The sequence below is a fragment of the Prionailurus bengalensis genome, chromosome C1, assembly GCF_016509475.1.
Source record: "Prionailurus bengalensis isolate Pbe53 chromosome C1, Fcat_Pben_1.1_paternal_pri, whole genome shotgun sequence".
Taxonomy (NCBI): domain Eukaryota; kingdom Metazoa; phylum Chordata; class Mammalia; order Carnivora; family Felidae; genus Prionailurus; species Prionailurus bengalensis.
In genome coordinates, this window is record NC_057345.1 from 45821266 (window position 1) to 45965444 (window position 144179).

General features: G+C 45.2%; 1 protein-coding gene, 1 non-coding gene and 1 pseudogene across 5 annotated transcripts; all 3 read right to left on the reverse strand.

Moving 5' to 3' along the window:
- Positions 1–17654: 17654 nt before the first annotated feature.
- PLPP3 (phospholipid phosphatase 3) lies at positions 17655–105095 on the reverse strand. 4 transcript variants are annotated; one of them, XM_043575088.1, is made up of 7 exons: positions 77161–77187; positions 69382–69384; positions 59646–59803; positions 44116–44396; positions 43619–43676; positions 32644–32820; positions 17655–19593 (listed from the first exon to the last, which is right to left on the reverse strand). In XM_043575088.1, coding segments are annotated over exons 1-7 (804 nt in total). In that variant the 5' UTR covers positions 77162–77187; the 3' UTR covers positions 17655–19467. The 4 variants fall into 4 exon arrangements, with proteins under 4 accessions (XP_043431023.1, XP_043431021.1, XP_043431022.1 ...); XM_043575086.1 differs by lacking the exons at positions 69382–69384; positions 77161–77187 and adding an exon at positions 104422–105090; XM_043575087.1 differs by lacking the exons at positions 69382–69384; positions 77161–77187 and adding an exon at positions 92695–92818.
- TRNAK-CUU lies at positions 26130–26202 on the reverse strand. The gene has a single exon. It is a non-coding gene; the product is annotated as a tRNA-Lys (tRNA).
- A 3868-nt stretch (positions 105096–108963) lies between the features above and the next one.
- Positions 108964–109133, reverse strand: LOC122482404 (annotated as a pseudogene).
- Positions 109134–144179: the final 35046 nt, after the last annotated feature.

The window sequence follows — 144179 nt, forward strand, 5'->3', positions numbered from 1 at the left end:
GGTAGAGAACCTGTGTTCCAGGCCATTTTGTCTTTCCTGTTCTGTGATCTCATCCTCTCTGGGCCTCTATTTATTTCCTCAGTAAAATAAAAGGGTGGGGGCTCCTTAAGAATCTTCTAGTCAGTCCATCCTGTGGGTACCGATACATGCCCCTTGGAACCTGTCTCAGCCATGGAACTCCCTACTCGTCTTCAGTGGCCAGGTTACATTTAACTTCGTCTGGGAATGCTTCCCTGTATCACACAGAAACAAGCCAACACACAAAAATGACCACTGGAATCTTCCCTTGCCTTGAGCATTCACCAGATACATACTGTTTCCCTAATCATCAGTTTCCCTCCTCTCCCCACCCTTGCAAAGCCCTTACCCCTGGAGGGCAAGTCCCAGGTGGAGTATTACAAAGTGCCCAGGCTATTAAGGCAGATCTGGGCGAAGCCGAATTCTAGATGACACTGGGTACGTCACTTCAACCCTCTAAGCCTCGACTGCCTTATCTTAAAAAAGGCAGACTGGTATCTACATCATAGGGGTGTGAGGATTCCACGCAGGGACAGCCAGGAGCTGGAGCACAAGTCACTAGAAAGGGCTGGAAGTCGCCTTTTTCTCCAGAAACGTCCCAGGCTGTGGCAGAAAGCACGAAACACAGGGCTGGAGGACCGCACACTGTGCTTTGTGCAGCTTGGAGATCCAAATCGTCCTGCCGCCTCCCCCACGGATAAACCACCGCCACAAAGAGTTAACGTTCAACCAACCACCCTACTGACCCCATTCTTTTCAAAACCAGACCTGGCTGGAAGCCCTGAGCTGCTCCCATTGGGCCCGTGCCTGCCCCGCCCTCCAGCGTCCCACCCGAGGCGGGGGCTGGGGAAAAGCACGCCAAACAAAACCCTGCTGCTGTGATCGGGGTCACCCCAAAGACGCTCCCAGGAAAGCGCGCCGCTGCCGCAGAATTCCGCACCCGCAGTCTAAACTGTGGGCCTGGGGATGAAAAGCAGGGAACTGGGTCCCAGCCGGCCTCACTCCCACCCCGGGACACCCGGGCGGGAGGCAGGGCTCCGGCGCCCACGACGCCCAGAAAGGCGCGCGACGAGCTCACCGCGGGGTCTCGGCGCCCGGCAGCCGGGGCAGGCCCCGCCCCCGCACTCAGGCCTCCAATCAGCGCCTCCTTCCGCCTCCAGCCGCCCGAGTGCAGTGCCGGGGGGCGGCCGGCGCGCGGGAAAGCGGGCGGAGACCCACCACCGGGCGCGGGCCTCGCGGCCGGCGGAAAAGGCGCTAGGAAAAGCGCAACTCACCTTCTCCCGAAAGGCGGAGAGTAGTCCTCACGGGAAAATGACTGCAGAGGCTATTGCAAAAAGGGAAAATAAAAAAAGAATTGGACAGTCACAAAGGCATATATATATATATATATATATATATATATATATATATATGAATATTTTGAAAAGAAAAATCCATACCTCACCCCCACGGCTTTAACAATCCATCGCTCCCATCACCCATACCTATGTCCTCCCTCCGCTCCCTCCGCAGCTCCAAGGCTAGCCTCCATCACCTTTACTCGGCCTCAACTCCTGTGCCCCATCCCCCACACCCGTCCCGGGCCGCACCTGGCAACCCCCAAGCTGGTTAAAGCCCACCCCCGGCCGCCCTCACCTGCGTCCCGCCCCGGGAACGCAGCACGCGAGCAAGCTGCCTTGCTGCCTGGTGTCGATAAATTCCTGCGAGGAACTGCAGGATTTCCCGAGTGGATTCTTCCCCGCTCCTCTAAAGGACATTGCACATCTACTCTCTTATCAGCCCAGCACCTTCGCTCTCCTCACAGCGGCTCGTTTGGCCGGGATGTTACTGCGGAGGTAGGTGCAATCGGGCCAGAAAGGACACTTTTCACCTAGTTCCCCCACCCCCTCGTCTAAGGCAGCCAGACTTCTGCCCGCCCCTGCGCCTGGGGGTCTGCGGGGTCGCCCCGGCCCTTTTCTTAGGCCTTGCTTTCGCCGGTACTCTGTGCGCATGCCCTTCGCTTCTCCCCACCCCCCCCCCCACCCCCACCATCATTTGCCCCTTGCTTCCAAATCATTGCCCTCGGCTCTCGAGTTTTCTCCTATCTTCAAAAACAAAAGCAAACCAAAGCCGAGCCAAAAACCAAAAATCTCTCTTGGTGCCCTAATTTCCTCCGGCTACCTACCCGTTTGCCCCCTTTACAGAGCAACTCATCAAGAACCCTTAATGCCAGGGGTCGTCAAACTTGTTTGGTTCACCTGCGCCCGAAAGAATATAGACGAATCATGTACTCCAAAGCTGATTTTTAAGTTAACGTCTAAAATTGTTCATGTTAAGTTTAAATAGTTGCAAACATGATAATTTATGGCAATTTGTAAATATTGGAATTATAAAGGCACTTACTATTTTAAGTGGATCCAAGTGAATTTAAATATAGCACTCTGTTGCTTGCAAGAATGAAAGATTTAAAGAATCAGAAATTTTGCATAGTTCCTTTTATTCCTTGAACTCTTATTTTTATCCTATTTACCTCCCTTCCAGAATCTTAGCCTACTGCAGATTATTCGATTGAAAATCTTTTATTCACCTTCATACCATATATCTAACAAAACATGGATATAAATGGAAATATAAAATATTCCGCTTCCCGTGTCCCTGTGGTTCAAAGTATCAGAAAATTCCATCTGGGGGTGCCTGGGGGGCTCAGTCCGTCAAGAGACTGACTTGGGCTCAGGTCAGGATCATTGGGCCCTGTGCTGACAGCTCAGAGCCTGGAGCCTGCTTCAGGTTCTGTCTCCCTCTCTCTCTGCCCCTTCCCTGCTCACGGGCTCTCTCTCTCTCTATCTCTCTCTCTCGCTCAAAAATAAATAAACATTAAAACATTTAAAAAGAAAATTCCATCTGAATTATAATAATTATCAGTAGTACACAATTGACCAAAACAACAAATATACTATGGATTTTTAAAAATAATTCTGAAACGTATAAAGTAAAATTTTATTGGAAATGAATCTCATAATGAGATCTATGAGGATTTTCTCAGTTCATATATCCATTGGCATATATTTATTGCTAGAATGGCACAAGGTTAAGCATCAAATCTGTTCCTATTTTTCATATTTACAGATGTCAGCACTGAGAAACCTTATTCTCAAAAATAAGTATGTGGGGAAAGAGTTTGTTGTAAGAATGTGACTCAATTCTTTGAATTCCTTCTAAGGCACGTTCCAAAACCACATCACGAACTACCATCAAAAATTGTTTTCAAAACTGTATCATTGGATAACAATAAATCAGGGGCTCAGTTTAGGGTATTGTGAGGTACCTATTAGATATTTGGGCAGAGACGTCAAGGGAATGCATTCTCTGCTATGGAGAAAACTGTGGTCTCCAGGCAGCATCAGGATGTGAAGTGACTGCAGAGGCCGACCCTGACCCTCCCTGACCCTGACGGCCAGTGGAATGGGAAGAGCACTGAACTGGAGTCAAAAACTTGGATCCTGGGGTGCCCCGGTGGCTCAGTTGGTTGAGCAACTTCAGCTCAGGTTGTGATCTCACAGTTTGTGAGTTCGAGCCTGGCACTGGGCTCTTTGCTGTCAGTGCGGAGCCTGCTTGGGATCCTCTGTCCCCCTCTCTCACTGCCCCTACCCCATTTATGCTCTCTCGCGCTCTCTCTCTCAAAATAAATAAACATAAGAAAAAAATAATAAAAAAACTTGGGTTCTACTCATGGGACCTAGTCTCTGCTGACAGTGTGAGCTTGCCCAAGTTACACAACCTCTCTGAGCCTTAGCTTTCCCTTTCCCCTTTCATGGGGTCCACAAAATCTGGAGCAGAAGGAGCTCTCACTGGGAACACAGACTTTTCTGAGTTCTTTAACTTCTCAGGAGACCAGAATAACACAGATCCAGATACGGCTGCATCACCAGCCACACAATGAGTTTTTATTTTATTTTTTAACTTTTAAATATAGTAAGATGGGCGTAGTATAAAGTTTATCATCTTAAGCATTTTTAAGGGTACAGTTTAATAGTGTTAAGTGTATTCACATTGTTGTACAACTAATTGCCAGAAGTTTTTCATCTTACAAAATTGAAATTCTATATCCATTAAACAATTTTCTATTCTTTCCTCCCCCAGTCTCCGGCAACTGCCATTCTGCTTTCTGTTTCTATTACTTTCACTATTCTATATACTCCTATAAGGGTGATCATCTCTTATAGGTCCTTGTGATTGGTTTATTTCATTTAGCACCATTTCCTCAAGGTTCATCCATTTGTAGCATATGTCAGAATTTCCTTCCTTGTTAAGACTGAATAACATTCCACTGTAGGTATATACCAACTCTGAATTTTATTTCACACTGAGATGGGATTTTTTTTTTTTAATTCAAAAGATGCTATGTTTCTGCATACACATTTGCGTACGACCTACCAGACAGATGTAAGGTTCACGGTCTACTGTAGACTTCAAAGTTGACCCATTCTCCTGTCCTATTTATTATTCCATCAATCTAAGCTGTGGGTCAGAATATCAAGTTAACACCACAATCCCAGTGTTCCAGTTTGGAGCCCTGAGACTACCTAGTTCCATTCTCCAAGCATACAACACATCTCCAGATCGGTTCTCACACCAACTCAAACCTCTGCTCACCTTTATTCACTCTCTTATGATAGCTCTGTAGAGGTCTGTATCTCTCATGAGATTGTATACCTGTTTGCAAATAAGAAGCAAATATTTGATTCTGCATCCCCAGGACTTTAACAAGGTATTTGGCACATGGAAATGTTCAATAATTGTTTTTTAATGTTTACTCCTAAAGTTGGAAAATCCCTTATTTGCTTGTTCCAAATTACTCAAATAGTTCAAAATTTGAATGCAAAATAATTCAAAAATTACTGCTTGCCTTCTCTGAGCCAGGCTCTGTTCTAGGAGATGGACTATCACAAAGAACAAGACAGACTTGATCCATACTCTCATGGCACATTCTGGTAGGAGTGTGGGAGAACCAACAATCAGTAAGATTCCAGGCCCTGATTAGAAGAGGGTAATGGAGTAGCAAGTGCCTGGGTTTATATTGACTTATAGTGGGGGGGGGGGGGGGATCACGGAAGTCGTCTCTGCAAAAGTATTAAAGAGAGACCTACATGCCAAGAAGGAGCCAAGCAGGGGAAGAACAAAAAGAAGGGCATTCCAGGCAGAAGGAACGGAGAGTACAGAGGTCCTGAAGCAGGAAAGTTACACTGACGCAGGTTAAAGTCATATTACTTCTATGCTAGAGATACGACCACTAAATCTAAGAGACTGATTTGCCCACCTCTCACCGAAGTGGCAGCTAGGTTGGGAGTTGACTACAGCCAGAAAGTAGTCATATTTAGGGGGTTTGCAGACGCTTACCAAAGTGGTTCAATTCCCTACACTATGAAAAAGAAGTAGCCTGACTGACTGTGATCCCCAATAAGTACACGTCTTATTCTACACTCTCCCACTGGACCATTTGTCTCATCCACCTCTACTGGCTTTCTCCACGTCCGCCAGTTGTTGACTCCAAAAAGCCTACTAACCCCCAACTGGAATGCAAGCACTATTTTGTTTTGTACATTCCTACATGCCGAGAGCTAAAACACTGTGTGGCATGTAGTAGATACTCAATAAATATTTGTTGAACGAATGGGTAACTGGACCGCAAACCTATTTTTCTGTTATTCACTGGAGGTGTTCACCTCGACCTCCCACAAACACCTGAAGTTCAGCACATGCAAAGCAGACCTCCTCATCTCTACTACTCTGTCCCCCAAACTGCCCTTTCCCTGTCTTGTGTCTCTCTCTGAGATCAGTACACACTCCACCTGATTGCCCAAGTAAGAAACCAGATTTCTTCTTGATGATTTCACCCATATCTAACAGAAAATGAGATCTTCTCAGTGCTGACTCTTGATATTTCTATAATCTGTCCCTGCTTCTCTATATCCCTTCTGCTTATGCCTTGGCTAAAAATCTTATCCTTCTCTCCTGGATTAGTATAATAGTCAATCAGTGGTCTCATTTTTTTCTTACTGCCCTACATAAGCCTCTATTCTGTACATGCCTATAAGAGTGATAATTCAAAAAATATTTTTAAATTGTAAAAGCTATATATCCATTCTAAAGATTTGGAAAGCACAGAAAAAACTTGAAAAGCAGAAAAGAAATCACCAATAATCCCTCCACACAGAGATAAGTACAGTTATTTATTTATTTGGGTGTAGTTCTTCCCTTTCTTCCTCTCTTTCTTTCTCTTTCTTTTAAAACAAGACCAGGGGCACCTGAGTGGCTCAGTCGGTTAATCATCTCACTCTTGACTTCGGCTAAGGTCATGATCTTGAGATTGGTGGGATTGAGCCCTATATCAGGCGCTGTGGATTCTCTCGCTGTTTCTGTCCCTCCCCTGTTTGTGCTCTTTCTGTCTCTCTCTCTCTCTCAAAATAAATAAACTTTAAAAATAAATCAATAAATAAACCAAACCCAGAACCATTGTATTTAAACTTTGAATTCTTCGGGGCGCCTGGGTGGCGCAGTCGGTTAGGCGTCCGACTTCAGCCAGGTCACGATCTCGCGGTCCGTGAGTTCGAGCCCCGCGTCGGGCTCTGGGCTGATGGCTCAGAGCCTGGAGCCTATTTCCGATTCTGTGTCTCCCTCTCTCTCTGCCCCTACCCCGTTCATGCTCTGTCTCTCTCTGTCCCAAAAATAAATAAACGTTGAAAAAAAAAAAATTTTAAACTTTGAATTCTTCTTTTTGCATTGACATTTTATTATGAATGCCTGCTATACCTTTCAATGTTGTCGAATGTATTTGATTTAAAATATTCTATCATTTGGATGTATCATAATGCGTTTAATCATTTTCCAATTATTTAACACTTAGATTATTTATAATTTCATTATTATAAAACAGTCTTCGATATGCATTCTCGCACATAAATTTTTGTCTTTATCTCTGATTATTTCCTTATTATAAATTCCTAGAAGTAAAATTATTAGATCAAATTATATGAAAGTGCTTAAGGCACTTGACACTTTTATCAAGTTGCCTCAGCATAACTTTTTTTTTCTTTCTTTCGTTCTTTCTTTCTTTTTTTTTTTTTTTTTTTTTTTTTGCCTTAGAGTAAATTTTTTTAAATGCAAATCAGTTGGCTACGCGTTTAACTCTTTATTTTGGCTCAGGTCATGATCTCACGGTTCATGAGCTTGAGCCCCACATCAGGCTCTCTGCACTGATAGCAAGGAGCCTGTGTAGAATTCTCTCTCCCTCTCTCTCTGCCCCTACCCAACTCATGCTCTCTCTCTCTCTCTCTCTCTCTCTCTCAAAATAAATAAATAAACTTAAAAAAGTTTTTTTATGAATAAATAATGCAAATCTAATCACTTTCTTTTCTTAAGTGTTTTTAAAAGATTTGAAGTAATCTCTACACCCAATGTGGGGGCGTGAACTTACAACCTGAGATCAAGAGTCCCATGCTGCACCAACCGAGCCAGCCAGGTGCCCCACATTATTCTCTTTTTTAAATCTCTAAACATGGAGTGCAGAAAATGGTTCAGACTTTTTAGGTAGGTATACAGGACTGCATGATTTGACCTCTGTCTCTCTGACTTCAGCTTCCACTTGTTCTGTGAGTGAACACTTCGTTTCAACCATATCAAACTATATAACAGTTCATTACATGTGTCACACCTCTGGACAAGGCTGTGTTCCTCGTCTAGAACACCACTAGAACACTTTTATTCTAGCCAGTCTTGCATGTTGCTTCAAAGTTTAGCTTTAAGCATCATCTATATGTGATATAATAAAATATCTTCCACTTGTGGGGCCTGGCTGACTCAGTCGGAAGAGTGTGCCACTCTTTTTTAATTTTTAACGTTTATTTATTATTGAGAGACAGAGAGAGACAGAGCATGAGCAGGGGAGGGGCAGAGAGAGGAGGAGACACAGAATCCGAAACAGGCTCCAGGCTCTGAGCTGTTAGCACAGAGCCCGAAGCGGGGCTCGAACCCACAAACCGCGAGATCATGACCTGAGCCGAAGTCAGATGCTGAACCGACTGAGCCACCCAGGCGCCCCGAGTGTGCCACTCTTGATCTCAGGGTGGTGAGTTCAAGCCCTATGCTGGGTATAGAAATTACTAAAAACAAAATAAAAAAAATAAAATATCTTCCACTTAAATGCTTGCAGTGAGTCAGACCTTCTGCTAAAAACTCATGTCATTTGCTCATCAGACCATTTCACACAAGTACGTTATCTTCAGTATCCAACTGAAGAAATGGAGTCTCCATTAGTAAGCGGTTTCTACTGTTAAGTGGCAGAATGGAGGCTTAAACTGCTTCCAAGCCCACATTCTTTATCACTGTGTGTGATTTCCTGCCTCTCTGGGCTTCTTGCCATTTAGATTCATCTTCTCTGTGTTTCCATAGTATCCTGGGCTTACCTCTGTCTCTCTGTCCATAAATCAATCTCCCTCCCTAGACTGTAAATTCCTTGAGGGCAGGAGCTATGTCTAAGTCACAGTATAGGAGCTCTTCATTGAATGAATGGAGAATGAATAAACAAATACTGGTATTACTCTTATAAATCTGACCTCGGTTTTCCTTAATTTCCTTTGCTGTCACTGATGATGACTTTATGAGCTTGTCTCCTTGGGGGATCACCACTCATTTCCTCTGATGTCTTGATTCATGCTGGGGTCTTCCAACAGAGCAGAGGTGACATCATGGTCATGGAACTCCTCTGCCAATAAAGGTGGACCCCTAGACAGCATCCCATGAATCAAGCAGAAAGAGAAAGATGTCGAATGGCAGTGCTGGTAGAAAGTTTCTGTTTGCCCACACATGCCAGAGTAATGAGAGGAAAAGAAACACAGAAATAGAAGGCAGAGGCTTAATGGGATGGAAAGAGGCCCCAGTGTGCAGCAGGAACTAGCCTCAAAGGATTAAAAAGAAAATGAAAAATGAAAACTTGGCACATAAGCTTCAATTGGCATTAAAGAGATCGGGTCCGTAGGAACCGTTGTCCACCGAGGCTGTCCCATTGATGTCAAAACTCATTCTTCCCCCTCCTCCCAACACCCTAAGTGTAAAAGCAGTGTAGTATTTGCTTAGGTAGAATGGATTGTACCCCCCATTAGAGGCACCTTCCATAGGGAGAGTTTCTGGCTGAGGGTTGCTTGGACCACATATGCCACAGTTTGGTCACCAAAGTGGCAATTATCCTTTATTTCCCCTCTCCACTGTCACCGCAAACATCACAGCATCTCCACAAATGCCACCTAACGGTTTGTGTCTCCCACTCAGAAGCAGAGTGAACATGGACATGCATATATTTGGATGCACACACTCACATTTGCATGCATATCCAGAGATACAAATCACGCATCTGCAAATACATATACATACTTGCACATGCAATCCCACCCCCCTCCCCCACACATGCAACTTTCACATATAAACTGAAAGAGGGACTCTCTAGTCATCTATTCAATCAAAAACTATTTATGGAGTTCCTACTCTGTGCTAACCCCTGAGCTCCATCTTAAGGAAAAAATGAAGGATGAGACATTATCATTGCCCTCAAAAAGTTCTCAGTCAGTAAGTGAGATAGGGAGACATATGGTCAACTGCAGAACAAAAGGGCAGTTGGAAGACCAGCAAAGCCATCCAACCCAACCTCTGGACTCAGAGTTTTTCCAGAGAGGGTGGAGGCAGATCCGATCCTCAAGGATGACTGGCTACAGATACAAAAGCAAAGCAGTATGAGTTTAGAAGAATTGCAAGCAGTTCAGCATGGCTGGATTTTAGGGGGCAAGGGGGAAAAGTGAGTACATTGGGAAAATATAGGTGTAGAGGGATAGGCAAGTCCCAGATCATGAAAGTTATATTCCACACTGAAATTCCAAATCTAGCAACATGGCAGACTTGACTAATGTAGAACTTCCTCTCCCAGAAAAACACATAGAAATACTGAATACAATATACTGCCTCCCTCCACTGAATAAAGTATAACAATTCCATGCCCCCATTAATCCATGGACCAGATGAGTAGAAGTTCCCTATATCTGAAATGAAAGAGAAGTTCAAGAGCAAGGTAAGACCTTGAGGCTAAAGTTGATGTTGGAGAGGCGGCCATCAAATCACACAGTCCTATACATCGGAAGAGTCTCAACTCTTTCCTGAAATCCCTCTTTAGAAAGTTTAAAATGATGGGGCACCTGGGTGGCTCAGTCGGTTAAGCATCCGACTAAAGCTCAGATCATGACTTCACGGTTCGTAGGTTCGAGCCCCACGTCAGGCTCTGTGCTGACAGCTCAGAGCCTGGAGCCTGCTTCCGATTCTGTGTCTCCCTCTCTCTCTGCCCCTCCCCTGCTTGCTCTCTCTCTCTCTCTCTCTCTCAAAAATAAATAAAAACATTAAAAAAAAATAAAGCTTAAAAAGAGAATAGCATATTAGATTTGCATTGCCCAAGGCCTGTGAAATCCCTGGGACTCCCTCCTGGCAGGAGCAAACACAGAACTACTTTTTAAAGACCAGGGCACATGGCACTCCCACATTAAACATAAGCCCTGCCATAGATAAGCTCAGAATGAAAACATTATAAACCACACAAGCTCAACCTATTTAGTATCCAAAAAGAAAACTAAAATGCAAAGGGATTTTACTTATTCATACCTATTAGATCATTAAAATTTTAAAGTCCAAAAATTGTTGAAGATGGAAATCAATTGGAAATCTGTGCTGCTAATAATAGTTTGAGTGTGATACAACTGCTTCTGAGAGTATTTTGACAATGTCTGTTAAAGAAGGGATATATATATATTCTATCCAGTGATTCCATGTCTGTGGATCTCGTGACTAAAACTCACACGGACAGGGAGAGAGACATAAGGGTGTCTATTGCTGCAGTGTGTATAATAGTCAAAAACTGCAAACAACTTGAATGTCTTTCAACACTATAATGGATTCATGAGGAATGGTTTACTCATACAGTGCTGCTGCAGAGTGGCTAAGATGAACATTCTAGATCGGTGTTGCATCATGTATAAATTGCAAAAACACAGTGCTGACTAGTTAGAGCAGATTATAAAAATACATACTATTTTGATAATTTTTACATATATGTATATTTAAAGCTCATAAAATAGTTCTACACATTATTCATGAAAGCATCCATGTATTATTGTTCAACTACGAAGATCTGATTTGAAAGGACTAGAAGTCAGGATAATGGTTACCTCTGGGACAGACTGTATGGAAGAGAGGGGCCGAGCTTAAATTGTATCTTAATGGTTCATTTTTAAATTATAACACTATTTGATCTGGAACAAATGGGGCAAAATGCAAATTTGTTATACCTGAGGGGTTGGCATATGGTTCTCACGTTACTCTCTGTATTGTATTACATTTTTAAAATAAATTGAATTTTCAAATAAGAATAAATGCCATGCAAAGATTTTATTCCCTGAGCGGAGAATGACATGGTTAGTTTTGTGCTTTGGAAAGCTCCCTCTGGCCCTTGTGTGGAGGGATTGTTATGATAATGTAGATGGAGGCAGGGCTCTTGCAGTAGACTAAGAAAGAGGTAATGAGACCTGGCCTAAGTTCATGGCCAGGGAGTGAAAGGAAGGGATGAGTTTGAAAGTAATTTAGAAAGTAAAATTGCCTAAATACTATCAGCCTTTTCCTTTGTCCTTTGTCCTTTGTCCTTTGGTCTTTTTTTTTTTTTTTTTTTTTACAAACTTTCCTTTTTTCCCGTTTCAACTGAAGTATGTCATGGCAATAGACTAATGAATAAATCATAAGCTTACTGCTTAATAAGTTTTCACAAACTGACCACCACCCAGCTCAAATCCTCTCCCAGCCAGTATACTCCCAAATGTAATCACAAATCTGACTTCTGTCACCGAAGATGAGTTTATTCTGTCTTTTTTTTTTAAATATTGAGTTGAATTTATTAAAATAACGAAGGCATTTAGTGACCACGTATTATGAGAGTCTACATCCAGATGGTTCCAGAGCTGATCCATCCAGGGCGTCGGGTCAACGGCCCTGTGAGGTTCTGGCCCTTTCCTTATGGCTGGCAAGGTGGCTGCCATAACCCCAAACATCATACCCTCACAGGACAATGCCGAAGGAAGGAAGCAGCCATAACCAAGCTAATGAGACACCTCCTCAAGTGCTTTCCTGTTTTCTCAAATACATAGAATATTAGCAGCTGCAAGGAGGCTCAGAAAGCCAGTGACCCTCTTCTTTAGACTCCATGACGGAGGATAGGTTAAGAACAACCTTCTTAGGCCAGGCGCCTTATGATAGTTAAATAATTTCCTTGGTTTCCAACCAGGCCATTTCAATGCTAGGAATCAAGTAGTACAAATATTTATTTTGGTTCAAGAGTCTTTTTCTGTCTGACGTATAATCATTACCCTGGAATTTTCTGTTCTTATTGAGCTCCTTGAACTATTTTTGTTAGTTTGGTTTTATTTTTTGTTGTTGTTTCCCAGTTTTGAGTTATAATACGCATACAGCACTGTGTCAGTTTAAGGTATATAGCATGACGATTTGACTTACATATATTGTGAAATAGTTACCACAGTAAGCTTAGTTAATATTTATCATCTCGTAAAGATAGCAAAAAAGAAAAAGGAAATTTTTTTTTCCTTGTGCTGATTTAAGATTTATTCTTTTTTTTTTTTTTTTTAACGTTTATTTATTTTTGGGACAGAGAGAGACAGAGCATGAACGGGGGAGGGGCAGAGAGAGAGGGAGACACAGAATCAGAAACAGGGTCCAGGCTCTGAGCCATCAGCCCAGAGCCCTACGCGGGGATCGAACTCACGGACCGCGAGATCGTGACCTGGCTGAGGTCGGACGCTTAACCGACTGAGCCACCCAGGCGCCCCTAAGATTTATTCTTTAACACGGGTGCCTGGGTGGCTCAGTTCATCAAGCACCCGACCCTTGATTTCGGCTCAGGTCATGATCTCACAGTCAGGGATTGAGGCCCTCATCGGGCTCTTCACTGGTTGTGGAGCCTGCTAGGGAGTCTCTCTCTCTCCCTCTCTCTGCCCACCTCCTCAAAATGAATAAACGTTTTTTTAAAAAAAGGATTTATTCTTTAACAACTTTCAAATATGCCACACAGCAGCGTTAACTATAGCCATCATGTTGTACATTACGTCCCTACTACTTATTCATCTTATAACTGGAGTTTGTACTTTTTGCCACCTTTGTCTGATTCCTTCCCCTCCCACCTCCAGCCTCTGGTACCACAAATCTGATCTCCTTCTACGGCTTTGGGTTTTTTTGGTTTATTTTTTACATTTCACATATAAGCAAGATCATACTGCATTTATTTTTCTCTGGTTTATTTCACTTAGCCTTAAGCCCTCAAGGTGCATCCATGTTGTTGCAAATGGCCGAATTTCCTCCTTCGCATAGGTGAATAGTGTTCTATTGTATATATATTCCACAACTTCTTCCTCCACTGATAGACATTTAGGTGGTTTCCATGTCTTGGCTATTGTAAATATTGCTGCAGTGACATGAGGGTGCAGATATCTCTTTGACAAAGTGTTTTTGCTTCCTTCAGATATCGTCCCAGAAATGGAATTGCCGGATCATATGGTATTTCTATCTTTAATTTTTTGAGGAACCTCCATACTGTTTTCCATGGTGGCTGCACCAGTTTGCAATCCCACCAACAAGCATAAGGTTTCCCTCTCTTCTACATCCTCATCAGTATTTGTTACCTCTTGTCTTTTTGATGCCGTTCTAATAGGTGAGGTGATATATAGGTGAGGTGGCTTTGGTTTGCATTTCCCTGATGATGAGTGATGCTGAGCATCTTTTCATGTACCTGTTGGCCATTCATATATCTTCTTTGGAAAAGTGTCTATTCGAGTCCTTTGGCCATTTTTTAAAATTAAAATTATTTATTTATGTTGAGGGAGAGAGAGAGAGAGAAAACAGGGGAGGAGCAGAGAGAGAGAGAGAGAGAGAGAGAGAGAGAGAATCCCAAGAAGGCTCCTCACCCTCAGGGCCAAGCCCAACGCGGGGCTCTATCGCACAAACTGTGAGATATGACCTGAGCTGAAATCAAGAGTCAGACACTTAACTGAGCCACCCAGGTGCCCCTCTTTTGGCCATTTTTAATTGGGTTATTTGGTCTTTTACTATTGAGTTGCATGAGTATTTATATATTTTGAATATTAACCTCTTATCAGATATATGATTAGCAAGTATTTTTTTCCCATTCCATGGTTGTCTTTTCATTTTGTCGATCATTTCTTTTGCTGTGGGCTTTGCCAGTTCTGAACTGCGTACAAATCAACTCACACAGTATGTATTCTGCTGGGCTTGGTTTCACTCACTCTATAGTCTTCTGTGAAATTCACTCATACTGTGCATAGTGGGGGTTTGTTAATTTTCATTGTTTAATAGTATTCCTCATGTGGCTATTTAATTATCCACTCAGTTGATGAGAATTTGAGTTGTCTCCAGTCTTAGGTAGTGCGTCCATGAGCATTCTTGTACCTGTCTTTTGATAAGTATGTGGAGATATATATGGGGTATATATTCGGTGTATATTTAGGAGGAGAATTTCTGGGGGATAGGGTATGTGTATAACTGGCTTTGGTAGATACTGCCAACGTTTTCCAAAATGGTTGTACCAATTTACCTCCCATTTGCCATGCATGAGTTCCAGTTTTGTTTTGTTTTGAATGTTTATTTTTGAGAGAGAGAGAGAGAGAATATGCAAGCTGAGGAGGGGCAGAGAGAGAGGGAGACACAGAATCTGAAGCAGGCTCCAGGCTGTGAGCTGTCAGCACAGAGCCTGACACAGGGCTCAAACTCACATACGATGAGATAGATTGTGAGCTGAGCTGAAGTAGGACGCATAACCAACTGAGCAACCCAGGCGCTCCAAGAAGTCTACTCTTTGCCCAAACCCAGGATCGAACTAGGGACCTTTAGTCTCTTTTTCTTATTCATTATTATCTACAACCTGTTTTGGTGTCAAAAGAAAACTACCAAAGCCTCCCTGTCACTAACATTTTCTCTGATATCCAGCTGGGGCCATTCCTTCCACGTCATTTAGAAAGAGACGTGGAGAATCCAAATGGGACTGTGTGCACTCAAGGGTCTTTGAAACTGCAAAAGGCTGTTAAAGGCATGATTATCATCATTGGAAGGATTCTTGCAGAAGCTAGCATCTTTTTCGGGATTGGATGTTCTAGAAAGGATGCTTACGTGAGGTGAGAAGAGGGTCCACATGGAGGGTGTCAGTCTTTCTGATTCATTCCATTTAAGTTCCCAGGACACTTTATACAGGGCCCTGCTCCCCCATCCCACTGCCATAATTATTTACCTACTCATTTGTCTCTTGTCCTAGACCTGCATTTGGCAGACTCTTCATTCGTTCTGTTGGGGTCGGGGAGGGATACAAACAGGCTTTGGCCCAAGGTAGCTCTTAGGGAAACCAGCCTCAGATAGGACATCTCCTTCTGCCTACACCTCATGGCTTCCTCTACTTTCTTCATAACAGCTTAATTCGTGATTACATATTTGTGTGATTATTTGATATTTTACATTCTCCTCTAGCCTATAAACTCCTTAAAACTGAGATCCTGTTCCTTTTATCCACTATCCCACCTTACGTGTTTACTAGTGCTCAGTACACTGTAGGGAATTAATACTAGTCAACAAATAATTGAAATGGGTTGGATCTGAATCCCAGAGGTGCCCCATACTATGGCATGGCTCCATCTTCCCTTAAGTCTCCAGGAAATGGGGTTATTTCTTCTTGAGACCAGTTGAGTCTGTCAAGTGCTACTGGAAAGGTGTGATGGAAAGACTAGAGGATTAGCAGCCCAGGGGTTTGGTCTCCTGGTCCCTCCTCTAATTTGCCTTCTCCCCCCAGCAAGTTATTTTGTCTATCTGGACCTTTGTTCCTCTGGATTTGAAGGGAAAATCTGGACTCTGACCTTGAGGGTCTCCCTAGCTGCATACTGGGGCCCAAAGGTACATTTCTGCCTGCAGGAGAATGCTGAGAAAGTGCTGAGCTAGTGTCAGGGCCTGAGCAGGCTTATCTAGAAGTGAAGAGCAGACTGATTGGGGGGGGGGGGGGGGGGGGGGGGGGGGGGGGGGGGGGGGGGGGGGGGGGGGGGCTTTATTCCCCCATGCCCTGAAACCAAATGAAGTTTTGCCTCCTTGGATTTTCAAAGTGCTTGGAATCCACGGCTTTTTTCCTCCCATTTTCTCTTTTGAACAGGAATGTCTGTAACTGTTATTCTATGCCTGTCCCGTCGCTGAATTTTGGGGAGCAGCTGACTTGTGTTATGCATTCACAGTTGGAGAGCAATTATGCCTCAGGATGGACTAAACCCAGAACCCCATCCTTACCTGACTTCGATGATTTAGTTTAGATGATGAGATTTGAGATTCTGGAGTCAAGATTTAGAGAAGACTTTGGATTTGAGTTGATGCTGTAATGGCTTGAGACTTTGGGGGAGGTTGGGATCTGGTGAATCTGTTTTGCATGTGGGCTGGATGTGAATCTTTTGAGGCCTAGAGGGTGAACTGTGGTGGGCAGCCTGACCACCCTGCAAGACGTCCGTGTGCTAATCCCTGGGTTCTATGCATATGCTCTGTGACATGGCAAAGGGGAATTAAGGTAGCAGATGGAATGAAGGTTGCTAACCGGCTGACCTTAACACAGGTAGAGCATCCTGGGTAAGAGAGGTGGGTCCATCTAATCAGCAGGGCCCTAAATGTGGAAGACATGGCAGAAGTAGAGACCCAGAGACCGCAGAATGGAAAGGACCTGGTCCAGTACTGCTGGCTTTGCAGATGGAGAAAGAGGGCCACAAACCAAGGGATGCAGATGGCCTCTAGAAGCTGGACAAGACCAGGAAACAGCTTCTTCCCCAGAGCCTCCAAAACTGTCAGATAGCAAATCTGTGCCGTTTTAAGCTACTGTGTTCCTGGTAACTTGTTTACAGCAGCAATAGGCAACGGACGCAAGTCTTGGCCGGCAATTTACTCTTCCAGGGTCTCAGGTCGTTCCATCTTTGGGCTCCTTCGCATTCCTCAGTTCTCAAAGAACTGCCAGAAGGATCAGCAGTGACAAACAGGCAGACGTGCCTGGCACACAGGTGCTCAACGGGTGTGACATGTACCAGCTCCCCCTCTTCTTCCAGGCTGGGGAGACACCGGGAGAGAAAGCAAGGGCCAAGTGCCATTCTCTGGGGAGCGCCCTCCACCCTCCTTCTTTTGATAGTAAAGAGCTCCCTTGGGAGCTCCCCAAGCACACCTTATCAGGAGCCCTGCTTCTTATCTGCCTTTGGGGGACCCACTAGCTCCTCCCTCCTTAGCAAACCCCTTTAGAATACAGAAGCTCTTTAGAGCCTGAGACAGATCAGAGCCAGATTCTGGCTGGGCAAACAGGCTTTCAGAGATGAAAGAGCAGCTGAGGCAGCTACGGCCACCATATTTCCCACTGGAAGGATCAGGAAGTGGTGCCCCAAGGTGAAGCCAGCCCATTGAAAGAGCTCAGAGGGCCTGCGAGCCCCCTCCCTCCTGCCACACACCCGAGACAAACACCCCTCACACATTTCAGGATTCCAGCCCCTTCATTAGTTGGGTTATGAGCTTTTATTTAAAAAGCACATTTAATACAAGTGTAGTTTCGCAGATACAAGTTTTCACTTTGTATTCTACAAAAGTCTTTGAATATTATTCTCTTTACAAAATGGAACCTTACAAAAATACTGACACTTTAATGTTTTTATACAGTTTTCTCTAGTTGCAGTTATTTCTTTCATTGTAAAACAATGTCTACCACAGAACTACGATATTTTAGTTGATATTAAAAAAAAAAAATTAACTCCATGCTTTTTTAAGCAGCTAATGTAAATAACACAGGTCGAGACAGTTTATAATCATAGTGGATGTAGCTAAAATTGTTTCAGAAATAATATCTTACATAGTTAACTTTTAATGTTTTATACATTATTTATATAATATTTATATATAAAAATCATAGCTTGCTAGAAGTGGAAATGAAAAGGACGGCTTCTGGAGTAAGGATGTACATGTGCTTGATCCATGTGGTTACATTTAGCCCTTTGCAAGGTTTGCACCCGCGATCTGAAAGCATTTCTTCCTTCCTCCTTTCCTCGAAGGTTCAGTAGAAAGGATCCCTGTCTACTGCCCCGCGTGGGACCTTGCTTGGAAGGACACTTACGGAGAGAGGATGAGGAAAAACTCTACGGAGATTTAACCCATGTGTTCTGCCCAGCAGAACCTACCGAGAACTGCCCTAGAGATCAACCCCAAGACAATAGTGCTTTACACAGCTTCGCAAGAGCAGCCCCCGCAGAGACGCTCGTCCGCTCCGAGATCTGGAAGGGCCGCCTCTCAGGCACCAGACCATCTGCTGCTCTGGCTCATTCTGACTCTGAGTAGCCAAAAGGTTGGTGAGTTTTTCATTCTTGCCCATTCGCTCCCACGTCTCTTGCACGTAAGGCTGCTTCCCGTCAGCCGACGGCAGAGCACGCCTTTGCTGGTGTCGGGACCCTCCCGGGAGACCCCGGGGGGCACACAGCAAGGACTTCCGGGGAGAAAGCAGTGACCGAAGCTAACTGTTACCAAGAGTGTGAAGGTGCCGCGTGACTGGTGAACACAACAGGGGCATCCCGCTGCTGACGTCCCGCATCACACAATGATGCGGCCAGAGAAGACAAAGGAGGGCCAGCACCCTCGATCGCTTTTGAAATTGTGCTATTTGTGAAACTCACTCATCCACAAAGAGTCTCCTAATCGCTAAAGTGAGGGGCTGTGGCTGCTGGCCTGGGGGCCGGGGGAGGGAGGGAGAAAGGCCTCAGGACTGGGAACCCAGATTCGGGATCGCGTGGCCTGACTTAGCACACCTGCTCTGCCCTTATATTGAACAAAACAAAACCAACCTTCCCGAACCAAAGTCACAGCACAGATCAGAGTGGTGTGGACAGAGAGACACGAGACAGGAGCCCGCCCAATGGCTGTTTTCTTGATTCAGTGCTACTTCTGGCATTGTGTGCTACAATGTGAATTTGATCTTTTCTCACAGGCCTGGGGTTCCTCGGGTCACAAGCGTGACTGGCAGACCCTACTCAAATCATTTTAGTGTCTGTTCCAGAACAAGCCCGTGTTCACTAGAACATGAACACTTAGACCAATTGCACATCCAGGATTTCGGCACTTGGTGTTAGTTTGCTGTTGTTTCCACATAGGTGAATGCTACCTATTTTGGAAGGCCACAAGATAAGACTTTTTTTTTTTTTTCCTTTTTAAAATCAGTTGGGCAAAAAGTTTTTCCCTACATTCTACTGTCTGATGAGATTGGAGAGCAGCAAGAGCTTGCTGTCAGCAGTCATTTTATAAAACAGCTCAGGAGGTGGGCAGCACCTACACCATGTTGTGGTGATTGTTCCTGTCAATAATGTCCACAGGTGAAAGGATTTCCTTCCGGAGAGCAGGGGGAGGCAGGGAGAGTGTCGTCTTGGTCTTGAAGAGGTCGGACACAAAGAAAACCTAGAAGCACAAAATCAGACATCGAAATTAATAACTGACATCTGGGGCCTGGGGACAGGCAAAGGGAAGGTCACAGAAGCACAGACTTTGGGAAAAAGGGACCCCCAAACCATAGATCTTTGACTAGGGAAGGATCCTACGGAGATTTATATATATATATATATATATATATATATATATATACACACACACACCAACTTATGTTATACAGGTAGGGAAACTGAAGCCCAGAGAAGGACAGTGACATGTCCCAGGATGCACAGCCATGGTGGGAGTAGAATTCTGTTCTCTGGACTCTCAGTCCAGTGCTTCCTACCAAAAATGCTACTTCCCTATTTCTCAAGGAAAACGAACAGCAGTGAAAAATAAATTCCTACATAAGGAAGCAAGTCATAATTAGTCATGCTCATTAATCTACGATACTTTCCCTTTCCTCACAAAGAAATCTAGGGTGTAACCACAAGAGATCAGCCAACATGAATTCCTATCAGCAGGAGTGGAGAAGGAAGCCGATGTGACCACGTTTTCCTGAAAGTCCGGATCTCAACAATTTGCTGGGGGTGCAGAAGCCAGGGTTTTGTGGCTGAGGGAGTCAGCAGCTAACTCGGAGGAGAGGTCAATGCAATCTCCTATCGCTCCTTCCCAAAGTCCTCCCCATTTGTGAGCACAAGACCCCACCCGGTCTTAACAATCCCTGAGGAACATTTACAGACACCCAACTTGCAAAGGTACGGGGATGGCTGAGGCATAGCTCCTGTCCCAATTAGCTTACGAGGACAGATTCAAGAGCCTGATGAGTTAGTGAAGAAAAATTTATGCTTTGTATTACATGGCAAAATAAATACACAGACATCCACTTGAGCCATTCAGCAATAGGAGGTTGTATTGCGTAACCATAAGAGGCGGCTATCAGTCATGTCATTTAATAGGAAACACAGGGCAGATTTTCGAAATGGAGACTAGAGCACCTCCAAATTCCCTGTGCCTAGCCAACTTTCTGGACACAGGTCATGCACTCACTAACAATGATGGCACTGTGACTTCGTTCTGGACACAGTAGAGGCTAAAAAGTTACTTTTCAAATTTTTTTGAGAGAGAGAGTATGAGCTAGGGAGAGGGGCAGAGGGAGAGAGAGAGAATCCCAGGCAAGCATGCTCAGTGAGGAGCCAGATGTGGGGCTCGATACCCTGATCCTTGGATCATGCATCAAGGGTCCATGGATCACCCCTTGGATCACCTATCGAACCAACTTCCATGATGTCCTTTCTTTTTTTTAAAGGTATTTAACCAATTTTTTTTTTTTAACGTTTATTTATTTTTGAGACAGAGAGAGACAGAGCATGAACGGGGGAGGGGCAGAGAGAGAGGAAGACACAGAATCGGAAACAGGCTCCAGGCTCTGAGCCATCAGCCCAGAGCCCGACGCGGGGCTCGAACTCACGGACCGCGAGATCGTGACCTGAGCTGAAGTCGGACGCTTAACCGACTGCGCCACCCAGGCGCCCCCCATGATGTCCTTTCTATAGTCAGACAGAGCATCAACCAAGTGCCACAGAAAGCACAGCCAGAAACTGGTGGTGCTGGTTACTCAGGAGATCAAGGGACCAGAAGAGGAACAGGAAATAGAGACTTATCAGCCGCTACAAAACCCTGACAACTTTAAAAAAAAAAAAAGAATTTTTCTTTTTAATGTTTATTTACTTTTGAGACAATGTGAGAGACAGAGTGCAAGCAGTGCAGACAGAGGGAGACACAGAATCTGAAGCAGGCTCCAGGCTCTGAGCTGTCAGCACAGAGCCCCACTCGGGGCTCGAACTCAACGAACCATGAGATCATGACCTGAACTGAAGTCGGATGCTTAACCGACTGAGCCACTCAGGCGCCCCAACCCTGACATCTTTTGAATTTTTTACCCATTCTATACATCGCCTACTCAAAGGTTTAATTATTATTTATTTATAAAAAAGTAATAAATAAGAAAAGATGGCTGGGATGTTTCTGTGCTACTATCAGAAAGTGAAATGTTGCCAAGAAATGTTAACATTTTAATAACATTTACAGCCCCAGTGCTATAGAATGTACCATTTTGCAAAGAAAAAAAAATTAAACCTTCTGTCCCTTTCTTTTCCAAGGAGGTGTGAACAGTGAGAACTCCTGGCTCCTAGTCCGGGCCAAACCCGAGAACCAGGAAAGGAAAGATGTGTACCCAACCCTGCCAGGGGGTTCGAGGCCCCCTGGCTGGGAATCCTTTACATGTGGTCACAGAAGGAGCTTGCAAGTGCTTCCCGTATAAGGAAGCACTAACGACCGTGACTGAAGTTAAATGTGGAAATAATTACACTTTTCAACTCTTCTCTGACAGGTGCAGAGCCAGTATCCCCATCTCCACCTGGAAACTACCCTCTCCTTCCTCCTTTACTTGGTTTTGGAGGAAGGCTTCAATCTAGCCCTCCGAGGCGGACTCTCAACTGCACTTCTTCCTGCCCAGCCGCCGGTGGCACCAAATGAGGGCTCTCACAGCTCCCATCTCTTAGAGATCTTTCTCCCAGCTTCAGCCCACCTGCTGAAGGCAAACATAGCAAGGGGATGAACCCCCAGCCCCCAATAAACATCTTCCCTCCGAGAATCTGACACCAACTTAATCTACTGGCTTATTTCCCAGTTTAATTTTCTGAGCTCATTATCTACCGCATATTAGGGTTTCCGTTTCCCAGCTGCGAAACAGGGATAATATGGACGTTAAAGGCAAGAATGTAGGGGCCGCCTGGGTGGCTCAGTCGGTTAAGCGTCCGACTTCGGCTCAGGTCATGATCTCGTGGCTCGTGAGCTTGAGACCCCACGTAGGGCTCTGTGCTAATGGCACAGAGCCTGCTTGGGATCCTGCTTCTCTCTCTCTCTCTGCTCCTCCCCTGCTCACTCTCTTTCTCTCTCTCAAAATAAATAAACCTAAAAAAAATTCTTGTTGAATTTCTTTTTTTTTTTTTTTAATATGAAATTTATTGTCAAACTGGTTTCCATACAACACCCAGTTGAATTTCTAAACTCCTCTCTACTGGAAGCAAGCATGCTGGCCTTGGGTCTTATCGGCACTTGCGAATCCCCCAGCCTTCTGGGGAACCACACGCTCGCACGCTGCATGTACGCAGCCAGGCGGCAAGATGAAAAGTTGAGTCAGGTCCAGCAGAACCCCCCTTTAAAACTTGCATTTCGCTTTCAGCGCGGCTTGAGCTTACACAAACACTTTTTTGGGATCACGAAACTCGATCCCGTCAAGACTCAAACAGGGCTCAGTCTTCCCAACGCTTGAACAGCAGAGCACAAAAAGGACTAGCAGAAGTGAAAACCTTGCCCGGAGCAGTTCCATTTCCTGCAGAAGGTGCTCTCCACCCAAAAAGAAAACCCAGAGGCCCAGACGGGGAAGGGTCTATACAAATTAGGTAGCTATCTTATGTCCAGGGAACCACTCCCAGCCCACAGCCCTACTTCCACAGATCTCTGCTGTGAGAAGAGAGCAACATTAGATAATAAACACAGTGTCAGCGCGCCGGAAATCTATACCCTAAGCACCAAGAAAAGCTCTTGTTTAAACTGCCCTGAGCATTTGCTTTCAATTCCATCTCTCCGATTCTTTGAATTTTATAAAGTGCTTTTCTTGAAAAATGCAACCAGTAACGCGTATTGAACATCTGCTCTGTGCCAGGCCCTGAGATTATAAAGATAAATATACCCAAGAGCCCTTTGCCCTCCCAAGCTCACAGGGCACTGGGGGGGGAGAGATCCAAGCAAACAGATAGTTACGATACAGTGTTTTAAAGATCATGATAGAGGGAAGCCAGGGGGGTTGAAGAATCATGGAACCCACGCTGAAGGGGAGGGTGGGGGGCTTTATAAAGAAGGCTTCCCCCAAAGGAGGTATATTTGAGCTTAGCTCAGTAGGAGTTAGCCAGGTGGCGAACGCCAGGAATGTTGTTCTAGGCAGAGGAGCAGTGCGTGCAAAGGCACGGGAGAGAGAACAGCACGTTCAGGAGCTGCAGGAAACTCAGCATGGCTACGGCCACGCGGTCAGTAAGGCTGCAGAGGAGACAGCCAGATCCTGAGAAGGCTCCTAGGACACGTTAAGGAACTCGGACCTCATCCTCTTGGCTTCAGGAGCCACTGTCAAGGCTGTAGCAGAGAAGCAGCCTGTTGAGAAGGCTGTTACCTAAAGATGCAGAAGGAGTCAGAAAGGGAATGGAGAACCTGAAGGCAAGGGCACCAAGTCAGGACCCGCAGAGTCCAGAAGACGGGTCCCGCGCTACAACCAAGCCGTGAAGACGCAGAAGAGATGGATTTCTGGAATGTGGAGAGCAGAAGGCAGTTGGTAAGAATTGACGGGGGTGGTGTGGACGTGTGGAGGTGGATACGCGTGCAGGAAAAAGGCAATGCTTTCCTTCCTAGTTGTGCGTCTCACTCTAGAAATCTTTGCTCTTGTTCCCCCTCCCCGAGCTCTTGCGGCGGGGGTAACCACGCCAGGGGGAAAAAATTCTAGCTCCGCTTTCATCTGCCTTCTAACATTTGGGGTCCCTCTGACAGCACCTTGGGGAAGCAGGTGTGGCCTTCTTCTGAGTTAGAATGGCCAGGCCATTCTGGGACCCGAGTGTGCAAGATGCCCTGACGTACCCAAGCCCTCAGGAGAGTGGAGTCCTTCGACCAGGAGCAAGACTCCACACTCCACAAAAGACTCGAGGCAAGTCCAGGCTGAGGAATCCCATTCGTTACAAAGAGGAGGAGGTAAGAAGCGTACAGGGAGCCAGCATCCCCAGCACGCCACTGTGTCATCACCCCCCCCCCCCCCCCCCCATCCAGCACATGCAGCACTGGCAACGAGCCTTGCCCACAAGGGCAAGACAGACTTGTCTTCAAATCCAGCCTCTGCCATTTTCGGTAAAATACCCAAATGAGGGACACAGTACCCACCTCGGAGGGTCACTCTAAGGATGTGACGTAACAGAAGGCACAAGTGTTGACAGCGTGGTTAATAAACCATAAATAAATAAATAAAGGTTAATAAGTGGGAGCCATGGCCACTGGCTCAGGCGTCCAGTGCCTACCTACACAACGTCACTTCTCCTTCCCCGCCCCTTGTGTGGGAAGACACGAAACAAGAGAAGGAACTAGAAGAAAGGAAAAGGGGGGGGGGGGGCGGGGAAGACGGATGATGAAGACTATAAATAAGCCAAAAGGTAAAAGTCGAGCCAGACAGGAAGATCATACGCAGGTAGGAGTTTTCCACAGGACAGATAGAATCTGATCTCCAAGTCCTATAATTTCCGAGGCTATTTTGGGGAATGAGTCAGCACAATCAAGAAGGAAGATGCCTCTGATGTCTTGCTGTCAGCACTCACTGGCCCCAGAGATGCCAGCCCCCCGGAGCAGAGAGGCCCTTCTGGGGTACGGCCTGGCTGGAGCTCAGCAAGGACCAAGCCAGCCAGAAACAAGAAGGCCGGTCGGTAGCAAGGTTTCTACTCCCACTTGCCTGCGAATGGCCACGTCGGCAACTTCTGAGGGTCACTTCGTTAATCTACCCTCGGTTATGACAACAAAAGTGTTCTTTAAATGTTTCTGGAGTCCTGGAGTGTTTCAACTCCTGAGAATGTGGAAGTTAGCTCCCTGAAAATAGGAATCACCTCCTCATACATCAAGGATTTTTATAAGCCCCCGTTGAGCTTAGATGCCAGCCCAGAGCAGCTAAATACTAAAGGAGAAGAATGTTAGAACCTTAACAACCAGAAGAACACGGAGGGTTGTCTATTCTGGTATTTCTCCAAATGTAATCCTCAGATCATCTGTTTCAGAATCAGCTGGCTGCCTCTCGAAAAAGCAGATTCCTAGGCCCACCCTAGGCCTACGGGAAGTGTAGGGTTTTAACAAACCCTATTTTAGTCTGTTATGCAGACTAAAGTCAGGAGAACCGCCAATGGGCACCCTATGGAGATAACACAGATGGGCTCAAATGCTAGATCTGCCATGTTAATGGCTGAAGGTCTTACACATCTTGTAATTGCTTTGAAAGCAGCTCCTGTATCTATACACTGGGTATCAGGATACCTGCCCGGAGCTGCCTGTGTTTTCTCTTTGCTACCCACACTCAACGTTTTTTAAGTTTATTTATCTATTTATCTTGAGAGAGACAGTGTGAGCGGTGGAGGGGCCGAGAGGGGGACTCCCAAGGAGGCTTCATGCTGTCAGTGGACAGCCTGACGCGGGGCTCGATCTCATGAATGTTGAGATCATGACCTGAGCCAAAACCAAGAGTTGGACACTCAACCAACTCAGCCACCCAGGCACCCCTACCCACACTCAACTTTTAATGACCTTCCGTCTTAGCACTGGGCACAGGCTTTAACGTTTCCACTTTAGACTGTGAGCTACTCAAATGCATAAACGACTCAGAGCCCAGCTGTGGCCCTCAACGAATTCTACTCCACCCCCACGGGAGGATACAGTCCATGAGCTGATCTTTTTCTTTGTAACATTTTATTTTCAAGTAATCTCCACGCCCAGCACAGGGCTCGAACCTACAACCCCGAGATCAAGAGTCTCACACTCCACCGACTGAGCCAGCCAGGCACCCCTGCGCTGTTCCTTTTTGTAGACTTCCCCACGCCTTGGCTTCAGGATTTCCTTTTGGCATCCTGCTCTACCATAATAAACAATCTCATGAATTAAGGAATCATTTTCTTTGCAGGAGAAAGCCTTGGGACCTGGCTCACCCTCGTGCCCCAAGTATAATAAGTGCTGTCTAAAGAAAAGCCATCTTTGGCAGCCCTGTCTTTTGACTAAATGAGAGCTACCCAGTTGCAATCATCACTTTTTGACCTCAGAAAAGGACTTCCAGTGGCTTTTGGCACTGGGGACTTGCCAGCATCTCATTTGAATGGTTTCCTGGTATATCTGAGAGGAACTTGATGGGGTGGAAACGGTCACAGAAAAGACTTGCATCAGGCAGCAGGATCTGGTACCAAAATTGCGCCTGCTGTGTGTGACCTCAGACTAAGTCACACTCTTGCTGGGACTTGAATTTATACCAAATGAAGAGGTTTATAACTTCAGATGATAGATCGTCTCTGTATGTGCGTGCAAGCATTATTTAAAAATTCACCTTCCCATAGTTGTCAGGCTTCAGTGGGAGAATTCACATGAAAACACCTCCTACTGATGTAGGGCTACTCAAATCCTACCCCAGTTATCATCATTCATGACCATCACTGCTACTGAGGGTCATGGATGAAGTTAGTCGCACAAAAACAAGGTGTGTTTGGAACAGCGGAGGAGAGTTGGGGGCAATTCTGGAGGAGAACAGGGATCTGTGCCTGCCTAGGACCCTTCCAGGAAGGTGCTTCTAGGCTATGGCAAAGGAGGGTTTCTGGGAAGGCGGGAAGGGGGCGGGCACAGCACCGACAGCTCAGCTAGTGGGGAACTACATCTAGCAAGATCTGGGCTTCCAGAACATGATGCTCAAGGATGACAGAGGCTGGGAAAAGCAGGGGCCCTGCTTCCAGAAGTCCTACATTTTGAAGCCTTCTAGGATCAGAAGACACACTGTGTTCCCATTGTTCTCACCCATCCCCATGTCTCTGCAACATTCCTTCTTCATGAAATGCCTTTCCTTCTCTTTTATAGCTCATAAAAAAGTGTCCACTCATCAAGGTTCCATCTCCTCTAGGGATTCTTTCTAGCCTTCCAACACCCTCAGAATGAACTAACTATCCCCTCTCTTGTGCCCCCCATTGTCCCCACTACATCAGTGTTTTTCAAACCTCATGTCACAAGTCCTGAGAAAGTTACAAAATCCATTTACTGGGTGGTCACTACCAACATTTGTTTTTTGTTTTGTTTTGTTTTGTTTTTGGATACACTACCAGCATTTTTAAAGGTTGAATGAAAAATATTAGACTGTATCACACACAGTAAGGGTAAGTCTTATTTTGGGAAATTTTCCAGTTATGTGTGAGTGCTTCTATTGGGTTATAATGGAAAACATACTTCTTTTACAGTTTATTTATTTATTGAGAGAGAGAGAGAGAGAGAGAGAGAGAGAATGAGAAAGAATATTCCAAGCAGACTCAGTGCTGCTTGCACAGAGTCCAATGAGGGCTCTATCTCACGAACCATGAGATCATGACCTGAGCCGAAATCCAGGGTCAGAAGCCTAACCAAGCAAGCCACGCAGGCGCCCTGGAAAATGAATTTATTATTACGGATCGTGGTCAAGTCTGGGGAAGCTCCTGCATTAAAACTCTTCAAGGGCCAACTCCTTTTAGCTCCAAATCTTTAAAACAAAGTATAGTACTTCCTCCATGATACACATTCAATTGATGTGTTGCATGTGGCAAGCACAAGCATCTTTTATTCATCGATTCCACAATCTAAAGAGAGTGGGATGTTATTATCATCCCCACACCCCACTATAGGGAAAGGTGGCTGAGAAGAAGTGACATGCCCATATGCCTAATTAGCAGGTGGCTAGTGGGATTCCCTTTGGAGTCTCTGACTCATCACTCATTCATCTCAGCAGTGGAATGAGAAACGAGATTTTCGAAGGACACTGAAGATGGTGGAGGATCCAGTCATCATCTGCTGGGGCCACAGTTTGTCTCCAGACCTTGCTCCCTTCTCTTTCCCACATCACGGTCCTGACACCCCTACCCCTCCTCAGAGTGGGGGCCCTGAGGAGGCAAGGTCAGCCCCAGGGCCTACTGGGCAAAGAGCTAGACTTCTGCATGGCCAGAAAAGACTTGCAAGGTCATTTCATCCATATTCCTGTGCCCAGACAACAGTGTGATCAATCCAATGGGAATAGATGGGAATCTTCCATTAGAGAAGGAAGAGATCTCACAAATTCATGGCATAGACCAAGCATGTTTGGAGTTCACGGTTTTAGTCCTATGAGAGAGAATTGTGAGCCAGGATCTGGTCCCAACTCTGCCACTGTGTGTCCTTGGGTGTGCCACACCCTCTCTGCATCCATTTCCTCTCAAGGGGGTGTCATCACCAAGTTCTTAACACTTGTGTTCTTGCTGGTCTCTTCTCCCAAGGTCACCACACTGGGGCAGAGACAAAGAACGCCCTCTCCCTTCCCTACATCCTGGAGGAAGACAGCAGCACACAAAAGAGCGACGGCTAGCTGAGCTACACCCCCGGGGAAGAGGAAAACCAGGAAAGACTCTGCCGTGTGTTTATGACATTCGAAAACAGCTGCTTCCTCTGCTGCACCCACAGCAATGGCGGCCTGGCCCTGCCCTGACCCCTCCCAGGGCCCCATCGTTTGCCATCTGCTGGAGGGTCAGGGAAGAGGTGACCAGATAGGCAAGTTGTCACCAGACAGGAAATGAACTGATGTTTGTCGCCTCGTCGGAGTCCCTGGGTTACTCTAGGGGGTGAGTCCAGCTGTAGGGCTCATATCTTGGTAGGGCTGACTGTGTGTGTGTGTGTGTGTGTGTGTGTGTGTGTGTGTGTAGGCAGGAGGGGCACTGTGAAGGTCAGTATGTGGCTGTTTGCATTGGCTTGCCTGACTGTGTGTTTCTGTGGTTCTGATCGGAAAAAGGATGGATGTCTATGTGTCTGGGTACTGCTGGGTCTGTCCACGCGCCTCTGGGTCTCTCTACCTCCAGCCACACGTGTAAAGACATACATCAGTGTGCAGGCCTATCTGACCCCGTGTGCCCATGTCTTCGTGTTCAGTCCGTGATACCACATAGGTTTTCTGTTTGTGGTGAGTGCCATCGGCTTCCCTCTCTGGAAAGGTTCAACTAGCGAGCAGTGGGGTAGGAAATCGGATCTGCTCTTGCTTGACACGTGGTTTCTGTCTAGACACATGTGCTTGCTGTGCAGGACTTACTCTCAGAAGACCTGAGTAAAAGTGCTAAGCTGTCACGGCCTGTTGCCCAAGGCTCTGCAGTGACTCAGCCAACGTTCTAGGGTGATGCAAGGCACCCACTGGGACTTAAAAACAAGTCCCAGCCCCCCAAAAGAGGCCATCTTCGTGGGCACTGCAGGAAGACGGTTCCATCTGAGAAGGCAGGTAGTTTACTCGCTACAAAAGTCGGCCGTGCCTCTCAATCTCTGTGGGAGAAGGTCCCAGAGCTATCACGCCTCCAAGGTCCATTCACAGGATGAGAAAACTAGGCTCAGAGGGGTAGTGTCTCGCCTGAGGTTACAAGTTCACTCGTCACATGCCCTCTTTAACCAAGGCTAATCAAGCACCCCTTGTGCCAGCCACTGTATAAGGCCCGAGGATGACAAAGAGCTGGAAGGTGAAGCCACAGGATTCTGCTAAGGCACTGGCAGCCTGGTTCGGGAGACAGACATTTGAGCAGGCAACTTCAACAAAGCCAGGCTGAAGGCCACAGCAGGAAAACCATGAAAAGGGCCACGGGAACAGGAGGAGAAAGTTAGACAATTCTGTCTTCGAGGAAGATGGCGGGAAACGTGTGATAGACTAAACAACGGTGCCCCAAAGATGTCTGTGTCCTAATCCCTACAACCTGCTAATATGTTACCCTCCATGGCCAAACAGACTTTGCAGGTGGGATAAAGTTGAAGACCTGGAGATGGGGAGATTTCCCTGGATCACCGGGCGGACTCCACGGAATCTCCCGAGCCCTCCTAAGAGGGAGGCAAAAGAGTCAGAATCACAGGGGGAGATGTAGTGACAGAAGCAGAGGCCAGAGAGAAGGAAAGAAAGACCTGGAGGGGGAGGAAGGGGCCATGGGCTAAAGAACGCAGGCAGCTTCCAGAAGGAACGCAGCCCGCCAACACCTTGATCTTAGCCCAGTGAGACCTATTTTGTAATTCCAAACTCGAGAACTGCCAGAAAATAAATCTGTGTGGTCTGTGCTGTTCCGCCTCGGGTTAACTCTGGTTGGCCTTCAGCCCCAGTGACCATCCTTCCTTGCCAAGTGCAGAGGGCAAAGCTTTCAAGTCAGGGAGCACCTGGGAGCAGCCATCGACCATGGGTAAAGGATCTGGAATGGTGCCAGCACAGAGTAGGGGCTTAGTAAATGCTCGTACCAACTTCCTCTGCTCAGCGACAGTCAGCCAGAGTCAAACAGGACAAAAGTCAGACCTCTCATTTCCCTTGTTGAAAATAAACCCCGGTCCTCCCAGATACCGTCTCATTGTGCATGGAGAGTGCTATAGGATATGAAAGAGGCAGGCTACAAAGCATCTCTGCACCTTTTTAAACTGGGGGTGCAGGAGACCCTAACTAGGACAGCAGCACGCGGAAGAAAACACAGCAGCAGGCCGGTGGGCCGGGCGCCTGCCAAGAGCACGGCTCAGAAGGCCACAGTCGACAAAGGGTTACCCCCTCAAGCAAACACCCGTCCCCTGCTGTCACTTCACATTAAAGCATCAGAGACTGAGCTGGCCGGTGACCGATGCTCTCATTTAACGGTTTGCTCCCCCAATTTCTCTCCCTTCTGACCTTGACTGAAAAAAAAAAAAAAAAAAAAAAAAAAAAGGAAGAAAGAAAGTGATGAACAAAGCCGTCAAAAGAGGCAAGTCCTTAGGCCAGGATTCTCCTGCCAAAACTGACAAGCAGCTCAGACACGACTTTCTACCTGGTGCCCACTCGATCGCCACTACTCCCTGCCCACTTCCTTCCCCCTGCACCCGGCCCTCGCCTGCAGCCGAAGCGCCCTGTCCGTATCTCCATGACAGCCCCGTGCTGTGTTCTAACCCCTGTGCTGGCCAGGCGGTGGGAGCGAGTAGACTGGGATTTCCTTGGAAGCAAGGCCTGTGCCTTATTCATCCCTCTGCCTCCAACACAATGTCTCTTGTAGTGTTCTCAAGGAAGAGGAGAGCCACCCATTGACTCAAGCTTTCTATGGATTAAAGACTCATCTACTCTGAGCCAGACTCCCTGAGAGGCACTGGGGAGACGGGGAGAACAACAGTGTGTCATCTATGGTCCCTGTCCCCGGGGAAATTTACAGTCTAAAGGGATACACACATCTGCAATGTCAGCAGAGGGTGACAAACGCCATCACAGGAGTGAGTGGGAGAGGTGATCAAAGGGAGACTCGGGGCAGCAGCCAGGTTTAGAAATGAAGAAAGGCCAAGGGCTCGTCCAGATCTCTATTGTTATGAGTCTTACTGCGAGTGGGCAAGGATTATACGAACAACACGACCCGCATGTGTGGTGCCTAAACATCCAGCCATGACTGTGCTCTGAGATTCTCGCTGGCCTGGTGTGAGCTCCCCAGAGTGGGGCCCAGGAAGGCACGGTATCAGAGCAGGAGCTCCACCATGTGTGCTGAATAAACCCCTCAAAACTTTTAGCAGGCAAGAAAAGCAGAGATTCTTGAGGGGACAGAAGCTCAGAGAGCTGGGATGCCTTATGCACATTCACAGAGTCAGGGATGAAATATGGGAAAAGGGTAACCCAGTCACCTGGGGCAAATGAGAACCTGGCCCATCCTGAGGCCATTCGCTAGGTACAAGGCCTTCTCTTGATGTACAAGGCCCTTTAGCTAGCCAAGGTAAGGCTCAGCCTTGACCAAGCCCCCTCTTGTCTAGCCGACACCACGTTTAGGGTCTGACCAAGTCACCCTAAAGGTCACACTGGGAAGGGTGGAAGTTTCCCAAGATTCTGAATTCAACTCAATTTTAAGTGTCCACCAAAGCAGCACGTGAGCACGGAGTCAGGGACCCAGACTCTGCTGGTCACCTGACATGTGACCTGGGGCAAGTTTCTTTCCCTCTCAAACCCTAAATGTCCTCATCAATAAAGTGAGCAAGGTGGCCACTATCAAAGATCTCCGGCTGCAACGTTCTATGAGCCCAAACCTGAGGACTCACAGACTCTGCTGAATGAAAACTCACAGGCTGGAAGGAAACAGAAATGACTTTCCTTTTACTGAAGGGGTCCCGGGGCGGGGTGACTCTTTATACACCAAGCAGAAAAAAGGATTGAGAGCTCCCTAGCTTTGGTCACTGAGCTGGAAACATTTAACAAGCAGGCGGTGTGGGGCTCCGCGTGTGTAGTAAGAATACGATGCTACTCACTATGCAGCAGGCCACCAGGGCTCCTTGAGCAAATCCTGCAAGCACATCGCTGGGATGGTGCTTGTGGTCGGACACACGCGACAGTCCTGTGTAAAAGGCCATCATGATCAGGGTGAACTGCAGGAGGGGCCGGAGCAGGCGGGCCCCTCGCCAAGTGAAGCGGGCCTGAAGGTAGAGCTGGACAGAGGAGAGAAAATGAACAGAAGCTCAGTGCATTAGAACACCACGAGGACACACACTACACTTCCGTTAAATGGACCCATCTGGACCTCAGGTGGCATGTTTTACAAAAAGCATTCAGCTTGGATATGACCTCAAGCCAGTTATTTAAGCCTTGAGCCTCAGCTCCCATATGGATGGAAGAAAGAAAGAAAGAAAGAAAGAAAGAAAGAAAGAAAGAAAGAAAGAAAGAAAGAAAGAAAGAGGAAGGAAGGAAGGAAGGAAGGAAGAGAGAAAGAGAAAGAAAGAAAGAAAGAAAGAAAGAAAGAAAGAAAGAAAGAAAGAAAGAAAAAAAGAAAGAGAGAGAAAGGAAGGAAGGAAGGAAGGAAGGAAGGAAGGGAGAAAGAAAGAGAGAAAGAGAAAGAGAAAGAGAAAGAAAGAAAGAAAGAAAGAAAGAAAGAAAGAATTAAAATGGAGACAGCAAGGAATGCCTTAGAATACACAGCCTGGGGGCGCCTGGCTGGCTCAATTGGTTAAGTGTCTGACTTCAGTTCAGGTCATGATCTCACGGTTTGTGGGTTCCAGCCCCGCGTCGGGCTCGATGCTGGCGATGCAGAGACTGCTTGGGATTTTTCTCTCTCCCCCCCCTCTTTCCTCCCCTGCCCCACTTATGTGCACACATGCTCTTTCTCTCTCAAAATAAATAAATAAACTTAAAAAGAAAAAAAAAAGAATCCACAGCCTGGACCACACTGGACACTTCCTAAAAGTTCACTAGTTTCTTTTCATCATCTTCTTTTGAAGATTTGAAGTTTGATTGAAACTCACTAAAGAATACTAACCAGGGTAGGAAAGCTTTCTTTTCTGCAACCCGTGACAACTCATTTCACACATCTGTGTGTATTCCTGGAGATATGACTGTACAGTCCCTACATGACTCGCCTCTTAGGATCGTGTTGGAAATAAATGCAGGATCGATAGGAGAGGTTATCAAGATAGTCACAAGGGGATGCTTCTGCTTCAAAACAAAGCAACCCTACCAAAGACCAAGTGTCTAAGTCTAACTATGGATTTTTGAGCTTGAATATAAAGGAAACACATAAACCAACCAGACAATGCCAGGGAGCTTTCACACAGAGGTTGACAGACACTGGGCTGGGTGGAGTAGAAGAGTAACCTGAAGAAAAATGGAAGAAAAAAACCACCTCTGGCCGAGGCAAAGAAATGACGTCAACTGAGCATTGTCCCTTGGAGTTATCTGGCTGCAGTTTCCGTTCTAACCTCTGGGCACAACCTACTTCCCAGGTTCCTGTGGGAACTTGGGAAATGAAGGGGAAAAGGCAAGTGGACAAGGGGAACTTCCGAAGACAAATCAAAGGCAAGCGCAGGGGGAGACCAGGAGAAAGGGGAAGAGAGCACAGGGGAGGAGCCGATGGCCCAAAGATGGACCTGGGACGGCAGGGATGGGACTCTGCCCTGCCGGAGATAAAGGGACACCTTCCTCCTGGTGGTCAGGAAGGAGCAAGCCACTGGCTGGTCCTGAGGAGAAAGAAGGGTGGAAGATTCCAGAGCCAGCCCTGACAGGGCGGGAAAGTTGGCCAGCACTGAATCCACAACTAACCGGAAAGACAATTTTAAAACCCAGGCCAAGAAAACAGCAGGCAACTCTATAATCATTATGAAATGCTATGAATGCGTTATTGGGCAATCTAAGAATAACGAATGAGAAATAATAAAGAATGCATTGATGGGCACGGTTGAACAAGTGATAAAGATCAACAGTTTCTCGTATATAAAAAATAAACAGTTGAAAATCTACAAGAAGAGGTAATGGGGCGCCTGGGTGCCTTAGTCCGTTAAGCGTCGGGACTCTTGATTTTGGCTCAGGTCATGATCTCACAGGTGGTGGGTTCGAGCCCTGCGCTGGGCTCTGTGCTGACAGTGTGGAGCCTGCTTCGGATTCTGTGTCTCCCTCTCTCTCTTCCCTTCCCCTGCTCACACTCATGCTCTCTCTCTCCAAATAAATAAAACATCAAAAAAAAAAAAAAAAAAAAAGGAAAATCTCACTGAGCCTTGAGTTTTCTCACAAAGAAAATAAGTGTAACAGCCACTATCTCTCAGGCTGTAGTACAGGTGGCTGCTACGGTAGAGGTGCCTGGCACCAAGTTCTGCTCAAGACACAGATTTTATTCTCTAACCACATTTCTTTTTTTTTTTATTTAAAAAAAAATTTTTTTTAACTTTTTTTAACGTTTTTATTTATTTTTGAGACAGAGCATGAACGGGGGAGGGGCAGAGACAGAGGAAGACACAGGATCTGAAGCAGGCTCCAGGCTCTGAGCCATCAGCCCAGAGCCCGACGCAGGGCTCGAACTCACGGACCGCGAGATCATGACCTGAGCCGAAGTCGGACGCTTAACCGACTGAGCCACCCAGGCACCCCTCTAACCACATTTCTTAACCCGGCCCTGAGATTTTCTCATTTCCCTCAACTGAAAAGTCTGCAGATCCTCAGAAAATGCTTCTTTAGAATCCTCCAAGGAGGCGCCTGGGTGGCGCAGTCGGTTAAGCGTCCGACTTCAGCCAGGTCACGATCTCACGGTCCGTGAGTTCGAGCCCCGTGTCAGGCTCTGGGCTGATGGCTCAGAGCCTGGAGCCTGCTTCCGATTCTGTGTCTCCCTCTCTCTCTGCCCCTCCCCCATTCAAGCTCTGGCTCTCTCTGTCCCAAAAATAAATAAACGTTGAAAAAAAAAAAAAAAAAAGAATCCTCCAGGGCTTCTCCCTCCCCGTGCAGAGTTTAGGTCATGGGCCTTGGAAATGAGGGTGGGCCAGAGGAAGGGTGGGTTTCCCAACCGGACACGGCCCACATCTCCCCTTCTACTGACTCAGATACTGGAGCTCACGAAAAGAAAAAAAATAAATACACCAGAGGAACTTGAAGAGAGAGGAAGAGACCAGTCATCAGGAGAGCTTCAGGAAGGGAGTGCTTATGAATGAAAAAGGAGTAGGGGCCACAGGAAAAGAATCCCTTTGGGAAGCAGTCAGACGTGGACTGGCCGGCAGCGCGCTGAAGCTTGCTCCTCCGCTCCCATCGGTAACCAACACATTTTACCCACGAATGGCTCAAGGCCTCAGGGCTGATCCTGGGGTCTGCAGCTGGGGCTGCAGGGGGAAAGCACAGCGGCGGCGGCACCGGGAATTTTGGGGTGAAGCGTCCCCAACTCCATTCCTGGCTCTGTCACCTCCTAAGTGGGTGGGCCCCCAACTTCTCATCTGTGGAACAGGTACAACACTATCTCCCTCTCAGGGTTGCCGGGATCGAATGGGACACAGAGGACCCTGCGTGGCGTGACACGGGAACTCAAGGCACTCTTCAGAAACCTGTGTCAACCCTTTACGTCGGTGAATGCCATTTACTCGCTGGCGATGAGGGATTTCGCCAAAACAAGTAGATCACCAAAGCAAAAGGTTGCACAATCACCTTCCACCTTGTGGCTAATTCTGATTTGAGAAGCTGTTACAACAGGCTTGGAGGCTGACCGAAGGACCTGGTAAGTCCCTCCATGCCCCAGCAACCCTGCCGCTAAATGGATTAGCTTCTGCCGGTTCATAGCCCAGTTCTCCTGCTCTCGGAAACCTGAGCCTGGGAACAGTCCGTGGGGCAAGAGGCTGCGTTCACTGCCATTCCACGGGAGGAAGTCACACTTCTGACCACAACACTCCCATGGCCCCTGTCCTAGACCAAACAGCAAGGAGACTTGCCCGGAATCAGAATTTCTGCAGGGGCTTCAGCAAAGTCCCAGGCACCCTGAACGAGTAATTAGCAAAGACATAGGCAGAGTTGGACAAAACCAGAAAGGCTGAATCACCTTGATCTCTCCTCGTGGTCAGCAGCCCTGAGGTCCTGACCGATCTGTCTTTACTTCCCCTTCTGTGTGAAGACCTCTGGGCTGGGAGAATCCACTTCTAACCATCAGTGTGACACTGCAGAAAAGTGTCTGATTTGCAATCAGAGCAAAACCAAACTTGAATCTCTTCTCTGCTCCAGGCCAGCTGGGGGACCCTGAACCAGTCACTCTGCTTCTCTGAAATTTCTGCTTTCTCTTACAGAGTAAGGGGTTTTGTTCATTAAAAAAAAAAAACCTCCAACACATATCGTGTACATCTGTTCAAAATTGTGAAAGAGAGAAACATGATTAAAAAATAAGTTCCTCCATGCAAAAAGAATATGTTCACATTAAAAATTAAATCTCGGGGCGCCTGGGTGGCTCAGTCAGTTGGGTGTCCGACTTTGGCTCAGGTCATGATCTCCTGGTTAGTGGGTTCGAGCCCCGCGTCGGGCTCTGTGCTGACAGCTCAGAGCCTGGAGCCTGCTTCGGATTCTGTGATTCTGTGTCTTCCGCTCTCTCTGCCTCTCCCCCGCTGATGCTCCGTCTCTCTCTCTCTCTCTCTCTCTCTCTCTCTCTCTCTCAAAAAGGAATTAAATGTAAAAAAAAAATTTTTTTTTTTAATTAAATCTCATTCTTTGACTAAGATTTTTCTCCCCAATTGCTAAAATAACACTGCTGATTGTAGACAGGTAGCTTACAACAGAAAGGACTATGTCTGCCTGTGAACCCCCATCCCCAAAATGATGTATGTGGAAGTCCCTGGCACACCCAACTCACTCCCTAAATGGAGTTCTCTTCTCCTTCCTGGTCCTAGCTCCCAAACTGGGGTCCTGTGGAATTCAACAAAAACTCTTTAGAGAGGTCTGGCTGAACTCAAGCTGGCTCCTCTGGTCTGAACCAGCCGAGTCACATGTGGGGTGAGTCATGCTCCTTCTTGCGAAGTCATTTGTGTTTCATTACATGATTTGCATACTGGTGAAACAGGTCGGTACTGTCCTCTTACTTCATTTCCATTGCTCTTGGGACTGCTCTGCTCAGAGTGAAAAGGAGGCTTTTGTCCCTCCTTATGTCCCTGCATATGCTCTCTTCCTGGAAGTCGGTCCAGATCACTGACACCCACAGGGAGAAACTTTCTCCCTCCTCTCAGCTCCTCCACGGCTCACGCCTGGCTCTGGTGCCTGTGCCTGGTGATTCGTCTACGTGGTGCAGAACGGGCATTTCTCTCTGGGAAGCTATTCGACTACTTTCAGGACAAAAGAAGAATATTTAGTCGACTTTTCTCCTCCTTGAGAAGGGAATCAGCTCTTGTTTTCTGTCACTATCAGGGGGAGAAACATACACTCCCCATTTGTCAAGCACGGTTTCAGACACAGTGCCGGGGCTTTAAATGGCCTCACCTGCAACTATCACAATCATCCTGTTGGGTAGATACCACCATTGTGCCCATTTTTCAGATGAAGAGATCAAGGCCAAAAGGCCCTGTCACTTGCTCAAGGTAACAAAGAGCCACGATTTACACTGAATAAGATGTGTCTTTTTCTAAGACTGAGATCTAACCACAGAGCCTGGCTTCCTTTGAGGAAATTAGTGCTCTCCACACAAAGTAACGGTCTTTTGTACTGGATTTGTCCTGGGAGAAAAGCAATTTGAGGGGACTACCCGCTTGTCGTGGACTTAAGGACAACCTACAGGGAATATCTGAACACTCCTGCAGTCATATACTTTTACAAGGCCCATGTCAAAGCACAAGTACACAGTTTTTGGAAGAGTCAGGGTATTAGAATCTCTGACCTGATCATAAGCTAAGGAGACCCTGTGAACTGAGTCAGTGAGCCTCAGAGTGGAGGTCACAGCCCTTCCCTTGGGGCTCCGTGCCTCAGTCCACCCGAATTGGGGACCTCATCCAACTGTTCTGAGACTCTACCTTTCAGGATTTCCACACCAAATATGAGGTCTCTTCGTGTCCTCAGGTGCTCACACAAGGTCTGGCTCAGAAACTGCTGGCTGGCTGAATGGATGGACAGACTGATGGCTGGGCAGATGGACAGAAGGCTGGTTGGATGGATGGATGTAGATGGGGGTGGGGAAGAGTTTGGAAAACATTTGGTACAGTGGTTTATTCCCCTTACAAACAGCCATCTTGTCCCTACAAGGGGTTTCACCAGAAACTCCCAGGATCTGTGGGCATGTCTCGTGGGCATACCAGACCCCACCGCTCCAGGATTCTAAACACACTGAACAAAACCTCAATGACTAACAACCACAGGCCAGGGAACATGGCGGTCAGAGGACGGCCGCTTCCCTGTTTCCTTGGTATCCGACAAACCCTTTGACACATCAACATTTCTCATGGGCACTGCAGTAAAGAGCCAGTGCATAAACAGTTCAGCAAAGAGGCAGCAGAGGCCTTCCTTACACCACATAGGTCCTTCACGATCGATCAATTCAATGAGGAGAGGAACAAAATCTGCATGGAACGGAAAGAAGCATGGCCTGGGAATGTTGAAGCCCTGAGATTGATTCATTCACTCACTCGTCAAATATTCATTGCAACTAAGTGTCAGACGCTGTTTGGGGCAGTGGGCTGCAAGAGTGAGTCAAGAGACAAAAACGTCTCCCTCATGAAGCTTACAATTTATCCGGCAGAGATAAACAAAGAAGCGAAGAATATATAGTATGTCAGATGGTGAGAAACTGGTCGGGGGAGGGGGGCAGGGGAGTCAGGGAGTCACAGGGGAGTCAGGGAGTATTGCAGAAAGGAGGCAGGAAAGGCTTCTCTGACCCTGAAAAAGGCAAGCGGCCAAGGTTCCCGTTTGGGGAGGGGAGCGCGGCAACAAGGGAAAGGCCTCACCACCAACTTGCTGCCTGCTCTGGACTAGAGAAGGAGGAGCTGGGGTGGCTGGTCCCAAAGGTCCTCTCAGCTTTCACTGCGCCCTCCCGCCCCTGCTTCCTCCCCTACCAGCCACCCCAGCTAGACCGAAATGAAAACCTGCAGCCCCCAAACCATCGTCCCCCTTTTCACCTGCACATGGGTGGTCCTTCCAATCTGCCCATCTTTACCCTACGGGAACCCTTCCCCAGCTCTGCCCCCCTCCGCTCTGGGCTGTCTGGGGGTGCCACGACCCCGAGCTTCCATAAGATCCCACATCCACCCCCCACCCCCACCCCCACCCCAGCACACAGCATACCCAACCGCTGTCACTGTCTCCTTGCTCCCCTAGACTGAACTCCCCAAGGCTGTGACCACGACTTCCCCATGTCTATACTTCCACCCCCCCAGCACGCTGTTTGGTGTGTAACAACCACCCACTGAATATGCGCTGAACGCCAAATGCCGAAACCGTGTTGAGTCCCTGGAGGGCAGGGCCCACGTCCGATGCACGTCAGGGGCCCCGGGAGGTAGCAGGGTGCTGGCACAACACAAGAAACACCAGGGTGTCTGGTTGCTACATGGTTTAGTGCCTGTGCTGGTATAGGCGTTTTATCCAGAAAGCCAAGTTATCCTCAATCCCCGACCGTGGAGGGTACAGGGCCAGTCCAGATGTGGTTCCCTGGGGTTGGGGCCAGGACTCCGGGCTAGGAAAGCTTCACATGCGCTTATACATGCTGTGGGTTTTTCTTATTAGAATCTGCATTAATCACTAACATGCCTTAACCTCATCTGTAAGCTTCTATGCCCAGAGATAATTTGGTGTTTGGGGCATGGTTTTTCCAAGCTAACCATTTTACAAATCAAAACCTAATACGGAGTGTCCTTCAAAGCCATGGGAGGCTCTAGAGGGCAGCTGCCGTCAACAGGCCTAGAGTACTTCCTGTCCGCCCCTCTCTTTGAACGCCAGGGCCATGAGGGCATAAGTTTGCCCCCGAGGGCTTCCCATCTTCCCTTGCAGAGTTTAGGGTAGTTCAAACATCTTTCAAAGAGAGCCACAGAGATTGAGAAGTAAGTAGATGCCATCTAATTCCACTCTTTCATAGGACAGCTGGAGAACGTGGGACCTAAAGAAGTGAAGTGGCGAAAACCCTGCAAAATACACTATTGTCTCTACTTTACAGAGGAATACACCGAGGCTTCAAAGCTCAGTGAGCAATGCCTGGTTCCAGAGCTAGTAACCACCAGGGCAGAATCTTCCAGGTCTGTCTGACCTTGAGGGCAAACGCCATCAATGCTGCCGACACCCAGCTGGTTCAAAGGCGATTTTCCCCCAAGGCCCCAAGGAAGCTGCCCTGGGAGGGGGAGGCCAGGGTCTCCTGTGGTCTCATTTGCCCAGCTCCAGTACTTTGGGAAGCTCCACATCCCTGGGGGATGGGTCTGAGGGCTGCTCTGGCCGACTACAGCATTTCCCGCTGACCCTGACGGGCAGCCGTGGTGTTCTAACTTGCTTTAGAAACCTCTGCAAATTGGACATAGAGAGGGTTGAGACTTCAGTGTGACATCACATAGAGAAAGAGCCCTGGGAATGAGCACTGTCCTCCTTGGAATTTAGCCTCAGAGGTTGCCTTAGGGCAAGATAACCTCGGAGCTAAAAATGGAGCTATGTGTTTCCATGTTGTATATGTGGGTGTCCGCGAGTTGTGTCTGTTTGCAAGGGTCCTTCAACGTGTGATGCGCGCATGGCTGTGTGTGCACGTGTAGCAGGATGCGAGGGACGTGACGGACTAAGGACGCTCTTCTCTTCCTCCCTCCCTCCTTCCCTTCCTTCTTTCCAGGAACATAAAGGCACTGTAATTTTTTTCCTCCCTCAGAGATGCAAATAAACACCCAGTCTGAACTACCCCTTACTCCTCACCCCTGCAGAGATCTCCAGCTGTAATCATCCTGGTGGTGGAGGGTGGGGGCGAGGGGGGCATCTCATCCATTAAGGCAGCTCTGAAGAAAGGCAGGTCGCCTTCAGGGGAAATTGAAATTAGGGTCGGGAGCTTATATTCTTTAACTTCATCCCGACGAGGTTGGTTTTGGGTTTGTAGTGCAGTATCACGAAAAGAACAGGCAGCGATCCTAGTGGCATCGAGACCAGCCTTCAAATCTCTTTTCTGCCTCTCACAGGAGGTAGAACTTTTATTGTTTTTAATGCTTACTTATTTTGAGACAGAGACAGAGTGCGAGTGGGGGAGGGGCAGAGAGAGAGGGAGACGCGGAATCCGAAGCAGGCTCTGGGCTCTGAGCTGTCAGCACAGAGCCCCACATGGGGCTCGAACTCACGAACCGTGAGATCATGACCTGAGCCGAAGTCAGACGCTTAACCGACTGGGCCACCCAGGCGCCCCTGGAGGTAGAACTTTTATTACTAAACTTCTTAGCATCAGGTTGGTTGGTTTATTTTCAGCTTAAAACGGGGTAATCAAAACGCATCTCATCGAGTTATTGAGAGAACCAGTGTGGGAGAGAGAGCTTGACCCAGTGCCTGGCACACAGAAGGCACCAGAAACAGGTCAGCACCTTTATCTTTTGGGCAGCCTTAGAGCACACAGTGCACACAGTTGGTTTCAAAATTACCCAGTATTTTTCTCTTGGAAGAAAATGAAGGAACATGAGAAAAATGAACAGAGACCCACTCCTCCAAGCACCTTTGCAAAACACTGAAATTACATTTGTAAAATTGCTTCCAGACCTGGATAGAATACAAAAAAAAAAAAAAAAATGAAATAGGAAACGAAAGATCTTCGCGACATTAGCTTTCTAAAAGCCAAGCGAAAGCAAAACAACAACAAATGAAGAATGGAGGGAGTGTGATTCGTGTATAAACAAAATCCATGTTTGAGGTTTTCATAGGTTGGGGCCCACCTTTCAGCTCCGCATCCCAGGTAACGGGAAGCCGGGAGGCCTCCAGGCTTGGAAAGGATTGTTTTGGGAGGAGGGGGGAAACAAAACAAAAAAAAACCTTCTGCTAGGTTTTCCAAATCCTAATTATGTTTTTTAAATAAGTCAAAATCAAAACGTTCTTTTGCAAACAGCTTTTGCTCCCCTGAGCTATGTCTGACCTCTCAGCGCCTTCTCGCTCTGCATCAAAGGGGCCGAAAGCAGGAAGTGCCTTGGCACAGGGGCCTCATTCAAGGGGAGAGGAGAGGCAGGGGACCGTTTTTTAACTCGCAAAGAGAAACAGACCAGCTGCTGTCTGTGCAACAGCTGGGGAAGAACCGGGCACTCACCTGTCCCTTCCCAGCACCTCTAGGAAGTCGGGGCAGACAGGGCCACAGGGGTTCAGATCATGGCCCCACCACTAGCTGAGGGACCCCCCAACATGCCGCTTAGCCTCCCTGGGTCTTAGTTTCTGGCTCCAAGCAGTGGGGATACACATTTCATACTTCGCCATGCTGTCATGAGGTGATGTGTGCTCATGGAGCAGAAGTATTCTGAAAAACTTGAAATCATTCTATGTAGTCGGATATTGATGATTTTTAAAGCCTTTCCATCAGCGGGGGATGGAAGAGGCCTGGCATGGTGAACACTAGGAATTTGATGACAGGGTTTGCATTTGAGCAACAGTTCTAGTGCCTGTCAATTCTGACAGCTGACTTGAATTCTCGGAGCCTTATTTAGTAATCCTTTCCCACAACGGAGACAGTAGTACCAGGGTGCCTGGAAGGGTCAACTGAGTAAACAGATGGTCAGAAGACAGTACTCGTTACCATAAAATATTACACAAGTGTCTTTATCACTTTATAATTTCAAAAAGGGCACACAAGCCTTATCAAGCAGCCATGATCAATATTATTTTTATTTGACAAATGGGAAAAGCCTAGAAAGGAAAACAACTTCTAACGCTGTGGCAGAGCTCAAAACGGAACCTAACTTTTCTAGCTAACTTCTTTTTCAAGGATTTCACAGTGGGGTCTATCCCTAACTATTCTGAGGGCTCTCTGCACAGAAGAGCTTTAAGCTGGGGCTCAATAGTACACTCCATTGGAATCAGAAGGAAGGTACTTACCACCAAATACAGCATAGTGTACATGGAGAAGGAGGCGTGGCCAGAGAAGAAGGACTTCCTGCAAGAGCAAGAGAGGGCCATGAGAGGGCCATATGCACATCCCTGACACATGTCTGCCTGTCCCTCTTCTCTCCCTAGACCGTGACCTTGAGACCAGCACTGTCTTGTTTGGTTTTGCCACCTTGGCAGTCTGTGGGACATGTTTTCTAGAACCTAGCAGGCACCCAAGAATGAATAAGCAAAAAAATGAATGAATGAATGAATGAATGAATGAATGAGTGGACTTACCAGTATTCTACCATAATTGCTTATTTACCTATGCATCTAAATCAACTGACCCCGAGTTCCTTAAGGATGGGGACTATGCCTCATTCACCCACTGAAACCAAAGCCCAGCACTGAGCCTGGCACCTCATGTCGCAGGCGCCTTCGCAAGTGCTCCCTGAGCCGCCCGTGTCAAAGCAGGCACGCTGTGGCCACGGCAGGTGGTGACTCACCTGGCCTCTTGGACTTTGCTGTCGTCCCCTCTGCATTTGTAGTTTTGGATGTAGCCCTCGGAGCAGTTGATCTGGCTGAAATCGGGGTTGCAGACGTTCAAGAAGTGAGGACGCAGGCGCCCAATGGAGACTTTGGCAATGTCGGTGAAGGACTGGCTGATGGCACAGCCGAAGAGGAAGCAGCCCACCTGCTTGTAGAGGGCTGCCACATAGGGATTCTGAATCGCTGGCCGGGACTTCTCCTTCAGGTAGTAGATACGGTAGAACTCCCCAGTGATGATCTGAAAGGAAGCCAACGGGGGGAATTAGGTGGTCTCAAGACCCGTCATCAAAGTGGATGCCGTAAAGGATATTTCATGGCTCGAGAGAACATTCAGTACGTAATCGCAGGCTATAATCTAGAAAAATCCCAGTTTTCTATTTAAGAAATATACAGACAGAAATACGCAGGAGAGGAAAGAGCAAAGTGCTAATAACATGGTCATTTTCTCCTTTTTAAAAAAAGTCCCAGCAGAAATCTACAACTAAATATATTTATATATAAACACATATGATATGTAAAAATATAAATATTATGGATATGTAAAAAATATAAATATTATATATAATATAAATTATATACGTATTTTTTTAAACAAAGAAAGAGACAAGGACCCAGATATGGAAAAAAAAAAAAAAATAGATGAAGAATCAAGGACATGGTCAAGGGTGGCCAGGATGTCAGAGGATCTGAGCAAATGTCAGGATTCTGAGCTTTTGAGTAAGGGATCCCAGCCTTGTGTCAACACTGAGCCGTGGTGGGGGCTTCTATAGGAGGGTGGATGCCTAAGACCATGTCCTGGGTGTGAGTCCCAGCTCTGCCACCTGCCCGGTGTCCTTCACCAATGACTTAACCTCTCCGAGCTTCAGTCTCCTTCTCCTTGAGAGGAGGCTGCAGGCCTTTGCAGAGCTGTTGGCTTCAATCTGGTAACACGGATGGGAAACGACCTGGGTTGTAGAAAGGGATTCTTTCATTTTCCTTTGTAGAGGAATGCTGTGATGAAAAGAATACTGCTCTACAAACCAAGGAGCTTTTTTTTTTTTAATAGAATCCAGTTAACTATTAAGCATTGTATTTAGTTGGCATGTTTCTTTAGCTGTCTTTATTGATTTACTTTTTTGTATTTATTTTTGAGAGAGAGAGAGAGAATGAAGGAAAGGCTGAGAGAGAGGGAGAAAGAGAGAATCCACTGACAGCACAGAGCCCAACACAGGGCTCGATCCTATGAACCCTGAGACCATGACCTGAGCCGAAATCAAGAGTCTGACTTAACAGACTGAGCCACCCAGGCGCCCCCAAACCAAGGAACTTTTAACACAATGCCCTTCAGTGTTTGCAAATTTCCAAGTCTCAGCACATTGTCTCCCATCTCCTCAATCCTAAAGGGCAGCCAATGAGTCTGGATTTTCATACCCTTTCACCATCCCACCTTGTTTACTCCTAATACTTAGGGGAAGTTTGTCACTCCGGGAAAAATTATTGATTACCTACTGCATACTAGGAATTACTTTCATACACTTCATTTCATGAACTGCCTACAATAATCATGAGTTAGGTACGGTGGAAGCTCAAGATCAAGTCACACTGCCTGGTTTTATATTAGGAGTGGGGGGCCAGCCTGCTCTCCGTAAGGCAAATGCCCTTGATGCCTACACAGCAGAGGACCAATCCCACTTTGGTGATGCCCCACCACACAGCCTGCTGCTCTTGTCTTAACTCCATAGCACAGCCCCGGCCACTTCCTGATTGCAACCACAGTCCAGGGAGAGCGACGTTCAACTCATCACACACCACAAAGCTCCTTTCACAATTCCTCCCAGGGCAGGGTGACGAGCCACACTTGCTGCTTCAGGGAACAGACAGCGTGTTCACAACCGCAAGGGAAGCAATAGACTGACATATCCGGGCACTCCTTTTCAACGTCTCCCATTATTTTTTTTTTAACGCTGGGGAAGGGGTCAACGTAGGGGATCTGATCCAAGTTCTCAAGGGCTCCCACGTCTAGCGGGAGGATGGCCAGGTGGCAGGGAGATGCCAGCCAGGCCCAGGGGCCAGCCGGTGTGGCAGCGAGAACAGCCACCAGCACTGCTAACGCTTACACAATGATTCTGTGTTTATAAATACCTGATTATTTCTAAGTGCTACACTTTGGTTCCCACATCACACCGAGTGTGATTCTACAATAAAGAGAGACGGTCAAAGGCCAGTCCCACGCAAAATCCTGGCTTAGGCATTCCCTGAGGGGCAGGACGAGTACCTGCTCTCGCAGAGGTGCTCAGACTACTGATTGAATGAATGGACGGATAGAAACAGGACCACAGTTTTCGCAGTTGTTTTATTGCAAAATTGGAAATATCCTCTAAATATTACCAAAAGCCCTTTGAGAACATGTTGCAGAGATTAAAATCTGAGAAGCACAGCAAGTCAGAAATGAAAGGGTCCCCTATACACGGAAGAAACCGAGGTCCAAATTAACTCGCAACTGAAGATTGGACCCAGGTGTTCTAGCTCCCCGCCCAGCGTTCTTTCCTACGGTTCCTGGTCTAACTCCCCTTTGAACCTGTTTATACTTTTACCCTGTGTAACCTTACAGGCTAACAAGTTCCAGATGTTCACTACCACCGTCATGCTCTTTCTTCTTCTTTATTTATAAATGATGCTCACATGACTTTGGATGCAGGGAGAAGAAAACTACAGGAGGAGTCGGTAGCCAGCGTTCTCTACTCACTGAGCGAGTCTCTACTCACTGAGTGAACCTGAGATAAGCCAGTTTCTCCATTGAGGAGACTAGACTCCGTAATTTATCACTTCCTCATTGCAATGACATTTTCTTGTTTTTGAAAGGGGGGGGAGGGGTGCAAGTGAGCGAAGGGCAGAGAGAGAGGGAGTGAGAGAGAGAGAAGCGGGGCTCACCTGAAGCAGGGCACGAGCTTACCAGAAGCGGGGCTTGAACTCACCTGAGGTGGGACTCGAACTCACAAACCGCGAGATCATGACCCGAACCAAAATCAGATGCTTAACGACTGAGACACCCCGGCGCCCGTGCAATGACATTTATTTTCAACTCTCCCATACTACCTTCACCATGACCCTCCTAACCAAGCAAAGGTAATCAGCAGTAGCAGAGGTAAGGTACTCCCTCCGAGATGATGCCACGGGCACGGAGCAGAACCAAGGCCCCGTGCACAATCCCCGCCCTTGGACGGCTCCTGAGTTCCTTGAACCATACCGCGGCCACAAATGAAGAAACTCTAAGCTGGCCTGGTTTGAGCCCGATTTCCTATTTGATGCTGAAAAAGAACACGTAGCTTTTCACTGCAAATCAGCATCTCTTACACAAATCTACGGATTAATCTCAGGGGATTCACCGCTGTGCTTGAGTCACTTTAGGGAGAAAGGGTTTGGTTACAACTCAAGGACTCATTTCAGTGCTAACATCCCTTCATTTGAAAACTTTGGGTTCGGTGCCACAGTGTCTCACACAGTTAAAATGCTTCCTCCTCTCACTGGAGGAGAAAGAGGTAAAGAGGGCATTTCGTGGCACCTCAGATTCCTCAAAATGATGCTAATAACAGCAGCAATCTTTTACATTTCTTTCGTACTTTTTGGTTTCATTTGATCTGCGGCTCTGTGAAGTTATACCCATTCTGCAGCTGAGAATGGTAAGGCACTGAGGGAGAGTCACTAACCTGAAGGTTCTGAGGCTTCTAAGTGACAGAGCTAAAAGGAGAGCCCAGATATTTAAGTTCAAAGACTCACAACACACTGTATTGAGAGAATTTTTGATTACAGATCTTCCTCAACCTATGATGGCATTACGTCCCGATAAACGCATCCTAAGTGGAAAATATCGTAAGTCAGAAATGCATTGAACACGCCTAACCTACTGAACATCACAGCTTCGCCTGGCCTACCTTAAATGTGCTCAGAACACTTTCGTTGGCTTACATTTGGGCACAATCACTACCAAAGAGTCTATTTTACAATAAAGTGTAGAACAGCTCACGTAATTTATTAAATATTGCACTGACAGTGAAAACCAGAATGGTTGCACGGGCACAGAATGACGTGAAGAGTACCGGCTGTTTACCCTCGTGCTGGCAAGGCTGACTGGGAGCCGTGGCTCACTGCTGGTGCCCAGCACCGTGGATCACTAGCCCAGGAAAAAAAAGAAATCAAAATTCAAAATCAAAGTGTGGTTTCTACTGAATGGGTATTGCTTGTGCACCCCCGTAAAGTCGAAAAATCGCAAGTCAAACCCTCCTAAGTTGGGGATCAGCCGTATTTCTATTGTTACTAAAAACGATCTCCACGGCCCAACAGCAACTGCGTATTTTCAAGGACAGGGCCAGGCTGAAGCCATTTAGCAGACACATGACTCCAGGACCACATGGCTTCTGGGGCAGCCCTGACAGATCTTACAGTTAATGAGCAACAAATTATGTATTTTCTCTATCCCCTTGTACAGAAGGGTCGGGGAGTCGACAACACGGCCATAAATCATCATTATGAACCAGCCGGACTTGGCTTCTTGTAATCCTAACCCTTAAAAGGCCATTTAATGAAATTCGGGCTGTGAAAGGCGGCCCGAATACCTCACCTCTGCCGAAGAGGCGAAGGCTTAAATTGTTCTCCGACACGTTACACACCTAACGCCGGAGTTCCAGATTTACTGCTTTCGGACTTTATTCATTACTCACAATGTTTTTATTCCCGGGTAATAAAATAAGCTCTTCCCTCCCCCTACAAAGGCTCTGTCCCCACCCCCAGACTCCAGCCCCTGGAGCCCTCATTTCTGCTTCAGTCAGCAAGGCTGTGATATGTAAATTTCACTACTGAGAAAAATGCCTTCAATGTTGATCCCTTTCTGAAACAGCAAGCAACAGATTCCGGGGGTAATGGCAAGCTGCCAGGCAGCAGAGGAGAATTCTCCCCTACCTGCCTTTTAAAGCACTTGGCACAGAATCTGGAAACTAATAAAGCGAGGAAGCATCGCAACTAAAGCTACAAGGAGACAGAAAACGACCAGCGCTTGCCCCCCGACCACGGTGACGGTTTGTCCCCAACTCCAAGACAGCTCCTCTCCGCCTCTCCTTTCTGGTGTAAAAGACCTCAACTGTCCACATATTCACCAATATCGGAAGTGTCCCAGAGAGGAAATCTGGAGAGCATTGACTTTTTGGAAAAGAGAGAGCACAGGGTGGTCAAAACAGCACTGACTTTGGAGCCAGAAAAACCTCAGCCTGAATAGCACATCTTACGTTAGGCAAGTGACTTCGCCTCTCTGGGCTTAGGGCTCCTCCTCTATGAAAATAACGTCAATAACATCTACCTGGTAGGATTGCCAAGGGATGCAAGAAGGTGGTATGTCAAAAGCCTAGAGCTCTCTTATAATTTTTTTCTCTTCCCCTTAGGAAGAGGAAACACAACATTAACAAATACTTGTAGAAAATCTTTTCTTTTTTTTTTTTAAGTTTATTTATTTATTTTGAGAGAGACAGAGACAGCATGAGTGGGGGAGGGACAGAGAGAAGCAGAGGCTCTGTGATGCCAGGGCAGAGCCTGACACGGGGCTCGAACTCACGAAACCACGAGATCATGACCTGAGATGAAGTTGGACGCTCAACCGACGGAGCCACCCAGGCGCCCTGAAAATATCTTCTCTAAGATACTTTCAAAAGCTCCTTGGAAAAGCACATTCCAAAGTGAAGAGTTTGGAAGTACTACCCCTCCAGAGTAGAACCAGAAAACATGTGTATGGATATGTTGGCTTTGACCACTTTATCCATAGGATGTCTTTTTCAGGGGGACAAAGCAGAAGTCTCAACCCAGGGCAGCAAGGGAAAGCCTAGTGCATTGTTCGTGTCATCTGTCACAGGCCACTCTGTAACTTATCCCAAGAAAAGTCAGACTTTTGCACAGCATCCCAACAAACACCTCTTTTAGAGACTGAGAACTCATCTTCTTCCCCTGCCGAGTTTGAAGGACAGACTTCCTTATTTTTTGACCTGCTTGGATAATCATATTCGCCTAGCACTTTATAGCTTACAAAGCATTTTCACAACTACTGCATTATCTGCTTCTCCCAACATCCTATTACTGAATTATTATTAACACCTTATAAGTGAGTATGGGGAAGGCCGGGGAGGCCAGGGAATCCACCCTTAGAAATCAGGCAATGGCAGAACTGTCACTGAAGCCTGGACTCCTCATTCTAGCTCCTGGGTCCTGTCCGATGGCGTCAAGCTGGCTTTCTCTTAGATGTCCCAGCAGGCGGCAGGGTCTGTGTTTCCAGTGAGACAGGGGCTGCTAGAACACCTGGGAAGGTCAGGTAATCTTGCCAAACGCTTGCCCACCTCAGCCCCTGCTAGCCACAGAGGGCCAACCTGTTCTTTCACATCTCAGTTATGCAGACTAGTGAACTTCTTTCCATCCAGAAGAATAGATTCATTCAACAAACACTGGATGATGGACAATAAAGAAGGGAGAATCATTTTTTTTTCAGTCCCCAGCGAAAGGAAAAAGGTAATGTTATTTGGATTCCGCTTCGCGGGACGGAGACAGAAGTGTGGCTGGATTTTCTCTGAAGCTGGATGCTCCATCCAGGACAACAAAATGCAGTATCTTTAATGACTAGAAATAAATGATGAGAAATTTAATCTTCACTGCTTCTCCTGCTTGGGTAGAAGAGTAGTGCCTCGCAGACTGGAAAAAGCACTGAGCACATAGTTCTGTCCAAGGCCACCAGTGGAGTTTCTGGACTCCGTGGATAAGCCAACACTTCAATATCCAGAATACAGACAGCAAAGAGGCCAGAGAGAGGCCACAGAAGCTAGCTATGGCGGAAATCAGCAGTGGCTGCCCTAAGCCCAGAAGCCTTAGGAAGAAGGCAGTCTGAAGTGCAAAGCGTCGTAGGGGCGCCTGGGTGGCTCAGTCGGTTAAGCGCCCAACTTGGGTTCAGGTCATGATCTCACAGTTGACGAGTTCGAGCCCCATGTGGGGCTCTGTGCCGACAGCTCAGAGCTTGGAGCCTGCTTCGGATTCTGTGTCTCCCTCTCTCTCTGCCCCTCCCCTGCTCACGCTGTCTCTCTCTGTCTCTCAAAAATAAATAAATGTAAAAAAAAAAAAAAAAAAAATTTGAAGTGCGAAGCATCGTCATTTTCCCAAAAGCCAGGGACTCAAAGCCACGGGTGTCCTAGATGGCTAGCTCTGCCTGTCCGCGTAAGGGTCTCCTGAATGTTTTTTCTGTAGCACTGCCTGCTGCCCATCTCATGCTCTTTTTTGACACTGAATCCCCTGACCTTCCTGAATATCGCACCACCATGCTTTTCTTCCTATTTCTCAAATGCGTTCCTCCTTCCAGAGGCTCCCCTTCAGGGTTCTCCCAGATAAACGTGGGTCTTCCTGGGGTTGAAGCCTTGCCTTTCCGCCCTCATCTCTGCTGCTTCAACAGTTCCAGTTATTACCTCTGTGAAGACGACCATCAAAAGGGCACTTCCCTCTCTCTCTTCCCCCCCTCACCCCAGCTCTACTTTCAGCTTACCCCTTACCCAATGGTCAGCCTTCTTCCAGTCTTCTGCCAAATCTCCCAACCAGTTATCAAACCAATGGTATCAGTACGTCAACCTAACCCAGTCTGTCACACCCATTCCCACTTTTTCCCCAAACCTCCCTCCTCTTCCCCTTATTCCTGCTCAAGTTACCATCACATAACTGCAAAGACATGACCCTGTAGGCTGTCACACGGTCTTCCAATTCCGGTCGTCTTACTTCTACAAGGGGTCTCATATCCATCTCTCTCTCTCTCTCTCTCTCTCTCTCTCTCTCCCCCTTGCATCAGCCCCATCGTGGTTCAGGCCTCCTCCTCACCTTGGCTGCAAAATTGACGAAGCTAGCTTGAAAGGCTTTCATCACAATCTCCAGCCGATTAACTGGGGTAAAAACTCCTTGACATTCAAAGAATTTCACAATCTCGCTGTGATCCTTTTCTACCTTATCTCCATCTACTCCCCGATACTCTTATTTCTCCAGCCAAACAGGGTTGCTCTACGTTTCCTGAAAACACTCCATTGTTCCAGCCTCTCGTTCTCCAAGCAAGCCCTTCTGCCTAGAAGGTCAGGATCTCTGATGGAAGTCCCACCCACCCTTCAAGGCGGAGCTCCATCAATCAACGAGTGCATGGGGGAGAGTTCCGGCTCTCTTCACTTAATGGGTCCTGGACAACAGAGCGCTGTGGCCCTCAGTTTCCTCATGTGTGAAAAAGGGACGATGCCAATACCAAGAGCTCAAGGGCTGTGGTGATGATTAAGTGGGACCAGTGCCCAATGAATGATGAGGTGGACAATGATGATCCCAGTCTTGACCCATGAAAGTAACCTTCAGCGATCTTCCTCTGAATTTTCACAGCAGCACTTGATTTATACATCACACCATCTACAGCCTTTGGCCTGTTTTACCCTTGAAGCTCTCGGTTCCGGGGGGCCCCACCAGCACCACCGGGGGCACTCTGGCCCCCGTCCTGTTCTCTGACCAACTCCTCAGTCTCCCTGCGGGGAACAGTATTGTCAGTCTTGTAGTTGCCCGGCTTCCCCTTTAGACCGTAAACCCCTAGGGTAGCATCTGGGTCCTAGGGCGAGGTGTCTACCACAAAGCCTGCTTGTTCTAAGGAGGGGGGACTCACCCAACATCCACCCTCCCAGCAGGTTACCACCTTCTGCAAAAGCCACTTTGCCCAAAACACTATCGCACACCGTCCACGGGAGGATCTTAGGCGGCCGTCTGCCTAGCGGTCTCAACGTTTTGCCTTCCGCCATGCACTGAGCTCCCCAAGCCCAGAAACGAAAAGGTTTTACAGCTCACTGAAATAAAGAGCACCCGGCATAGCTCCTGGCAGAGCAGGCCTTGAATAAATGTCAGTTCAGGCACTGGGCTCTGAAGCCACAGAGACCTGGGTTCTCATTTCTGCTCCCTCATTCACTAAACAGAGTAACCTTAAACTAGCCACTTCTCCCTTGGGAGCCTCCCTGCCCTCCTTCATTTGTAAAACAGGGTAAATAACACCTACCTCTGGGCACCTAGGTGGCTCAACCGATTAAGCGTCCGACTTTGGCTCAGGCTGACGGTCTCACAGTTTGCGAGTTCGAGCCCCGCGTAGGGCTCTCTCCTGTCAGCGCAGAGCCCGCTTTAGATCCTCTGTCCCCACCTCTCTCTGCTCCTACCCCGGGCATGCTCTCTCTCTCAAAAATAAATAAACGTAAAAAAATAAAAATAAATAATAATACCTACCTCATCTAACTAAAGAAGAGGATTTAAGATAAGGCATTAGTTTCCCATCCATCAGATAGCTTGTAAATGTTACCTGATTCTCTGCCCCAATCCCGAACAGACAATGATTCACAGAATGGACTTCTCGGCCTCCAGAGCATTATCATTTAAAATGGACAAATGAGGGGCGCCTGGGTGGCTCAGTCGGTTGAGCATCCGACTTCGACTCAGGTCATGATCTCGCGGTTTCCAACTTTGAGCCCCGCGTCGGGCTCTGTGCCGACAGCTCGGAGCCTTGCAGCCTGCTTCAGATTCTGTGCCTCCCTCTCTCTCCGCCCCAACCCATTCGCATTCTGTCTGTGTCTCTCTCAAAAATTAATAAACATCAAAAAAAAATTTTTTTAATGGACAAATGAAAAGCCACTTGCACACTGGAGACATTTTCCAAGTGGTCATTAACCCCCTCAGAGCTACATGTGCCTGAGGAAAAACTGGTGCCACAGCATGGACTGTGTGTGTGTGTGTGTGTGTGTGTGTGTGTGGAAGGGGACAAACTAAATCCTAATCCCGATGCCCGTGTTTGTTAAATTGCAAATAGATGCCCCCTGCCACCAGCCCCTCAGGGATAAGAAGGTCTCAGAAGAACTCTGTGCCATTTGATCAGGGACCGACACAGTGGAAGGATTCATGCGGCCACTCTCTGTGGGTGGTCCTGGTAATTGCACAGGCCTAGTGGATTGTAAACTGGGGGACCGGGTCTCCTACCGGGGCACCGCTGGGCCAGCCCGACTTCACTTTTTGCAGAGTTGAAAACCCTTAATGAGGCAATCTTGGGGAACCTTGTTTTCTTGGCAGTGTGCTCTCAGATAAAGGGGTTGGAGGGGTGGGGAGGAAGTAATGAAGTCCAGATGTGGGCACACTGAAGCCCGATCCTGAATAAACAAGTCTTGGAGGTATTAAGCTCTTCTTCTTGTCTCTGCAGCAAGACATCTGCCGTGTGCTACACAGCCCGTTCCCGCGTGCGTCGGGGACCGTATTTAAGATTTTAGGGAAGCAAATGGAATACTTTGCCCGGCTGCCTAGGTCCTCTGACATCTCCTGGCCTAATGCTTTTGATTTGCTGCCCAAAACGTATGGCTTGTGATTTTTACAAACGCGTATTGAGCACCACAGTCTGTGCCTTGCACTAGAGACTAGCAATTTAAAATCAGATCAGGCCGCTCCCTGTCTCTGCTGCAGCTAACGGGGTCACTGAGAAAAAGATAGGACAGTTGCACACAGTAACGGCAAAGACAGAGGCCAGCCCAGGGATCTCTGGGACCTTTGGAAGGTGGGGAAGGAGGCAGCCAAGGAATGTTTCCTGGAGAGGGAGATGTCTGCCTGGGGTTTATTTAATACATACCATGGGCAAGAAGAAAAGGCTGGTCTCAGCCTTCCAGGGACCTATCATCTAGCTGGGGAGACAATACCCCGACACAAATCACATTACCAGGCAGAAATACTGAAGGTGCTGTTTGCCTGCTTGAGATGCAGCAGGTTCACCATCGGGTCCCCAGCACCTGCTACTTCGGGGGTGCTAGACAAGTGAATGTGGAAGGCAGGCAGGCAGGCAGGCTTTATAAGGCAGCAATGGTGCCTTATATTATTATTATTATTATTATTATTATTATTATCATTATCATTATCATTATCATTATTATTATTTTAAAAGCCTTACCTGTGAATCAGAGGACCTCTGGTCTGGCCCTGCCACTAAGTAGTTACGGGAAAGTCACTTAATATCCTTGATCCCCAGTGGCCTTAACTTTAACAGTCAACCTCCCAGAATCACCACCAGGTGCAAATAAGGGAATGTGCACATAATGGGCACTCTGTTACTTGTATGACACTACAGCAATGACAAGGAGGATTCTCGCCAATGACACACATAATGTCACTTGATTGGACCTCCAGAAAAGCCTAGGGGGTTGGGGAGCTACTGTCACCATCTTACAGGAAAGGAAGGTATAGTTCTTTTCCAAAGGGGTCTGACAATCAATAATCAGCACAAAAGTTAGGACATAAACCTAAACCAGATGATGCCAAAGTCTGAGCTCTTTCTCTAGTTAGGAGTATTATTACAGAAGTCCCATTCAATGGGATCTGAGAGGAAAAGTCAAATTTATATGGCCAGAGGGAGAAGGGGATTCACCCGTGACTCATTCACACATCAAGTCCTAGATGCTAAGAAGCTATATAAACCACTTTCGGGGCCTGACCAAAGCAAGCCCTGAGCCCATGCTGATTTAAAAAGAATACTGAGCATTTTTCCATATTAAAATCTTCGCCCCTGATACTCTTCATAGTGCGGTACAAGGCAAATTGAGAGGAGGCTAGGTAGGGGGTGATACTTCACTGTTTTTGCTCCTAATCTCTCTGCTGCTAGAGTCATTAAACCTTTACAAGGCAGAGATAGGAACCGCTGCTTCGCGGATTTGGAAGGAATTCCTATTATGCTATAATTCCAGAATCTGAGATACATCTGAAAAAGAAGTCAAAGCGACTAGATTTTTCCATATCTCCTGCCATCGAAAGGTGTCTGCTTTCCCTATAACTTCTGATGATTTGCACCTCCCGGTCACATTTGAAACGGCACCGCCACCCCACTCCTTTGTTGTGGGGACACTCAGACTGGAGCAGGGGCGTGCAAGTCAGCCAAGGATTCTCTTGTTGTTTTAAACAAACCTGAGGTCGGCAGGAGAAAGCCTGGGCAGCAAATATCAAGATGATTAGATTTCCAGACCGGGTTCCCCACCCCCACCCTCGCTGACTGTCACTCACGCCCTCTGATCAGAAGCAGATCCTGGATGGAGGCAGCCAGGCTCTGTGACCAGTCATGATGGGGAAGTGGGAAACGTGTTGTTGTTGTTTAATTTAAGCTGTATATAGCTTTTCCAGAATCGGGTGCACTAAAGTGAATTACTCATTTCTCCTCTGAGGTCTTGCCTCTGCTTATTTCCATGAGTACTCTAGTACTTAACGGCAGGGAAGTGGGTAAGCAGACCTCGTTATGAGCCCACATCTCACACATGCCCCCAGCTGGATCCAGAGGTAAAGGTCCTTTTGCAAAGAGCACGGGAGGAAGAGTCAAGAGATCTGGGTTTTAGTGAATTAACTACAAGGAAAGAGCGGGAGCGGCAGGATGGGTCCCAAGGCTGGCGTTCCTTTCCTGATTCTATCTTTATTAGACATGAGGTCTTTGCAAAGTCACTCCACCACTTTTTGACTGTTTAGTCATTTATAATGAAAACAGTTAACATTTATCGAGGATGCCCCAGGCGCCAAGCACTGAGTTACCTTACATGCATCATCTCATTTAATTCTGAAAACCTTAATAAGGAGATATATTATCTCCATTCAACAGATGGGCGTACTGAGGCTCAGCGGGGTTAATTCACTTGCTGCATACACACTGCCCAGCGGGAGTTCAGAGAGGCACCGGAGCACATGCCTTTAACTCCAGACTATATGGAGGCAGGTTACCTAGCTGTCAGGGTTTCCGCACGGGTGAAATGCTTGAACACAGTTCGTAGGTTTCTATGGCACACAGTGGCAACTAACGAAGGACACTAATTATTATCTGTTTTGCCTGTTTTGTTTTGGGTTTTGGAGGGGGTGGGTGGGAGGAGCACGGAGAACTAGAGGAAAGCACTATCCAAACCTATTTTGCTGACACCGTATGGGATGTGGAAGCAATGCCGTTGCTCATCCTATAACCAAGGTCACTGCGCACGACTGACCGTTTCAAGGAAACCTGGGAGGTCAGGGAGGCTTTTAATTAAAACACCAACATGACATGAGAAGAAGAGCAAGCCAAACTAAACTCCTAAAAGCAGAATTTTTTTTTTCAGAAATGCTAGCATTTCAAGAGGAAGAAGGGGCTGGTCTTGGCCGACAGCAGGGAAAGAGCTGCTGACCAGGAGTTTTGCTTGAGGAAGGAAGAACAGACGAGAAGCACAGCCCTCAGAAAAGCCACTTTGGCACCCCATGTCCATCTGCTACAAAGTCCGTTCCCACGAATGATGGCATCTGATCCTTATACCAAGGCCCATGAGTGAATCTGAACACAGGTAAGGAAAACGAGGGCTGGACAGACTCACGATTCACCTGATTCACGTAGCTGGGGTGCCACGGCCTCTGAAGAGTGCCTCGCTCCCGTGCTGGGTCTGGGAGCAGTCCCACTAGGCAAGCCGAAGCCAAGAACAATTGCATGTAGAAAGAGCAAAGGGCATGTGACACTTTGTCCCTGTGCTATTCTTATCTTAACCACTCCTGGGTTATAGTCAGCTTCCTAAAAGCACTCAATTAACTGATCCTCCCGAGTGTCAAAAACACCTGTTCAAACCTTAGTAGACGATACTGCACAATTATGTGCCTTCTACGACAAACTTCTCTTCCAGGAAAAGCCATTCTTCCTACAGAACTCAACCCCACGCTGTCCATTTGGAACAAACAGTAAAATTAGATTTTATATCTCTCAGTTTCTGAACACAAAGATCCTCAGTGCACCTTTAAGAAACTACGAGCATGGCCCAATGGACTGTTTTTATTTTAAAGGTTGGAAAGAATTCTACCAGCCCCCCTCCCCCCCCTCCCCAATTTCAAACTGTTGATTGTGTGCCTGGTTTACGATGTTATTAAAAAACAAAGAGGGGTCTCAAAGTTTACAACCAACCCCCAGAGTGGGGAAGTCAAAAGAAAAACTTCATGAAATGCGGCTCAGGACCATCAGCAGCTTCCATCTGATCCAGAGTAGGCATGAGTAGACAAATGCCGATCCCTTAAGCAATTAATTTGGATAGAACAGCCACTCTGCATTTGAAATCACGCCTGCAAAATGGAAGCAGGGCTTTGAAATAAGCCAGGGATAGGCTTGAGCCCCAATTTTCACTTGCTGTAGACTTTGAACCTATCACTTAACCCCTTCGAGCTTCTGATTTTCCATTCGTATAATGGGAATACTAGCACTCAATTCACATGTAGTGTGTTTAACTCTAGCTTCCTTCCTTCTCGGCTTCTCATATAGGCCAAAGATAAGCTTCCAGGCTCTGGCTAATATAAACATGACTCAAGGATCTGAGAGGGAGAATTTATGATCTTGGTGGACATGATGCCTATCCCTGATGTCTACATGGCTGGGGTTCAAGGGCAAAGAACAGAAAATACTGGAGATGTGGAACGGACATCTGTGAAAATGTATGACTCACAAATTAGGAGAGTGGATTATCATCAATTACTCTCCCAAACACCCCAAATGGACACATCTAAAAACAAAAGGTGGTGACCTCCCAAGTAAAGCCCAAGTAGGCCATGCCCCAATTTCCACGAGGCTAACATTGCTCCAAGGTAATTCTGGACTCTGTCAAAGACCGTGGCACATGTGTGCATTCCCAATGAGGCCTTCATCCTTTAAGGGATGAGCTGTATGTAAGTCTAGACTTTACACTTGCACCTGAGTAACCCGCTCAGCAATTCAGGAGTTTGCCAAGTATTTCAATGCTCATGCTCTCTTTTCCTCCTCAATACAACACTATGCAGCAAGGGGGTCATCCCTGGTTTTAAGCACGTACAGCTTGTCAGCAGGGTGCCAGGTCTAGAACTTCGGTCTCTTGATGCCAAGTCCCAATTTTATTTTTGCTTTGCCACCCCAGCCCCTGGATGAGAGAAGTAAACAATATGCCAGAGAACACCAGTGGCATGACTATTACAGAGGCACAGCCATAGTGTGAAGACAGCAGAACATGCCTGTGATACCCCTCCTCGGGGGCTCACCTTCATGGCTCAGAGGTCAGACTCTGGGGTAAGGGACCGATGGGTTCAAATTCCAACTCTACCGCTCCAAGTGAGCGTGGGCAAATTATTTTCACTCTGCAGACCTCAGTCTCCTAACTTGTAGAAGAAAGACAAGGACGGTATCTGGACTTCACTGGATGGCTGTGAGGATAATGCACGCAAAGTAGAGTAGAGGGGTGCTTAGCATACTTTTAGAAGACGTTCAGTATATATGTGTGTATACAGATGATACTTTTAGTATATGCTTTTGGTAACAGCATTAACCGCATGAAATACACACTATTATTAACCGAATGAAATTCTGCTTGCGCGGCCAACCTCCGTTGGCTCAGATATCCTGAAACAGGACACAGGGGAAGTCGGACAGGTGGAGCATGGCAGCCCGGGCGCTTACCGCGAGGATGGCGATGACAATCCCCACGGCGCAGAGCACGGCATCATTTATGGTCTCGCCGGTTTTCAGAGGGTACTTGATGCTCTCGTCATTGCAGTAAAACCCTCGGTGGTAAGGCTTGATGGTGCTTGTCTCAATGATGAGGAAGGGCAGGCCCGCTGGTCCAGATGCGACCATCACAGGCACCGGAAAATTAAAAAAGGGAGAGGAGAGAGAAAGGGAAAACATCAATAAAAGGAAGCAGGAGAATGACTTGCAGCAAAGACCAGCCCAGGTAACACCATTGCCAGGGACAGGAATTTCGTGCATTTGCAGCTATGTACAGCCCACAGAGAGTGTTCAGCACCTGCAGGCCCTCTCCTTCCTGGTCACCCCCGGGAGGAGCAACGCATTATTCTCTGGTCTTGTCCAAGGGCACAGTGGGAGGCAGTGGAAGAGCCGGGGAGGAGCTTTCCCACCGCGCGACCACACCCTGCGGACATTAAAGCCCAACGAGTGACAATCGCCAACAGGGCCCCGAGTCTAATGATGTGTCGTTCGCCAAGTGCATCGGACGTCACCATTCCCCCTTCGAGAGGCTCATCGTAAGGCTCTGCTGCTTGGAGCCGTGAAGGCCTCGGGGTCAGATAAGCTGAATTTGGATCTCAGGTCCAATGTGACCCCTGGTTGTCATTCCATCTTTCTGAGCCTCAGTCTCCCCACACATGAGTTGCAGGGACGACAAAAGGAGAACCAGCCACATGCGACTTCCAGCGTAGCGCCTGGCACACGGTAGCTGCTCAACCATTTTCTTCCACTGAAGAGTCCCTACCAAGACGAAGTAGAGCTGAGCAGAGGGCCCTGCGGCCTGGAGCTCTGGAGCGGAGCCCAAGGGCATCTGGGAGCACCAAGCTGCTCCCGCAGCTGCTGCTGGTTTATCAGTGGCTCGGCTCAGATGCCATTCCCTTAAAGGTCATGGCGAATGGATTCCATCACCTGCCAGGAAAAGTTCCTCACAACCCTGAAGCAAAAAGCGAAGGCCTACAAGATCTCTGGCCTGGTCACTGCAGCAGCCTCCGCATCGGTCTCCTGACCTTCACCGCCTCTCACACATATCTACCGGTTCACTTCCTGACCACGAGCACGTCACTGCCTTGCTTAAGTTTCTTCCGCGGCTCGCCGTGGCACTGCACGAGATAAAGTGTGACCTCTGGAGTGCCCCGCGACCTGGACCTCCCTTCTCCTGACTCATGGTCTGTGGCCCCCTTGACACAGCCTCCAAGAAAACAGGACACGGCGACTCTTGCCTCAGTTCCTACTCTTCTCTCAGACTGGAAGACCTCTTCCCCTACCACCCAAGTTCAATACCAAGCTGCAATACCACTCCCCTAAGTAAAAGGTGAGCCAGTAAATGTTAGGACTAGGGAAGACCAAGAAAAACATCCTGTTAACAGCCACCACCGATGTAAGAGCCATCCACAATGTGTAAGGCATTCATTCATTTCTGTATTGGATCTCCCAACAACCTGAAGAGGTCATTTTACACCATCAGTTAAGCATGTGCCGTTCATCTTCAAGTGAAGAGAACAGTGACTACGAGACAATATTTAGAGAGAATATTTAGCTCCTTCAGGGTCTCTTAGTCTACCCCCAAATGCCTGAATCCCTGATTTAACTTTGCAAATTGGTTTCGTTCGACTGTGAATTTCATTAGCCGAAAAATCCCAAGATAAGCGGTGGTTGAAAAGATAAAATTCCACTTTCGTGTTTTTCAAAAAGAATTGAATTCACGTCACGTTGCTCGAAGCCCCAGACCGCCTCTTAAAAAAAAAATGTACCACAAACTCCACAATTTTTCAATTACTTTGGTCCAGACCAGCAGCGATAAAAACGCTCACTTTCTAAAAAGTGTATTTATGTATCACTGTGCATACACACATGGATTTATTTGGTTTTATTCTTTGGATTTATTTGAATTCTACGGCTATTTATTTTGTGACCCCTAACTGCTTCCTGCTAGAACAACAATTTACTTTATCAAATTCATACTAGTGCTTTGAAAAGAAAGAAACAGCAACATACCACAGCATTGTGCCTGACCTTCTCAAAGTAAACACAGAGGGACCCTGGAAGGCAATAACCATTAGCTCTTGAGACCGTGTCTCTGCAAAAGAGTGAAGCGGGAGAGGTGAGGCAGGGAGGGAATGCTGTGGCGAGGAAGGGGCAAGAACAGTCAGCTGATCTTTGGGGGGTGGGGCGCTGGGAGAGAAAAAAATATCCTACGGGCCCAAACCATCTTCATTCCACTGCCTAAACATTTTGAAATGGGGCCAAGTTGGCTACAAAAAGTAGCCAAGAAGCCAGCACTATGATATTAATAGTCCGCTTTTAAAGCTCCACACATCGTGATAAAAACCTTGAGCTCCACGTCTGAGCCCGGCCGCAGCCTCTGTGGTGCCTGGGAGCCAAAGCGTTGCTAATAAACTCAGGAAGGGAACAGACCTCGAGTGCCTTACATTTGGGCTGGGCTCTTAGGCCCCAGCTTCTATTTTTAATGGTGTTCACATGATAGGCCTGTAAAACATATGTTTCTAAGGACAATAAAACACATATAAAAGAGCTGTGGAGTTAGACAGAACTGGGTTAATGACCTCAACTCTGCTCCCAGCTACTTGAGCAAGTTATTTCACATCTCCAAAACGCTCTTCTCATCTCTGCAATGGGAAGAGTGCAGTCTAGCTTTGGGATTGCTGGGATGATGTCATCTACTACTACACTAATCCATTCATTTAGTCGACAAATATTGATTCCATCTTCACTACGTACACGAGGTACAAACATGGCACGAGCCCTGCCCTCAGGGAGCTTGCAATCTAGTAGGGCAAGACGTCATGGAATAAAATCAGTGCAGGAAGGGGTTTTAGTTAGAGGAAACCAGGCAACAGCACTGGGTCATGTCAGCTCGAGGTCTGGCACGCACCACAGACACTCAATAAATGTTAAAAGGACCAAGAGGGGGTGGGGGGAACAATCCCACAGAGAAAGTTAGTAAAGAAAATCTGTTTATTCCGTTCCTTTGCCCTCTCTTAACCTGGGAGCAATCCAAATCCTTTCTCTTCCTCCCTTGCCTAAAGCTCGGGGAGCTTCTGGTTCTGATCATGTGGATGGTGCCCACAAACAGTCAAGAAGTTGGATCTGAATGTGTTCTGTTTATTTTCTTGAAAGCCATGGAGAGAGCATTTAGAAGACCGAATGGCTTTTTCTGTTTCCTCTAAAAATGTGTGGTATGATCGGGGGTGATGCCAGTCAAGTCTTGACTTCACTCCAGGAGAGAGTAACCTCGGATTCCCTTCAGTTGATGGGAAAAGCATAGGCATTTTCTCCAATGGGGGAGCTGGTCCTCAAGAGACACAGCACCATGCCTTCCTTGCCTCTCCAGGACCCAGAGAGGAGGCTGTTCTTTTCCAAAGCAGGATCTCCATTTCCAACACTGGCACCGTCTTTATAACCAACTACTATAGTTCTTGATCAGTTCATTTCCCAAAAATCCCCAGTGCTAATGACTAGGAACCTAGAGGTGAATACATCATAGCACCTGCCCTCAAGAGGCTTATGGTATTTTAAGAAAGTTGCAAAAACAAGCACACTAAAATATTTCTAAATGGGCAGACTGACGTATATATAGATTACAGGGAGGGCCCGTAAGGCTTCTCCACCAGGGACACTAAAGATGGCCCACAGAGGATGGGAGGCTTGAGGGAACCCTTATGTGAGTAGGAGGTTTCTAGGGTCCAGGGACTAAGTACGCTCAAGAAACTCAAAGTAGTTTAGGGACTTCAATAAGGCAGTCATCACAACCGATGGCCATGACGAGAACACGATTTTAGATTTGGTTCCAGAGCTGGAAGAGACACACAGGTGGACAACGAAAGGAAGAAAGAGAGAGTCAACACAGACAACAGCAAGAGTAGCGAACATTTACTAAATAACTGTTTTGTGCCCGAACTGTGCTGAGGAACCCCACATAAAGGACTGCCATCTGGACAATCTGGATACCCATTATTGTTCTCGGCACTGACTGGGTCACTGTGCTGAGGGAATTTAAGTCCCAACCTTCAAGTGGCCCAAAGGCTAATGGGAGAAACAGTCATAAAAATGAACACATTCAGTCACCCGAAGGTTCAAAGGGATTAAAGTGACTTACCAGAGACACTCGGACTTTCGAGTGCTTTCTAAAGTAAGCGAGTCACTTGAAACAGAGAAGGAAGCCCCGAGGTATATTGATAAATTAGTTAAAGCTCAAGTTAAATTTCATGGCCTTTGAAGAAAAAGATGCTTTATATGGAACAGTCAAGGCAACAGCATGGGCGATTACTCACTGAATATTCACCACATACACATCTGTGCTCAGTATCTAATTTAACCAACACTCTGAAGCCAATATCCTGGAATTTAGATTTATGTATAATGAATGGTACATTACAAGCTTTTTGCAAAGTAGAAACAAGAAGTGTGTGTGTGTGTGTGTGTGTATGTGTGTGTGTGTGTGTGTGTGTGTGTGTGTGTGTGTGTACATACCATATGGTGATTCTAGACCCCAATTCAAAGCATTTCTCCTTCTTTTAATCAAGGATCAATTAACTTCCTATACCTCCAGGGACCTCTTGGGATATGTAGGCTGCAGAGGAGGCGAAATACGAACTCACTGACAAACACTTAACGGGCAGAAAATCAAAGCGTGAAGAAAGGCCCCTGTGTTGGGTTCGGGCCTTTGAAACTTCTTGGGCTTTGAAAAACTAACACTTGAGCAGGTTGGGTGGTTTGGGGGTGGGGTGTAAAAAAACACAGGATAAGTTTTTGTGGCCCACCCATTGATAAAGTCATGTGGGAAGTGTTACCAAAGTGACCCAGCCCCAGAGCCCTGCTCCCTTCAGCCACAGCTTCACGTTGGCACAAAATTAAACACAGCCTCCTGCTCTCAAAGTGCTTTTTTAGAAAGGGAAGGAGTGGGGGTGGGAGAGTGAATAAGAAATCTTTGCACTTGGGCGGGACTCACAGCAGGACCTGACTCAGAGCATCAGGAAGGGGCTGCCCGTGGCTCCTATATACCAAGTCCTTCGAGTGCCTTTCCCGGAGTTGTCCAACTTGCCATTTCATCCAATCTGTGGTTACCTTAGAATAAACAAAGTCCAGGATCTGTGAGAGTAATAACTAAACTAATATCTGCAGAAAGCCTACACTTCTACCCACAGAAGAATACTGGGTGCAGACCACGTATGTGGATATCAAGCACAGGCTCACTGCTCCAATCAGGCAGCTGGGAGAACTCTACAACAGAGTTTTCTACGTCTTACCTACAGTGTAGACTTCACTCTTGTGCTCATTTTACAAATGAAAGACTGAAGCTCAGAGACTGAAGACTGCAGCTCATCTAAAATGCAAAGCTGGCAAATGGCACCAACGTGGACCGGATGTTTGAAATAGTGACGGAAGGGCGCCTGGGTGGCTCAGTCGTGGAGCATCTGACTTTGGCTCAGGTTATGATCTCACAGTTAGTGAGTTCGAGTGCCATATCGGGTGAGCTCAAGCCCCGTGTGAGCCCCACTTCTCTCTCTCTGCCCCTCGTGGGATTCTCTCTCTCTCAAAAAAAAAAAAAAAGAACAGAAAGAAAAGAACAGAAAGAAAAGGAAAGAAAGAAAGAAAGAAAGAAAGAAAGAAAGAAAGAAAGAAAGAAAGAAAGATAGATATAGATGGAAGACATTGGGCTTCTGAGTTCAAACTTGGAATCCGATTAGGAATTAATGTATCTGAATTTTCACAACAGCTGTGAAAATGTGCATTATTATTTTCATCTGTACCCAACAGAAAGCTGAGGCCAGAAGTTTGTAACATGTTCAAGGTTCCCACACTGAGTCAGTTGGTCACTGGGATTTGAACCCAGGTCTGTCTGTCTTTTGGTTCATGTTTTCTTACTCCATGACCTGACCCTCCCTTTCTTTATAAATGTATGCCTTGTTAAAATATGACCGATTTTTTTTTTTAATCACTTAAGGCCAGAATGGTCAACCCAACTACTACTTAGAGGTTCAAAATACAAATATTTATGTTGCTTGTAAGTGACAAGGTTTCTATTTAAAGTAATTAATTGCTACTGGTCTTAGAAGTGTGCAAACTTTCTTTGGTTTACGATTATTTGTCCAGATTTTTGTACTGGACACAATCCAGATGAGACAAAACTGAGTTTACTATGAAGGCGTTTCCTACCTTTGAAAAGGGCTGCCATGAAAAACACTCGCTGTGGGCTGGTGTGAACATGCAATATTCTGGGTCTAGGGGTTTGCCTTGACAAATGGTCATTCTTCAAAGCTGGAAGGTCCAGACCTTTCTTTACAAAAAGAAGACTGTCATAACCGAAAGCAACTCCATGGGAGAAACAAAGACATTAGTGGCAGATCTGGTCCCGGTGCTGGGTTTCCTGAGCCCAAATCCAAGGCCTTCAATGCAATTCCACAAACATGTACTGACAGTTCCTGAGTACTGGGCACTGTTAGGTGCTGGGGACACACAGTATCGAGAAACCACACTGTTTCTGAGTTTCTCAACGTTGGAAAGTCTCCGGTTCCGTGACAAAGGGACATCTGTCTTTAGTCTAATCATGGATGTGAAAAAGAACTTTGGATGGCCTTTCTTATTTGGAAGTGCTTAAAGGGAAAAAACCCACTTTATTCTCCAAAATAATATCAGCCACCTTAAAACTCTTAGCGCTATTTTGGCCTTTTCATTTGGACTTTGAAAGGGGTGTCAGATCCACCCCTAAAAAACAAACTAGCCAACAGCATGATTCAGACCTTTCACGAAGAGAGTCCCAGCCCTCTTTTGTCGACATGATATGTCTAATTTTTGAGTGAGCTCCACACCCAATGTGTGGTTCGAACTCATGACCCTGAGATCAAGAGCCACATGCTCTACCGACTAAGCCAGCCAGGCGCCCCTCGACATAATATTTCTAGTAATACACAACTACCAAAGTTAAAAGGACTTATAATTGCTCTTCCCCAGGTCAAACTGGGTCACGTCCTTCCTCTTTTGACCCCTCTTTTCAATAAGGACGAGAGTAATATGCATTCTTTGGGTACCCATACTACGTGCCAGGAGCTCTGTATAAGTCAACTGATGTAACACTCAAAACAATCCTCTAAAATAATTATTAATAGACAGTCAAAGAATTGAGAGTCAGAGAGATTATAATTTGCCACTGCTGATAACCAGTGTAACCAGGATATATCATAGAATACCAAGACCCTTAGAGTTCATTCAGAGATGGGGCCAGTTAGCCTTTCTTGCTAAGTACATAGGAAATATGTCTATGTAGAGATTAGCAAAGCTACAAAGCTCTGAAAAGTGTAGGCTGACCTTGAACGAGGATAAAAAGCAGGGCTCCCCCTTATATGTAAGATGGACTTACCACCTACCCTCTTGATCTCTCTGGATCTCTCAGATCCACCTACTCTCCTGCCTCAGTCTCTGTTATGACCCAATGTGTTTATTTCCAATATGGCTCCCCAGAGCTAGGACACAGCAAGAATCCCATGTGTGCATGGGGTTTTATTAGCTCTTACATAAATAACCACATTTAATCTTCCTAACAACTCCAGGAAATGATGTCTTAACATCTGGATTAAAGTACCACTGGCAAACTCCTATTCATCCTGTAAGACTTAGATATCTCTTCTACAAAGGATTCACTGAGCCATGTAAGCTACTCTGGCAGTTACTTTTTTTCAATTTATCTGTGAACTTCAGAGTCAGGCAGACAGGATTTCACGTCTTACTTCTGCCACCTGCCATGCTTATGGTGTGACCTTGGGCAAGTCAGTTTACCTCTCTGAGCTTCATCATCATACAACAGGACCTTGTACAATAGTTCCCAATGCACGAAGACACAGTTTATAAAATATCCAATTGCCTGGCTCCATGTTAGCTCCTGCTCCTGTAGGTGACAGGAAGCCACTGAAAGCTTTTAAGCAGGTATAAGATGTGATCAGAGTTCAGTCAAAAGCTCACTCACGCAGCTGTGGGTTTGCCAGCTCCTTCCCAACTGCAATCTGATCCCATGGGAAAAGCATGCTCATAAAATCCTGCAATTCCAGGGACTTCTCGGGATTGTATAAACAGAAGGGGCTTGAGCAGTGGTTAGCAGGACCTGGCACCCTGATGCAGAGAAGAAATATCACGGCAGGAACCCTGCCGCGTGTCATCAAAGGGTAGCACAAGGCTGAATGGGAGGGAAGTCCACGAGGGTGAAAAAAAATGTTATTTTCCCAACAGTTACGCACACATGCGTCAGCAGGCGTGCTCCCACCCCAGCCACGCTGCCCAGGTGTACAAAAAATACCAGGTTCACGTGGCGGTAAAATAAACAACATGTGGACTGGCAGGACATCAGACACCTGGGAGGGCCAAAGTTCGAGATAGTCAAAAGGCAAGACTGGAGCCAGACGCGGTGCCAAAAATGAAGAGTTGGAGTGTTATTGGAGACGCTGTGAGAACAAAATCACGCTGGTAGGCAATCCAAGGCCACCAGGGCCCAGCTGCATGGTCCAACCTGGGTCAAAGGTCATAAACTGGCAGCCCATGGCCAAATCCGTCTGGCAGAGATGCTCAGTTTGGACACCCATTGCTTAAATTTTTTTTAAATGTGTATTTATTTAAGAGAGAGAGAGAGAAAGAGAGAAAGAGCAGGGGAGGGGCAGAGAGAGAGAATGAGAGAGAGAGAGAGAATCCAAAGCAGGCTTTGCACTGTCAGCACAGAGCACGACATGGGGTTTGAACTCACAAACCGTGAGATCATGACCCGAGTCATCAAGACTAGGACACTTAACCAGCCGAGCCACCCAGGCACGCCCCCCACCCCATGTATATGTTTTCATCTTAACCCTATCTATGTGTTCAACTATAAATCCAAGAATTTATCCATCACATCCTAGCACCGTTAATTATTCCTTTTTCTGTAAGCCCCCTACATCAGCTGATAATCTCTTCAGAAAAGGGTTCATATTTTATTCATCTCTGCATACCCCGCACAAAAAGACTAATTCCTGGTGCCTAGTGAGTGCTCCACCAACGTATATTGGAGAAATGCATAAAGGAAATAAACTAAAATCCAGATGACCTGGCGCTGCCCCAGATACAGTGTATGGCTTGTAAATCCTTTTTTCCCCCACCCTTCGGAGTTTTAATCTGATCTCTCTCACATCTCCAATCCTGTTTTTCTAACACAATCCCCTGAAACAACACACGGCCACACAACCTCATGAAGACCAGACAAATCCATCGGGAGTTATTTACGGGGAACCTAACCAGCTTCAAGCCTCTGGCTGTTGGGCTGGATGACCGCAAAGACCCCGAATTTTCAGTTTCCTCATCTTTTTCAGGTAGTGAAACTATCAGAAAACACTTTGTGGGGCAGCCCCAGGTAAGCCGCCACTCAGTGATTCCGCCGCCCCGCCCCACCCCACCCTGCCCGGCCGCCCCGAGGGCTAAGGGATCCATTTCAGCACACCTCTGACCCACTTCCTGTGATCCTCTTGGGAGCCGCTGCCCAGGAGAGAGCTCCCAATCAGAGGAAGGGCACAAATCTCAAGAAGGCAACTCGGATCCGGGTTTGGAAACCCGTTTTGCCACTTGAAATCTATGCAAATTTCAGCAAGCTGCTTAATTTCTCAGAGCCCCAATTTTCAAAAGAGGAGGTCAATACCCACTTGGAAGAGCTGGGAGGATGACAGATCACAGGGTAGGTATTTAACAAAGGTGAGTTCCCTGCCCTCCCAGCCTGCAAATCTACTATCCAGCTGTATCAGCCGGCTTGACTGGTTTCCCCAAGAAGGTGGCCAGACTACCCTGGCCGGGGCTGTGTCAGCTCAAGACAAGGACCGGCACTGGAGTTCAGTAAAGCTGGAGCGATTCCAGCTTCAGGGATAAGACCAGCCTCACGCCAGGAGCACACTCCCCATTCCCCAGCCTGTCAAACGTTCCTTTTGTAAAACCCAGAAGCCTCCTTCAAATCTGACAGCTGCCACCTGCACAAATAATTCAGGGATGCAATTCTGAAACCGAATACAAGGCCCCTAAAAGCTGAAAAGTTTGAAGTCCAAAATAATCCCTTTGACCTTCTGCCTAAATGCGCGCTAATCACTTTTTAATTTGTAGTGTATTTCCTCCCTATGTGTTGTACTTGTGGGGCCACATTTTCGTTTTAGAAGTATCCAGGGAGTGGATGGCATTACAAAACACCTGATTAAAGTACAAGGCAAACTTCTTGCCCCGACATCTGAGGCTTGGTGTAGGCCCCGAGTTTTCCGAACTGCACTGGGTGGCGAAGAAAGTGAAGGAGAAAAAGGCTGCTTTTGAAGGAGAGTCCGTACTGAGAGAATTACGGGCTACAGAAATTAATAAGAGGTGGCCCCTGCCCTCTAAGAGTGCACGCTCGGGGGACAGCACACGCGTCTGGGGAGGCATACCCATGATGCAGCGTGACAGGAACGTCCAGGACAGACGTTAGCACGTGACGTGAAAGCCAGCAGACGCGCAGCACCAGTTTATTGACTAATCCAGTAAACACATTTCAAAGATTCCTTGCTGTCATCTGAACGCCAACAATGTAGGTAAGGCCACACACAAAAAAATTTTAATAAAAAAAAATAATAATAATAAATAAATAAATAAAAATTCAGAACTGGAAACCACCCCCCCCCCACCACCACCACCCCGACGAGCCAGTTAACAATACTGCTGTTGCAACCTACCCTCATTTCCTACCCAAGTTTTAACTCTGAGGAAAAATGAGAAAAGGGAGTCTGAGGGAGCCCATCTAATTTCACAGATGCTGAAAAGATGCTACAAAGGGAGAACTGGCAGTTAAAAATGTTGTTCACTCCAGAAGAAATGTCTTATTTGGGGTTTCCCCCCAAAAGGGGAAGGTTTCCCCAACCCTTAAACTAGGTTTCTAGTTTAAGAAAGGATCTATAGTAATCACCAGGATTACTCTAAATGGAAGTAAGTCAAATCCAAATAGAAGGATCAGGGTCATTCTACACTGTGTGACTATCCTAGTGAATTAGGCAACCTTTCACCTACTGACTAATGAAGTCTCAAGTAGTCGGAGCTGGGTCAGCTCAGCCAGGGTCCTAGAGAAGAAAATGGTCTCCACACTAGTCCCTGACTCGGTGAAGAGATACCTGTTACCACAAGTGAGTTGGGAGTACGAGGGAAGTTTCTGTTGGCAAGGCGACCTCAAAAACTAATACCAACTAACAATAATTGACAATAATAATGACCCGTATTCATCAGCGTTCATTCCGCGGCTGGCTAACTATACAGAGACTCACTTCTGCTCTCTCAGGCTCTGTTTCTTCATGTGCAAAAGGAAAGGGGTGGTTTCATCAGGTGGCTTAGGGACATTTCTAATTCAGGAGAGTTTTTGCCTTTAGCCTATAGGCATTCTATAAACAAACTTGCAGGCTTCATTCCCACGGAGTCCTTACAGGGCGGATTCGCCACCTGCCCGCTATGCCCCTGGGGTAACTGAGGAGCGGTGCTACTTTCAGTTGGGGTGCTACTTTCAGTTGGGGAAGAGAGACTGGCCAAGCAGAACCCTCCAGAATTCAAAGGTGCTCATTTATAAACAAGAGCTTCAGAAAACATCCCCAAATCTGCAGGCCTTCCCATCCAAAGTGAGTTAATGATTGGCAGCTCTTGGCTCTGTCAAAGAAGCAGGTTATCAGCAAAAATGCAGTGTGGGTTGGAAGCAGGTGGGAATTCGCATCAGCTACTGCAGCCAACTGGATACTCTCCTAGGTGATTTAGAGCTGAGCCTCTTTTATTCCTCCCAGGAACCCCTTCCACGTAAGCGGCACCACCTAGGGTTTGCAAAGGCCCAAACTGAAGATCAGAAACACGGTCACAGAACAGCAAAGCAGAAATGCCATCGGGTCAGACTGGCTTTGCACAGTTCTGTGCAGTCACCACACTTCCTATCTTTAGGTGCTTTTGCCCAGACTGAGAAGGGGGTGCCTCTGGTGAACTGGCTGGCCTTCTGTAGTAAGAAATCCCAGAAATGTCTCTGGGGCCACCCTCAGTTGCTCTGGCAGCCCCCCTCCCCCACCAGGATGGGGATAACAAAATGTGGGCATTCAGATACAGGAGAACTGGCAGCAGTAAAAAAAAACAAAAACAAAAAAAAAACCAAAACCCTAGGTGGTTTGCTATAGGAACCCTATTGTTCCAGAGGGAAGCTCTTTTGCCAAAACTCTCCAGGAAGCCACTGCTCTGTGATGCATTTTTCAGCTGTTGAGAGAAAAGGGTAGTTCCTGGGATGTTTCTTCAATGGTACTGGAAACCAGGCCCTTAATCCTTGCAAAGCAGCAAGGAGCCAGCTTCCCTCAGAGGGACAGAATGTCTAGAGTCCTTCTTCCAAACAGAAACATAAAAACTCCTCAACTTCCTCCTTACAACCTCTCAAAATGTGTGAATCAGGCAAAAGGGGAGAAGCAGGTAGTGAATCCGAAGGTGGGGAGGGGAGCGTTCTGGTCTCCTCTGCACCCCACCTCCCCTCATGGCCCTGCCCACCTGACCTCTCTGTAGCAGTAAATTACAAAGCCCCCACTGTTCTCTCTGCCCATCCTCCCACAGCCTCCCTACCCGCCCCCCGCCCCCCACACATACATTTTTTTTTAAGGGCGAAATGCCAAATAACATTATTCCCCTTCACCATGGTATTGCCATGAGAGCTGCCTGGTATGTGTGCCTGAAAATTGGAAGGTTTTCATGGAAATCTCGGCCTCCACTACAGCTCTCCCTTTGTGGAAATGGACTTGGAAAGAAATGGAAGGGCCTCTAACTGGAACCTAATTGGGCAGACGAGAGCAGAGAGCAAGGCCCCTGGGACTGCTCGGAGGCCTGAGGAATACCTGACTGCCTTCGGAAGCCTGGAACGGGGCTCTGCACACTCGAGAGCCCGCCTTCTCCAGCCACTCATCCGCCTGCACAATGTGGCTCTCTGTAAGGGGCAGCCTCACCCCAGAGTAGGGACCCTACTACAGAACTTCAGGGGAAAGGGGAGCACTGTAAGTGCATATATTACCCCCAGGTATCCCTGGCTCAGGAGGTCAACGACAGAAAACTGTTTCATAGCCCATCTTTTGTTTGTTTATTTATTTATTTTGAGAAAGAGAGAGAGAGAGCAAACATTAGCAGGGGAGGAGCAGAGAGAGAATGGGAGAGAATCCCAACCAGGCTCCATGCTGCCAGTACGGGGCCCAATGCGGGTCTTGAACTCACGATCCGCAAGATCATGACCTGAGACAAAAATCAAGAGTCCGACGGTGGTGCGACCCAGACGCCCCCACAGCCATCTTAATCAACTGACCACCAAGCAGAACGAAAAATGGTTTTCCGGGTTTGGTCCAGTTTGGTGACAGTTTGGAATTAGCGGACCTAGATAGGAGTCCCTCCCTTCTCTGTTGTGGCACTGTGACCCTAGATTAGTGAATTCTCAGAACCTCCGGATCCTCAAAAGAGGTCATGCAGCCTGGAAGGGCTGCTCTAAGGATTTCCTAAGACAGGGTGTTAAACAGCTGGGCATGACACAAGAGTAGATGCCCTGTTTCTTCCTTCCCCCGAAAGCACAGCGGGGAGGGGGACAGATTGCTGAGCACAGGACAGGAACCGTGAGAAATAATCTCTCCTATCACACTCCTTGTACCGCTGGGAGCAAAACCATGTATGTGGGCCCCTGCTTGTCCATCAAGATGACAGAATGGGTCTCGGGGAATTAAGTATTCAACAAACTGGCCCTTCACAAATCCCATCCAAAGGAACGGTTTGATGCCTTTCAGTACACTGACTATACAAAATACTGAAAGACCAGCGCACTTCAAAAGCTTCACAAAAACCCAGGCCTGGGTTTGGCAGGAGTTCCTCAGCCACTGGGTTTTTCTGTGTGTGGTTTATAATAACATGCAAGCCCGATGCCAAGTCCTAATCTATTAAGGGACTGCCAATTAGCAGGGGGCTTAGAGCCACAGGTTTGAGAACTAGGGAGCAGGTCTAATTAGGGTTCCAAATCATTTCTCTCCATCACCCCCTCTCAGTCTGACACCAGGTATACTGGCCAATTGTTCTGCGAATAACCTTTCTGCATTTCTCAGCACGCTTTGTTTCAAGGCTCCAGGCCTGAAGGCTAGTGCCTATTTTCATGGCTGTCTTTAAGTGTAAAGCTGGGGATTGAACCAAGTTATCCTCTGGACAGCGACTTTCAGATCTGGCCAATCAACAAAATCATCAGGGGCACTCATGAAAAAATACATTCCAGGCCCTACCCAGACCTACTTAATAACTCAATCAGAATTCCCAAGACAAGGGCCTGAGAATTCTCATTTTTAACGAGCCTTTGAAATGATTCTATTCCCAGGTGATTTGGGAATCACTGCTCTAAAAAGTAAAAGCAATTTCACTGTCGAACTCGAGGGCTTTAAAAAAAAATTGACGGGGGCGCCTGGGTGGCTCGGTCGGTTAAGCGTCCGACTTCGGCTCAGGTCATGATCTCACGGTCCGTGAGTTCAAGCCCCGCGTCGGGCTCTGTGCTGACAGCTCAGAGCCTGGAGCCTGCTTCGGATTCTGTGTCTCCCTCTCTCTCTGACCCTCCCCTGTTCATGCTCTGTCTCTCTCTGTCTCTAAAAAAAAAAATTTTTTAATAAAAAAATAAAAAAAATTGATGAATAATATACATAAAATGCAATTTATATATGCATACACCAAATGATTACAATTTTGAACCACAATGAACATCAAATGTTTGCTGAGCACCTACTGTGTGAGAGTAGGGGACAACCGAGGGGAAAAAACCAGGGTTCCTGCCCTCAGAAGAGCTCGCTGTCTAGCGATGCAGTGACATCCCAACAGGAAAGCCAGCCGTTCTTACCCAGGGATCCTGTGAGACTACAAACCCGCGGCTGTTCCTCGCTTTCTCTTTTGTCTCATGGTCAACTTTGCTTTCCAGTCTCTTCGCCAAGATGGCACCAAAAACGAAACAGGATGATTTCAGGCACCAAACATCAGAGGCCTATCTTAGAAGGGGAGGAAAAGCCTGAGAAACATATGGTTTCAAGATCCAGGAGAAAATATGTGCCTTAAGCCTGCCTAGTCTGAACACAGAGAAATAGAGTGGTTCCCTATACAGCAGACAGAGCCCTGGGCTGGGTTTTGAAAGAGCCCAAGATCGGAGTGTTTCTCAACTTACGGCCTCCGTTCCTCATTGTGCCTCCTTATCTGTTAAAGAGGGGAGACTGGACCTTGTGGTCACACCCGAGAGCATATGTAGCATAAACCTTTTCCCTGGAGCCTTCATCAAAGTTCTCTGCTGAGTCTTCAAGACTGGAAGAATTGTAGCTCTCCAGAACGCTCTCTAAGAAAAGCTCGACTAAAGGATCTCCGACCGGCTCTAAAATTAGGTTTCATGTAGCCGGCTTTCAAACAAGACTCGTTTCTTAGCCGGCAGAGACAGGGCTTTTTCTTTACTCTCTGCAGTGCCGGGTACACAGCAGACACTCAAAATGAAGGAAGAGGTCTAGGCTAGGCAGTGGCATGGCCAGGCTGCTTTACAAAGATGACTCTGGCAGCCACGTGGAGGACAGACTGGAGCACAGGGCCCTTAGAACTAATGCTCCCTGCTAACTGAGGTGTGACCAACCACCTTCCCGAGGAAAAGCCTTCCGCGTTTTTTAGACACATCCCCATCAATTCTGAATAAGATGTATTAAGGCCTCCCACAGCCCTGACGCCATACTAGGTCCTGGCCAGCACAACTCAAATAAACACGGCCTGCTCTCCGGGAGAGTCTGGGGCTCTTTCCCTCTTTGCTTTTAAACACCTCTCTGAAACAGACTGCTGCGGCCTCTCTGTTCAGACTCTCGGGTTATCTTAACACAGAGCACTATTCAGGAGCACGCCTCGGTGTAGACTGCCGAAGGGGCAATCCATCTATGGGCAACTGAACTATGATGGCTTCGGTGGTGCTCTAAGCAGGTGGATTTGGGGAGTCAGACACACCTGGGGCTCATCTCCACCTTAACCAAGTCAGCATACCTCACAGTGACGTGAGACGAATAAGACATTGGGTGCAAAGATGCTTAATTCAATGCCTGGCACACAGAAACGCCCAATAACCGTTGCTATCGGGACTATGGGATGACGCGCCTTCTGTAACAAGGAGAGAGACAGGTGTTATCCTGGCCCACGAAGAGGGCCACGGTTTACTTTACATACAGTTGCCGAATATGTACCACGACGGTCACCAAGCCTTTAGCTTTTTGAGGAGACGTGAGTGAGTGAGTGAGTGAGTGAGTGAGTGAGTGAGTGACAATATAGATGATCAGAAAAAGCACACAGGGTTTGGGGTCGATTCACTTTGCATTTGAAGCTTGGATCGGTTTCTTCTTAGTCCTGTGACGTTGGGCAAGCTGCTGAAGTCTGTAAGGCCATCTGTTAGGTGGGGCTAGCTGAGCCACTCCTGAAGGGAGAGTGTGGGGTTGAAACATACAGCATGATATATAAAGTGCACTCCGTTCATAGAGGTGATCATGATCGCTGACGGTCTTTCCTACAAAACCCATCAGAACCAAGAGATTAGGGGAGTCCTTTGTCCCCGAGTGGGACCTCTTCATTTCCTTTCAAGCAGTCAAGGGCAACAACATATGCAGAGTTTTCGAAAACACCAGTAGCCTTTTGGATGTTGGATTATTTCCCGCTAACGGAAAATAACTGGGGATTTTCTCAGCACGGCAGGCTGGTTTGAATGGAATGTCCCTTGGGACTGCCTGGGGCCTTCACTTCATATTGATAGTCTCCATACAGACAGAAACCACTGGTTCACCTTCTCTTCATTCACTTTTTTCCAATCAATATTATTATGCACCCACAATGAACAAAGTACAGATGTGAGGGCAGCTGGGGGTAATCCCGGGTCAAACCCTTTTTTAAAGCTCATGTGAGGAAGTTAAGAAAAAGAAGAGTGACCTGCCCGAGCGCACCCAGTGAAAAAGGGACTCAGGTATTTATGTACAGCACGACCCCAAAGGTCACTACTTACAGGCTTCAGGGTCAGCCAGGCCTGAATCTAAGGGCCATTTCCACTCCTGCCTCATGGAGAAGGCTGAGCAGGCCCCATGCAACCTCCTCTACTCAATAGCTTCAACAGGGGCCTTGGATTTCTTGTGAGCATGGCATCCTCAGGACCACGGCCTGGCTGATGACGTCAGCTGGGCACTGTTACGCTGGGTCTGGCCTTCCCTGGGGCCTACTGGGGTGTATGTGATGTTTACGCCAAACTTGGATGAATCGAGTCATAAGGAAACAGAAAAGCCCAAAGTGTGGGGCAGTCTTTCACACAACTCGCCAGAACCCCTCAATAAATTCAAGGTTATAAAAAAAAGAAAGAAGAGAAAAGAATCTGCTACAGATCGTTGGTCTCCTTTGAGACTGAAGAGGCAGTCATCAAATACGCTGAGTGAAATTTGATTAGATCCTGGATCCAAAACACCTGTAAAAGACATATTGGGCCCATTCTGCCATTTTGAGGATGGCCCACGTATTACACATTACTGAATACATGTTACTTTCCTTACCAATAGTATGTATGTGGGGGTGTAGCACGTATGCACGTGTGTACTCCTAGTTGGCCATAGTCACGCCAAAGAACGAAAAACTAAAAGGGATCTACGAAAAAGAGAAACAAGATAAAAACGGATGACCACTATGTAATATTGATAGGTTTTTCACTCTGAAATGTGATCCGACTGCCAGGGAATCATTGGGATGCCACGGAGCCAAGAGGAACGGAACAATCTGTGCAACAGGTTTAGCAAACACCGCAGAACAATAGAAAGGTTTCACAAAGCATAGTGTACTATACTTCTCTTCATTTTTAGATAACATGATTACCCAGGTTCCAAGGGTCAAGCAGTTAAATTTAGCAGTTACTAACCATCATCAAACATTGTCTCACACTAATCAAAATCACATCAAGGAAGACATTTTTTTTTTCCCACCGTTCATGGCATTCTCAATTCATGAGTAGAAAACAGGATGTGAGGATAATGCACATTTCAGAGTCACAGAAGCCTAGGTTCAAAGCTCCAGTTACTTGACTTGGGACTCGTTTTCCTCGCGTATAAATGGAAGAGTGTTATGGCTTGAAGTGTCTCCTCCTCCCATCCCCAACATGTGTGAGACCTTATTTGGAGATGGGGTCTTTACAGAGGTAATTCACAGTGAGGTCATTAGGGTGGATCCCAATCCAACATGACAAGTGACCTAATAAAATGGGATATCTGGACGTAGAGAGGCACATGGAGAGAGAACGCCAAGGGCCCAGGAAGATCACCATCTTCGGCCAAGGAGAGAGACATGGAACAGCTCTTCCCTCACAGCCCTCAGAAGGAACCACCGTGCATCACTTTGATCTTGGACTGCTAGCCGCCAGAGTTGTAAGACAATAGATTTCTGCTGTTTAAGCCGCTCAGTGTGTGGTACTTTGTTAATAGAAGCCCTAGCAAACAGGGCCAACAGTACTACCCCAGAGAGAGAATCAATCTAGGGGAGAAACGGGGAGGAAAGGTACAGGGTTACAGGGTAATCCTTAATTCTGAATAAGGGTAAAGATGAATAACTTTGATTATGGCAATTCTTTGCAACACAGAAAATCATACAAAAATATGTACATATATATACCTAAAAAATTAAAAGAAACTCAAGTAAAAATGGCTAATGGGATATATGCCCCAATGGTGGTAGAATTTGTGTCAGGTGGTGGATATGAGTGATTTTCTCCCTTTTTCCCAAATTTAGGCAAGTTTAAAACATCAGTGATGAAAAACAAACTGATAGGTTTAGAAAGAAAGGCTACAGGGGCACCTAGGTGGCTCAGTCAGTTAAGCGTCCGACTTCGGCTCAGGACATTATATCGCGGTTCATGAGTTCGAGCCCCGCATCAGGCTCTGTGCTCAGAGGTAGCTCAGAGCCTGGAGCCTGTCTTCAGATTCTGTGTCTCCCTCTCTCTCTCTGTCCCTCCCCTGCTCATGCTGTCTCTCTCTCTCTCAAAAATAAATAAAACATAAAAAAATTTTTTTTTTAAAAACAAAAAAAAAAAGACATTATTTAAAAAAAAGAAAGAAAGGCTATAACATTTATGCTAGTGTAAAAATCACTTCGGTTTATCTGTTTGTTTTTTTTTTCAATTTTTACTGAACAATTTATGTATACCAAGCCCTGAGTTAGGCAACAGGAATACAGAAGTAAAAAGAGAAAGTCCCTGCCTCAGATTTCACTCTCAGGGTTCTACATAGACCTATAGCTATTCTCTGTGTCTCTCCCAATATGTATAGGAATATGGTATTTTCTCCAAATCTTAATCCACCATACAAAATGCTCTCATTCAAAGAGGGAAAGAAAAGTTGTGCGCGTGGTCCAGATATCTACAAACACATGGGACACTTTTCTTCTAAATGTCATTGTTCAATAAACCAATCAGCTGTTATAATGTCTCTGATTGAGTCCAGTTGTCAAAGTGAATTAAGTCCACCTGAATCAAAAGAGAGAGACATGCTGTCCCTACATCTCATGACAACACCTAACTAGGGTAAGAATAACCTAGCCTGGATGCAGATTCAAAGCCCTGGCACCTCTGAATTCAGGTGTGCTTGACTTTGTTGGTCAAGCGCATCCATAAAACTACTAGGGGAGGAACAATACTCGTTAACTGCCACCACATAAATAATGCTACAAGGCAGAGGCTTAGGTCTTGGCTCTCAGGAGCCTTTTAGCATGGACTACATTACTGACACCCATTTGGGGCACAGAGCACAAATAGTTAAGATCACTAATCTACGAAAAACTGTCCCTCCTTGCTCACATCTCTGAGTCCTGTTGCCCTGAAATCTTAGTTTTCCAAATGGGTGACCCAGAGTCGCTGCGCCTCGTCTAGGTGACAGTCCCGGTGGACCCAGGCCCTCCCAGAATCCTGTCTGTTGTCAAAGGTTCTGCCAAACCCACTCATTTCCTTTCGTTGTTCCCATTGTTCTCTGTCGACCCCCACGCCCCCTGCTCCAACCTTACGAAGCAGTTGACAGGAAGTGGGTCTTTACTGCTCATGGACGTTTTTGCTTAGTAGGTACTGTTTAGATACATAAAAATGAAGAAAAGGAAAACAAAAAAAATGAATGGGCTCTGCCAGAATTTATTTGCTCTTCCGGGAGTTATATCGCTGAGTCTTCTCCATGTTTATAGCCCTTCTCTAACGAACCGTCCCTGCAGGGCTCCATCTGTTGGTGGGGCTGCTGCTGTTTAGAAAATCTGTGAGGCGACCACTGAAGTCTCACTTCAGGGAAGGTCAAATTTAAAAGCCTGTTGGTTGGGAGAGGGCCACACGTATGTGAACGCGGTGGTGGGTGCTTATGAAGAAAGGCAGTCTCCTTCACTTCCAATCTTCGCGCTCTGGTCCACTCAAGTTTAAGCTCCTTTGTACTGGAATCGTACTCCTTTAACTCAGCTCCATCAACCTGGCTGATAGCAGGTGATCAGAAAATGTTGCACAGATAAGCGGGTGAATCAGTGAATTCATGAACGCAGTCACTTTGGGTGGTGAGAGGAAAACCTTTGGTCTCAGGTCAGACATCCTTGCTAGAGTGGTCATGTCTGTGTGTACCTTCACGGATCATTTCCGTCTTCTGCTAAAAGACATACTGGTGTTAAGTCCACACTAGACAGGCTGTGCAGATTAAGCGGACAGAGGAAAGATAACAGCTTCTGAAACCGACTTTCGAGGGTTTTGGAATAAACTCTCACTGTATGGGGAAAGTTTATACTTCCTCCATCGATCCCATAGTCCCTCTCCTCCTCGGCAAGTCCCGGGGCGCTGTTCCAATCCCACACTGCTCTGTGCTGAAGCCAAAGCCCCGTTTCCTGCCTCAAAAGGCCCTTTGTTTGGGCTCTCTTTCCAAATCAGCGTATCCTGAGCTTGAACCCTCTTGCTTTTGAGAACTCCGATGCCTTGGCAGCAGAAGCGTTGGCCAGCAGGTCTGTAGTCCTAACAGCTTTCAAAAACCTCAATGTGAGGGCATGTCTATAGCTAAGAAACTCTGTTTCATGGGAGGGGGAGAGACCGAGTATTATTTTAAGAGTTGCAAAAACAACTTCAAATTGACTCTTTAGTCTTTAATTGCTACCAGAAGACTGAGAACTTCTTGTTCCCTTGTATTTAATTAAGATGATAGTTTTAATCAACTTTAAATGATATTGGTTAATATGCTCAGCTTAATCTCTTGGGCAAGTTTTGCCTCAGAACACTGGAATGCATTAAAGACAAAACCCCAGCGTGCACACTCTCTCCCAACTGGAAAACACCTTCCTTTAGCAAGAGCAGCTGGCAAGGTTGCTATCTGTGCAGCTGCCGTAGGATTCTCTGGAAGGGCTCCAAAGCTACTTTTCAAAGATCAGATAAACTACGTCTAATCCACACTTTGTATACTACACATGCTATAAATCCAGGTAGCACTCTTTGACACACTTACTGGTTCTGAAGTTTGCCAATTACCTCCGACAGATAACGGTTTCCAAACAAAAAGTTTCTGGGGGGGGCAGGGCAGAGGTAGAGGTCAGTGTGGAATAGGCTGCTGTCTGCCAGGGCATCTTCCAATCCTGGGACAACCTCTGAGATAGGGATGACTGCCCCCATTTTACAGATGAGGAAACTGAGTTTCAGAGAGGTTACAATCCTTTCCTTGGGTTGTAAGCTAGCAAATGGTGGAACCACGATTTGAGCCCAGAACTGTCCCAAGACACATCCTTTTTCCATTGTGCCACACTGTTTTTTTATAAAGGGTTAACACTTTGGGCAAGCGCTGGACTGGGGGAACTTGTTAGGTCAATCTCTTCATCTCTCTTGTGTTGAAATCCTGGGACAGGACTCAGCCATCCAATACGATCAAGACTCCAAAGTAACTAAGCATTGTGTTAGGTGCAGTCTTTAATATTGTATGACCTCAGCAGATCTTAACCACCACCTAGGGGTGCCTGGGTGGCTCAGTCGGTTAAGTGCCCGACTGTTGATTTCAGCTCAGGTCACGATATCAGTTTTGTGAGTTCAAGCCCTGTGAATCAGTGGGGTTCAGCGCTGTCAGTGTGGAGCCTGCTTGAGATTCTCCCTCTTTCTCTGCCCCTCCCCTGCTCTCACTCTCTCTGCCTCTCTCGAAATATATAAATAAATAAACTTGAAGGGAAAAAAAAAAAAGGCCACCTAATTCAACTGCCCCATTATTTAAGTGAGGAATATTAGACCAACAGAGTTCAGGGCTCTGTTTAAGGCTGTTAACTAGTGCCACAGCTGGGATGACTTCAGATGAGGTGGACGTAGTGAGGGAGTGGGATGAGCAGAAACCAGCCATCAGAATGGATACGCTTTCCCACATGCAGAGAGGAAGGGGAGGGTGCTTTGAAGAGGGAAGACGTGATCAAAGGCCAGAAGGCAGCCATCTGTAGGGCGTGTCTAGGAAACACTGAGAATGAGAGCAATATGGCTGAATGTGGATGTCAAGGAGAATACCTGTGTATTCACAATAAGCCTGGTAGGAACTAGAAACTGTTAACAGTAGATGCCTCTGGGGATTAGAATTTTGAGGGATGATGGGTGAGGGGGTTATTTATTCCCTTTTAACATTATCATATTTTTGGAATTTTTTTTTTTTTTTTTTTTTTTTTTACTGTAAGAATATTTCGCTGTGCTCTGGTATGCTGTGTTAAGGTTTAAAAGGCTTTGTAGATTACTGACACATGGGGTCAGTATCTGATTTGCAAAACGACCAAATCCATAGCGTGCAGGGATGCTTTAAAATAAAGTACTTACTGGATTTAAACTTGAACCTGCACAAGGTAAGCGTTTTATTTCCTCTGGGTTTTACCCATTTTCCAAGACGGTTAACTTTTCTGAGCCTAGTTTTCCCACCCATAAAATAGGGGTGGGCAGGGGAAACCCTTGGTGCTTGTGCCCAATGCCTTCTGCATTCTAAGACTTTTCTAAAGGATGGTCATCAGTACAGGTCAGGGCTGAGAAAGAAGAACCACTCTGCTGGTGTAATGCCTTATTTGACAACGGTGCCTAACGGCCTTCTCCCGATTTGCCGTCCAAACAACTGTGATATTACTACCCTCGGTCTCCCCAGACCAATTCTGCTACCCCCATACAATGTCCGTGTTGAACTTCTAGATTCGTATCTGCCCAGTGTCTGCTCCAGAATACTCATGGGCAGGGACCACATCCAATTCATCATTAGATCCCAACACCTAGCACTTTACCTGGTACATTAAAGTTACTCAAGGAGGGGCGCCTGGGTGGCTTGGTCGGTTAGGCATCTGACTTCGGTTCAGGTCATGATCTCACGGTCCGTGAGTTCGAGCCCCGCATCGGGCTTTGTGCTGACAGCTCAGAGCCTGGAGCCTGTTTCAGATTCTGTGTCTCCCTCTCTCTGCCCCTCCCCCGTTCATGCTCTGTCTCTCTCTGTCTCAAAATAAATAAACGTTAAAAAAAAAAAAAAAAAAGATGCTCAAGGAATATCTGTTGAAATGACACACCATGACCATTTATTCTAGGGCTTTTAATGATAAAGCTGATTAATATTAATAATGCTAATAATTAACGACACAGTACCAAACATAGTTCATGCTGGATTAAAATTATAGCAAGACAGATTGCATATTAACAGTCTTTGAGGCAACAGTCATAGAGAAGGAAAGTTACCTGGCCAAGGTGATCCAGTAAAATTAGAAGGTTAGAACAGAAGCCCAGATTTAGATTTCTTTTTCCCAGTTTGGATGTCTTTCCTCCACAGAAGGCCTCCTCTCTCTCTCCATGTAGAATCCTACCTTCAGACAGGACCAGATGAGAAAAATCTCTCATTCTAAAAATAGCCCTGGCTTTTGGGGCACTTGGGTGGCTCGGCTGGTTAAGCGTCCGACTTTTGATTTTGCCTCAGGTAATGATCTCAGGGTTGTGAGATCGAGCCCTGCATTGGGCTCTGTGATGACAGCGTGGAGCCAGCTTGGGATTCTCTCTCTCTCTCTCTCTCTCTCTCTCTCTCTCTCTCTGCCCCTCCCCTGCTTACTTGCTCATGCTCTCTAAAAAATAAAAAAATATTTTTTAAAAAAGTAAAGAAAGAGTTTAAAAATAGCCCTAGCTTTTAAGGTAAGTTAAACACTTTTTTTTAAAACAGAAGCTGTCGTGGTTAGTACAAATTCAGTCTGTTGACCACAAAACACTGTATGAATGTGAAACTGAACTCAAAATATCTAGCGGCATTTAATTTTGTTACATACTCTCAATTTTCTCAAGTTCATTAGTACTTTATGATGGGCTGTTACAAGTCTAGGAAGCAAAGGGTTTTTTTTGGGTTTTTTTTCCCATTTCATCACACTGACTGGCAGGAAGTATGTAGTAAGCATACAGTGTTTAGCATTATAATTATACTTAATAATAATGTAGCTATTTATAGAAAGAAGAGATAGTGTGCCAGCGGCTACCTTAGGATTGTGCAAAATGTTACTTTTCTTTTTTGCTTCTTGTCTCTACTTTCTAACATAACTTTTTGCTGACATTTTCTTTAATACAATTTCTTGAGCACCTATTATATGCCAGGAAGTCATAATCTATTAAGATGGAACTATACAAAAGTGAAAATAAACCAAACGCTCTACCTGAGAAAGATCAACACAAAGTGCTATGAGGGCCCGAAGAAGGTCTAATTCTGCCCAGAGGAAATAGAGTAAGGCTTCACAGATATTGCACTTGGACTGAATATGGGGAGGTACGTAGCATACAGTGAACAAAGAGAAAGCATGACAGTGGGGAAGCCAGTGAGCAGTCATAGAAGGGAGATGCCCGGGGCCAAGGGCATGGAGAAGGGGAGGAGAGGGGGAATGGGAAGCAAGGGAATGAGGAACACAAACAGTTGGCTGGGGCCTCACTCCGAAGGGTCTCAAATACGTTTAAAAGTTTATTTTGTAGGGGCACCTGGGTGGCTCAGTCGGTTAAGCATCCAACTCTTAATTTTGGCTCAGATCACAATCTCACGGCTTCATGGGTTTGGGCCCTGCATCGGGCTCCGCGCTGGTGTTGGGAGAGTTGGATTCTCACTCTCTCCCTCTCTCTGCCCCTCCCCTACTCATACTGTCTCTCTCTCAAAACAAGTTTTAAAAACCTAAAAAAAATAAAATAAAAGGTTACTTTGCTGTCAATAAGAGGTCATAAAAGTCCCGGTCTGAAGAGAAAGGCCTATGCAATCTGAATTGCTGTTTTAGGACACACTCCTTTATTCTTTTTTTCTTTTGTAATTTTTTTTTTTTTATTTATTTTTGAGACAGAGAGAGACAGAGCACGAGCAGGGGAGGGGCAGAGAGAGGGAGACACAGAATCCGAAGCAGGCTCCAGGCTCTGAGCTGTCTGCACAGAGCCCAACATGAGGTTCGAACTCACGAACTGTGACATCATGACCTGAGCCAAAGTCGGAAGCTCAACCGACTGAGCCACCCAGGCGCCCCCAAGAAATACTCCTTTATTCTTTTTTTTTTTTAATTTTTTTTTTAATTTTTTTTTTCAACGTTTATTTATTTTTGGGACAGAGAGAGACAGAGCATGAACGGGGGAGGGGCAGAGAGAGAGGGAGACACAGAATCGGAAACAGGCTCCAGGCTCCGAGCCATCAGCCCAGAGCCCGACGCGGGGCTCGAACTCACGGACCGCGAGATCGTGACCTGGCTGAAGTCGGACGCTCAACCAACTGCGCCACCCAGGCGCCCCTACTCCTTTATTCTTAATGCATATGGAGGGGAGACACTATCACCTTAGAAATAAAACCTCTGAAGAAATGTTTTCAGCCACAAGTATGTGATAGCATGCATCTAAAATGAGATAGAAACAGGGAGAATGGAGAAGAGAGCAAACTCAGAAGATAATATATACATACATATATATGTATATATACATACACAAACATATACATATACATATATATACATATACGTGTATATACATATACATATATATATGAATACACACACACATATACATCCATTGCATAATACATACATGATTTTACAGCCTAAGGCATTTCCTGTATATTCGTGACACCATACCCTGTGGTCTCAATAGCTCTAACAGGTCAGCAGAAAATAAATTGTCACCCCCACCGTATCATTTCTAAAGTAGTACTGATTTGCCAGGGGACCCCCAACCAATACAGCAAAGCAGGGAAGACAGCCCAGGATCAGCAAGGAGCTGCTTCCTAGACTCCACATTTTAAGTTTTTCATTTAATTATCCACCCAAGACACCTGGCTGTGTTTTCTAGGTCAACTGACTGTGTACCTATCTTCTCATCTTCTCACCTGCCCCTTAAGGGCAGGATCCACCTCTCCAGATTCTTTGTGTCTCTCTCAGCCTTTGTATGTATCTCAATAAACACTGAAGGATAGATAAGATAGACCGGGAGTCCCAGGAATGTTCTCATCTGTAGTTTTCCGACAACAGAGAATGGTCAATAGCCAAGAATGCACTTTCTCACTGGTTTTTTTTTTGTGGGTATTTCCCATTCATCACTGGTCCACAGGGGAGGAACAGCCCTTGCTATGACTCCTATGATCCCAAGTGCCTCTTGCCAGCTGCTTTGCTGCTCTGCATGCTAAGTGTGAAGGATCTGTACAAAATGGGTCTGCTCTAAGTCCTATTTAACTTTTCCATGGGTCTGTGTTTGTCAAAGCTTCATGCCAACTCTGTCAGAAAAAGAAACGCCACAAAACTTCTTTTAGGAAAAGGAGAAAAAGACCTACTTTATACACTTGCTCTCATGCTAATCATACCACCATTCAAAACCAGATGAATAGGAAACCTACAATAGCCTGGGAAATACACAGAGCCTGTAACCAAAGTGTAGGCTACTTCCCTCAAAATGTTGCATTTCCCCGGCGTCTTTTTAACTCTTTTGGGCAAGACTGATAAGCAGCAACGACAGAATCTGAAGTCCCCAATCTCTACACAGAAAAGTCCATCCATTTCTGTATGAAATTGGCAAACTATTCTCCTGCCAGGCCCCTGCCCTTCTTTAATGCTCTACGGAGCTGGAGCTAAGAATATCCTGCGTATTTTCAATAAAAACGGATGCGTGGCATGAGTGACCAGCTCAAAACAGATCCCAGAAAAGCACTTCCCCTGGAATCTTAGTAAACGATCTTTGCTAGTGATTAACTAGTTGAATTATTAATACGTTGTGTCACTACTCACCAGAAAGAGTTGAGACAGGCATTGCTAACTAAGTTCAGAGAAAACTAAAATGAACTCCAACCTGCTCCTTCACAGAGTTATTGTGAAATTCAAGTCAGTTAATAATGCCTGTAAAGCCCCTTGCATTACAGCCTGCCAGATAAGTCTCCAGCAAAATGCACGCCCTTCCCCCTTCCAGCCTGAAGGTTTTGAGTCTAATCTCGACCCTCCAGGAATCTGCAAAGCAACAGGCAAAAAACTAAAAGGCTCTAAATCCCAAATCACACTTGAACACTTTAGAAGGCCTGATCATTTCATTCTAAAACTTTCTGGCTTGCTTGCTTTCTTCATAAGCTTATTATTGAAAATAGAAGCCAGTGCAATTTCCAATGCTAGTCTTCACTGTGGGAGGGAAGAGCTAAGGTGTTGATTGCTTCTTATCCCCAGGCACTCAACCATTTTCCTATCGCAGGATCCCCAGCAAGCCACTCAACCTCTCCAAAGGGCAACTGCTTCGTCTTTAAAAATCAGTTATGGCAATATCTCCCCCTTCGGCATTACACAATTTGATGAGATACACATCATGCGTGACTATACCAGAAGGGCTTAAAAAATGTTCGTTTCCTAGTCTTTTTCCAATTGACATTTGGAGAAAAATATTCTGAATGTGGGGGTATTTGTGTTTTGTTTTGTTAGCTTTCAGGGTTTAGGTAGCCAGAGATCTATCTAGAATGAGAGAAATCAATTGGGGCAAAACAAAATATTTACGTTCAAATTCTCAGATGCATTTGATGGAACTGTTCAGTGAAAGAGATTATTAATTAATAATAACTGGATTTCACCACCCAGACAAGCGGGACTGCAGACACCAAATTTAAGGCAAAATGTTGATGAAAGGTTTTTCAATCATCAGTGGCCCTAGGGAAATTGAACCAAAGGAAAAAAAAAAAAAAATCAAGATGGCTTATTTTCCCATGGGATTGAAAGGCCAGTAGTTTGAATGTTTTGACCCAAGAAGCATATTTTAATTTTCCAGCCAGCCCCTGGAAATCATGCATTCACCCAATGCCTATGATACAGATCTTCCAAAGCAATCGTTTACCAGGTAATGAGTGGAGACCATCCCTCCTGCCTACTTATTGGAGTCACTCTCTCCAAAGAGATTTAAGTGAGAAGCCCATCAAACAAAAGACTCGGCTAAGTTGGTAACACCCTTGGCAATATTTTAAAAATCCTAGCCTGCTGAAAGTAGGTACAGCTGTTCAAAAGACAACACTATATATTTCATCAAAATGTCCATCAAGGCCAAGATGACAGCCAAGACCAATGCAATGATGAGAACTAATACATCAGGTCATTCTTCCCTAGAAACCAATGGAGGCCAAATTGACCAAATCAGCTACTGTGGGCAAGTGTCTAATGAAATCCACCGTGCGGCTGACAAGCATGTCTGCAACTTCCTGTTGGTGGTCACCAACTCCACAAAAATGTGGGTCATCTGTGGGGAAGAGGCTATTGGGAGAAGTTCTATTCACCGCATCTAATGAAGGTACTGCACCCACAGCCACTAACCAGAAAAGCGCCAATTTCTCCATGGGACCCAAAGGTTACATCACACCACAAGCACAGCACATCAAGCCCATGGAACGAAAAGGTCACTAACACAACAACCCATTACCGTTGCCTGATGCCGGTGACAAAGGCTTGGTTCCAGCCCCTCTTCCATTTGGGCCGCCTTCCCATGACCTGGTGGTTTCCTCTGCTCTAGATTCACAGAGCGGCTTCTCCATCCAGGAATGCTCAACCTTTTCACCACCAAAGATACCTGCCACTTCCTTCTTGACCCTCTGTGACCTCTGGAAGATGTCCTTATTTACCAAGTAAACTGTATTTTACATCATTTCTCCGCTTTTGTAAAACAAAGCATAGACAGTGCCAATCCCATCTCTGAATGAGCAGAGATAACCAGCAGGACCAGAGTGAGTGGACAAGTGTCCTTACACATTCAAGTCACAGCACAGAACACCAATGCTTTGACTCGTCTAGGCAGAGGCTGATGGTCTGAGTTAGTCCAGTCTAATTGACTGTGGGTAAATGAATGTGCAGTACATGTTAGCTATTTTTGAAGTACAGAAAATAGCATAAGATGCCCCATAATTGCCCCAGTGGAGCTTTACAGGCCCAGAGAACCCAGGGTGAGAATCACAAATATAACTCATGTTGGACAATTCATCATGTGTCACCAATGTGAAAGCCAGCACGGACTAGTATGGACAAAGGGGGCTTCAGAAGCACCTGGAGAACAAAAGCAGTAAAGCCTGGTCTTATGGGACAGACTGCTTAGCTCTGACCCTAACACTGACACTCACTTGCCCCATAATCTTTAAGAAGTTATTTTTTAACCTCTCTGAACCTCGGTCCTATAAAATGGAGATATCGGTAATAAGGACTCCACAAGCTCATTGGGAGGATTAAATAAGAGAATGAGGGCACACTGCTTAACCCAGTGAGAGGGACAGAGCTAGTACTTGATAAATGTCAGCAATTAACATTATTTTGGCAGGCCTGAGTCCCAGGCCAGCCCCAACACACATGAGCTGTGTGAACTTGGCCAAATCATTTCCCCTCTCCGCGTTGTAAAACCAAGTCATTGACATCTACCTTATTCTGTTATTGTAGAGATCAAGCGAGACAGCAACTAATGTTCCTATTAATAAAGGTAAGTGTTGGGGCGCCTGGGTGGCTCAGTCTTAAGTATGCGACTTTTGGTTTCGGCTCAGATCATGATCTCATGGTTTGGGAGTTGGAGCCCCACATCAGGTTCCATACTGACAGCGTGGAACCTGCTTGGGATTCTCTCTCCCTCTCTCTCTCTCTCTCTCTCTGCCCCTCCCCCCTTGCTCTGTCTCTCTCTCTCTCTCTCTCTCTCTCTCTCTCTCTCTCTCAAAGGTAAATAAACTTTAAAAAATAAACAAAGGTGAGTCTCTTCCTCACCCTTTTGTAATATCTGTGGCTTTTCACGCCCTTACCGTTTCATTTGTAGAACAACTTACAGCATGATATTTAAACTAATTCCTAAAGATTTGTGCTAGGGTCTTACGCTCTTTACCATCTCCGGCACCCAGCCCAAGTCCAAAAGACAGGTGGTAATTCTCATTTCTGACATGATCATTATGTACACAGCCACACAACTGGGGGCAGGGGGGAGAGTGAAGGAACAATCTTAGCAGACACGACAGCTCTATTCCATAGCCTTAAAAATACTGTAAGACAGATCTCAGGAATACTCAGGTCTTAATATTAACATTTGCACTTGTAACTGTTTTCAAGAGGCTCTGAAGATCCAAGTCTTGTTTTCATGTTGCCGAGGCAGGAATCTGCCTGTAACATCCCGGTTTGTGGAAATAGGTTACTCAGCGGGTGAGCGGTCTAGCTGACCACCCGGCATCCTTTTCCTCGGTCCGCTTTATTGTTCTCTGCCCACTCATCTTAAACCCAGGGACAGTAGTAAACTGATTAGAAACTTTGCTTCTTTGTGGAAAATGGCCCTGAGAACAAAGGGACACTATAGTGGTTTCATGAATATGTTAATTCCAAAGGTCTTTGGTAAAACTTTTGTGTTTTCTCCTTACATATTTTAATTAATCTGAAGAAATTTTCCTTAATTTTTTAAATGTTTTTATTTATTTATTTGTTTATTTTTGAGGGAGAGAGAGACAGAGAGAAACAGAATGCGAGAGGGGTAGGGGCAGAGAGAGACGAGACACAGAATCCAAAGCAGGCTCCAGGCTCCGAGCTGTCAGCACAGAGCCCGACGCGGGACTCGAATGCGTAAAGTGTGAGATCACGACCTGAGCTGAAGTCGGATGCTTAACCCACTGAGCCACCCAGGCGGCCCCGATCTTAAGATATTTCTAAAATGGTACAGCCGCTGTGGAAAAGAGTTTGGCGGTTTCCTCAAGAAGTTAAACACAGAGTCACCATGGGGTCCAGCAATTCCACTCCTAAGTATACATGCCCAAGAGAATTGAAAACATAGCCACACACAAAGTCTGTACAACGAATGTTCAGAGCAGCATTATTCGTAATAGTCAGGAAGTACAAGTAACCCAGAGGTCTTACTGACTGATAAATGTGGTATGGCCATACAATGGAATATTATTTGGCAATAAAAGTAAATGAAGTATTGATACATGCTGAACAAACACGCTGTTCATACGTGATACAATATGGATGAACCCTAAAAATATTATCTTGAGTGAAAGAGGCCATTCACAAAGACCACATTGACGATTCCACTTACATGAAACGTCCAGAAGAGGTGAATGCGTATAGACACAAAGAGTTGATAAGTGCTTGCCGTGGGATGGCGGGACCAGGAGAGTAAATGGAGAGTGACCGCTGACAGGTACGGGTTTCTTTTTACAGGATGAAAATGTTCTAAAAATTGAATGTGGTGACAGTTGCCCAAGTCCGTAGGATATACAGAAAGCCAGTGAACTGTACATTTTAAATGGGTGAATTATACAGTACCTGAATTACACCTCAACAACGCCGTTTTAAAGACAGCATTACAATCCAAGAAAAATTGTTTCTCTAAACCAGGAGGATATCCAATGGCCCGTTTATTTTCAGGGGCATTTGAGAAACTTAAAAGTTCCGGGAGGCAGGGGTGCAGAGATAACTCACAAGTTCACTTGTCTAGTAAGGTTATGAACATGAAGCGTTTTAGTAGTCCTACAAGATGGGTTTCATTGAGTCTTATATAAGCACTGCCTTGAAAGTGTGGAGGGAGGGAATAATAGCACCACTGTTCAGAGGTTCCCACCAAGGAGATCAGGAACTAGCTGTCTATCTAGCTTTCTTCCTTTCTTTCTTTCTATCTACCTACCTATCTGTCTGTCTATCTATCTATCTATCTATCTATCTATCTAATTTTTCTCCCTCCCTCCCTTTCTTTCTATTTATTTATTTTGAGAGTGTGTGCCACTGGGGGAGGGGCAGAGAGAGAGAATCCCAAGCAAGCTCTGTGCTATCCGCACAGAGCCCCAGAGCACACAGCCCATCAGCGGGCTCAATCTCACAAACTGTGAGAGCGTGACCTGAGCCGAGATGAAAAGTCAGATGCTTAACCAACTGAGCCACCCAGGCGCCCCTCTGTCATCTTTCTTACCTTCTCTTCTCAGCCTCCCTAATAACTGGTCCTCACTCTCCAATTTCCCTCTCCTCAGGCCCAGTGATCTCCAACACAAATCAGAGTAGATGAATCCTCTCTTAAAAATGGTTCATGAATATGTTAATTCCAAACGTTGTCTATAAAACCTTTAATTTTTTTCCTGACATATTTCAACTAATGTTATGCTATTTCTAAAACATGCTGCAGCCGCCATGGAAAAACAATTTGGCAGTTCCCCAAAAAGTTAAACATGGAGTTACCATATGACCCAGCAATTCCACGCCTAGGTATATATGGTGTTTGGTTTCTATATGACATTTTCCATAATAAAAAGGAAAACGAAAACAAAAATAAAATTTCATTTGCTCGGCTGGTCCTCCAAAATAAAGTTCAAGTACCTCGGCTGCCTGCCTTTCACAGCCCCCCCTTTATAATATGGCTCCAAGCTTCTCTTCTAGCCTCATCCACAACATTCTCCCTCCCACACACAATACAAACACACAGTGCTGTGCTTACACCCCAGCCTCACATACGCACCCTTCCCGGATGTATGTTCCTGTTTCCACGGCTCAGCACCTGCTGGTCCCTTTGCTGGATCGCCGTCTCCTCTTTCCGGGCACGTAAGCCAGGATTTCTCTTGCATGACCCAGCTCCAGTCGCTCAGGCAAACTTCCCCACTCTTCACTTCTCTGCTAGAGCCCCTCCTCTATCACTCCACATCAGCGACACTTAGTGTGCACAAGTATGCAAGTCTGTTTCTCACTCCCCAGCCTGAGGAATTCTTAAAGGTCAAGACACTCCAAGGGACCCAGCATATAGTAGGTGTTCAAGGAACATCCGTGGAAGACAAGACCCCTACTCGAAAGACAGGTACCAACCTAGACTTAATTAAACAGGCTCTCTAGAAATTATACTGACTGATACCACAAACTAATTTGGGGGCCAGATATAAAGAAACCATCAATGAGAACGGCTTCCTTCGTGTCAATATAATTATGTGCATTATGTGCTTTGGGGGTACATAAACAGGAACCAAAGCATACTGCTTATTATGACAAGGCGCTTATACTGATTTGCATTTCTCTGCAAAACTCTCGAGGCATATAATTTTGTTAATTTGTGACAAACCTCAAAAACACACTTACCACCAATATTCTGATTGCAACATATACTTTCAAGGAACACAGAAATCAACAAGTTCCTTTCAAAAGTTTCCAACTGGATCTCATGTGTGTTGTTTGCTTTGCTTTTAAATTGGGGGGACTTTAATGCACATTCTAATTTATAAATCTGGATCTAAAGGAAGGAGAGTTCCACAAGGATGTTGGAGAACCTGACCCAGCTTTCTTTTGAATGTTGGCACCAGTAATTAGTGCATGACCCTGAGGAAATTATTTAATCTGAGAGCCTCTGTTTCCTCCTCAGTCACATGAGAATATTTTCTACCTCAAGAAGCTTTTTTTTTTTTAATTTTTTTTTTATTTTTGGGACAGAGAGAGACAGAGCATGAACGGGGGAGGGGCAGAGAGAGAGGGAGACACAGAATCGGAAACAGGCTCCAGGCTCCGAGCCATCAGCCCAGAGCCTGACGCGGGGCTCGAACTCATGGACCGCGAGATCGTGACCTGGCTGAAGTCGGCCGCTCAACCGACTGCGCCACCCAGGCGCCCCTCAAGAAGCTTTTAAAAAGCAAAAACTTCGCAAACTTGGTTTTCTTTTTCTTCCCTCCTGATACAGCGTTTGAAAAAGTGGGCGCCTGTTCAAACTCCAATCAGTCAGCAGTGATCTTTGGTAATGAGCACTTTCCAGAACAAGTGCTGGTTTGAAGAAAAATGGTATCGAAAAGCTGCCTTGTCCTTCAAATTTGCCTGTGTCTCTGGCCTCACTCAACTACTACCTGCCGATTTAGATTACAAGTTAACCCGTTTGCCTTGTTCTTCCTTTGACACCAGCAAGGGAAAAAAGAGAAGTTCTGGAGAACTGGACCTCACGAACGATGCTGATTTCAAACTCACAGCCACACAACACAGGAAAAATGGCATGAAAGGCAAGACACTGGTTGGAGGCCCTGCTCCTCCATGATGGCCAGGCGATCACCACCCAGTTCAGGCCTCAGGCTCCTCTTATCAGATCAAGGGCCCAGATGAGGACACAGTGACAAGGATGACAGCAGCCGCCACCACCTGCTGAGTGTCCCGCACCAGGCACTATGCCTGGCAGAGTCTCACAACCCTACAACACACGTACCATCCCACCGACAAAGGAGAAAACGGAGGCCTCGCACACATGCAGTGACTTTCCTTTTTTTTATAATTTTTTTTTTAACGTTTATTCATTTTTGAGAGACAGAGAGAGACAGAGCATGAGCCGGCAAGGGGCAGAGAGAGGGAGAGGCAGAATCTGAAACAGGCTCCAGGCTCTGAGCTGTCAGCACAGAGCCCGACGCGGGGCTCAAACTCACGGACTGTGAGATCGTGACCTGAGCCAAAGTCGGACACTCAACCGACTGAGCCACCCAGGTGCCCCTCAGTGACTTTCCTGAGAGTACAAAGCCAGTACTAGCAGGCAAGTTCTCATCTGTCCGACTCTAAAGTCTGTGCCTCCCTCTCCGACCTCCCGACCAAGAGCCCTGTGTTTCTGGCTGAAATTAAAAAAAAAAAAAAAAGACCTTGATATTGTTGATCATCATGCCTCCAAGCCCCTTCCAAATTCTAACGATTCCATGAATCTAAGGCAGTGGAGAACTGTTCCTACAGAAAGGCTCATTCAACACACTCTGAGCTGTTTTGCCATTAATTATATACAGCTAGCTCTTCACTGCCCAACGTGATCCTTCAGGTTTCTATTTATGTCCGAGGCACCTGGGTGGCTCAGTCGGTTAAGCGTCCAACTTCCGCTCAGGTCATGATCTCGCAGTTCGTGAATTCGAGCCCCACGTCGGGCTCTGCTGACAGCTCAGAGCCTGGAGACTGCTTTGCATTGTATATCTCCCTCTCTCTCTCTGTTCCTCCCCCACTTTCTCTCTCTCTCTCTCTCTCTAAAATAAACAAACATAAAAATTAAAAAAAAAATACTCCTACGTATGTCCTATATTGGGTCCCGTAGAACATACAGTACATATCCGGACTCAATAAAACTGAAATGAATGAAATAGAATGAACTAGAAAAAAGCAAGTCTTCGCTGCATTAATTGCATTGAAAAGTGGGCAGCGAGACAGATGGAAGAGGACAAGAGCTCTGGAAAACTGCATGACTAATGACCGCTAGGCGCCCGTGTTTCCTCATCTGAGCTGCAGTTTCCTCATCTAGGAAAGGAATCTGGTACCGACCCCACACGGTCGGCCTGCATAATCAATCTGATAATTAGCACGGCTGGTCCCCCACTTCCTCAAGAAATACAGAGTGCCCTGGACGACAGGCATTTTGAAAACTGTCAATCATGGCTGTTCTTTTGAGTCAGATTTTTCCCTGGGCTGGCATGGCAGAAGACACGGATAAGAGGTGACCCTGAGACATACCATTTGTCCAAACTCCCTCCCACCTTTCCTAAGGTGTGTTTGTCTTTCTCTCCAGATGATGCAGCCGTGTCCCTTGCAAAGGGGAAGAAAGCAGCCATCAGACATTACTGAGGTTCCTGTATTGTGACTTTCCCACAGGGGATCAGAAAACCTGCCCCTGCTTTTCTTCCGCTAATGGAAAACATTTGTGTTCCCTCTGCCTGGCTTTTTCTTAGGATTCTCTTCCCACTTTTTCCCCCTAGCATATTTTTCAGGCAATTCTGCTGCCAAAAAATGCAAGGATTTCATAGCACCACTGGGGAGTAAGAACACTAGGAAAGAAAGGGAAATACTACTATTACCAGGAGTAATAATAGCAACACAATACCTAGTAGTGATAGAGTGCTTTTTAACTTCCCAAAGTGCTTTCAGATTCATGACCTCATCCGAGTTTCACCGGACAATGGGGTCACTAGGTTTCTTGCTTATTTTCCAGATGAGGAAAGTGAAGCCTGGAAAGGTTAAACAATTTTTGCCCAAGTCACACGCAGATCTGAGTGAATCCAAAGCTGGTATTGTTTCTACAATACTTTGCCAGGCTAACTTTGATCCATTGAAGGCTCTGTTCAAGAACCTCATTTATTCATTTCGCTTGTCACTCATACACAAACTTCAAGATCTCAAAAGAAAATATTTACAAAGTTAACACCTCATGTTTCCAAAGTGGTCACCGGGCTGGCAACTTCCACTGAGCAGAACTCAGTTTAGAACCCGGAAAATAAATAAAAAATCCCGGCCTCTCGGCAATCAGAAGACATCACGCCTAGTCCCTGCACTAAAAATCACAGACCTTCAGGCCTGCACGCAGAGGTAGTTTTTCCTTTTGAAAGAATTCTTTTTTTTATTTTATTTTATTTAATTTTTTTTTAAACATTTTTATTTATTTTTGAGACAGAGAGAGACAGAGCATGAACGGGGGAGGGTCACAGAGAGAGGGAGACACAGAATCTGAAACAGGCTCCAGGCTCTAAGCTGTCAGCACAGAGCCTGACGTGGGGCTCGAACTCACGGACTGTGAGATCATGACCTGAGCCGAAGTCCGACACTCAACCGACCAAGCCACCCAGGCGCCCCTCCTTTTGAAAGAATTCTAACAAGCTTCATGATCTTTGCTGAAAGACAGGTGTGCTGGCCACCAACGAAAAAACTACAGACGACCTAACAACGTGAAAACTGGCAGAACAATCGGTTCAGGGACAACAGGCCCAGCACATGACCAATTGCCCTTAAGACACAGCTGTTGAACAACATAGTTAATATCCGACTGGCTTGATGAGAATCAACAGAAGCTTTTATAAAAAACAGGACCCCAGGTCCTGGCCCAAAGCCTGCCGAATCTGAATCTCCTGAGAAGGAGCCTGAGAATCTCCATTTCACATCAGATGGGTTTCCTTACTAGGTGAGTTTGTAACATACTGATATAGTAGGCATCCCCCAAATAAGTCATTACCCCTCATATAATGTGCGCTGGTTGAATTGACACACTGGGTAGGGTGTCTCCATAAATATAACTGCCCACACAGGGAAGAGGTCCTCGACTACAATCTCATTAGCATCATGCTGTGACCAACTGGGCTTGCCAGCCCAAACAACTGCACAGGAAGGGGAAAGAAAAAATCCAAAACTGACAGGAAATCAAAGGGGCTAAAAGTGGAAAAGGCCACCAACTCTGGCTTTAACAGCCTCCCACAAAGACAGCTAAACCCCCCTGGTGTCTTGGGAAGAAAGAGCTAAGGGAAAACAAAAACAGCACAAAAAGACCCTGGCCGTTCGGGCAATTAGGGAAACTGAGGTTTTCAACCATTCTGGAAAAGTCATCATGGCTTACCTATGAAATGGAGGTTCCCTTCTTTTTTTTTCTTTTAACGTTTATTTATTTTTGAGACAGAGAGAGACGGAGCATGAATGGGGGAGGGGCAGAGAGAGGGGGAGACAGAGAATCGGAAGCAGGCTCCAGGCTCTGAGCCATCAGCCCAGAGCCCCGATGCGGGGCTCGAACTCACAGACCACGAGATCATGACCTGAGCCGAAGCCGGCCGCTTCACCGACTGAGCCACCCAGGCGCCCCTGGAGGTTCCCTTCTTTATTTCAACCCACGCAGGATGCCTGGCTCGACAGCTCACCAGTGGATTAATGAAAACCTGTTTCTACATTCTGTGGTTCACATGGTAGATTAAGCTATCAAAACATATTGAGTTATTAAAAACAAATAGTGACTATAATAAAAGAGCAATAAAAAAAGGGAAAAGTCACCTGTTGTGATGGTATGCTTGTGACTACAGCCGACTCTTGAACAACACAGATTTGAACTGCATGGGTCCACTTACAGAGATTTTTTTTTTTTTTTTAACGTTTTATTTTATTTTTGAGACAGAGAGAGACAGAGCATGAACGGGGGAGGGTCAAAGAGAGAGGAAGACACAGAATCCGAAACAGGCTCCAGGGTCTGAGCAGTCAGCACAGAGCCCGACGCGGGGCTCAAACTCACGGACCGCGAGATCGTGACCTGGCTGAAGTCGGACGCTCAACCGACTGAGCCACCCAGGCGCCCCCAGAGATTTTTTTTAATACAGTACAGTACTACAAATGTATCTTTTCTTTCTTAAGATTTTCCTAATAACATTTCCTTTTCTCTAGCTCACTTCATCGTAAGAACCCAGTACATAATAACTATAACGTACAAAATACGTGGTAATTGATGTTCATGTTTACCAGTAAGGCTTCCGGTCAACAGAAGGCCCTTAAAGTTTTGGGGAAGTCAAAAGTCATACGCATTGCTCAAGGGTCAGCTGTACTATACATTTCAGGAGGCAGGTTAAGGGACACATCTGGCCAAGGAAAAATCTAGCTAGTTTCTCAGCATATTGGGTTAACTTTAGTAATGGTGCTTACTTTTCCTTCCAGAAAGAATACCAATATTACCTTATGGTCAGCATTCATTCTTTGCTAAAAAAGATGACACTTCAGTTGATGGTAAATGGTCCAACAGAAGGAACAACTGGGTTTCTACATCGCAGTATCTACCAGCACAGAATCATAAAACTGTTAGTGCTGCAAGAGATCTGAGAAGATGATCTAGTCCCTTCCTTTTGTTGTGATAATGACGAAACCCAGGCCCAGGGAAGTCAAGTGACTTTCTCCACAGTTACATAGTGACCTAGTGGCAGTCTGAGGCCAGAACCCCTATTTCTAGGCTCATCACTGTTGTGACTCACTGAGATAATGGACAATGAAGAGTTAAGCAGAGTGCACCCATGAGGGTAGATATTCCACAAATGTGTCACTCCTCTCTACTAGAAATCCGTCACAGAATGTTGCAAGGCAGCTTTACATATTAGAGATAATCCCGCCCAACAAGTCATTTTACTACTGGGGAAAAAAAAAAAAAACAAAAAACCCTGAGATCCACAGAAAACCAACTTGTCCACAACCACACAACTGGATGGTAGCTTTGGCCACCCTGGAACTGGAAGCTTTCTGGCTCCAAGTCTCCTGCTCTCTTCACTACACCACACAGCCTCTCTTCCACAGTTAAAAGTGGGTAGTTTAATAATAACACAAGAGGGGCGCCTGGGTGGTGCAGTCGGTTAAGCGTCCGACTTCAGCCAGGTCACGATCTCGCGGTCCGGGAGTTCGAGCCCCGCGTCAGGCTCTGGGCTGATGGCTCAGAGCCTGGAGCCTGTTTCCGATTCTGTGTCTCCCTCTCTCTCTGCCCCTCCCCCGTTCATGCTCTGTCTCTCTCTGTCCCAAAATAAATAAAAAACGTTGAAAAAAAAATAAAAAATAAAAATAATAACACAAGATAGTGTTCTGTAGCCCATATATGGAACCAGTTCTAGGATTTTACCTCCACTGTTTAAGTGAAAATCAAGAAACATCCAAGAACATTCTGGAATCACTAAATTACCCAGCATAGTTGCTGAGTGTCCAGATTCTAGATTTTTACCCGTTTGAGCTTCTTTTCTCTTTGCTTCGTGATACTACACACATCGACTGCATTTCCTGGCGGGGAAGGGCACAGCAGTCCAGCCTTCCAGGCTAAATCTGACCAAGCACCTGCTTCTTCAAACACCTCCCACCCCCTACCTTAAGTTCAACTTACCTACCTTCGGGTATCAAAAGCCAAATGAGGACAGTGGGTTTTTTGTTTGGTTGTTTGTTTGTTTGTTTGTTTGTTTTGAACAAACAACTTTCTCTAAAGAGAGCTCAGGTACGCTGTTGTTGAGCAGTTGGCTCAAGAATTCTGCTCAGTTTTAGGGTCCACTTTCTCAGCTACAGTTTAGCGTCCCGATGAATGGGAATCATCTGTCTTCAACTTACTGGGCAAACGTGACATTCTCCTATTTGAAATGAAGCTTTCTGGTCTTCGCCATACTATTCTTACTGAGTATTTCACGGTCTCATCTACTTATTATTCTGAGATACAATGTATGAAGACAACCACAAAACCTTCATCCAGGGCTCAGGTATAAATCCCTTGCATTTGCCCAAGTCTTAAGAGAGGACAAAAAACTGTCACATCCAGTATTTCTTCTGATCCTTGCAGCAACATAACGAAGTGGCCAGGCTGACCACTGTTTTGCAGATTAGCTAACTGCGCTCGAAGGATGAAGGGCCTGGAACAAAGCCCACGCATAAAAAGCGGGACCTGTCTCAAACTGCCTAGACCTCAAAGTGCATGTGTTGGAAGGAGGCACTCAGTAAATACCCGCGTTGACGGACAGGAAAGAGGGAAAGCAGGGGCATAGAAGCTCCGCATGGATTTACCAAATCTCTGCCTTTTGCTACAGCCACGGACTGCTGGTGTTCCTTCTTTGGAACTGCAGTTGCACAGAGTAAAAAGGTGCCCTCAAAAATCTGTGAACTACTTAGACTCACAACCAGCCCCAAATCAAAACAATGCCAGGGGGCCACAAAACCGTATCACTAATTAGAAGAGTTCGATCACGTTTATCCATTTGCTTTGGTGCAAATGGGTAACTGGGAAATGTAGAGAGGGAGGACTTTGTGCGAACGGTTTCGGAATTTTCTGGTAAGAATCTGAGTTTGAGGGGCGCCTGGATGGCTCAGTCAGTTAAGCATCTGACTCTTCATTTCAGCTCAGGTCATGATGGATCTCAAAGTCCACTGAGATCGAGCCCCACGCAGGGCTCTGCACTAAGTGTGGAGTCTCCTTGGGATTCTCTCTCTCTCTCTCTCTCTCTCTCTCTCTCTCTCTCCTCTCGGTCTCTCCCTCGCTCACACACACTCTCTCTCAAAGTAAATAAATAAACATTTTTTTAAAAAACCTGAGCTTGAGGGGCGCCTGGGTGGCTCAGTCGGTGAAGCGTCCGACTTCGGCTCAGGTCATGATCTCGCGGTCCGTGGGTTCGAGCCCCGCGTCAGGCTCTGTGCTGACAGCTCAGAACCTGGAGCCTGCTTCAGATTCTGTGTCTCCCTCTCTCTCTGACCCTCCCCCGTGCATGCTCTGTCTCTCTCTGTCTCAAAAATAAAAATAAACGTTAAAAAAAAAAAATTAAAAAAATAAAAACCTGAGCTTGAAAAGGAGACTGACTCCAGTCCTGCTCACTGAGAATTAGTCCTCAACCCATATTGACTTCAGTGTGAACCTCAGTCCTTCCCTTCTCTGACACGCTGGTCTTCTCACCTAGGAAATGGAGGTGAATTCCCCACAAAGGTTACAGCAAAGAGGAGATACATTTATATTAAGAAGAGGTGAACAGGGCTTAGAAGGACAGTGGATGCTCCTCCCTTCTTGCCTGGGAAGGTCCTCTGCCACTCTCATGTCCCCTGCTACACCAGAACCCGTGCACAAAACACAGGAGGCGGTACATGTTACATAATTGAAAGGAAAACAAAACCAATTTCGGAAAGACTACCACACAAAGATTCTTAACTGTGTTTACAAAAGCAATTAGTTGGCAAAGACAGCTGTTCAATGGGAGGTAAACTCCCTTTGGTGTCCTCAGACACCAGATTCTTCTGGCCTTCAAGCCAAGAGTGGACTTTTGTTTTGTTTTGTTTTTTTCACTAAGAATTTAGCGTTCCAAGAAGGTATGAGAAACGAGTTCAACCACTAGCATATTTCCACTCACATAACACTTATGTAGCACATCAGCTTTTATTTTTTCCAGATACAAGGAGATGAAGCTTGCTATGTATTCCTGTGAGAGAATAAACAGAAAACTATGCTTCTCTTTTTAATATATTAGTGCCCTGTAATCCAGACCATATGATCAATAAACTATATAAAAATTAAATCATACTGACAGTCTGAGGCAAAAAGTGAACCAAGTAGAAACAATGTTTTAGGACCGTTGTGGAGGGGATATTAAAAATCACATGCTTGTTATTAACTTTCTTTTGGAAGTCAAAGAGTTCTCCTGCATGGGTTTCTCAAGTGCTTACCTTATGGCTTTTCCTATTAATTAAAGGTGTTAGGCATTAAGTTGGTGATGATGTATTTTGGTCTATGCATAGGGGAGACGCTGATAATAAGTCACTTTGAAAAGGACTTTGTTGACATAGTTTTAATGGCACGGCATATACCCTTAAAATAGATAGCTACATGCCTCATAATAAAATGCAGGGTCCGGCTATCACCTTTTTGAGGTAAACAAAATCATTTATTCAACCAGACCTGCAGTGAGTCAACATAATAGCAAAGTAGAGAATATTAGCTTCCGGGGGGGGGGGGGGGGACACAGGGAGATTTGGGGCAGATGACCTAAAATGCACAATCATACACATCACTCGCACCTTCCACGCACAAGAGTGTCCCTGGCTAAACCATAGCCGATAGGTGGGTCTTCTTGCAAATTCCTTCACACTTCTTTTCCCTTTACTGAGAATGCATCGTCTCTTGGGGACGGCCTTCTGAAATCAGCAGAGTGGAAGGGGGGAGGAGAACAATGAAACTGTTCAAAGGCTGTCAGGCATGTTCTACCTTTGTTTTCCTAATCACAAAGTGGGAGGCAGGAGGGTACGAGGCACAGACCGTCTGGGAAGAGTTTACCTTACCGCCAACAACACGCACCAGTAAACACTGGGAAGCCCCAGACAAGTTTACAGCAAACAGCTTCAATGTGTTTAGTGTTTTCCTTGTACTCCCCCAGGACCAGGGAGGGCCTTTTAAAAATTCAATAGCTTGGCAGCAGACTTGAAATACTAATCTTCCCACTGTGCAGGATAATAAGCCCGCGGCCCTCAGGAAGGTAGGCCCCCCAGTGACAATTCCTTTACATAGCATCTTAACGTTCAATTTCTAGCAAGAGGTGCCAAGGGGATTTGTGCCTCTCTTCCCTTCCACAGAGCACAGTTTTATGGACAGCTGTCTCTCTGGGCCCAAAGGGGACCATTCTTATGTTTTCATAACCCTAAGGGTCCCATCTTTCTTTGACTCCCAAACTTACTACGGACAGTCAAGCCAAGGACAGACGGACGTCAGTAAGGACCTCGCTGCAGAAAGAGTCAGCAAACACAAAGAGAAGTGTACCTCCAGCCCACGAAGTCTCTGGTTTGCACAATGTGCACGGACAAATCCATTTCAAAGGGGACTTAAGTCTCCGTGCAGGAGTTCTATTTTAAGGGAACTGAACTGGGAACACAGATGTTTCTTCAGTTAGCAGAGTTGGCAGAACAGCTCCTGGACCAAATCCGAGTTCTTAATGCAGGAAGGGGCCTTAGGAGAGCATCTAATTCAACCCACTCACTCCACTGACGAGGAAACTGAGGCCAATGAGGCAGTGGGGTGGCACACCCAGCAAGTGGCAGTGTTCTGATGACAAGTCCTGCGCGCTTTCCATTACGCCATGAAGCGCTTTAAAAAAAAAAAAAATTCTACTCTGACTTCAACCTTGGAACTCCTGTAGATTCATGTCAATAGCTTTCTCCTGCCTCCTACCATGTTCATAAATCCTCCTCGCTCCCCGCTCCATTCTTTAACGCCCACCGCTCTTCCGGCGGGGGCATCCAACTAGTGGGGAAAACAGCAAAGGACCATCGCCTCAACTTTCTGGGGCTGCCGTTAACCGTGGTGCCACAACATGAACTCGATCCTGGCTTGCCTGCCCCGTGCCTCGGTCTTCCTAATCGGTGAAACGGGGTTCCTCACCCATCCCGCACCGAGTCAGGGCGAGGGCTGGTTGAAGCCAGGACCGCGACACCGCCCACCCCTGGCACACAGTAGGCGCCCAACAAGTTGCAGCGGAACGGGCGCCCGCATCAAGGCCCCGGGGCGCACCTTCCTGCCCCCCCGGGGGGCGCGCGGGGAAAGGCCAGCCCGAGAGCCGCCGGGCCGCGGCGGCGCGAGCGGAAGGGTTGGGTGTTTACACACATTCAGCGAGGAGGCAGCGCGGCTGCAGGCAGGGGCCCGGCGCCCCCGGAGATCCATTTTACTCGGACGCGGGGCCACAGGCTCGGCGCGGGCTCCGGGTCACGGTTCCGCCCACGGCCCTGCGTCAGGAGGCCGACCCCGCACCTTCCGCGGGACCCTGCCTGCGCCCCCAGCCGGAGACGGCTTGTAAGGGGCCGCGGGCTCCGGTGGCCCGGGGAGCCTGAGCGCGCCCCCACGCCCGCTTCCAGGCCGGGAAGCCGGCGGCCCGGGGAAGGGCGGGCGCCGGGGCTCGGGCGGCGCGAGGGCTCCGGGACAGGGCTGGGGTGGGGTGGGGGTGGGGGGCCGGGGCTGACGGCGCGGGGCCGAGCTCACCCATGAAGAGGCAGAAGAGGTCGAGGCAGATGAGCAGCGCCCGCTTGCTGCCGCCCTTCCTCGGGTTGTTGTTGAGCGCCGGGCTGCCGCCGTTCTTGCTCTCCGGGGCGATCGCCTTGTCGTACTTGTAGTTTTGCATGGCGCTGGCTGCGGCGCGAGCCTCCGGCCCCGCGAAGACGCCCGGCGGCGGCGGCGGCGGCGGCGGCGGCCACACACCCGCGCGCCCGGCCCGCCTCCCGGCCGCGGCTGCTCGGGGACGCGGAGGGTCGGCCCCCGCTGGCGGCGCGGCGGCGACGGTGCAGCCCGCCGCGCGCTTCCCGCTGCAGCCCGGGCTGTGTTCGGCTCGCCGCTGCTCCTCCGCGCTCCTCTCTCAGCCCCCAGCCGTGCGAGAGTCCGGGGGGACGAGAGCCAAATGCCGAGCAGAAACTTCTGCAGAGAGCTGTGCTGCCCGGGGCGCGCGGGGCTGGCGCGTGTCCGGCTGCGCGAGCGGGCGAGTGGGCAGCGCGGGCGCTCGGCCACCTTCCTCGGCTGCTGCTTCCTTAATGAATGGGAGCTGCTCCGAGCCCGGCCGGAGCGCCTGCCCCGACTCCCAACTTCTCCTCCCTCCTCTTCCTCCGCCTCCTCCTGCTGCCGTAGCGGCTGCTGTTGTGGTCGCCTGTGTTTGTTTCTGCACTTTATTGCACGAGGTCCTTTTAAAAAGAGAAGGCGGGGGCGGGGGGGGGGGGGTCCTTACTTGGCTCCGAAGAGATCCCGAAAGCACAGCCCCTTCCTTAAACTGCCTAAGACGTAGGATAATTAAGGCCACATTTTCCCCCACCCCCTTCAAAAAAAAAAAAAAAAAATCCTAAAAGGAAAAGTTAACTCTCAAACCAGAGAATCCGGGAGCCCCTAGCGTTCAGAAACACCAAGTTGTCACAAAAGGAAAACGATATAAATAAAAAAACATTGTCTTGCTGGCCCTTGGGTCGGCCAAAAGTTGAGGCTGTATGCATTCGTTTCTCCTCCCTTACAGATTCGGGGCTTTCAAGGATTTATTTCGGTTTGAGTCGTATTAATCGTGAAAATACTCAGGGAAAAACGCCCGACACTGGATTCTGAGCTAGATTCTGAAGATAGGAACTTGAGACTTTGGAGCCAGAGCCTGTAGATTTGAATCGCGACTGTGGCTCTGTGCCTCAGTTTCCCCATATGTAAATGCATATGTTAACTGTTTCTCCCAAATACAGTAACTGTAAAGATTGAATTAGTTAATCCACGTAAGCATCTAGAACGGTGCCCGGTACAAAGAAATGCTACGTAAGAGTTAGCCATGACCTTTATTCCAGTTTCTGGGGATGAAGGCGTCCCAAGCCATCAAGCCACTCTGCAATATCTGTAATCTTATTTTACATTATTTTATTTTTTTTTTTTTAAATTTTTTTTTTCAACGTTTATTTATTTTTGGGACAGAGAGAGACAGAGCATGAACGGGGGAGGGGCAGAGAGAGAGGGAGACACAGAATCGGAAACAGGCTCCAGCCTCTGAGCCATCAGCCCAGAGCCCGACTCGGGGCTCGAACTCACGGACAGTGAGATCGTGACCTGGCTGAAGTCGGACGCTTAACCGACTGCGCCACCCAGGCGCCCCATATTTTACATTATTTTATATGAATTCATCTTTCTTCCAGGTAGAATACTCTATCAACATTTACGGGTCAAGAGTCTTCCCCTATATCTTCTATAGCGCTTGGCAGAGAGCTGGGCACACAGTGGACGACAAATGGACACGTTTTCCAGCTGTCTTTTTTGTGTCTCAACAAAGAGTTGTAGCTTGCTGATACATTTACACTGACTTGTTGTGGGGTTCAGTGACACCTGTATCCAGCCATCGTCAACCACTTGTCCTTTCCAGAACAGTCCTTTGACACCATTCTCTTGCCCCCCTACTCCCTCTGCTTATGACGCACATCTATCCTTTCTCTAGCTAGCAAAAGGCTTCTGTTGCTCTAGAGTCCTCTGAAATGTCACCTCTCTGAGCCCTTTCTTGACCCTTGGGCAGAATTAACTTCACTTTCAACCTTTGTTTAGAACACTGTCGTGGCACTTATCACCGTCTGGTTTGGCGTTATAGTTAGGAAAAATCAGTTGCACAGCATCTGTACCGTCCCCAGCACAGGGTTCGGTATCTGCTGAATTAAGGTGACGTCCACCCTGGACGACAAGTCGGGCTGGCAAAGAAAGGTAAAATCTCTGTCTTCTGGAATCTCCAAGACAGCTTTGGAGCTGGGGCATCCAGATGTGTCACACACACAGCACTCTCAATTCAAATAGCAACAAGTAAAAGCCAGGAGAGCTAAGAGAACAGATTCCTTGCGTAGCTTTTCAGTGAGACCCACCTCTTGAAATGTTAAAATGGCAGAAACAATACAACGTGATTATTGACATTCTGAAAGGAATTTGGGGATGGGGATTCTGGAGTCTTTCCCTTGCCCACTCAACCCTCTTTGTAATGATAATCACCCTTGAAGTTCTAAGTCACCAACCCCTGTCTTTGGAATTTTGATCTGCAAGTAAGTCCAAGTCTTGTTGAAACCTCAGACCCCTCCTATCTTCCCCCCTCCTTGGGCACCTGTGCCACTCAGATGGCTCCTTGTATTCTACTCTGTTCTATCATTAGAATTTTAGAGTTACCTCCTTTTCCATTTCCTGTATGCTTTTCCTTATCTGCGAAATGACTTGTATTAAGAATAAACATATTTAAGAATAAACATTGTAAAAGCCAGCCTTTTACTGTAGCTAAATGGTATTACAACTCTTCAATCTTGTCGGTTCCTAAAGTAATTGGGTGAGATTGTTAACTTTAGCTGGCACTAGACTGAATACTAAGAACCTAACATTCAAGTTCTCCAGGTTGAATTCAGCTGCTTGCTAAGAAGGCAAAAAAATCTGTTGTTCCAAGAGCAGATAAGAGGGAAAATGAATGGATGTTGAAGTAAGTTTTATATTTTCATTCACAGGGCTCTGCAGGTTATCTTTTGTTCATAACAAAAAGATCACAGCGCTGATTGAAGCCTGTAGTTGTATGCAAACAAGTACTGTATTTGAATTACTCTTCCAGGGAACAGAATGGCAGAGATACTCATTAAAATTGACGTGAACAAATCACAAGTACAGTGTCAATATCATTCTTTACATAATAGGAAATCAAACCACCTAACCAGATATGTGAACGTGAAGGCATCTTTGCTTTAAACTCCAAAATTGAGCAATCTAACTAGTAAGTTAAATGCAGTGGAACAGACTTCATAGTTTAGAATGGTGTCATTTCAAAGTAATTAAGTCATTAAAATTCCTGGTAAACATAGCTTACCAAAACTCACTCCTGAAAATGGCATCCAGTTCACTAAACTAGTCTGTATAAGAACTATAGCATCAGCAGGGATAAATGCCTTTTTTAAGATTAACTTATTATGTGTGACAACCACAGCACATCATATTCTTAAATAACTGATACCTCCCAAGAGATTTAAATGGCTTTCATTTCTAAGATCTCCTGTTACCTCATTATTTTATTTCTCTTTCTCTTTAACCCCTAACATTTAATAATTAATCTTTTTTGTTGTTTTGTTTTGTTTTGTTTTTTGAAAAGGCACGAACTGGTTCTGGAAATATTTAGAGGAAAGGTAACTGAGTGCCTTTACATGAGAGTGTGTCATCCAAAGGTCAAAGCAAGCCATTGAAATTCACTTAAGGAGACAGATAAGTTTTGGTTATGAAGAACCCCATTTATCCAGTTTCTTTAAAACTGGTACATTCCACCTCTGGATTATACTAGACAAAAATTGCTAGATTGCTTTTTTGTAAGTGCTGGATTTGGAATCATGAGTGTTGCTACAGGAGTGAGTAGAGGCCGCCACAGTAATGGGCCTAGGAAAAGGCAGGAAGGAGGTACCTAGGTGGCTCAGGCAGTTAAAGGGCCAACTCTTGACTTTGGACTCAGGTCATGACCTCCCTGGTATGTGGGATCAAGCCCCGCATGGGCTCTGTGCTGACAGCGGAGCCTGCTTGGGATTCTCACTCTTCTCTCTCTCTGCCCCTCCCCTATTTTCTCTCTCTCTGCTTCTCAAAATAAGGAAATAAACCTAAAAAGAAAAGGCAGGAAGGAACAGGGGATTTGAGGTCTGAACATCTTGGATCTGCTGTTTGACCTGAGGCAAACTGAGCAACTTCTCTGAATCTCAGTTTTCTCAACTTTTAATTTCAATTTCAATTTAATTTCAATTTTTTTGAGGACTAAAACATTAAAAATGAAAGAACACATTTTGATAAATGTTGATAAATGTTTAGTTGAATGTTAGTATTTTAAGCGAACACTTTATTTCTACAATACACCTAATTTAAACACACATATTCAAAAAGTGTTTATCAACTATTAACTCTGAATATATACCATTTAGTTTGAATTTATCCTTCCCTAAATGCAATGATACCTTAGGCTTCTTTATTCCTGTCTTTTTTTTCTAAATGTGCGATCTCCTGAGATTTCTCCTCCTCCCCGCCCTGAGGGGGTGCGCAGTTCCTAGAGGTACTGCATTCCCAGGTCCGTGTGGAGTAGACTGAGCAAGCTCCAAAAATCCATTTACTAGATTGTCTTCAGATAAAGGACATATCAGATATTAACCTGATAAGAACAGATACTACACTTGATCTTAGCTCAAAGGCCGAGAAGTGATGCACAATTTCCTGAGATTTCTGAAGTAAATCAAACATGCTTATTTTTAAAAGCCTATTTAGTTACATGTTGTTTTCTTCAGGATTGTTTGTGAAACTCAAGAAAAGCCATTCGCTTAAACTAACAATCTTGTACAAGTGAGAGTACTCGCACTGTAAATGCACTTTCACATCTATTACCTCATTTTATCCTTACAAGTCACTGAAGTAGGTGGGGTTGCTTTCATCAGCCCATTTTATAGATGAGAAAACTGAGGTAAGCCCATTTAACTGGCTAGAACTGGTTTTCCCCGGAGGTAAAATGGAAATGATTCTAACATTAGCTCATGCAGTATAAAATAGAGCCCTTTACAGTTTATAAATGTATTTACATTCACTGATCTCATTTCAAGTAGGTAAGGCAGACATTATTATCTTTGTTTTAGAAATAGAGGTACTGAATTTGGGAAAGATAGGAACTTTGTTTAACGTTTATTTATTTTTGAGACAGAGAGAGACAAAGCATGAACAGGGGAAGGGCAGAGAGAGAGGGAGACACAGAATCTGAAACAGGCTCCAGGCTCTGAGCTGTCAGCACAGAGCCCGACGCGGGGCTCGAACTCACAGACCGCAAGATCATGACCTGAGCTGAAGTTGGACACCCAACCGACTGAGCCACCCAGGTGCCCCAGGAACTTTGTTTAAAGTTGGAGATAAGGAGATTCCTGAAGCACCACTAGAATCCCAGGTCTCTTAATTTCTAAACTAGGATTCTTTTTTTTACACCACAAGGTCTCACCTTCAAAGGTACTCGGAAATTTCTGCTTCTGCGCGGTGGTTTCACAGAATTAATTTAGAAGGACTGCAGAATCAGCCACATGTCTTTATTTAGAAAGCCGAGAACATTTGCTTTTGTTTTGTTTTTTCTTACAGACTTGAAAAGGAACAACATTGTTGCACCTTGTGTAGCAGAAAGGAAGGCTTGGGTTCATGATTTGTCAAGCAGTTATTTGTTACGGAAATGGACCTTTAGGAACAAAACAGTTACTGTAAAGCGGCCTGGATGATGTCAGTACTTCTTCATCTTTTTACCAGCGGTAATCTTTTCTTTAGCTAGAAATTAGGGCAGTTAAGAGCTCACCTTACAGTAATTCAAATAGTTAATGTTATTCAAAACAACAGAATCTAGAATGGATGGAGGAACTTGCGCATAAAGAGGCTGCGGGATTTCTCTCTAGAATAGTGAAACTAGTGCGGTTGGTCGCTCAAAAGGAGACTGATGCTGCCACCTTGTGTCACTGGTGAAAAATGCTATGATTCCCAAAGAGTGAAATTGTCATCATTGGGGACTGGGGGGTGGGGAATGGCTGGAACTGGAATTCAGCGCTTTTCTATCATGTATGAAATAATCACAGCCAACAATCATCGGGATTTTCCTGATCCACGTATTTCTCATTCACGCAACAGATGTGATTATCGAGTGTCTACAGCGTACCGGTCTCCTAGGAGCTAGGGGTACAGCAATGAAGAAAGCAGACAAAAATTCCTGTCCTCATTGAGCTTTTTAGGTCTCTGGTCGTTTCATATGTATGCACTCATTTAATATTCTAAACAACCCTATGAGAGAGGTCTTCCCATTTTATGGATGAGGTTACTGGGGCACAGAAAGATTTAGCAACTGGTCTAAAATTACGCAGCCACTAGGTGTTAGAGCCTGGATTTGAATGGAGGCGGTCTGATACAGGAGCCACCAGGACTTTGATCATGAGGCTATACCACGTAAACTTTGTCCTCTGACCAAGGTACACAAAGGTTAGTTGCACAAGAGGTACTTTAGCTTGTGTGTCTGGGAGGAAGAGGTAGAAGGCTGTGTGTGTGTGTGTGTGTGTACATATTCACTGAAATCTTATATGAACATATGCACTGTATACACATATGTGCATATAATCACTGTGTATGTATGGGTATTTATCCACTCATTTACTCACGAAATTTTCACGAGCACCTCTTTTCTACTAGAATGCATGCAAAGTGCTAGAGATAATCGAATTAAAGCTTTTGCCCCTTTCTTCACATGACTAATTTTTAGTAAGAGAAAAACATAAACAAATACCTGCAATATAATCATGGCACTTATCACATTTTATTGTAGAGACTTCGTTGTTATCTTCAAAAGGCTATAATTGCCTTGAGACTAAAGCCAAACCTTTGCGTCTAGCATGGTGCATAAAAAGCCTTTAAAAAGTAGTCGTTGGATGAATGATGAGCTGACAGTTGTAAGCTCCACATTCGGCCATCAGGGAATGTTTCAGGGCTGGTAAGTCACAGCTGCATAGGAGAGTTGGAAAAGGTGTATGATAATTTGAGTACATAGAAACAAAAGTGTAAAACCTTTGCACCATACACAAAACTGAATCCTAGACGGGTCATTGACAAACGTTGAGTGATAAAATACAGCTTTTGGGGATAAAACAAAGGAGAACATATTCAAGAACCGTGATAGGCAAAGATTTCTTATATAGGAATAAAAAGCATTAATGACCAAAGAAGAGACATACATTGGAACTCATGAAAATTAAGAACTTCTGTGTATAAAATACATGTCGGGTCCACCAAACTATGGCCAATGTACTAAATTCATCCTGCTATATGTCTTTGTACAGCCTGTGAGCTCAAAATGGTTTTTATATTTTCACGTGGTTGAAAAAAGTCAGGGGAAGAATAATATGTAATGATATGTGAAATGCACATGAAATTCAAAATATCAGTGTCCATAAATAAAGTTTTATTGGAATACAGCCATGCTTATTCATTTAATGTATGGCTGTCTACAGCTGCTTTTTTTCTACAGTGGCAGAGTTGAGTAGCAGCAACAGAGATCACATGGCTTACAAAGTCTAAAATAATTACCATCTGGCCCTTTATAGAAAAAGTTTGCTGATGGCAAAAATACACAAGTGAGAAAATGAAAAGGCAATTAGGGCAAATCAGGAAAAGACATATATATACAAAGAGGACTCATATCCAAATTATATAAAGAACTACAAATCAGTTGGAAAAATACAGACAACCCCAATTTTTTTTGGGGGGGGGACAGAAAAAACCTTCAACAAGCACTTTGCAAGAGGATATACAAGTGGCCAGTAAGCATAGGACAAAGTACTCAACATCATAAGTCATTAGGGAAATGCGAATTAAGACCCAATTAAATCCCACTATATACCTATCAGAATAACTACAATGAAAAATCCTGACACTATCAAGTGTTGGTGAGGATGTGGGCCAACTGGAGTGAAAATTGGTATAGCTACTTTGGAAAAGTCTTTGGCAATATCTACTAACACTAACCATATGCCTATCCTATGGCCCAGCAGTTCCACTCCTGGGGATGTGCCCAACGAAGATAAGGGCATATGTCCACCAAAAGACCTGTGCAAGATGATTCATAGCAGCTTTATTCATGATAGCTCACAAATGGAAGCAACACAAGCACCCATCAAAACAGAATGACTATATAATACACAATGGAATACTATGGAGCGGTGAAAAAGAATGGACTCCATCTACACAGAGGAGCATGGATGAATCCCTCATACATAATGTCTAAACAAAGAAAGCGACACAAGAACGCATACTACATTGCTTTATAAGAAGTGTGAAAACAGTTAACTAGTCTATGGTGATAGAACTCAGAATAGTGGTCGCTTTGGGAGGAGGGGTTATTAACCGGGCACAGGTATGTGAAAGCTTCCTGGGTGTTTGATTTGAATGGTGCTTACATAGATATGCACATACGTAAAATTTAATAGTATGAAATCAATACGTGGGCATAAAGTTTTATGCTTCATTGCTTGTATGTTATACCACAAGTTTAAGAGACTTAAACTATAAAAAGGTAGCCAAAGTAGAAGTGAAATATGAATAAGGAAGGGAACAGTTCTGTATGGTATGGATGGGAAAAGGGAGAAATGGAGGAATTTCTTCAATATGCCAGATTGTTATCATTGGATTACATTTATCTACTTGATGTTTGGCCAACAGGGAGTTAATAATTCTTCTGAGAATTTAACCTACCTAGTCATCCCAACTCCAAAACAGATGCCAGCCCCACCTTGCACTTGGACCACATTAACGGCCATGGCCATATGAACATCTCTTTCTCAGATAATTCGTGGTCGTCCACCTCGCCTAGTTCTGCATAGGCACTGCCTTCCCAAAAAGCATGTCTACAAGGCAACCTTTCAACCTGAAGAAAAAAAGATGGGGAATGTGAGGAAGTCCAGAGTGAGGGCAAAGTAAAACTAAGACAGCTTCACTGACTATAGTGGACTCACCCCCTTTGGAGGGTAATTCACCCCTTTGGTGGGGGTGAATCCACTCACACCTTGGAATGGTCACCCCTCCAAAGATATGTTTATGTCCTAATTGTCAGAACCTGTGATTGTGACCTTATTTGGAAAAAGCGTCTTTGTAGATGTAATTAAGGTTCTTGAGATCATCCTGCATTACGAAGTTGGGACCGGAATCCAAAGACAAGTGTCCTTTTAAGACACAGAAGAGAAGACATGGGCACACACAAGAGAAGACCCTGTGACGGTGGAGAAAGAGGGGACAACGAAGCAGCCAGAAAACTCTGCGGCGGCCGCTGGGAGCTGGAAGAGGCAAGGAATGGGTTTTCTCCAAAAGCCCCCACAGAGAGCACGGTTCTGCTGGATTTTGGCTTTCTGGTCTCCAGAGCTGTGAGAGAACACATTTTTGTTGTTTTAAACCCCCCCGGTTAGTAGTAATTTGTTGAAGTAGCCCTTACAAAGTCATACATGGAGTTATCGAGTACATTATCTTCTTCAGTCCAATAGAAACTTTTCACTTTTCTCTTTCAATGTTAGAAGTGGAGAAATGGGACACAACATGGCAGGCACAGACAGGATGATGCAGGGCCTTTGCACTGAACGCTCCCACTGTTGGGAAGTTCCCTTCCTCAGGCCTTTACTGTATTCGCCATATCCACGTCTATCCTGATGCCACTGCTTGCTTTGTCCCCATAGAATTTACATATGTTTCTTGTTTCTTCCCTGTAGTCCTTGACCAGACTTCAAACTCCATCAGGATAAGAATTTTTGTCTTGATTTCCCTTTGGTTTCCTTCGTGCAAATATCTGTTGCCTAAATCAGTAAATAAGTGAATGAATGAGCAGGTGAATGGATGAATACCTAACTGGGATGGCAGACACAAAGGCCACAGGAAGAGTTCATGATAATTTTAGGTATTGTCAAATCACTTGAAGAAGCCTGCTTCCCTGTTATTCATTAGAAAAAAGACATGATGTGGGGTTTCATCTCTTAGCAGCCAGTGTTTCAAGCCAACTCGACCTTTCCATATTACCGCATCTGCTTCACTAAGCTGGATTCCATATTTGCTGAGTGCATTCTGTCTCCTCAACCTGGATTGTGCCTCCTCTTTTCGAGATTCCTTTCTCCATTTTCCCCTCTTTGGTCACTGTTAACTGGCCTTTATCTCCCATCCTAAACTGTTGGGCAGGTAAGTAGGCTTTCCTATATTGAGTGCCTCAGGTTAATCCAGTCTGGATAAGGGTAAGCAGTTCTATTGAGGCAAAATTCAGGTGGAAAAATAAGGAAGGAAACTTTAGTAACACTCTTCGAACACCTACTACATACTGGTTCCCTTCATTTGTATCATCTCCTCTCTTCATGTTAACCCCGTGAGTTAATAATAATAGCAACTACCTACATCATGCTTGTCCACCAAGCCCAAAGCATTGTGTGTGTAATATCTAATGCATATATTATTTGATAACCCTATGGGATAGGTGCTTTATTATCCGTATTTGGGGGTGAAGAAAATGGGATTTGAAGAGGTAACTTGTCCCACGTGACACTGCTGTGGTCATGGATCCAAGTCAGGCAGTTGAGGCTCAACGTCTGTGTTCTTAACCAAAAAGCTGTGATAATCCAGTGGGTTATCATTTGGCTATTAAAGGGTATTGTAATCTTCACTACCAGATGAAGGAATCAGGGAAAAAAATAACTTTTCGCAGTGTCACATAGCTTGCAAATGGCGGAGCCAACATTGGAACCCAATCTGAACTGTATATCAAGCTACCTATGTACATCTCTACCTGGTGGTTCTCAAATGTAGCATATCCAGAACTCCCGGACCCCAAACCACTCTTCTTGTAGGGGTCTCCATCTAATGGAATGGAATCCTCCTCTACCCCTAGCCTTCATGCCCTACGTCAGTCTGTCACCAACTTTATCTACTTATCCCTCCAAAGTAGATCCTAAGATCCATCTCTCGTCTCTGCCTCTACTTTGACAATCCTTTCTTCTGCATCTACTGCAATAACCTTTTAATTGCTCTATTTCTACATTTGTCCTGTTCTAATTCTCCCAGCCAGAATGTTTGTTTTTTTTTTTAATGGAAATTTGATTATGTCACTTACCTGCTTGAAGCTCTTTAAAACTTCTTTCAGGCTTGTGATAAAATTTAAAATTCTCCATGATATAGTCTTTATCTAACACTCCAGCTTATTTCCCACTTTGCTCGTACACTGGGGATTTTGGCTTTCCCTCTTTCTTTTAGATACTAAGTTCCTTTCTAATCTGGAGTCTTTACATATTCTGCTCCCATTTTATTATGTTCTGTCCTTCCCTCCTATTACCTTCTGTTGTGTTTATGTTTGTTTAGAGAGAGAAAGAGATGTAATTCGCCTATCATAAAACATACCCATTTATAGTGTACAATTCAGAGACACCTGGGTGGCTCAGTTGGTTCAGCGTCTGACTTCGGCTCAGGGCATGATCTCACAGTTCGAGAGTTCGAGTCCTGTGTCGGGCTCTGCACTATTAGCGGAGGATTGGGATTCTCTTGGGATTTGCTTGGGATTCTCTCTCTCCCTCTGTATCTGCCCCTCACCTACTCACACTTTCTCTCTCTCTCAAAATAAATAAATCAACTTAAAAAAAAATAAAGTGTTCGATTCAGTGATTTTGGTATATTTACAGAGATGCGCAAATATAACCACAAGTCAATTTTAGAACATTTTTTTGTCATCCCCAAAAGAAACCTGTGCCCACTAGCAGTCACTTCCTGTCTCTTCCATCCCCTCCAGTCCTGGGTAGCCACTAGTCCATTTTTCCATCTCTATGGGTGTGCTTATTCTGGACATTTCATATAAATGGAGTCAATACAATATGCAACCTTGTGGCTGATTTCTTTCACTTAGGATAATACTTCCGAAGCTCATCTAAGCTGTCGCATATATTCGTACGTCACTTTTTTTTTTTCTTACCAAGGATTTTGCATTCTGGACTCTACCACATTGTTGTTGATGTATCCATTTGGTGACATTTGGGCCGTTTCCACTTCTTGGTTTATTAGGAACGATGCTGCTATAAACATCTGTGCCATCGAAGGGACTGTAGCCGTTAGAAGACATGAAATGAAAGTCTGTTTTAGAGCTAGGGTCAGAAAGAATCATTCTGGCTGTTTTTTTTGTTTTTTTGTTTGTTTGTTTGTTTTGTTTTGTTTTTTTAGAGTAGACTGGTGTGGACAAAGGGAGAAGCAGAGTCTGGTTAGAAGACCATTGCAGTCACCCAAGAGAGAGATGGTTATGGACTGGTTTAAGGTGCTAGCAGTAGAGAATGTGGCAAGAGACGTCAGATTCTGGAGATGTTTGGAAGGTAGAACCAGTTGGATTTGTTGACAAAATGGTATGTGGCAGGAAAAAAAGAGAGACATCAGTAATGACTCCAAGGTTTTTAGCCTAAGTAACTAGAAGGATAAAGTTGCCATCAATAGAGAGAAGGAAGACTGAGTAAAGCCTACCTGGGGTGGGGGGTGTAGAGCAGGAGCTCAGCGGGACATGAAAAATTCGAAATATCGATTAGTGATTCAGGATATTAAGTAGACAGATAAGCATGTATTGTAAGTTTATTTGTCCTTATTACATTAAATAATATAGTACTAATTTAATTTTTTTTAATGTTTATTTATTATTGAGAGACAGAGAGAGACAGAGCATGAGCAGGAGAGGGGCAGAGAGAGGAGGAGACACAGAATCCGAAGTGGGCTCCAGGCTCCGAGCTGTCAGCACAGAGCCCGATGTGGGGCTCGAACCCACAAACCATGAGATTGTGACCTGAGCCGAAGTCACATGCTTAACTGACTGAGCCACCCAGGCGCCCCACTAATTTAATTTTTTTAATATATTCAGTAAATAATTAGTGAATGCCTATTATGTGTAAGGCACCACTGCGGATAGCCAATGAAGATAATCTGACTCTGTTTACGTCTCAGACAGTATTCTACATATTGCCAGTCATCAGTGAAAGCAGTGTGGAGTCTGGAGACACGAATATTAGTTCTGTCTCTATTCCAACTGGTTACCTGATCTTGGGCAACTATCTTCACTTATCTGTGCCTCAGTTTCTTCAACTTTAAAAAGGGGGGTCATGCAAGAAGATAGTCAAGATGCCCCCACCTGGCCCTAAAAATTCTTCAGTTTGCATATCTGAATTGAAGTCGATTTTTCCTCAGGTGATATCATTCCCTTGGAACTTAACCAGGGAAGACAGCTACTTTTCCTTCTCCCAGTAATTCATTGGACAAAGAAAAAGTTGTTCTATACACAGACAGTCCCGACCCACAATGGTTCAACTTAACGACTTTGCAACTTTACGGTGGTGTGAAAGTGATACGCATTCGTTGGAAACCATGCTTCGGATTTTGAATTTTGATCTTCCCTCGGGCCAGCTGTACATGGTATGAGGTTCTCTTGTGCTGCTAAGCAGGAAGAGTGAGTCACAGCTCCTAATTAGCCCCATGATCACGAGGATGAATATCCAATACACTTAACAACCGATCTGTACTCATACAACCATGCCGTGTTTTCTGTCTGTACAATATTCAGTAAATTACATGATATTCAACAGTTTATTATAAACACTTTATAAAATACACTTTATGTTGGGTGATTCTGTTCAACCGTAGGCTACTGTAAGTGTCTGAGCATGTTTAAGGCAGGTCAGGCTAAGCTGTGATGTTTGATAGGTTCCGTGCATTTTTGACTTGCGATATTTTCATTTTACAATGAGTTAGCAGGGTGTAACCCACCGTAGATTGTGGCAGACCTGTATCTGTGACTTTCCGTGGCCACTTCCATATTTGTGCTTCTCTTCCATAAACTTAATGATCTCTCTTCATTAAAAACTAGGGGCGCCTGGGTGGCTCAGTCAGTTGGGCGTCCAACTTCATCTCAGGTCACGATCTCGCAGTCCGTGAGTTCGAGCCCCGTGTCGGGCTCTGGGCTGACAGCTCAGAGCCTGGAGCCTGCTTCTGATTCTGTGTCTCCCTCTCTCTCTGCCCCTCTCCCGTTCATGCTCTGTCTCTCTCTGTCTCAAAAATAAATAAACGTTAAAAAAAATTAAAAAAAAAAACACTAAATGAATCTTGGGGTGCCTGGGTGGCTTAGTTGGTTGAATGTCCGACCTTTCACTTTGGCTCAGGTCGTGATCTCAGTCATGAAATCGAGCCCCCTCTCAGGCTCCACACTGAGTGTGGAGCCTGCTTGGGATTCCCTCTCTCCCTCTTTTTCTCTGCCCCTCCCCTGCTCATGCACATTCTCTCTCTCAATAAATAAATAAACTTAAAAAAATATATAAATAAAAAATAAATGAATCTTTTAAAATTGGTATTCTAAGAGTAATATGTATTTAATGTAGACAAAATGAAAATTATGCTGCCTCTGCCAATTTCTCATAACCCTACACTCACATGGCTGCTATGGCATTTGTAACATTTTGCCCGTTATTACAGTTATTTGTGTGCTTAGAGATAATACATTTCATGAGGTCAGTAATTGTGTCCCATTCGTTTTTACAGCTCCCATAGTGTTCAGTTCAGGGCCTTGTCAATAACAGACATCCCCCAAATGTATACTGAATTAATGAGCAAGCCAACAGGCCATGTATGATAAATTTTTAAAATTCTAATATACAATAAAATAAAATTTCCCCTCTGATGTCTGTGGCTATTTTTCTGCTCTTTTGAGCTCCTATGTAATATTGTGATAGTTCTTTTGGTTTTATACACAGCTATGAGGTCACTGAAGGGAGAGAGAAGAAGAGAGAGGAAGGAAGGAAGGAAGGAAGGAAGGAAAGAAGTTCATCCCTAATTTCATGGAGTAAAATCATCTTCAAGTAGGAAAGAATTGGGGCGCCTGGGTGGCACAGTCGGTTAAGCGTCCGACTTCAGCCAGGTCACGATCTCGCGGTCCAGGAGTTCGAGCCCTGCGTCAGGCTCTGGGCTGATGGCTCAGAGCCTGGAGCCTGTTTCCGATTCTGTGTCTCCCTCTCTCTCTGCCCCTCCCCCGTTCATGCTCTGTCTCTCTCTGTCCCAAAAATAAATAAATGTTGAAAAAAAAATTAAAAAAAAAAAGGTAGGAAAGAATTAAGACACATGAGTCAATTTGGGGCTTAAGCTGATAGTCCCATAGTAACAAGAAGAAAAGGTTACATAAAGGAACTTTGTTGTCCCTCTATCTCCTACAAGAATGATAAGCCTATTTATCCTTAGCAAAATAAAAAGGCTTCCTTTCTTTATGATATTATTTAAAGTCGGTTTTTCCATTTTTTTTTTTACCCAGTTGGTATGATAATAATAAAGAAGACATTATTTTGTAGTTGAATCTGGGCAAAGTATTTTGTCTGATACCCTAAACTGTGGGTTGGAGTGGAGATAACCACCCCAAGGTAATCGCACATAAAAGTTTATGCATGCCCTTGAGCATTCTTTCTAGGTCATTCTCCTAGAATAGTTAGTAGTTATTCAGGTTCCAGGATTTGGAATAGATACCCTCTCTTAAAACAGGGAAAGAAACACAGGAGAAAATAGTAGGGCTAATGTCTGTGGAAATTTTCTTAACCCTTAAGGGGCATGTCTCTGAATTTTTAATCTGGGATGTCTGCCTAAAAGACTCAGTTGAGTAAATTTGATATTGTGAGTGTGGAGTCAGATAGGCCATACTGCTTACTAGTGTGTGTGATCATGGACAGTTACCTCAGCTCCTTGTCCTTGAGTTTCCTGATCTGTAAAATAAGAGAGTTAGGTCTGCTTTGTAGTGTTCTGGAACAGATGAAGTAAAGAACATACACTTAAATAAACTCTTCCATCCATGGTAACTCTTATAATTCAGTGACAGAATAAGATTACTCCTTATAAACCACATTCTGTTATGGAAGATTAATGCTTCATGTTTGGTAACTAACTGAAATGCTCAAATTTCTAAAATTTGTAGACAAATGAGGAAAAGAAGTTTATTATTCTATATCAGGCAAATACATACACCGAAAGAGAAAGAGTGAAAGGCAAAAACACAAGACTGAGCGCTCATGGAAGCCAATAAAAACCTTTGCCTTAAAAAGCCTGCAAGGCCGTCTAAATTCTTCAGAGACTTTGTCATCAGACCTCTAGATCACTTGAGGGCATCTAGACAGGAGGAAGGGTGATAGAGTCTAAACTACTTCCCTCTGTAACGTATGCAAAACTGGTCTGAAGCCTGGGATTGGGAGGCCACAAATACAAGGACACTGGAATTGGCTATTTGCTATGAAATTGTATCTTACAGATCCTCTGTCTTACAGATGATAATGAAAAGCTGAGGGCAATTAACAACAGAAAATGAACTATGAAGCCCAGAGAGCCTCTTTGGCATCCTACAGGCCCCTTTTCTCTTGTAGTGAGAGGCAGAAGAAGCTAAAAACCAAACTCAGAATTAAATAGAGTTCCTAGCTTCAAAGACAAGTGAATATATAACCCAAGAACGTCTATTATGCCAATGTCAGGGCCCTGCTTGGGGAGCCCAGGAATCTCGACACACAGGATAAGGACATCTGCGTATTTCTTGAAGATTTATGCACCACAGACTTACATAAATCCTCAGAGCCTGCAAAGATGACCTACCTCTCTTTGACAGTGCAACTGGGCCCAAACTACAAAGTTAATAGGTATGTGGAGTGACAGCCAGGTCCATGTTCAGCCTGATGAGGGAGGACAGGGTACTCCACAAGAGCCGCGAGAGTTAGTCGGCATTTTCCACACGGAACCAAGGGTACCTGAGCACTGGATCTTGTGAAATTTTCTCAAAGGGCCTGGCACATAAGACTGAACGTGGTAGAGTTTCTTGAGTTGGGGTAACTCTCTTGAGATACTGGGTTTAGCATCCTTCCAAGAAACTCAGGTGACAGTACAAACCCAATGCAAGGGAGGCCGAAGAAAGCAATGGTTTACGCTGAGCTAAGTTGAAATGCTTGAGTCTCTGTAACGTATGGTGAACAGGAAGAATAAAAAGCTCAGGCAATGGGCACACTTGAGTAGATATACCACGGGAGACTGAAGAACCCACCGGAGGGTTGTGTTCCACGAGGTTCCATAAGTCAGGCAATTTGCCAAGGCCATCAGGTTTATGCCAGTGAGAGAAGCATTGGCATCACGAACAAGTTTAGCGGTGGCTCCCGTCTGACAGTAGGGGAGGTAGGAGAACTTGGCTCATCGATGGCAGGGGACGAAGACACGTGGTAGTGCTTAACCGCCAATGCTTCACAATGGTTCACGATGATTGTAATGATGGACAAAGTTGATGTGGCATCCAAGAGAATGTGACCTGCAGGGCTGTAGGGATTATTAGCAGAACACAGTGTCCCTCAGGACAAAATAGAAGGGGCGGGGCGGGGGGGGGGGGGAACTCTGTGCTGGTTTATGCCTCCAGCCAAAAGAAAGCAAGAATGGGATAAACAGGGGCGCCTGGGTGGCGCAGTCGGTTAAGCGTCCGACTTCAGCCAGGTCACGATCTCGCGGTCTGTGAGCCCGAGCCCCGCGTCGGGCTCTGGGCTGATGGCTCAGAGCCTAGAGCCTGCTTCCGATTCTGTGTCTCCCTCTCTCTCTGCCCTTCCCCCACTCATGCTCTGTCTCTCTTGCTCTCTCTCAAAAATAAATAAAACATTAAAAATTTTTTTTTGAAGAGCTAATAAAACCCTCACATTTTAGAGATGAGTAAACCCAGGCTCAGGAAGGTTAAATGACCTGCCTAATCACATAACTAATTTGAGAAAGATGTATAACCATATAATTCATACTTCCTGACTCCTAGTCCATTGGTTTCTATAATATTCTGGTGGGTAGAGAATTTTAAAAACTGCTTTTTAATGTTTTGATATAGAGTCGGCAAGAATTACGCTATTTTACATAATAATCTATTAACAACAGTTCAAAGAAAAAGATTCAAAACCTATATTAAGAGAAAAGTTAAGTATACCAAAGCAAAAAAAACCAATCGAGGGGCGTCTGGGTGGCGCAGTCGGTTAAATGTCCGACTTCAGCCAGGTCACGATCTCGCGGTCCGTGAGTTCGAGCCCCCGCGTCAGGCTCTGGGCTGACGGCTCAGAGCCTGGAGCCTGTTTCCGATTCTGTGTCTCCCTCTCTCTCTGCCCCTCCCCCGTTCATGCTCTGTCTCTCTCTGTCCCAAAAATAAATAAACGTTGAAAAAAAAAAAAAAAAGAATGGGATAAACAGACGGCTGCAGAAAGCTGTCTTAATAAAAGTTCACTATCCCTCGCTCAGTTTCTGGACCTGTGCCAGATACCAAACCTGGAGTCCATTTCAGTACAGGTCCAGTCAGAAGACAGAAACTACACTGTGATGTTTTAAATTAAAATTTTTTTAATGTTTATTTATTTTTGCAAGAGAGAGGGAGAGACAGAGCGCGAGCAGGGGAGGGGCAGAGAGAGAGGGAGACACAGAATCCCAAGCCGGCTCCAGGCTCGGAGCTGCCGGCACAGAGCCCAACGGAGGGCTCAGACTCACCAACTGTGAGATCATGACCTGAGCTGAAGTCAGATGCTTACCTGATTGAGCCACCCAGGCGCTGCTACACTGTGATTTAAACAAGGGAAGTTCAGTGCAAAGAATGATCAAGCTATGATAAAAGAGTCACTGTAAGATAACAAATAGATCTTGGGGCTGAGGGAGAGTAACCAAGGCAGGACAAACGTGTACAGGACTTTAGACCTCACTGGAGACAGTAGAGTTGCAGTCCACTGGGTGGTGAAACATTCTCCAACATCCCAGATCAGAGATGGCCCACAGTCATTGGGCAAGCAGGAAGCAGCCCTTGGGGTCACAGACAAGCCACAACCAGTGGACATGCACAGGGTACAGGAGAAAGCTACTTCCATAAGGGAGCTACACGTTACTGGGCTTCAGAGCGTCTTTTTGAATTTTTTTCCCGTAAGTTCTGAAGTGCTTTCAAAAGGGTCCATCTGTGGACTCTACCACAGTCCTTACGGACTGCCATAATGGTCAAACGCCGTAGCCACTTAAGTTTCTAAGGCACTTGCTTCATCTGGCACTCCATCACAATCCACGACAGTGATGCCATCACATGCACTGAGTTACTAGCATCCCGCTTCCCGTTAGCAATGGGTTCAGCGCTGCACTCAAGACCAGGGGATGACCCATCTGATTCCCAAATCCTAACTCTCTGGAGCCATTCCCAGTGTGTAGCAGTCTGGGTCCAATCGAGAGACAGCAACCACACCATGATTTTAAAAGGGCAGTTTCAAGAGTAAGAATAATTAGGCTATGATCAAAGAGTAAGTATAAGATGTAAGGGTACTCTAGGGCTGAGGGAAAAATACCCAGGACGGACAGACTTCTATGGAGGGAGTTCTCTGAAGGCTGGGGTTCAGATCTTGATGGCGAAGGTATGGTTGCAACCCATTAAATGACAGGGAAGTCTGCTGGTTTTCCTAGGCCAGAGCTGGTTAGTTTCCGGGCAAGCAGGGAGAGAATCACTGTGGGGGAAGGTTGGCCACAGTGGCCGGTGCAAATGGGATGCCTGGAGAGCACAGTGTCTATGTCAGGAAGGTCACACCATTGTCAGGGATACTCTATCTCTGGGGGAGAAGTAGAGGCCAGCAGAAGGAGGTGCTGGTGCAGGCAAGAGCCTTGGAGGGCACGGTATCTGTATTGAGAGGGCCATGGGAAGATTATCAGGCTAGGCTGGGCTGTGTATTCTGGGAGCAAGGCTGGATCGGCACCACTGACCATGTCACTGACAGCACAGCAGCCAGAATGAGTGGAAAAAGCTCCTTCCTTCTTCCTGTATTCTTCTAGCACCCGCCACCGAGAAAGTTTAGCATTTTGCTCACTGCAAAGGACAAATCCTTAAAAACATTTCATCCATGATCATAGAGTATGCACTGACGTGTAAATTTGGAGCTGAGAGGTAATCAATTGATAATTAGGACACCAGTGAATAACGAAGTCGTTTGTCTCCAGGAAGAAGGACCCTGAAGTACCACAGCAAAATACTCAAATTCTCTTTGTTCTTTCCCAAAGGATGAATGGCTGTTTGCTTGGGTGACTATACATTGGGGAGAGAGAAATACCAATACCTTTGGAAAATTATTGGAACAGGTTCTGCTATTTGATATTGATAGCACGATGGTTAATTTTATGTGTCAACTTGGCTAGGCTCTGATGCCCAGATGTTTGTCATAATACCAGACTAGATGTTACTGTGTAGGTATTTTTCAGGCGTGGCTAACATTTAAAATTAATAGACTTTGAGTAAAGCAGATTATTCGCCATCATTCCGAGTGGGCCTCATCCAATTGGTCGAAGGGGTTAAGAATGAAGACCGAGGTCCTCTTTAGGGAAAAGGAATTCTGCATCCAGACTGCCTCTGGACTTAAGCTACCATATCAACTCTTCCCTGGGTCTCCACACTGCCAGCCTTCCTTGCAGATATGCCTGTCCCTATAATCACACGAGCCAGTTCCTTAAAATCTCTTTCTTTACACAACACACACACACACACACACACACACACACACACACACTTTTGATTTTGTTTCCCTGAAAAACCTTGACTAATACAGATACCTAGAAACCAGGTGTCATTATAACCCTCTGCAGAGTGGATGCAAAAGTGAACCAGGAATTAAGTGGATCCATGGCCACAAGATAGCTTAAAATCAATATACTATGTCTGTGCACTGACCCTGTGGTTATTTCCCCAATTCTTGAATATATCATGGAGACCGAATTACTTGGCATTTGAAGTAACGCTTGGCTTGTGGGGATAAGAAATACGATAGTAGGTCAAGTAAAAACCTCTGAAACTGCCCCATCCTCACCCCTAATCAAGGTAGAAACAGCATTGTATCCCAGGGAGGATGGAATGGATTAGTATCAGCCTTACGTATCTCAAGGATGCAGTGATGGTGGCCACCACCTTGTCTCCATGTGACCAGCCAGTCTTGCCTCTGCAGAAACCAGATGCTAGATTCTGGAGAACAACAGTAGGCCACTGCAGGCCCAACCAAGTAACATCCCCAATTGCAGCTAATATGCTAACCATGGTATCTTAACTACAGCAGATCAATTACGGCCTTAGGTACATGGTATCTGGCCATTAATATGAAAGATGAATTCTTTTCTATCCTGATCAAGAAAAAGGACCAGAATCGGTCCCTATGAAGTGGAGAACTATACACGTTCACGGTTTTGCCATTGTGCTATGTTAACTCTTCTGCTATCTGACATTAACACAGTCCAAAGAGATCTGAACTTTCCGGATGTCCCACAAAACATCACATTCATTCATTACAGTGACGACATCACTCTGATTTGACAGGGTGAGCAAGAATTGGCTAGCGCGCTGGAAGCCTTAATAAAGTACGTGCATGTACTCCAGCAGGTGGACCATACATCCTCGGATAATTCAGGGACCTGCCATTTCAGTGAAGTTCTTAAAACCCCAGTGGTCAGGCGGATCCCAGAATGTCTCCTCCAAAGCAAAAGACAAATTGAGGCATCTTGCATGTTTCCATAAAGAGGAAAGCACAAGGTCTGGTAGGCTTCTTTGGGTTCTGAAGGCGATAAATGCCGCATCTAGAAATACTGCCCTTTTACCGGTGTCCATCGTGAAAATTTGTCAGCTTTGCACGGGGTCTAGAATAGGGACGGACTCTGCAGCTGATCCAGGCAGTGGTACAAACAGCTATTCCACTTGGGCCATGTAATTTGGCAGATGCTATGGTGCTGGAACTATCAGCGGCGGGGACATTGTAGCATAGAGTCTGTGACAAGCTCTAGTGAAAGGGTCACCATGCAGGCCCTTGGGCTTCTAGAGCAAAGACCCTGATCCACAGTGAAGAATTATACGCTTTCTGGAATACTGCTCCTGGTATGCTGCTGGGTCCTGGTAGATTAGAACGATGACCATAGGGTACTAAGTGACCAGGCATTCAGAACTGCCCATAATGACCTCGGAGCTCTGATAGACCCACCGGGTTATAAAGTTGGACAGTCTCAGTAACAATCCATCCTAAGATGAAAGTGTTACACCGGGGGTCAAACATAAACCGAACCGAAGGGCACAAGTACCTTGCATAATCAGGTATCTCAACCCCACCCCCACCCCCGCCGCAAAAAACCCGGCAGGAGATACTCCCAGGGCGGAAGTGGACAGCAGTGGCCACAGAGATGTACCGCTTAGCTCTCCCTTCAAGAGAGAACAGCTACAGTTGCAAAGATTAAAGTCATTTGACAGCTTCCATTTCAGTGCCTTCAGGATACACTTTGGTTTAACTGAAACCTTACTCTTCTTAGGCAACCCAAGCCAATGACTAAGCACAATGGAGATATGTTATGGACTGAATGTTTGTGTCCCCCTCTCACTAATTTATATATTGAAGACCTAACCCCTAAGGTGATGGTGCTGTGATATGAGTCTCTGTGTTCCCACCAAATTCATATGTTAAAATAATAATGCCCAATGTGATGGCAGTAGGTGGGGCCTTTGGGCAGTGCTTACGTCACAAAGGGGAGGTCCTTTGGTCATGAGGGTGGAGCTCTCACGAATGGAATTAGTGTTCTTAGAGCACACACAGTTCCCTAGCCCTTTCTGCCACATGAGGACACAGCATGAAGCCTGTGACCCAGAAGAGAACCCCCCACCCGACCACGCTGGCATCCTGATCTCAGGCTTCCAGTCTCCAGAACTGTGAGAAAAAATAAATTTTTGTTGTTTATAAGCTATCCAGTCTGTGGCATTTTGTTATAGCAGCCAGAACAGCCTAAGACAGGAGGTATTTGGAGATGGGGACTTTGACGTTAATTAGGGTTAGATCAGGTCATGACCATGGGGCCCTGGTAATGTGATTAGTGGCCTTATAGAAGAGGAAGAGAGAGAGCTCTCTCTTTGTCCTCATGAACATGGAGGAAAGCCCACATGAGGACACAGACAGAAGGCAGCTATTTGCAAGCCAGGAAGGAGTTCTTATGAGGAAATGAACCCCGTCTAACTTTGATCTTGGACTCCTCAGCCTCTGGAACTATGAGAAAATAAATGTCTGTTTAAGCCCCCTCGTCTATGACAGTGTGTTAATGCAGCCCAAGCAGATGGAATCGGCATATGGCCATCAAGACCCAACCAAGACTCTTAGTCTTTGCTCCAGAGCTCCTCATCAGGCTGATTCAGACTTCGGCAGGTCTGCACTACAGTCCTCCCCTTACTGGTAACTCAAAGGATCTGGTAAGTCAAAGGATCTGTGGTTTGACTTTTTTTAAATACAAGCAAACTAGCTTATATATTTGAATCTTCTCCTCCTTTTCCTGGATAAATGATAATGTTCTACGTATGCTTTCTCCTCCTCGCTGTTTACACTTAATATATTCTAAAGATAACTCTATTGTAATATATAGACAATTTTATTCCTTTTTGTACATCTGCTTCGTACTCTATTATATGAAGTTGTTATAGCTTGTTCATTGAATCCCCCGTTGAGACTTCTGATTTGTTTTCAGTGTTTCGTTGTCACTTCACCTTTAGGAGGGAGCCTGAGAAGTGGGGCTGCTAAGTCAAAGAGCAAATAATATGTATTTTGCTAGATATTTATTTTTGTAATTTTTTTTAACGTTTATTTATTTTTGAAAGAGAGAGACAGAGTGCGAGCAGGGGAAGGGCAGAGAGAGGCAGAGAGAGAGAGGGAGAGAGAGAAAGAATCCCAAGCAGGCTCCACGCTGCCAGCACAGATCCCAATGTTGGGCTTGAACCCACGAACTGTAAGGTTATGACCTGAGTCAAAACCAAGAGAGGGATGCTTGACTGACTGAGCCACCCAGGCGCCCCAGGTTCTGACTTCTAATCCCAAAATCCATGGCTTTAATTCAAACTCTTGTGACCTCCTTGGACATGCGCTCTTACACATCATATCAGGGTATGTTGAGGCATATGTACCTGGAGACTGAACAGACATTGACTAGAGAAAGGGCTTTCTAGGCAGAGCTAAAGCATATCCTAAGGTACTGTGGCAGGGAAAGCATTTCCTAAGAGTAGGAACTGAAAGAAAGCTAATAAATTAGAAGCACAAAGAGGAAAAGAAAATAAACTGGAGAGATAGGAGCCAGAACATGCAAGGTATGTAGACTACATTAAAAATATTTTTTTATTATTTAAAAAAAAAAGGATTCCCTACTTTATGTAAACAGGATGGGACCCGTGGGCAGTAAACGCTGCCAGAGGTTCATTTGAAATTCTAAGATAAGATAGTAAGCACTAAGTGGGAAATAAAATTCAGTGGGAAGGACTGGTTGATGGCGTACGTTTCTGAGTCATCTGCTAATGACATAATTTGGAATCACAGGTCTATAGGAGAATGTCCCAGTATTGTAATGAGGAGGGGACAGGACTAGATAAAGTCCTAAGGTCCGGTGACATTCACTGCCAGAAAGAGGAAGAGCAGCACACAAATGTATAATCAAGAAACAGCAGCACGTTGTGGGCATTAAAAGGAAGCCAGGAAAGGAATAGTTAAAAAAGAGAATGCTTGGTTGTGTTGATTGCTGCTTGAGGTTGGGTTTAATGAAGCCACAAAAAAATACGATCATTAGACTGAGCAACAGAGCCCTTAGTAACTTCTATAAGGTCACTGCCTGTGCAAGTGGAAGCCTCACTACAGTTTGTCGAGGAGAGAATAGAAGGTAAGAGAGTGGCGGGGCACCTGGGTGGCTCAGTCAGTTGAGCATCCCCTCAGCTCAGGTCATGATCTCGAAGTTTGTGAGTTCGAGACCCGCCTCCGGTTCACTGCTGTCAGCACAGAGCCCACTTCACATCCTCTGTCTCCCTCTCTCTCTGCCCCTCCCCTACTTGTTCTCTCTCTTTCTCTCTCTCAAAAAAATGAACAAATGTTAAAAAAAAAAAAAAAAGAAGGTAAGAAAATTGAGACAGCCTTTGTTTTGCTTCAGCGAAGTTTGACTGGGAAAACAAGTACAGAAGTGTAGAAATAGCTGGAGGCCTGGATGCAGTAAAGGGAGGTCTTTTAAAGGTGGGAAAAGTACAGTGAACGCAGACGGGAATAGAGGAAGAGGGGTTATGGCCACAAGAAGGAGGGGAATGAGGAATCAAGGCCCCGAGAAGGCCAGGGGCAATCATCCATACTGAGGAATTGGCTGGCCATAGGAGAAGAGACACTCCACCAGATGGAATAGGAGGAAAGGAGAGGAGGGCAGGCGCAGATGGGCTTATTGACCTAGCGATAAGATGACCCAAGAGTGCCCATCTGATGGTGTCTATTTTCCCAATTAAATGCGAAGAGAGGTTGTCAGATGAAGGCGATAGTGATGGGGATAGAAGTTTGAGGCTAGAGGGTCTACGAAGCAGACACCCGAGAATTTGAAAGCGAGCTTTTAAGAGGAATGTGGCATGACGGTTGCCCAATGTGGACAGCTCATTTTAACTTGTCAGTTGGCATTACCATTCTCCTGTATTTAACATCCTGACTTGTAAATTAATCCAAATTGATCTCTGCAAGAGTTTGGTCTGAATTAACCAGATGATGGTTTCAATTCTCCCCTTACGTCTTAGTCTGGATCTCCCCAAAGCAGAGCCTGACGCAGAAGGTGTGTGTGCTCTTACTTTATTAAGGACTACAATCCCAGGGAAGGAGCGTGAAGGGCTAAGAGAGCCAAGCAGGGAAGGTGAGAAAGCCCAAGTGCCGATGGTATATACCAGTTGCTGCAAAGTGCTATTGATTGCTGGATTCAAAGACTAGGCTCTTAAGAATCCGGACATGCTGTTTGTCAGGACTTCCCACTTGGCAGGGAAGGGAGTAGAAAGGAGGAAGATTTTATCCATTGGCTGTGATCTATGAGATCGTAGTTTCATCCCCTACGCTTCCAGGTTGCATCTGTCCAGGTGCATGTGGACCCTCAGTAGGGATGTGCCGGAGTGGGAGGCAGGGCTGGAGGTGAAGTGCTTTCATCTTTGGCCTGTATGAACTTTGTCAGAGCTCATACAGAGCTGGCCTGCCCATCTATGCCTAACGAGCTGGACTAAGAGGTAGAAACGTCCAAAGAAGTATCTCATATTACTTACACTTCACAATATGGCTTACTGATTTGACTCAAGTCAAGTAACGCTTTAGAAATCCAGACAACGATGGAAATGAACTAGCTGATTTTTGTTTTAATTTTTGTTTTTTTTTTTAATGCTTATTTATTTTTGAGAGAGACAGAGACAGAATGCGAGTGGGTTAGGGGCAGAGAGAGAGAGGGAGACACAGAAGCTGAAGCAGGCTCCAGGCTCTGAGCTGTCAGCACAGAACCCCCCACGGGGCTCGAACTCACGAGCTGTGAGATCATGACCTGAGCCAAAGAGGGACACTCAACCGACTGAGCCGCCCAGGCGCCCCTGAACCAGCTGTTTTTAAAGTCATTAATAGAAGTCCTCTAACCTGGGTGGTAGGCTGATCTGAGATTTTAAGATGCTTTGTACATAGCAGGAGAAGTTCAGATTTGCTTTGGGCAGACTTACACAGGAAGCGATGTTAAAATTATTATTTCAACAGGGCAGAAGAATCTCATGGATTTTGAAGGCTGACCTCCCCCACCCTTAATCAGAACGCTTCACTGTCCTGCCATCCAGTGTCCATCTCAGAGGGACGTTTGTAAGGAGTTGCTTTATCTGGTCCTCAGGGGCAGCCCTACCGACGTTTTGTGGCAGGGCAATTTCTAGTTATGGGGGACTACTCCCTGGCATTTGGGGATATTTATGTCCCCGTCCCCCACCTGCCTCCCTCCAGCCCTTGTGAGGACTGAAAACACTTGCACATTTTCAAATATGCTCCAGCACCCCAACCTTTGAAAACCAGTGCTGGAGGGGTTGATGGTGAGCCCCTACCTTATAGATGAGGGAACCAGGGCTTAGAGAAGCTGGATAGCAAGGTCACGCTAGACATGAGCAGGGGATTTGGTACTCCATAAACGTAAGTGCTTTCCTAACTTCCCTCTGCAGAGGGTGTTTAAGTGAGTAGCAAGTTATTTAAGTTAGTGCATGTATGATAGGACACAATTTATTAAATATTTTCACAGAGCTGCGTTTCACAGTGAGGTTCTCTTGTCAGATGGTCATGCTAACAAAGATAGAGTAAATGATAGAGAAGTCGATAGAAGAAACGATAGAGAAGTCACAAAGCACAAAGACCATGAGGCGTTTGAGGAAAGATTATAGGAAGAAATTATAAATAAACTGGGCGATTCAGCCTAGAAATTGGAATGAGGATTTGCTAGTGGCCTTCGAGCATATGAAAGATTTTTGCACAGAGAATGGTGTGAATATGTTGACATGCTATAAGGTCAGAGATGCTGTGAGTGAATGGTGTTTGCATCGGGATAGTGTTTGTAAAGAGCTTGAAAGCTTACCAAGCACTTTCATATACATTATCTCATCTAAATAATTTTTCTAGCATTGAGTTGAGTTTAAGGTGGTAGTGTTATATGTACTTGTTATGTACATGCATAAAAATGAGAGAAAACAAACATTACTGATAAAAACCAGAGAAATATAAATATAATATATATAAATATATATAAGTATATAAAAACATATAAAAATATATATTTATATATAAACATATATTTATTTATATATTATATATTTATTTATATATTATATATATAAATATAAATATAAATATAAAATATATAAATATAAAAATCAGAGAAATACTGAATATAAACATATATGATGATTTGGTTTTAATTAGATAGGAAGATGGGAGTTCATATAGGCAGGCCCGTGTCTGACCATCAGACCCTAGGAAATTCAGGCAACTGGCTAATTTTAATGGAAGGTCTATGCATGCATTACAAGACCTGCCTAACCGAACGCACCAACAGACAGACCATCAATCAAGGTGAAATCAAATTCAAAGAGAAGATACGTATCCGTGACATATTGCAGATGGTCACTGAAAACAAACCCCAAATTAGAAGGAGGTGGGAACCAGGATTATCAGGAACGCACGAGGCACAATGCAAAGACAGGATAAAAAAGATGATGTAAGAGAAAACTCTGGAAAAAAAAGAAGAATTCTGAGAAGAACTCCTTACGTGAAAAAAAATTGCATGCAAGCCAGAACCATCTAATTCATTGTACCTGTGTGTGTAACCCCAAATAACCAAAAATGACATAAGACGTAAGAATAATTGACTATGTATACTGCATGAATATGTGTTTTCATAGTCACATTATCTGACTGAGTTTTAAATCCAAGAATTCTCTCCTGTGATGGCGCTTTTATCCCTTCCTCTTTGACATTATTTATTCAATAAATAGCATTCCCACTGTGTGCCAAGCCTTCTTTAGGCACTGGTGAGACAGTAGAGAACAGAATAAACATATTTTTGCTCTCATGGAGATCACTTTCTTGAATGTGTGTAGGGGGTGGGGAGGGGAGGAACAACAGGTGAACAAAATAAAGAAGTAACATTTGACATTGCAGCGTGTCAAGGGAGGTAGGTGTTACAGGGATGGTAAAACAGGCAAGGAGGGTAGGCACTGTTGGGGCATCCATAAAAAAATAGTATTTGTTGCTCAAGATAAAATATTCAGTGAAAAGAACAGGTCTGAAATTCCATATAAGTGTATTGCCCATTTTTATGTAAAAATACATTTAATACAATATGCACACAAAAGAGAATCCAAGGGAATATTCCTAAAATTAAAGCGATTATCTTTTCAGTTGGTGAAACCAGGAGTGATTTTTAAAGGGTTTTTCTTTGTATTTTACCATTTTGCTAGTTTTCTATGTTAGCACATATTACTTTTATAAATCAGAAGCAGTACAAAGTTATAATTATTTTTTAAATATGGTTTTCATTTCCACTACATAGAATGGCTCATACCCAGCATAATAGATTTGTGTTACACGTATGGAAGAATCACTTTTCTAGAGAAATAAAATAAAATCTTCTTGAAACCCCAATAATATCTCTTATCATTATCCAATGTTCTCTCTACTAAAGTGTTATCAATTTTTATGGGGCGCCTGGGTGGCGCAGTCGGTTAAGCGTCCGACTTCAGCCAGGTCACGATCTCGCGGTCCGTGAGTTCGAGCCCTGCGTCAGGCTCTGGGCTGATGGCTCAGAGCCTGGAGCCTGTTCCCGATTCTGTGTCTCCCTCTCTCTCTGCCCCTCTCCTGTTCATGCTCTGTCTCTCTCTGTCCCAAAAATAAATAAACGTTAAAAAAAAATTAAAGTGTTATCAATTTTTAAAGATCTTGACCCTTTGCCCTGATTTCTCTCCCCTCATTCACTTACGGCTTAGACTACTCATAAGATGTTTACCAAATATTGTTTTGTATTAGTAACCTCCCTTCAAGAAGGAGTGGCTAAGACTCTGGAAAACAGGATGGAGGTTCCTCAAAAAATTAAAAAATAGAACTACCCTACAACCCTTTGGAAAGAGCCCAAATGTCCATCGACGGATGAATGGATAAAGAAGATGTGGTGTATATATACAATGGAGTATTATTCAGCAATCAAAAAGAATGGAATCTTGCCCTTTCCAACTAAGTGGTTGGAACTAGAGGGTATTATGCTAAGCGAAATTAGAGAAACACAAATATCATATGACTTCACTCATAAGAGGACTTTAAGATACAAAACAGCTGAACTTAAGGGAAGGGAACCAAAAATAATATAAAAACAGGGAGGGGGAGAAAACATAAGAGACTCTTAAATACAGAGAACAACCTGAGGGTTGCTGGAGGGGTTGTGGGTTGGGGCATGGGCTAAATGGTTAAGGGGCATTAGGGAGGACACTTGTTGGGATAGCACTGGGTGTTACATGTAGGGGATGAATCACTGGAATCTACTCCTGAAATCATTATAGCACTATATGCTAACTAACTTGGATGTAAACTAAAGAATAAAAAAATAAATTAAAAAGGAAAAAAGAGGCAGTGGCTAAGAACACAGATTCCAGAGACAGGCTGCTTGGGATTGAATTCCACCTTGCTACTCACTAGTTGTGTTACTATGGCCAAGTGGCCTAATCTTCCCTTGATTCCTCACAGAAAACAGGATGTAGGGGCCCTGAGCTCAGTCGATTAAGGTTAAGCGTCCGACTCTTGGTTTTGGCTCAGGTCATGATCTCACGGTTGGTGAGTTCGAGCCCCTCGTGGGGCTGTGCACTGACAGCACAAAGCCTGCTTGGGATTCTTCTCTCTCTCTCTCTCTCTCTCTCTCTCTTTCTCCCTGCCCTTGCCCTGCTCTCTCTCTCTCTCTCCCAGAAGAAATAAAGTTAAAAAAAAAAAAAGACAGGATGTGCATAATTCCTATCTCATAGGTTGGTATGAAGAAGAGTGAGTTTATCCATCTAATAGTACTTAGGACAATGGTTGGTATATATTAAATGTTGCTCATTGTTATTTAATTTTCCAGGAGACGAGGACCACATTTGATAGTTCTCTATATCAGCTCCAACTAAGCACAGTGCTTAGGAAATGCGTCCTATCCATCTTGTATCCCTAGGGCCTAACATGTGGGGAACAGGTGAGCTTTGGTGTGGGGTAGGAGAAAATAAAATGTCAAGCAGTTTTATCTGTTATGTTTGTAATCCACTCTGTCATTCTTCAAGGTAAACAGCAGGTATGAAAGCTGAGGCTCTGAGAATTTAAACAACTTGCCCGAGATCACCCTGCTGTTAAGTGCAAATTAAATCCATGTTTGTTTGACTCTATTCGTTGCACTGTGTGTTGGAAATAAACGTGAATAAATGGATGAGTGAATCTGAGAAGGATCTGGAATTGTCTTTTGAGCTCCTCCTGTGTTTATTTATTTACCGCTGTATTCCCAGAACTTCGCACAGCGCCTACTTCACAGGAAGCGCTCAATAAATATTTATTGTTAAGTGAATGAATAAATAAATGAAGAGAAGGACAAAGGAACAAATCAAGGAATGAATAGGCAAAACGCCCTTTCAAAATATTATTTTCAGCCTTAATATCCAGTCTCCTACATTCAGTATATGACAGGTTCATGATAAATGCATCTATTCAGCACCTAGAGAAAGTGGAGGAAGTAATTCATTACCTATTTGCTACATGCACAAATTCAGACCAACTGGTACACAATCACCCGTGGTTTTATTTTTATTAAATGAAGAAGTAATAAGTCTCCAGCTGTGCAACCATAAGCTTCATTTTTTTGGCTGTGGGTTCACATGGAATAGGCAAAGGGATTCTAGTAAATTTATATGGTGCATCCCCAACATATTTTCTCTTTCGATTCAAAGAACTTTGGGGAAACATTTTTGTTTATATTTTAGATTATTGTATTTCTTCCCCCCCCCCTAAAAAAATCAGTCTCAAGCTGGCAAAAATCTACAGGGACTCCTAGAGGGACTATTACAGATATTTCTTTTGATTCACACTAGTCCCCCACTTCCTCTTAATATAAGCATGGGAGAAACACCATAAGTTTAAGATAAAATGATTTATTTATAATAACATGTCAACATGATAAAAACACATTAATATAGCTGCAGGGTACAATGAAAACCTGCTCTAAAAATCAACTGTAAAAATAACTTTCATTTCGATGAATAATAGTAGATAGTTCTGGAATGAGCCAGTACGTGTTTTTGCGAAGAAATTTTATATCCCACTGGTGCTTATAAAACATTTCTCAATTTATAAAAATATGCTTTTTTGCATGATTTTAGAGTTTATAAAAAAAGTCACGCTGGAAATGGCATAGTATCGTTATGTTTTATACATGTACATTCTCTCCATTCACACATACAAATCTTCAACATTAGAATTAATTTTGGAACAGGGAGGTTGCTTTCAGATAGCCAAATAACTATAATATGCAAATACTGCAGAGCATAAATATAAACAAGATGAGTGTTAGTCATAGATGACTTTAAAATTTTGAGAGCTACTCCTAATGCACAATATTGAACAAGAAATCTTTCTCAGTGGTCAAACTAGAACCCTCCAATAAATGAGAAAATACTAATGTTTGGTATTATTATTTCTATTACCATATGCATCTGGGTGTATAGTTATACAAAACACAGTTACAATCCTACAACGCAGTTTCTTTCCTTTATTTTGCTTCCCGTGGCCATTAGTGGAGAGTGAAAACTGTCTGAAGCATTTCGTAAGCCTAAAGTCCTATTTCATTAGGACAAAACTCGTCTTCATCATGTCATTTTCTTTACTGAATTAGATTGGTGGCAATGGATTTTATTGTGAAAATGATTTCTTTTCAATTTTATAATAAAAGGGGAATCATGACAGATACATTATTATTAATTATTCATACAAACACAGAGGCACGCAGGCATACCTGTAGGCTATCGTATGGCAAGTATTTGCAGCCTTTGCACGCACTTTGGTACAAAAAGGCAGACATTGTGTTAAGAGTGACACACGGCACATATTTGACAATCTATGTGTAACATTTGCTTCTTTGTTTTTAAAGTCACTTCAAAGTCCCCCCTTTTGTTTATATTGCTTCTGGTTTTTCTCACAAGTACGCTATGATCAAAAAGTTAATTCTTTTTTGCTATAGTACCAGGCGACCCTAACACTCCAGTGGCTTACGTTAATATAGATTTATTTCATGCTCACAGGCCTCTGAGCATCACCTACAGCTTTGATGGGCTCTATATGTTTTTTTTTTTTTTTCGGCTCAGGACTATCCGAGAAAGGCTATTCTTTTGGCAGAGATCAGAAGCTTAAGAGGACAGAGCAAACCATGCAAGCATGTTAGTACCTGTTCAAGGATGGGGTGTATGTCACATCCGCTCACATTCCATTGGTCAAAGCAAGTCACATGGCCAAGCCCCTCATCAATGTGGTGGGGAAGTATATGCCTCTCCTACACGGGAGGTGGGGGAGGAAAAATTGGGGGTTAAACGTAAAGTAGTATCATCTGTCTTGACTGCAGATTAAAGAGCCAAGTCATACCCCTGAGTTACAAAAACGAGTTAAATTCTAAAATATCCTTTCAGATTTAAGTAACATTTTAGTATTTCGTTGGAAAACCACTTACAAAGGACGTGATTGTTTGGAAGCCAGACTAGTAGTTTAGAGAAAGCGATCTGATACATTAATTAAATCTAAGAAAGTACAGAACAAAACATATCAATTTCTTTCTGGGGCTTCCGTAGCACCTGTGCTTATCTCTATCATTTTACATATTATTATGCCTTCTGATCGTTCATTTCTGAAGACAGAAGCAGTACGTATTATCTTTGCATACCCAAGGCCTAGTCAAAGCCCTGGCATCAAAAAAGCACTTAATAAATGTCTTTTGAATGACTAAATGAATCCATGCACACAGAAACCAGAATATGTTGTTCTTAATCTTTTTCAATTCTAAAATCATGGGAGAATTAATGTAGTTATTTTTCTCTCCCCTGTTTCCTATGTGGGACTTCTCACTTTTCCTTCTCTCGGTGAGGTGATTTTATTTTAAATAAAATAAGTTAAGCATGCTTCGTTTAATATACCTCAAGTATTTTCCTGCAGATAAGCTGTGTGCACATGAACATCTGTGCATGTGTGTGTGTGTGAGAGAGAGAGAGAGAGAAAGAGAGAGAAATCTGTACAAACAGATTGTATACATTTACCAAATATCTTTAGGGTATTCACTATTCATTTACTATACTATTGATAAAAATCAGTTCTTGAACCGACTTCTTTCCACATTTATTTCTTTTATGATTTGCTTACTGGGAAAACCTTCAGAGAATCACAGTATGTAGTTATGAGCCTGTCAGGAGGTCTATCACCATAACAACACAGTTAAAAAGATTTCAAATAGGTTGTATAATGCAGTCCCTTCACAGTAAACAGCAGACAACAATATACAGGGATGAGAAAGTGATGATAATTTGAAAAAAAAATGAAAATGGAAACAGTAGAATGCAAACTGTTTCTATTACCATTCAGCACATAAAATAAACCTTTCGATTTCTATAAAAATATTGTTAGACTCACTTGGCTCAGTTGTATATTTTCCTGATGTAAACCTCACACTGAAGTCATGAAGTATTTTTAAATGAAGTTCATATGAAATTGCATCTTTGCAAGTTATTCAGAAATAATGGAGAGATACCATCTCTGCAATTCCCCCTGCTTCTCCAAACCATTACTTTCCAATTCTGTAGCTGATATTAGAGAGATGAAGTATGGGACAAGAGTAGACAGTATTATTTTTATGTTGCTACACAAAAGGAAACAGAATTTGCTCGTGTTTTTTTTTTTTTTACATATGCATATTCTCTTCCTGCGGGAAACTTAATTGTTCCTGACAAAACTTTTGAGGACGCGAATGGGTGTGATTTCTTAGTACAAGTCACCTTGGCTTCTTTTTTTCTTATAGGTAAAAATGTGATGACAATTTATTTTATTTTATTTCATTTTATTTAACATTTATTTATTTTTCGAGACACAGAGAGAAAGCATGAATGGGGGAGGAGCAGAGAGAGGGAGACACAGAATCTGAAACAGGCTCCAGGCTCTGAGCTGTCAGCACAGAGTCCGACGCGGGGCCCGAACTCATGGACTGTGAGATCATGACCTGATCCAAAGTTGGCCGCTTAACCACCTGAGCCACCCAGGCACCCCATGTGATGACAATTTAAAGACTAAATGAGGGGCGCCTGGGTGGCTCAGTCAGTTAAGCGTCAGACTTCTGCTCAGGTCATGATCTCACGGTCCGTGAGTTCGAGCCCCACGTCGGGCTCTGTGCTGACAGCTCAGAGCCTGGAGCCTGCTTCAGATTCTGTGTCTCCCTCTCTCTGCCCCTCCCCTGTTCACGCTCTGTCTCTCTCTGTCTCAAAAATAAATAAACGTTAAAAAAAATTAAAAAAAAAAGACTAAATGAATTATCCAAAAATCACAACTTCATGAAATCTCAGATTTGTAATGAATATTCAGAAGATTTTCATTTAGAAACTCACACATATCAGGGCAGAAATAGCAAAGTGATTCAAAATAGTTAACACCCAAAATCTGAAAATTCTTGGCTTAATGCTGAGAAATATTTGGAATATAATAAGATCAAGCTGTTTTTATCTGATGCTTGACTCCATGCTAAGGATTCTATCAGATACAAATTCAGCTAAGACTTAATGACACGAAGCTATGACATAAAGCTCCCAGCAGCAAAGGAGTGAGAACATAAAATTCTTGTAGGGATTTATTTTTTAATGTACATTTGAAAAATGTTCCTAACAGATGAGAAAAAGTAAGGAGCTATTCATAAAACCTTTGGCTTCTTTCCATGAAAATGTTCCATTTATTGAACAGGAAATAAGGTGTAGAATGTACTTTTAACCAAACTAAGAATTCATTTCTCCAATTTATAAAAGCTGTTCATTCCTTCTACTACCAATCCAAACATTTCCTCCTCTGTACCTCTCAAGAGGCTTGTGACTCTTTAAAAGAAGTTCAAGAATAAGTGTTTATGGCACCCTCTTTCCTGAAGAGGAGGAAAAAACAATTCCTTTTCAATGTTGCTAAACTCTGGTGGGTGACAAAGCTGGGGGTTACTTGGTGTGATGAGAAACTTGCCAGAGGGGCATGTTCCCAGTTTATTCGTTAACAAGGCAAACTTTTTTAGGGGGAAAGCCTAGAGTTTGCTAGGGTGCATCCATATTTTGTAGAATGAATTTTGCCCTGATGGGGGAGGAGCAGGATGTTGTTAAGACTGTCAGACTTTGGATGCAGCAGTCGTAGAAAAACAGGTAAATATAAAAATGCAGAGCAGACTCGGGGTGCCTGGTGGCTCAGTCAGTTGAGCGGCCGACTTCCGCTCAGGTCTATAATCTCACAGCACGTGAGTTCGAGCCCCGCGTCGGGCTCTGTGCTGACAGCTCAGAGCCTGGAGCCTGTCTCTGTCTCTCTCAAAAATAAATAAACATTAAAAAATGCAGAGCAGACTTAACCAACAAACTGGTTACAGAGGCAAAAGAGGCAAAGTATGGAACAACTGGTGAGAGTTAACCACAGACAGGTGTCTTTACAACTAATGCAGAAAGTCTTTGCAGCAGGAATTCAGGGCTTTGAGGCCAAGTTTTGGATTCAAGAAACATAGTCAGTGCTGGTACTTAGAAATATGGGACTTATCAAAGACAGTTTTGATTCATTATCTCTCTAAAAAAATCTTCCTTGCCTTCAGGTTATTTTTTTTAATGTGTATTTATTGATTTTTGTGTGAGAGGAAAGGGAGGGGCAGAGAGAGAGAGAGGGAGACAGAGAATCCCAAGCAGGCTCCGTGCTGTCAGCACAGAGACCCACACCAGACTCAAACCCACAAACCGTGAGATCATGACGTGAGCCAAAATCAAGAGTTGGACCTTTGACTGAGCCACCCACGTGCCCCCCAGGTTGTTTATTTTAAGCTATCACCACTTGATTCAGCGTTTTCTCTCTAGGCATCATAAAGATACATTAGATTTTCGAGTGAGGGAGTAAAGAAAAGGGCAGGAAGAGTGTATAATCAGACTGTTTTTTTACAAGCCCATGTTTCTGAGAGTATTTATGTCACAGGCAATGAAAAGTAACAAAAGTCCAGTGATTTCTTTCCTATGCAACTAAAGAGAGTTTGGCAGAAAAAAATAAGAGGTGCCATTTTAATTCATGGGTTGGGGCGCCTGGGTGGCGCAGTCGGTTAAGCGTCCGACTTCAGCCAGGTCACGATCTCGCGGTCTGTGGGTTCGAGCCCCGCGTCGGGCTCTGGGCTGATGGCTCAGAGCCTGGAGCCTGTTTCCGATTCTGTGTCTCCCTCTCTCTCTGCCCCTCCCCCGTTCATGCTCTGTCTCTCTCTGTCCCAAAAATAAATAAACGTTGAAAAAAAAAATTTAAAAAAAAATTCATGGGTTAAAAAGGAATAAGTCAAAAAATAATGACTTACTTTTAAATTGTTTCATGGCGGGGCACCTGAGGGGCTCGGCTGGTTAAGCATTTGCCTCTTGATGTCAGCTCAGGTCATGATCTCACAGTTTGTGGGATTGAGCCCCGAGACAGGCTCTGCACTGACAGCATGAAGCCTGCTTGGGATTCTCTTTCTCCCTCTCTCTCTGCCCTCCCCCACTCTCTCTCTCTCAAAATAAATAAATAAACATGGAAAAAAACAAATTTTTTCATTAGTACAAGTCTTCTTGAGAAGGTGAGCTTCAGGGCATTGTTCACGGGATACTTATTTTGTATGTAGCATGGTAGGCACTAGAAAATTCTTGAGGCTTGAATGACATTCTGAAAGATTAGCATTTAGCTTACCAAAAGAATTCCTCCAATGATTCACCTTTACAATAGACCTGATAACAGTTACCTGAAAAAAAGCTACATTAAAAATGATTGTACAGCAGCCAAATTATGCAAAGAGCCCAAAAGTCCATCCACTGATGAATGGATAAAGATGTGGTCTACACATCCATTCACAAGGGAATATTACTAGGCGATCAAAAAGAATGAAATGTTGACATTTGCAACAACGTGGATGGAACTAGAGTGCATTATGCTAAGTGACACAAGTCAGAAAAAGACAAATAACATATGACTTCACTCATATACAGAATTTAAGAAATAAAACAGATGAATATAGGGGAAGAGAAGGAAAAATAAAATAAGATAAAAACAGAGAGGGAGGTAAACCACAAGAGACTCTTAAATACAGAGAGCAAACTGAGAGTTGCTAGAGGGGAGGCAGGTGGGGGGATGGGTTAAATAGGTGATGGGCAATAAGGAGGGCACTTGTTGGGATGATCATTGGGTGTTGCGTGTAAATGATAAATCACTAAATTCTACTGAAACCCAACACTGCACTGTATGTTAACTAACTTGAATCTAAAAAAAAATGGTTGTAAGTTTTATTAAAGAGAATTAGAATCAGATTTAAAGCAAAACAAAAAGAATGCCTTCAAATTTATTTTTACTTTTTTCTTTGTTGTTCCTGAAACAAGACTTGAAAAAGATTATAAAAGGCTGGAAATATACATCTTAAAAAATAGAGGATGATACTTAAGGTGGTTTCTTTTTTTTCCTCCTGAGGAAAAATTTAAAGACCTATTTATTTCCAGGAATATAGTTGAAGATTGCTTTGAATTCTTTTTTTTTTTTCCTGGAAAAACTCATGAGAGATGCTGTGATAAGTTTCTCATTATGCATTACGATTTTTAGCATATCCCTAATCTCTGTCTGCAGCCAAGTAAGCCCGACATTCCACACACTTTGTTACATGATCTATGTGAGATATCAAGAGGATCAAATCAGGAAAGCGCATGAGAGCAGGATCACGGTGGGGATGCCAACCACAGGCTCACTTTCTAAATTCTGGCAAGGGAACCCAAGTGTCAACTTTGCACAGAGACGTCCTCCCTACGTGCCTTCTCCCTTTCTCCCAGCGTCAGGAGCAGCTTTCTGGGGCACTTGGATGATCAGACAAAGGGGAAAAACAAAGTGGGGGGAAATAAAAGCTGCCCCCAGTCTTTGAAAAAGTGCAGGTGTTCCCTGAGAAGGGGAGAATTACCCACGCAGGTGGAAGGAGCAGAGAGACAGGTGCTCCAGGGCTGGGCTACTATGGTTTGCAGGGATAACAGGTTGGGGCTGAGCGTGCATGATAACATCCTCCCGGTGCTCAGTCCTCCTGAGACATTTGTTTCAAGTTCTGCGTTGTATAATGGGGTCTAAACCAAAAGAACAAAATCGCCTTTCATTTTTTTTTTTAACTTTTTAAAGTTTATGTATTTATTTTGAGAGAGAGCCCACGCATGTGTGAGAGGGGCAGAAAGAGAGGAGAGAATCCCAAGCAGCCTCCGTGTACTGTCAGTGCAAAGCCCGATGTGGGGCTCCAACTCACCAACTGTGAGATCATGACCTGAGCTGAAATTCAATGACCTGAGCTGAAATCAAGAGTCAGATGCTTAACTGCTTAACCGCTTAACCGACTGAGCCACCCAGGCACCCCCAAGATCACCTTTTCAATTGTTAAAGAGTTGTAATCACTGGGAGGAAAAAAAAATCCCTCCTCCTCAATTTTGGGGATCAAGAAAGCAGCAGTGGGCGCCAGATGGAAAAGCAAGCGCTGGGGAACATGGGAAATGGGAAAGAGTAGCGGTTACTTGGGTTACACAGAGAATAGAGAGGTCAGAACATACTAACACCTCAGGGAAAACTCAGTTCCTGTAAACATTTCTATTTGGTTCCAAGGTTAGTATGGCCTGGAAAAAAGAAGCGTATTTCTTTTAAGTGAAACTATTATTTTATTTCAAATTTGGCTTATAAAGGACAATACTAACTTCCTCTAGCCCATACAAATAAATTATTTTTGGCTCTAAGCAGTGATAGATAAAATGAGCAGACTAATTTTGGACAAAAAGCAAAGTCTGAAATCCCTCTGAAGTTGGTAATGGAAATAGTATTCCTTCCTTCTTTTATTCATTCATCAAACATTCAAAGAAAGCCTGCCGGGGAGACAAGAGATTGGCATAACTAGTTATCAATAATAGTGTAAATGCAGTAGTTTATGATTGTTTATTTTAACAAAATAAATCATATCAGATTCAGAAGCATTGTTTTTACAGCTCTCTCCCATGGGAAGGGTAGAATTATGACAAGGCTCTAGGAACTAGTGTGCTATTCAAGTATAAAAAAAGAAGAGAATTACAGCTGTATGGGAATATAATG

What these genes read in the sequence shown, in the direction of transcription:
- PLPP3 (XM_043575086.1), bottom strand. Translation starts at nt 104,560, where the DNA reads ATGCAAAACTACAAGTACGACAAGGCGATCGCCCCGGAGAGCAAGAAC. An exon ending in TTGTCATCGCCATCCTCGCG is followed by an intron (nt 44,397 to 59,645) that starts GTAAGCGCCCGG and finishes GCTTCCTTTCAG; the next exon opens with ATCATCACTGGGGAGTTCTA. An exon ending in AGCAAAGTCCAAGAGGCCAG is followed by an intron (nt 43,677 to 44,115) that starts GTGAGTCACCAC and finishes TTGCTCTTGCAG; the next exon opens with GAAGTCCTTCTTCTCTGGCC.